The 112,004-nt window shown below is 43.6% G+C and overlaps 2 protein-coding genes and 1 pseudogene across 2 annotated transcripts; all 3 read left to right on the forward strand.

Moving 5' to 3' along the window:
• Positions 1 to 2,312, forward strand: part of LOC140355867 (uncharacterized) — a 20,089-nt pseudogene extending 17,777 nt beyond the window's left edge.
• An 18,298-nt stretch (positions 2,313 to 20,610) lies between these two features.
• On the forward strand, positions 20,611 to 80,111 carry LOC140355868 (uncharacterized). Its single transcript, XM_072440508.1, is given in 11 exon segments — positions 20,611 to 21,385; positions 21,470 to 21,973; positions 44,074 to 44,926; positions 44,928 to 45,383; positions 48,186 to 48,227; positions 51,837 to 52,031; positions 52,143 to 52,262; positions 53,101 to 53,379; positions 58,089 to 59,328; positions 78,724 to 79,275; positions 79,342 to 80,111. Coding segments are annotated over 11 exon segments (5,724 nt in total). The 5' UTR covers positions 20,611 to 20,672.
• Positions 80,112 to 101,292: 21,181 nt separating this feature from the next.
• LOC140356744 (uncharacterized) lies at positions 101,293 to 103,163 on the forward strand. Its single transcript, XM_072441933.1, has one exon. It carries the CDS (start codon positions 101,355 to 101,357, stop codon positions 103,125 to 103,127), a length of 1,773 nt encoding a protein of 590 aa, XP_072298034.1. The 5' UTR covers positions 101,293 to 101,354; the 3' UTR covers positions 103,128 to 103,163.
• Positions 103,164 to 112,004: the final 8,841 nt, after the last annotated feature.

Consider the following 112,004-nt stretch of genomic DNA (forward strand, 5'->3'; position numbering starts at 1 on the left):
TTTTGTCGCTGCTCTGAACAGCTGCAAGTTCCCCGAGTTGATCTGGCGCTGTACTCACACCACGTTTGTGAAATATGTTTGCTCATGTAACGGTTATATGATTAAATCCCACGGGCGCATACATGGATGCGCCCGTGGGTAAAACAAAACTAATCAAATGTGTGGTGATTTTCATAGCTTACGATGCCCACAAATGTTTTTTTCCCCGCAGCTTTTGAGTTTGCTCTCACAATTTGACATTCTCGAAACATACGGCCAGTAAATATGCAATAAAATGTTTAAGGTCTGGTTTTCATTATTTTGAAATCCAGGTCGAGTTACCGGAAACACACATTTTTTTCTTCTTATGAAGTTCTCTCAGGTGTGAACTGTTGCCCAGTCAAGTGACCCAAACTGCCATTTTTAGAGCCAATTACCTTCCCAGGAATGTTGTGTAGAAGCATTGCGACTTCTGCTGACCAATTTGTTCCATAACTAAAATATATTTTGTCTCCCCTACATTTTTCATCAGTGTTTTTGGTGTGTGTCTCTTGAAGAAGAAAACGATGTGCTTTGGTTTTAGTCGAGTCTCTCAAACCCCGAGCATTGAGAGACGCCTGCCGTGTGGGGCGGGCTGCGGCCTCATGAGTTTGAGTCCGGCTTTCACCTGTTTGCTGCATGTCGTTCCCCAGTCTCATTCCCATTTCCCACTGCACTGTCCTGTCAAAGCCTACAGTCCAAAAAAAAGTACTCAGAATGTGAAATACAAAGGATCAAACATGACTCTCCCACTTTACCCTCATTCACACAAACACATTTAATTGTTAAATTAAATCAATGTGTTACATTCATTAAATGTTGAATGTAAACATGTTTGAATGACAGAGCTCTGGCTAGACTTGTTTGATGCTGTCGGTCCTCACCCAAAGCCAGAGCCTGTTATACTGTCCACATTCTTATAGAAACAGTAAAGTTCTGTTCGTTTCATAACTCACTGAAGCTTGTGAAAATGACTTATTTTTTCCATGACAACACCACTCTCAATGGTGATAAGGAATTGACAAAAGTATAAGTTATTTATTTAACCCTATTATTACTTAACATCTTCTTTTTCTGTGTTCATGGCAGATCTAAAAGTCCATCAGAAGAATGGGGTTCACCTGTGACCAGTGTGGAAAGACATGGAGCTGTTCTTCTGCGCTCAAGAAACACTACAGAACTCACACAGGAGAAAAACCATACGAGTGTGACCAGTGTGGAAACAGTTTTCCTACAGCAAGAGCTCTCAAAATACACACTAGTATCCACACTGGAGAGAAATCTTACAACTGTGATGTTTGTGAGAAGACATTTTCAAGCTCAAGCTACTTAAAAAAACACATGAGAGTCCACACTGGAGAGAAACCTTTTAAGTGTGACCAGTGTGAAAAGGCTTTTAGAACATCACCTGAGCTCTCGAATCACTACACAACCCACACAGGAATAACACTAAATGAGTGTGACCAGTGTGGAAACAGTTTTTCTACAGCAAGCGCTCTCAAAAGTCACACCAGAATCCACACTGGAGAGAAACCTTACAGCTGTGATGTTTGTCAGAAGACATTTTCAAGCTCAAGCAGCTTAACAACACACATGAGAGTCCACACTGGAGAGAAACCTTACAGCTGTGATGTTTGTCAGAAGACATTTTCAATCTTGAGCAACTTAATAAGACACATGAGAGTCCACACTGGAGATAAACCTTACAGCTGTAATGTTTGTGAGAAGGCATTTTCAAGCTCAAGCCACTTAACATCACACATGAGAGTCCACACTGGAGAAAAACCTTACAGCTGTGATGTTTGTGAGAAGGCATTTTCAAGCTCAAGCTGCTTAAAAAAACACATGAGAGTCCACACTGGAGAGAAACCTTTTAAGTGTGACCAGTGTGAAAAGGCCTTTAGAACATCACCTGAGCTCTCGAATCACTACACAACCCACACAGGAATAACACTAAATGAGTGTGACCAGTGTGGAAACAGTTTTTCTACAGCAAGCGCTCTCAAAAGTCACACCAGAATCCACACTGGAGAGAAACCTTACAGCTGTGATGTTTGTCAGAAGACATTTTCATGCTCAAGCAGCTTAATAACACACATGAGAATCCACACTGGAGAAAAACCTTACAGCTGTGATGTTTGTGAGACGGCATTTTCCCAGTTAAGCCACTTAACATCACACATGAGAGTCCACACTGGAGAGAAACCTTACAGCTGTGATGTTTGTCAGAAGGCATTTTCCACTCAGGCAGCTTAATAAAACACATGAGAGTCCACACTGTTGAAAAGCCTTAGCGGCTAAGGCTTTTATCAGATGCATGTGTTTTCATATCAAACGCCTGCTAATGTTCATGTTTTACCATAAATGAGCTCATCATCTGGACACTGTTTTTTTTTTTTTCCCAACTCCTTCATTGAGTCATTCTCAATATGTGGATGTAGTCTGAGAATGCAAATATTTATTCTACTCTATGAAGGGTGTTTACAATTTCACTTGAGATTACTCTCCTTTGTATCCTAACTGTAAAGGGCTATCAAAACCCTTTTGTTAGCTGATGTTAGCTCCCTCATCACTGAGTACCTGATTAGCGTCAGAATGGACAGGGCTTTTCCCGCCCCATGGCTTCAAGACACTATTGTATGCGACCGGTATGTTTAACGTTAAATTTCTATTCAAAGAGCTCTTTCTGAACAAAATGGCCTCTGTAGGACATATGTGTCCATAGAGACCTTTAAGAGACATTACCTTTTCATAATTAAGACACTGTTGCAGAAAGCAAAGCAAAATGTTGGATGGGTGGAAGAATGTTCCCCATCCCCCATGGACCAACAACACTGTCTTCACCACACCCCCCTCCCCCCCTTTGGGTCAACACCTCTGATAAAGAACACAGAGGACACCAAATGGGTCCAAGGACCTGACCCCTGTGGAGAAGTGGAATCGTCTACTGTAACAAATCCTCTTGTTCTGCTGGATGGAAACTTTCTCAGGATGAAGTCCTTAATGACTGTATTTCACATTTAAACTGACTTAACGTTTACTGTGTGATCTAAACTTGTAAATAAATCATGCTTTAGTTTAGTTTGCCTTAAGAACTGTGTTTGAAATGTGTTTATGTCATATTTAATGTACTTCCTCATGACCTGCTAATGATGTGTGGGAGGGGCTTCCATTGTCTCCCACGTCTCAGCACTGTGCTCAGAATGTCAAATCTTCGAACGCTAAACTCTGAGCAAAGACCAGCGCCACAGACGGCTCTAAGGACCCAAAGATCTCTGAGGAGGCCTTGATCCACATCTGGGCCTTCTCTTGGACACATGAGACCTGAGAGTGGCTGAAACTTGCAGAGTGGCATTAAAGTGAGGTTTCATCCAGATTATTTTAGAATTAATCAAAACTTACTTTTCACGTTGATCCCAGACATAGCTGGTGTAATTAATGTGTAATTACTTGCTTTGATATTTTTGTTTATTAAACTACACAAAATCATTCCGGTTTATAGACTTTTTATTGATCTTTTTTTTTTAGAGTTATAGTTGTCAGTCAATGGATAAAGTGCTCCCTTTTCAGAAAACGAGACTCGGTAGGAATTAATGTTTTGCTGAACAAGCTTCAGATTTTGCCCTTTTTAAATTTAAATCTGAACAATAACTACCTAAAATCCTAGTCCCAGAGAATATTGTCCATAACAAACACCATGTTCAAGCACAAGGGTGTCCATCAGTGCACGTGGCACCAGGACGCATACTTCCCAACTCTCTTGGAGATATTTATTTAAAAAAATAAAAATTGACCTTTTCTACTAGCCTTTACTTTGGTAGCAAAGGCGAGCAGCGGGGAGCATACGGGGGACACGGGCGCCGCCATGTTTGTTGTGATTACGCTGCTGAGCGTTTCCATCCCAGAATTCAACGCAGGTCAAATTTAATCCGAAATCTACACCATGATAGTGAACGACATGAGCGTTAACAAAGATAGCGGCGCCAATAAGGATAAATCGACTGATGAAAATAAATACCGGTTCTACACTACATGGTTTGTTTAATATAGAAATATACTATGAAGCGTAAAGTGGGACGAATATTTATCCGATGAGTCATGTGGCTCGCCTCATTAGTGTTATTTTCGGTTAATTCTGATAAAATTTGAAATCTCCTGCATAGGGGGGCAATCTCCCATTTTTTAATGTGTTATCTCCCCCCTGGGATGGTAAATAATTTGGGAAGTATGAGGACACCCTAGGCTGGAGATCAATTATCGGCTTCGTTGTCGTGTCATCTGACCTCCGGCCACGTATCTTGGACACTCGGGTGAAGAGAGGAGCAGAGCTGTCAACTGATCACCACCTGGTGGTGAGTTGGATCCGCTGGCGGAGGAGGAAGCTGTGCAGACACAAGCGCATTGTGAGGGTCTGTTGAGAACGTCTTGCGGAGCCCTCTGTCAGTAGGGTCTTCAACTCACACCTTCGGAACAGCTTCTCCCATTTCTTGGGGGAGGCTGGGGACATTGAGTCAGAGTGGACCATTTTCGTGACCTCCATCGTCGATGCGGCTGCTCAGAGCTGTGGTCGCAAGGTCTCAGGTGCCTGCAGGTACGGCAACGCCCGAACCCGGTGGTGGACACCGGAAGGGATGTTGTCAGGCTGAAGAAGTAGGCCTATCAGGCCTCTTTGGCTTGTAGGACTCCTGAGGCCTTTGACAGGTATCGGCTGACCAGACGAGCCGCAGCTTGTGCTGTCGCTGAGAGGAGTTTGGGGAGATCATGGAGGAGGACTACTGGTTGCCCCCAAAGAAATTCTGGAAAACCGTCCGTCGCCTCAGAAGTGGGAAGCAGTGCTTCACCAACACCGTTTACGGTGCGGGTGGAGACCTGCTGACCTCGACTGGGGATGTTGTCGGGACGGTGGAAGGAATACATTGAGAACCTCCGTAATCCCACTATCACATATTCCGAAGAGGAAGCAGACTGAAGACTCTGAGGCTGACTCGTCCATCGCCCAAGCTGAAGTCATTGAGGTTGTTGGCAGACTCCTTGGTGGCAGGGCTCCTGGGGTGGATGAGATCTGCCCTGAGTACCTAAAGTTTCTGGATGTTGTAGGACTGTCTTGGCTGACACATCTAAGTGTCTCTGGACTGGCAGACCGGAGTGGTCATCCCTCCGTTCAAGAAAGGGGACCGGAGGGTGTGTTCCAACTACAAAGGGATCACACTCCTCAGTAAGGTCTGTTCCAGGGTACTGGAGAGGAGAATACGACTGATAGTCAAACCTCAGATTCAGGAGGAGCAGAGTGGTTTTTGTCCCGGTCGTGGAACACTGGACCAGCTCTATACCCTCCATCGGGTGCTCGAGGGTTTATGGGAGTTTGCCCAACCAGTCCACATGTGCTTTGTGGATCTGGAGAAGGCTTTCAACCGTGTCCCTCGGGGTGTCCTTTGGGGGGTGCTCTGGGGCTACGGGGTCCGGGGCCCTTTGCTCAGGGCTGTCCGGTCCCTGTATGACTGGAGCAGGAGCTGTGTACATTGGAGTAAGTCAGACCTGTTCCCAGTGCGTGTTGGACTCTGCCAGGGCATCCCTTTGTCACAGGTTCTGTTTTTTGTTTTAATGGACAGAATTTCTAGGCGCAGTCAGGGGTCGGAGGGTTTGGGGACCACAGGATTTCATCTCTGCTGTTTGCAGACGATGTTGTCCTGATGGCTCCATCAAACCCGGACCTGCAACATGCACTGGGACGGTTTGAGCCGAGTGTGAAGCGGCTGGGATGAGAATCAGCACCTCCAAATCCGAGGCCATGGTTCTCAACCGGAAAAAGGTGTCTTGCCCTTTCCAGGTGGGTGGGGAGTCCTTGCCCCAAGTGGAGGAGTTCAAGTATCTCGGGGTCTTGTTCACGAGTGAGGGAAGAGGGAATGTTAGATTGACAGTTGGATCGGTGCAGCGGTCTGTTGTGGTGAAGAAGGAGCTGAGTCGAAAGGCAAAGCTCTCAATTTACCGGTCAATCTACATTCCCTCACCTATGGTCATGAGGTAATATTTTGAATAATTGGTTAAATCCAACTGAACTCTTTGCTTTGAAAACCACTGCAAATATGGTGACGGTTCAAAACCATGAACCATTTGCTCAATATTCAAACCCATTTTGGGCTGTATTCAAAATCAGAGCGTATTAAAAAAAAGTCAAAATGTGTCCTGTTGAGTTGTACTGTAGACCTTTAGTCGAACAATCGATCAATGGTGTCTTTGTCAAATTCATTTTGGGTTCTTTTGAAGGATTAATATTCACAACAACAGAAAAGAATAAACAAGTGAGATACTGTGAGATTTGGGAGTGAATTATGGGTTCATTCTGTCGTTTTTCATGTAAATACACTGGTCGTTTTCTATAAAAATAAAAAAAAATATTTGCAATAGTGTGAACTCCTGTGATCTTGTGGTGTTGTCGTTCCACTTTGGGTTAAATACATGTTCTGTTAGCAAAATATATAAAATCAATGTTGTTTTTAAGATGGGCTGAATTTGAATATTAAGTTTATTGTTGATGGTAAAAAGTTCAAACCTCAACTAACACATTTAAACACATTTCTGTTGTATTGAAATAATATTGTCTGATTATCGTTATCAGGAATTAGATAAAGATTTTTGTCACTATTTTTGCCTTAGTCTTATCATAAAGATACTAAATAGTTTTGCCCGCTTTAATCGTGTCTACTGCACGGTTTTGGCCGTAGAGGTTTAGGTTTATAGTTTTACTTCCTGTTTGTAATTTATGACATCACACTAGTGAATTACCCAGCAACCACTTTTTGATTCGACAAATAGAAATATATGAGCGCTCCTTTATTTTGTTGAATTAACATTTATAGGGTGAAAAACAGTTGTTTTGTGTAAATTATACATCTACTCTGGCTGGACCCTAATGTGATGTCACTTCCTGTCATTTACTATAGATTTGTTTGTACTTTTCCTTGCATATAGCCGCTCGATCGGTGTAAAACTAGGGTTCATATGTACAACAGATACAGACACACCAAATAAAAACCTGTAACGTGCCCTTTGAACTAGGGACTGTTGAATGTGGTGTCGATGAGTCTCGCAGGCCTGTTTGAATAGAACGGTTTGGCGTCTTGATTGTGTGTTACAAAGTTGCGTGTCTCTCATGTAACGCGCCTGAGCAGACGTTCAGCCCAGCGCTTCCGTTTTGCAGCGTATAAGGAAGAAAACTGTCTGGATGTTGCCAGAGCCCATTATTCTAACACTTTCCGAGCCGGGCCACGTGACAGATGATTGAACGCTTTTCTTTCAACACTGACGATTTCAGTTTGAGTTGAGTTTGTCTTATTAAAAGCAGACTGACTTTTAACACAAAAAATAGTCACATTTCTTTCTCCATTTTGCTAAAGGTGTGATTTTTGTTTGTCTCAATATTAAATCTGCAAGTGAAAAGTAACGTTAAGGCTCAATTAATGAAAAAAATATGACAATCACAGTTATTAAAACCATAACTGTAATCACGATTATTCAAACAATTATTGGTTTTAGAGCAGGGATGTCAAATTTTACCGTTTTGATTAAATATCACGATTTAATGATTGATCACGATTATTGAGACTGTGACCAAACAACAGTGACAGTGAATTTCCCTGGGAGCGCCCCGGGTTTTTGCCTCTGTGACACAAGCGGTGTGCTTGGCCTGCCGATACCTGTCAACGGCCTTAGGAGTCCCATAAGCAGAAGAAACCTTATCCCTTACGCCATCCCGTACTTCCGGCGTCCACCACCGGGTTCGGGGGTTGCCGCCTTCCTAGATTCTTAAAGATGAATATTCATTAAAAACCTATAAAGGGTTAATTTGAAAAAGTAAAAAGTGTGTATGATACCTGGAGACAAAAAGTACTAAAAAAAAACCTTAGATTTGACTTTCTAGTTTACCTGATTTAGAAGCTATTACATTTTATTATTATTATCTAAATAGGGTTGAATTGAAAATAGTACAAGGTGTGCTTGATACCTAGAAATTAAACCTACTATAAAAGACAGTAGAAGCTATTGAAAGAATTCCTTGTTTTTTGAAGGTGAATATTCATAAACTACCTGTCCTGATAACGAGACTGTGACTGGGGCTTAGCATCGGACCTCTTCTTGACTGGAAAAAATTACAATGGCCAATGTGAAACCTGTGGAAAAGAAGAAACTGTCCCCCATGTTTTAATGGAGTGTAACAGGTTTGCAGTTCAGAGGAGATCACTTTTGTCCCACTTCTTTGATCTGGGGTTTAAATCTGTGTCAGTGAAGACTTTGCTTGTCCCCTCTTTGCATCAGCAGGTGTACAGAGTGTCATAACGGACTATCACCAGTGAGAGGCAGCAGTGCTCTGTGTGGTGCGTAGTCTGCCGGAAATACATTGTTACCTGCCTGGCTGGCCCCTTGAAGAGAGAGGGTGGCATTGTGGGTAGCCGGAAGTGTCTTGTTGTTTTTGGGTCTGTTTTTCGATGTTTTTTCGTCGCGCGCGTGTCTGCCACCGCTGATCCGTATGTCCTGCATTCCGCTTCATGTAACCAAATAAAATCGTGTTGCAACGAGTACTATGCCTGCTCAGCCTCTGTACCACGGTTAGGAGTTTACTGGGCAGGGGAAGTATTAATAAATCCGGAGGTGGAAATAAATTTGGCCACGTCCCGGAAGGGACCTGCGCACTAATGTATAGCTTACATAGAGATATCGTTCTACTGACGCGCGCAGATCTCTATTGGTGGTGCGGAGGCAAAGTGCTTCACCATGCATTATACGGCAAGAATGAAGGTCCTTGTGCCCTAGTATCTCTCATTGTGCAGGCAGTCGTGTTTCCCATGACAGCTAACGACATTTTGCAGTGGGCTGATTCTCCTGTCCGGATGGCAGAGAACCCACTGCGTCCCATGAGATCGGTAGGGAAATCCACTCCCTGGCTGAGTGAAGCTGACCCAACCTACGTCGATGCCATAGGAGTCCCACGGGGTGTACCAGACGAGTATAAAATCAGTAATCAAGTGGCCGCAGGATTTGAATCATTCTTTTGCCCGTGGTGTACTATAAATAAAAACGTTGATAGAATTAATTACATCCATTATAATATTCAGAAACTGGGTAATTTTTCCCAGGAAGGGTTCACTGCTGTACACGAGCAGCTAGCCGCTACCTCTCTGATGGCCTTCCAGAATCGTATAGCCTTGGACATGCTCTTGGCAGAGAAAGGCGGGATTTGCGCCATGATAGGGGAGGAGCAATGTTGTACTTTTATACCGAATAACACACGCGAAGGGGGCCGTTTGACCCAGGTTGTTGACGGATTACGCACACTAAATAGAAAGATGAAAAAGCATTCGGGGGTAGACACATCCATGTGGGATTCATGGATGAATTATTTTGGTAAATGGAAAGGGTTAATGTCGTCTGTGATACTCTCCCTCGCCGTTTTCCTGGCCATCCTGGTCTTGTGTGGCTATGGCTGCATACCCTGTATCAAGACCTTCCCGGTGTCTTACCCACCTGGTGGAACGAACGATCAGCGGCTTTGTGGCTCAGGCAGGAGGAGGTCAGTATATGTTGATATGTTGGTGCCAAAGGAAGATGCTGTCCTCCCGGAGGAAGAGGAATGTTATCTACTCTAACCTTTCCCTTTGTCTAGTGTGCTGCGCTGTGCTTTATTTTTCAGAGTTGTCTGGTGAGCCGAACAATGGGAAAGTTTTGCAGTTCTGTAGTAGACATGTTTATATTGATGCACGGTTTTCTCACCAGTGATGGTTTGGTTCTATGTGAATTATTTGATTATATATGGGTTCTGATTGTGATCTCCTTCAGATATCAACAGGGGGAATGAAGTATATTGATTATGCTACTATGTTTGTTACTTATGCTCATGTATCGCTTCATTCTTCTGCCCAGTCCAGATGAAGGGAGATCGGAGGGTCGGAAAAGAGTAGTGAGAGAGCAGAATAATCCTAAAGTAATCCTTCAATTTAAAACTGAGAGTGAGTTAGGAAAAATTGGAATCTTGGCGCTGTCAAGGGAGATAAAGAAGATATTGGGGGATGTAGCATTTGCCAAAGTGTTGAGAGATGGTAATCTACTGATTGTGTGTGACTCAGCAATGCAGATTAGTAGCATTGGAAAGATGGCTGTAAGTGAGTTTAAGGTTGTTGGAGAAAGGAAAGGAGCACGTGGAGTAGTCACAGGAATCCCCCTGGATGAAGATCTGGATAAGTTTAAAAACAGTTTGGGTGCAGGGGTGGATTCTGTTAAGAGATTGATGAGATGGAGTGATGGCCAAAGAATTCAGAGCATGTCGGTTTTATTGGAATTTAAAGATGTGCTTCCTGAGAGAGTGAAGGTCGGCTGTTTGAGTTTCCTGGTAAGAGAATATGTCCCTCCTCCACTCCGGTGCTACAAGTGTCAGCTTTATGGCCACATAGCAGCGGTGTAAAGAGGGAAGCAGAAATGTTTAAAATGTGGAGGTGAACATAAGATTGAAGAATGTGAGGAAAATGCTCAGATTAAGTGCTGTAATTGTGGGGGACAGCACACTGCGACGTTTGGTGGATGTGAGGTAAGAAAGAAAGCTGTACAAATTGAAAAGGTAAAAATGTTGAATAACATCTCGTATGCAGAAGCTGCAACGAAGGTCCAAATACAGAAACGAGGAAACACTGCTGACACCAGTGTTGTTCCAAAAAGAGGAGGAACAAGTATAGTACTTGCTGTTGATGACTTGGTAGTATTTTTGTCTTATGTGATAAATTGCTCTGAACAAGTCAAACGTAAATCAGACAAAGCTAAGATGATAGTAGAGGGGGCGGAGAAATTCCTGGGTGCTAAAGGTATCTCTTGGGAGCTAATGAACAAAAGGTTAGAGGGGAACAGTAAGGCAGGAGGAGAAACAAGTGAGAAGACCTGATTATACTGCAGTGGAATGCCAGGAGTCTCATTGCAAATGGACAGGAATTTAAAGGATATGTACAAGATAGTAAGGTGAAACCGGATGTCATTTGTGTTCAAGAAACCTGGCTAAAGCCAACATAAGATTTTGTTATTAGAGGGTACGAGTGTGTTCGAAGGGATAGGCAAGGAGGAAATGGTGGAGGATGTGCAATATTTATCAGGAATGGGATCAGTATAGAGTTTTAAGTAAAGGGAAAGAATTATAATTCATTGTGATAGAAGTGTGGGGGAGAGTTCTTCTATTAAGAGTGCTTTTTAAACTTCCTATAAGTTATCTATCCTTTTCCTCTGAATCTACCTGCGTTGCAACAACAAAATTTCCCCATGTGTGGACAAAAAAGGAATATCTTATCTCATCTTAAGCGTTTAACACTGGAGGGTCTGCAGGATTTTATGGTTCATCTTGAGGGCAAATCTACATGTTGTGGTGATTTTAATGCTCATAGTACGTTGTGGGCATAATGATGAGAATGGGTTGGTGATAGAGGATTTAATGGATATGAAGGGTCTTGTATGTTTGAATGACGGGAGTGGAACTAGATTTAATGCAAGGAATGGAACAGAATCAGCCCATCATATTGCTGGGATGAGCACCTGGGTCGTTGATAAGGAGTGATCACTACCCAATAAAAACAGATAAGTTTTAATTATGAGAGTGCACGGAAGGAATAAGTAGGTGGTGTTTTAAAGGAATAGACTGGAATAAATTCAGGGTCATTTGTGAAAATGAAATGGAGAAAGTAAACGTGGATGTAAACTTCTTTGTGTCTTGCGATTGTGAGAGCAGCAAAGCAGACAATAAGGAAGAGCAAAGGTAAGCAAAACCGAAAGGAGAGTCTGGGACATCGTCCCTCGCCACCACAGACATTGTCTGACTCCCTCGCCACCACAGACATTGTCTGACTCCCTCGCCACCACAGACATTGTTGATTCATTTCTCCCTGTGGCCCTCAGAGGCAACTGTTGTTGTGATTTTGGGCCTTACAAAAAAAAAAAAAGAAAAAAAAAGAAAAAAAAAAGAAAAGAAAGAAAGATTGTCCCTTGGTGGTCTGAAGAATGCACAAATGCCATTCGAGCGAGGAATAAAGCATTTAAAGTATTGAAAAGAAATGATTGTTTTCAAAATTATATTGATTATAAAAAGAAAATGGCAATGGTAAAAAGAACGGTAAAAGGAGAAAGAGTATTGGAGAGGTTACTGTGACACGCTTGGTAGACAATCATTGGTAGGTCAGGTTTGGGGAACAATTAAAAGAATGGCTGGTATTAATAAAAGTTTTAGTTACCCAGTGATGAAAAATGGAGAAGAAGTAGTTCTAGATAATGCAAATAAAGCTGAGTTGTTAGCTAGGCAATATGTAAAAGTTAATAGTCGGGAAAATCTGAGTGTAGAGGAAAAGAGAGCAAGAAGAAAGATTGTGGGAAATAACACCAATAGATTAGATGATATCAGTGACTATGATAGTGCAATTAATGTTGAATTTACAATGAAGGAACTCAATGACGCTTTAAATAAGTATGAAAAGATGAAGTTATTGTATGTTGAAGAACCTCAGTGGAAAAAGTAAAGCCTTAATTTTACAGTTGTATAATAAAGTGTGGATGGAGAATTCCTACCAGACCAGTAGAAGGAGGCAGTAATAGTACCAAATTGTAAACCAGGTAAGGATCCCAGCTTGGCAGTGAGCTATAGACCTAGAGCCTTGACATCGCATGTAGGGAAACTAATGGAAAAAATGATCAATGAAAGACTATGCTATATTTTGGAAAAAAATGAAATGATTAAAAGCCACCAATCTGGATTTAGGAAAGGCAGGAGTACAATAGACCCAGCAGTTATTTTGGAAAATGAAATTAGAAAAGCCCAAGTGAATAAGGAGTGTGTTGTTGCAGTATTTTTTGACATTGAAAAAGCTGATGATATGATGTGGAGGGAGGGGCTAATTATAAGGTTGCATCAGATGGGAATAAGAGGCAAGATGTTAGGATGGGTTAGGAATTTTTTGGTAGGAATATTTCAGTGCGTGTGGGGAAAGATTTTAGCTCAAAGTATGACATCAAAAATGGTACGCCACAGGGGAGTGTAGTGGGCCCGGTGCTGTTTTCTATTATGAATAATGAAATATTTTGTAATGTGGAAGGCCCTATAGGGGTCTCTCTTTTTGCAGATGATGGAGTAATGTGGAAGAGAGGTAGAAATATTGAATATACTGGGGGGAAATTGCAACAAGCCATACATAAAGTGGAAACATGGACAATTAAGTGGGGATTTAGATTTTCTGTAAATAAGACAAAAACAATGTTTTTTACGAGTGTGAGTTTAAGTATTTGGGGTTGTGGTTTGACACTATATTGACATGGGGAGTGCATATAAGTAAAACAGTAGAGAAGTGTAAAAAAGTTGTAAACATTATGAGGTGCTTGAGAGGACGGGAGTGGGGACGGGAGTGGGGAGCTAGCCGGAAATGCCTGAAGGTAATATATATGGCTCTGATCAGATCATCGATTGACTATGGGTGTATTGTATATTGCTCAGCTTCAAGGAGTAATCTAAAAAAAATAGATATAGTTCAGAACCAAGCTTTAAGGGTGTGTTGTGGGGCGATGAGGTCAACTCCAGTAGATGCACTCCAAGTTGAAAAGGGGGAGATGCCTCTAGATAGCAGAAGAGAGCAGATGATTCTAACATATTGGGTTAATTTACAAGGACATAGTGTAAGCCACCCAGGACTAAATGTACTAAAACCATGTCAGGAAAAAGAAAAAGCACAGTTCACCAGCTTTGGGTGGATAGGAGAGAGTGAAGCTCAAAGAAATAGGAATTAACCAGCTGAACGTGAGCCCGACAGTTCCAAACTCTAATGTCCCTCCATGGTTTCTGAAAGAGCCTGGGGTAGATCTGAGTTTGTTGAGAAGAAAGAAATGTAGTAGTGTTAATGTGAACTTTACCATTATTATTAGTATTATTTGTCTTATGCCTGCTACTTTTATTTCTATTATTAGGCCCGAGCGCCACAAGCTGGCGAGAGGCCTATTAATCTCGTAAGGCCGTGCGAAGCACGGCTGCGAAAGTGCACACGTAGTGCGCACGAAATCGAGCGCGAAGCACTCGCCCACTTCCAAACACTCACTAACGCACTCCTTCACTCATGCACGCCCCGTGCATACTAATTAGTAGTAGGAAAATGGAACATTACCGTTGTAAACGGGCGAAGCCCGTGCAAAAGTGCGCACTAAACGCGGCCGTCATCCCCATATAAAGCACTCATTTGCGCTAAGTACCTCACGAATACGTTCCCCATCTCTTGCATGTTCCGTGCATATAAGCATGTAATGCAAAAATTGAACATTATTACTGTATAGAGGGCAAAAAACACAAAGTGGGCGGAGCCCACTCAAAATCAACGAAAGTACCCGTCAGTGACCAGGGACCCACACCATGAGGTAGGAAAGCGCGAGCGCTTTCCGAAAATGTATAGTTTATGATATTTGAAAAATGGGAAACATTGTTTTCGCATCGGAATATTATTCTTTCTTCTTCTTCTTCTCGGGACCAACCCCCCTATTTTTCACCCAGTGAACATTGATGAAAAGTCACAAAAATGTTCACACCTCTAAAAATCGTGCCTCTCTACATTCTGGCTATTTCCCTTTTCTAAAATAAAAAAATTGGCGCGTCAGCGCCCCCAAATGTACCAAAAATGCATTGAGAGATGGGAAATGACCCAAAAAAAATCTGATCGTAGAATCATGAAATTTGGCGCAGAGGTAGATGGTGACAAGAGAAGTAAAAACTATTACTGCGGCAACGCCGTCCGCCCAACCAAATGTCGGCCATATTGCTTCAAAAATGGCTAAACATGACTTCGGAGTTTTTCCAAACGTCGTACTTTTACGAACTCCTCCCAGGGCGTTGGCCCTAAAAAGCTGAAATTTGGTGAAAATGCTACTGAGGAGTGGGACATCAAAAGCTATCCAAATTACATTGATACCTGTCACGGTCTCTGTGCGGCGAAGCCGCAAACTGTAGCAAGAATTTCAGAAATCTCCCAAATTTAACATTTCTGCCGTTTGCGCAGATAAAGTCCGAATTGCGTCAAATTAGAATCAGTTGTTAAACTCTTTGCCCTAAACCTACTAGAAGTGAAATAAATCAATTTGGAGCCACAGCGCCCCCTACAGATTTCATATGGAGGTTAAATATTTAGTTTTGCGAAATTATATGAAATTTGACACACAACTCAATTTTGGCCCCATCAAAAAAGTCAATGAGACCCATGTCATAATTGTTATGGCGTTGCCGTAACGATGACCGAAACCTTCCATGTTATTCCAATGGGGAAATCGCCAGAACATGTTTACACTTTAGACTTTCACAAACTCCTCTTAGGGCGTCAGCCCTATTAACCTGAAATTTGGTGAGACTCATCTTCAGGGGTGGACCATCAAAAGTTATCCACATTTTTATTCTAAGAGTCACGGTGTCTGTGCGGCAAAGCTGCACATTTTGCCAAGAATTCAAAATAAAATTGCTTTTTGATGGTAAAACAAAGGGGAGAAGATGTGACAGCGTCACAGATTCAGCAGTAGGCGTAATAAAAGGACAATTGGGGCGCGTTAGCGCCCCCTCCTCTTGCGGCGTGGCGGCAGCGTGGCGAGGGCCGATCATTGCCGCTTGCGGCTATATTTATTATTATTATTATTTTATCTTTATTTTTATTTTTCTGCCCTCCATTCCCTATTAAGATATGAGAGGACCTGTTTACAAGGTTTTGTTAATAAGAGTTTTTGTTTATAAGAGTTCTTCTATTAAGAGTGTTTTTTTTAACTTCCTATAAGTTATCTGTCCTTTCCCCCTGTATCTACTGTGTTGTAACACCCACATTTCCCCATGTGTGGACATTAAAGGCATATCTTATCTTATCTTGCCTCAAAGGCCGGTTTTTCTATATTATACAAACGAGAGCAGAGGGGAGAACAAGAGAGTGGAGCAGTAAGAGCCGCAGAGAGGAGGACGTTCTGACGTGTCTGAGGTTGGGACACACAGGGCTGAATGACACCCTCAGAATAATAGGGAAACATTGAACAGGGGAGTGCGAGCGCTGCAGAGTCCAAGAGACAGTGGAGCATGTCATTATTCATTGCCCGAAATATCAACAGCAAAGACAAATTGTGAGAGAGAGTATGTGAACATGGGATTAGATTTAGTATCAAGGAATGATTGCTGAACATCTCACAAGAGGTTATAGTAAAGGTACTCCTTATGTACCTTAAGTCAACAGGATCAATGGGGAGGATTTAAGGACTGTTGGGGCCTTCCCAACCCACACTCCATACCGGCCGGTGGCGGTAATGGTGGTGGCACCTTTAGTTGCGTGCCAACTGCTGATAAACAATACTAGAAGAAGAAGAAGAAGAAGAAGAAGAAGAAGAAGAAGAAGAAGAAGTACTTCCGTGAGTTAGGCGTGTATGATCTAGTGCCTGCCATGCTGCTGGACTCGCTGCTTAAACCCGCGACCTACAACGACTCCAACTCAACATAGCCGAAGGTAAGTGAAGAATGACATAATATTTGTAAAGGAATGTGTTTCCTTCACTTATATCCGGCGTTTAGGCCATAGTTTTAACTTGTTTGTGACGTTAGCTAGTCGGCTAACGCTAGTCGGCTAACGCTAGTCGGCTGACGCTAGTCGGCTAACGCTGGTCGGCTAACGCTAGTTGTCTAACGCTAGTCGTCTAACGCTACAAACGTAAAACAACAACACAAATGAAGTGAACTCTTTTTATCGGTTCGGCTGGATGTGAAGTGAATTACTGAGAGTGTGTTTCTACTATTATTTTACATGTTTATTGCTTTTTATGAAAGATATACACGTTTTTACCGTTGTCCCAGCAACAATACATAGCTTCACGCTGACGTCGTCATCCGGGTCACTTGACCTAGTAACGGGGGCAGTCAGTTTGCGAGGGGGAAACAACACCATAACTACCGCGTGTCACGTGGTTACGCAGAGCATTTGGAGCATCAGTGATTTGAACATCCCAAAACTGAGCAACTTTTTGAGATCGATCAGAATGACAGTTAGCTTACTCGGTATCAAGGTTTTGTGAGGGGGCAGTGACCCGGATGTTGTGACGTCATCTGAAGCTATGTATCGTCTCAGTAGAAGTGCATGTGACACACTGAATGGACAGTCCACTCTCGAAGCACTTGGACAGATCCTTCTTCTTCAAAGACAGAGAAGTCTCCTCGGGGGTCTTTCGTGTTCCTGTAAATGAATAAATCTTGTAAATGATTCATCAACTTAACTGCATTGATGACATCAGTAATAAGCCCTCACTTCCTCTGTTGTGCTGCAGTCTTTGTTTAGTGCAACGCGTACATCCATGGATTTGCTCTTCCATGACAGATGTAACCTAAAGCATTGTTTATTATTTTCTGATCGGATGTTGCATCCCGATCAGTGATCGGATATACATTTTACTCTTACTAGTTTGATCAGCGTTATACATTTCAAGCTTATTATTAGTCTCTCTCCTCCGTATAACACATGAATGGATCATGACATTTTACTGCCCACACTTTACGGCAGTTAACTTGCATCATGGATCAATCATCCGCATGTCCAGGGAATTTCGCGGACACCACACAGCAGAGAGCATCTTAACAGATTAAGGAAAAAATGCTCAATAACTGGGGCATCGACAAGCAACGGGTCGGTGTAATTTTGCGTGACAAGCGCTGCTAATATGAAGAAAGCTATGTGTGAGACGGGAGTGCGGAGTGTGCGCTGCGTTGCACATTCTGGCCATCTCTGCGTACAGAACTTGCTTTCCCAACACGGCGTGATAGACACCGTGGCTACTGCGAGGATGAGTGTAGGTCGCTTCAAACACTGGCCCCTGGCCTACTCTCGACTCGACAACAGATGGATTTCATCAAGAAAAACATACGTTTTATTATTTAAGCCCAAGAGTATTAAGAGTGCAGTTCTGAAAAGCACATTATGGCCTTACTTTATGACACTGTTGCAATTTTAATACACTTTGTTTATTTGTTTACATGCTTCTGGGGATTTTAAGTTGAGCTGCTTTTTTATTTAATTCAAATTCTGCACTATTGTTTCTTATTCAAGCTACCTCAAAAAAGGTGCACTGTTAAAGTGTTATAAAATAAAATAAAAACTGCGACAACCTGCATTTGTGCATTTAAAAAAAAAAGTTACTGTACTAGGGAAAGAAATCCCGCACACTGTCTTACTTGCGAATAAAAATGTATTGGTAAAGAGGCAACGTTTCGGCAACTGGGCCTTCGTCAGGCAAATGGGTAACTGAGGATGGGACAGAGGTTTAAATAGGAGTGGCCTAAAAAATAGGAGTGGCCAATCACAGATGTTAAAGGTCCCATAACATGCAAAATCGACTTTTCAGAGCTTTTAACCTTCTTACATTGCTATTTGTGCTTCATATTTGTCCAGAGTGTTTTTTTGATTGATTCCCGCAGTGTTTAGCTATATTACAGACTATCTCCTTTCCACAAATCTCCAAACTGACGGGCGGTGGGGCAAGACCGCGTCATAAGGGCAAGCACGCGTCATTAGCCCCCCTCACCCCCCGCCTGCCGCCTCCCGCCCCCTTCCCCCCGGCTCCGCGCTGCTGTCTCCCTTCAAGCTCATTCCGGAGTTTTTCTGCTTCGATTTACGAGGAAACACGGCTCAAAGAGGCCCAAAACGTCATTAATGATATCGCACTCTTTACTATTATCACAATGGTGAAGGTTTATGTGGCACTTGATGCAGCAACCGGGAAAATAAACGGAGAGAAGTTCTATCCGATACGAAAAACCAGGAAATAAGAGCGCGATGGACATAAGACTTTTTTATCCATCTCTATCTCTATCTCTATATATAGATAGATAGATAGATAGATAGATAGATAGATTCTCACTCATTCGCGCGGAGCTGCGCAGCGCGGAGCAGACAGCTGTGGGGCTACGTCACGGGTGGGCGGGGCACACACGCTCTCTGAGACTACGTCACGGGTTGGGCGGGGGAGCCAGATCGCTCTTCGCAAGGTTGGGGGCGAATATCAAACCAAGCCGTTTGCATTTCCGGGTTGGTGAGGGGGTCCAAGGTCTGGGTGATATTTCTTAACTATTATGTTAAGGCTGTTGCACAACCCTTATTATTACCAATTATACACTAGACTACACTAGACTACGAAACATGAAAAAAAGCATGTTATGGCACCTTTAATCACAAAACGATAGACAAATAGTGACACCTCATGATGAATTACACATACGTCAAAAATAGTATTAATCACTGTTTTTTGAAGGCCCAGTTGCCAAAACGTTGTCTCTTTACCAATACATTTTTATTTGCAAGTAAGACAGTGCGCAGGATTTCTATTATTATTATTATTATTTTATATATATATATATATATATAATTCCACAAATGTTCCCAATCATTGTGTTCACACGTGCTATCACAGGCAACACAACACCGCTCTGTGACGAGTTCTTGCTGGTTTGCTCACGGCAACAAACCACACTTTTTTGTCGCTGCTCTGAACAGCTGCAAGTTCCCCGAGTTGATCTGGCGCTGTACTCACACCACGTTTGTGAAATATGTTTGCTCATGTAACAGTTATATGATTAAATCCCACGGGCGCATAAGTGGATGCGCCCGTGGGTAAAACAAAACTAATCAAATGTGTGGTGATTTTCATAGCTTACGATGCCCACAAATGTTTTTTTCCCCGCAGCTTTTGAGTTTGCTCTCACAATTTGACATTCTCGAAACATACGGCCAGTAAATATGCAATAAAATGTTTAAGGTCTGGTTTTCATTATTTTGAAATCCAGGTCGAGTTACCGGAAACACACATTTTTTTCTTCTTATGAAGTTCTCTCAGGTGTGAACTGTTGCCCAGTCAAGTGACCCAAACTGCCATTTTTAGAGCCAATTACCTTCCCAGGAATGTTGTGTAGGAGCATTGCGACTCCTGCTGACCAATTTGTTCCATAACTAAAATATATTTTGTCTCCCCAACATTTTTCATCAGTGTTTTTGGTGTGTGTCTCTTGAAGAAGAAAACGATGTGCTTTGGTTTTAGTCGAGTCTCTCAAACCCCGAGCATTGAGAGACGCCTGCCGTGTGGGGCGGGCTGCGGCCTCATGAGTTTGAGTCCGGCTTTCACCTGTTTGCTGCATGTCGTTCCCCAGTCTCATTCCCATTTCCCACTGCACTGTCCTGTCAAAGCCTACAGTCCAAAAAAAAGTACTCAGAATGTGAAATACAAAGGATCAAACATGACTCTCCCACTTTAGCCTCATTCACACAAACACATTTAATTGTTAAATTAAATCAATGTGTTACATTCATTAAATGTTGAATGTAAACATGTTTGAATGACAGAGCTCTGGCTAGACTTGTTTGATGCTGTCGGTCCTCACCCAAAGCCAGAGCCTGTTATACTGTCCACATTCTTATAGAAACAGTAAAGTTCTGTTCGTTTCATAACTCACTGAAGCTTGTGAAAATGACTTATTTTTTCCATGACAACACCACTCTCAATGGTGATAAGGAATTGACAAAAGTATAAGTTATTTATTTAACCCTATTATTACTTAACATCTTCTTTTTCTGTGTTCATGGCAGATCTAAAAGTCCATCAGAAGAATGGGGTTCACCTGTGACCAGTGTGGAAAGACATGGAGCTGTTCTTCTGCGCTCAAGAAACACTACAGAACTCACACAGGAGAAAAACCATACGAGTGTGACCAGTGTGGAAACAGTTTTCCTACAGCAAGAGCTCTCAAAATACACACTAGTATCCACACTGGAGAGAAACCTTACAGCTGTGATGTTTGTGAGAAGACATTTTCAAGCTCAAGCTACTTAAAAAAACACATGAGAATCCACACTGGAGAGAAACCTTACAGCTGTGATGTTTGTCAGAAGACATTTTCAAGCTCAAGCAGCTTAACAACACACATGAGAGTCCACACTGGAGAGAAACCTTACAGCTGTGATGTTTGTCAGAAGACATTTTCAATCTTGAGCAACTTAATAAAACACATGAGAGTCCACACTGGAGAAAAACCTTACAGCTGTGATGTTTGTCAGAAGACATTTTCAATCTTGAGCAACTTAATAAGACACATGAGAGTCCACACTGGAGATAAACCTTACAGCTGTGATCTTTGTGAGAAGGCATTTTCAACCTCAAGCCACTTAACATCACACATGAGAGTCCACACTGGAGAAAAACCTTACAGCTGTGATGTTTGTGAGAAGGCATTTTCAAGCTCAAGCTGCTTAAAAAAACACATGAGAGTCCACACTGGAGAGAAACCTTTTAAGTGTGACCAGTGTGAAAAGGCTTTTAGAACATCACCTGAGCTCTCGAATCACTACACAACCCACACAGGAATAACACTAAATGAGTGTGACCAGTGTGGAAACAGTTTTTCTACAGCAAGCGCTCTCAAAAGTCACACCAGAATCCACACTGGAGAGAAACCTTACAGCTGTAATGTTTGTGAGACGGCATTTTCCCAGTCAAGCAGCTTAACAACACACATGAGAGTCCACACTGGAGAAAAACCTTACAGCTGTGATGTTTGTGAGACGGCATTTTCCCAGTTAAGCCACTTAACATCACACATGAGAGTCCACACTGGAGAGAAACCTTACAGCTGTGATGTTTGTCAGAAGACATTTTCAATCTTGAGCAGCTTAATAAAACACATGAGAGTCCACACTGGAGATAAACCTTACAGCTGTGATGTTTGTGAGAAGGCATTTTCAAGCTCAAGCCACTTAACATCACACATGAGAGTCCACACTGGAGAAAAACCTTACAGCTGTGATGTTTGTGAAAAGGCATTTTCAAGCTCAAGCTGCTTAAAAAAACACATGAGAGTCCACACTGGAGAAAAACCTTACAGCTGTGATGTTTGTCAGAAGGCATTTTTCCAGTCAGGCAACTTAACATCACACATGAGAGTCCACACTGGAGAGAAACCTTACAGCTGTGATGTTTGTCAGAAGGCATTTTTCCACTCAGGCAGCTTAATAAAACACATGAGAGTCCACACTGTTGAAAAGCCTTAGCGGCTAAGGCTTTTATCAGATGCATGTGTTTTCATATCAAACGCCTGCTAATGTTCATGTTTACCATAAATGAGCTCATCATCAGGACACTGTTTTTTTCCCCCCAACTCCTTCAAGAGTCATTCTCAATATGTGGATGTAGTCTGAGAATGCAAATATTTACTCTACTCTATGAAGGGTGTTTACAATTTCACTTGAGATTACTCTCCTTTGTATCCTAACTGTAAAGGGCTATCAAAACCCTTTTGTTAGCTGATGTTAGCTCCCTCATCACTGAGTACCTGATTAGCGTCAGAATGGACAGGGCTTTTCCCGCCCCATGGCTTCAAGACACTATTGTATGCGACCGGTATGTTTAACGTTAAATTTCTATTCAAAGAGCTCTTTCTGAACAAAATGGCCTCTGTAGGACATATGTGTCCATAGAGACCTTTAAGAGACATTACCTTTTCATAATTCAGACACTGTTGCAGAAAGCAAAGCAAAATGTTGGATGGGTGGAAGAATGTTCCCCATCCCCCATGGACCAACAACACTGTCTTCACCACACCCCCCTCCCCCCCTTTGGGTCAACACCTCTGATAAAGAACACAGAGGACACCAAATGGGTCCAAGGACCTGACCCCTGTGGAGAAGTGGAATCGTCCACTGTAACAAATCCTCTTGTTCTGCTGGATGGAAACTTTCTCAGGATGAAGTCCTTAATGACTGTATTTCACATTTAAACTGACTTAACGTTTACTGTGTGATCTAAACTTGTAAATAAATCATGCTTTAGTTTAGTTTGCCTTAAGAACTGTGTTAGAAATGTGTTAATGTCATATTTAATGTACTTCCTCATGACCTGCTAATGATGTGTGGGAGGGGCTTCCATTGTCTCCCACGTCTCAGCACTGTGCTCAGAATGTCAAATCTTCGAACGCTAAACTCTGAGCAAAGACCAGCGCCACAGACGGCTCTAAGGACCCAAAGATCTCTGAGGAGGCCTTGATCCACATCTGGGCCTTCTCTTGGACACATGAGACCTGAGAGTGGCTGAAACTTGCAGAGTGGCATTAAATTGAGGTTTCATCCAGATTATTTTAGAATTAATCAAAACTTACTTTTCACGTTGATCCCAGACATAGCTGGTGTAATTAATGTGTAATTACTTGCTTTGATATTTTTGTTTATTAAACTACACAAAATCATTCTGGTTTATAGACTTTTTATTGATCTTTTTTTTTTAGAGTTATAGTTGTCAGTCAATGGATAAAGTTTTTCAGAAAACGAGACTGGGTAGGTATTAATGTTTTGCTGAACAAGCTTCAGATTTTGCCCTTTTTAAATTTAAATCTGAACAATAACTACCTAAAATCCTAGCCCCAGAGAATATTGTCCATAACAAACACCATGTTCAAGCACAAGGGTGTCCATCAGTGCACGTGGCACCAGGACGCATACTTCCCAACTCTCTTGGAGATATTTATTTAAAAAAATAAAAATTGACCTTTTCTACTAGCCTTTACTTTGGTAGCAAAGGCGAGCAGGGGGAGCATACGGGGGACACGGGCGCCGCCATGTTTGTTGAGATTACGATGCTGAGCGTTTCCATCCCAGAATTCAACGCAGGTCAAATTTAATCCGAAATCTACACCATGATAGTGAACGACATGAGCGTTAACAAAGATAGCGGCGCCAATAAGGATAAATCGACTGATGAAAATAAATACCAGTTCTACACTACATGGTTTGTTTAATATAGAAATATACTATGAAGCGTAAAGTGGGACGAATATGCATCCGATGAGTCATGTGGCTCGCCTCATTAGTGTTATTTTCGGTTAATTCTGATAAAATTTGAAATCTCCCGCATAGGGGGGCAATCTCCCATTTTTTAATGTGTTATCTCCCCCCTGGGATTGTAAATAATTTGGGAAGTATGAGGTGTCGTGTCATCTGACCTCCGGCCACGTATCTTGGACACTCGGGTGAAGAGAGGAGCAGAGCTGTCAACTGATCACCACCTGGTGGTGAGTTGGATCCGCTGGGAAGCTGTGCAGACACAAGCGCATTGTGAGGGTCTGTTGAGAACGTCTTGCGGAGCCCTCTGTCAGTAGGGTCTTCAACTCACACCTTCGGAACAGCTTCTCCCATTTCTTGGGGGAGGCTGGGGACATTGAGTCAGAGTGGACCATTTTCGTGACCTCCATCGTCGATGCGGCTGCTCAGAGCTGTGGTCGCAAGGTCTCAGGTGCCTGCAGGTACGGCAACGCCCGAACCCGGTGGTGGACACCGGAAGGGATGTTGTCAGGCTGAAGAAGTAGACCTATCAGGCCTCTTTGGCTTGTAGGACTCCTGAGGCCTTTGACAGGTATCGGCTGACCAGACGAGCCGCAGCTTGTGCTGTCGCTGAGAGGAGTTTGGGGAGATCATGGAGGAGGACTACTGGTTGCCCCCAAAGAAATTCTGGAAAACCGTCCGTCGCCTCAGAAGTGGGAAGCAGTGCTTCACCAACACCGTTTACGGTGCGGGTGGAGACCTGCTGACCTCAACTGGGGATGTTGTCAGGACGGTGGAAGGAATACATTGAGAACCTCCGTAATCCCACTATCACATATTCCGAAGAGGAAGCAGACTGAAGACTCTGAGGCTGACTCGTCCATCGCCCAAGCTGAAGTCATTGAGGTTGTTGGCAGACTCCTTGGTGGCAGGGCTCCTGGGGTGGATGAGATCTGCCCTGAGTACCTAAAATTTTTCTGGATGTTGTAGGACTGTCTTGGCTGACACATCTAAGTGTCTCTGGACTGGCAGACCGGAGTGGTCATCCCTCCGTTCAAGAAAGGGGACCGGAGGGTGTGTTCCAACTACAAAGGGATCACACTCCTCAGTAAGGTCTGTTCCAGGGTACTGAAGAGGAGAATACGACTGATAGTCGAACCTCAGATTCAGGAGGAGCAGAGTGGTTTTTGTCCCGGTCGTGGAACACTGGACCAGCTCTAGACTCTCCATCGGGTGCTCGAGGGTTTATGGGAGTTTGCCCAACCAGTCCACATGTGCTTTGTGGATCTGGAGAAGGCTTTCAACCGTGTCCTTCGGGGTGTCCTTTGGGGGGTGCTCTGGGGCTACGGGGTCCGGGGCCCTTTGCTCAGGGCTGTCCGGTCCCTGTATGACTGGAGCAGGAGCTGTGTACATTGGAGTAAGTCAGACCTGTTCCCAGTGCGTGTTGGATGCCAGGGCATCCCTTTGTCACAGGTTCTGTTTTTTGTTTTTATGGACAGAATTTCTAGGCGCAGTCAGGGGTCGGAGGGTTTGGGGACCACAGGATTTCATCTCTGCTGTTTGCAGACGATGTTGTCCTGATGGCTCCATCAAACCCGGACCTGCAACATGCACTGGGACGGTTTGAGCCGAGTGTGAAGCGGCTGGGATGAGAATCAGCACCTCCAAATCCGAGGCCATGGTTCTCAACCGGAAAAAGGTGTCTTGCCCTTTCCAGGTGGGTGGGGAGTCCTTGCCCCAAGTGGAGGAGTTCAAGTATCTCGGGGTCTTGTTCACGAGTGAGGGAAGAGGGAACGTTAGATTGACAGTTGGATCGGTGCAGTTGTCTGTTGTGGTGAAGAAGGAGCTGAGTCGAAAGGCAAAGCTCTCAATTTACCGGTCAATCTACATTCCCTCACCTATGGTCATGAGGTAATATTTTGAATAATTGGTTAAATTCAACTGAACTCTTTGCTTTGAAAACCACTGCAAATATGATGACGGTTCAAAACCATGAACCATTTGCTCAATATTCAAACCCATTTTGGGCTGTATTCAAAATCAGAGCGTATTAAAAAAAAAAGTCAAAATGTGTCCTGTTGAGTTGTGCTGTAGACCTTTAGTCGAACAATCGATCAATGGTGTCTTTGTCAAATTCATTTTGGGTTCTTTAGAAGGATTAATATTCACAACAACAGAAAAGAATAAACAAGTGAGATACTGTGAGATTTGGGAGTGAATTATGGGTTCATTCTGTCGTTTTTCATGTAAATACACTGGTCGTTTTCTATAAAAATAAAAAAAAATATTTGCAATAGTGTGAACTCCTGTGATCTTGTGGTGTTGTCGTTCCACTTTGGGTTAAATACATGTTCTGTTAGCAAAATATATAAAATCAATGTTGTTTTTAAGATGGGCTGAATTTGAATATTAAGTTTATTGTTGATGGTAAAAAGTTCAAACCTCAACTAACACATTTAAACACATTTCTGTTGTATTGAAATAATATTGTCTGATTATCGTTATCAGGAATTAGATAAAGATTTTTGTCACTATTTTTGCCTTAGTCTTATCATAAAGATACTAAATAGTTTTGCCCGCTTTAATCGTGTCTACTGCACGGTTTTGGCCGTAGAGGTTTAGGTTTATAGTTTTACTTCCTGTTTGTAATTTATGACATCACACTAGTGAATTACCCAGCAACCACTTTTTGATTCGACAAATAGAAATATATGAGCGCTCCTTTATTTTGTTGAATTAACATTTATAGGGTGAAAAACAGTTGTTTTGTGTAAATTATACATCTACTCTGGCTGGACCCTAATGTGATGTCACTTCCTGTCATTTACTATAGATTTGTTTGTACTTTTCCTTGCATATAGCCGCTCGATCGGTGTAAAACTATGGTTCATATGTACAACAGATACAGACACACCAAATAAAAACCTGTAACGTGCCCTTTGAACTAGGGACTGTTGAATGTGGTGTCGATGAGTCTCGCAGGCCTGTTTGAATAGAACGGTTTGGCGTCTTGATTGTGTGTTACAAAGTTGCGTGTCTCTCATGTAACGCGCCTGAGCAGACGTTCAGCCCAGCGCTTCCGTTTTGCAGCGTATAAGGAAGAAAACTGTCTGGATGTTGCCAGAGCCCATTATTATAACACTTTCCGAGCCGGGCCACGTGACAGATGATTGAACGCTTTTCTTTCAACACTGACGATTTCAGTTTGAGTTGAGTTTTTCTTATTAAAAGCAGACTGACTTTTAACACAAAAAATAGTCACATTTCTTTCTCCATTTTGCTGGAGGTGTGATTTTTGTTAGTCTCACTATTAAATCTGCAAGTGAAAAGTAACGTTAAGGCTCAATTATTGAAAAAAATATGACAATCACAGTTATTAAAACCATAACTGTAATCACGATTATTCAAACAATTATTTGTTTTAGAGCAGGGATGTCAAATTTTACCGTTTTGATTAAATGTCACGATTTAATGATTGATCACGATTATTGAGACTGTGACCAAACAACAGTGACAGTGAATTTCCCTGGGAGCGCCCCGGGTTTTTGCCTCTGTGACACAAGCGGTGTGCTTGGCCTGCCGATACCTGTCAACGGCCTTAGGAGTCCCATAAGCAGAAGAAACCTTATCCCTTACGCCATCCCGTACTTCCGGCGTCCACCACCGGGTTCGGGGGTTGCCGCCTTCCTAGATTTTTAAAGATGAATATTCATTAAAAACCTATAAAGGGTTAATTTGAAAAAATAAAAAGTGTGTATGATACCTGGAGACAAAAAGTACTAAAAAAAAAAACTTAGATTTGACTTTCTAGTTTACCTGATTTAGAAGCTATTAAATTGTATTATTATTATCTAAATAGGGTTGAATTGAAAAAAGTACAAGGTGTGCTTGATACCTAGAAATTAAACCTACTATAAAAGACAGTAGAAGCTATTGAAAGAATTCCTTGTTTTTTGAAGGTGAATATTCATAAACTACCTGTCCTGATAACGAGACTGTGACTGGGGCTTAGCATCGGACCTCTTCTTGACTGGAAAACATCATAATGGCCAATGTGAAACCTGTGGAAAAGAAGAAACTGTCCCCCATGTTTTAATGGAGTGTAACAGGTTTGCAGTTCAGAGGAGATCACTTTTGTCCCACTTCTTTGATCTGGGGTTTAAATCTGTGTCAGTGAAGACTTTGCTTGTCCCCTCTTTGCATCAGCAGGTGTACAGAGCGTCATAACGGACTATCACCAGTGAGAGGCAGCAGTGCTCTGTGTGGTGCGTAGTCTCCCGGAAATACATTGTTACCTACCTGGCTGGCCCCTTGAAGAGAGAGGGTGGCATTGTGGGTAGCCGGAAGTGTCTTGTTGTTTTTGGGTCTGTTTTTCGATGTTTTTTCGGCGGGCGCGTGTCTGCCACCGCTGATCCGTATGTCCTGCATTCCGTTTCATGTAACCAAATAAAATCGTGTTGCAACGAGTACTATGCCTGCTCAGCCTCTGTACCACGGTTAGGAGTTTACTGGGCAGGGGAAGTATTAATAAATCCGGGGTGGAAATAAATTTGGCCACGACCCGGAAGGGACCTGCGCGCTAATGTATAGCTTACATAGAGATATCGTTCTACTGACGCGTGCAGATCTCTATTGGTGGTGCGGAGGCAAAGTGCTTCACCATGCATTAGACGGCAAGAATGAAGGTCCTTGTGCCCTAGTATCTCTCATTGTGTGTTTCCCATGACAGCTAACGACATTTTGCAGTGGGCTGATTCTCCTGTCCGGATGGCAGAGAACCCACTGCGTCCCATGAGATCGGTAGGGAAATCCACTCCCTGGCTGAGTGAAGCTGACCCAACCTATGTCGATGCCATAGGAGTCCCACGGGGTGTGCCAGACGAGTATAAAATAAGTAATCAAGTGGCCGCAGGATTTGAATCATTCTTTTGCCCGTGGTGTACTATAAATAAAAACGTTGATAGAATTAATTACATCCATTATAATGTTCAGAGACTGGGTAATTTTTCCCAGGAAGGATTCACTGCTGTACACGAGCAGCTAGCCGCTACCTCTCTGATGGCCTTCCAGAATCGTATAGCCTTGGACATGCTCTTGGCAGAGAAAGGCGGGATTTGCGCCATGATAGGGGAGGAGCAATGTTGTACTTTTATACCGAATAACACACGCGAAGAGGGCCGTTTGACCCAGGTTGTTGACGGATTACGCACACTAAATAGAAAGATGAAAAAGCATTCGGGGGTAGACACATCCATTTGGGATTCATGGATGAATTATTTTGGTAAATGGATGTGATAAAATGTGAATATATGATTATATTTCTGTGATGTATTTTATCTGCATAATAGTGATATTTTATCTGCATCATTAGTCTAAGAGAATAACGGGTGTGTGACAAACTGCATTTGTGAAGGGGTCGTAAAGATGGGCCAAAGGATGTTTACCCTAGGGGGGGTGACAGCCCAGAGGAGTTTGGGTAATGTTTACCCAAGGCTTGATCTCTAGGAAAAATACCAGCTGTAAAACAAGTGCCTTGATGTGAAGCTGACCAATGAGAAATGTGACCCGCCTATTCCAGAATATCTAACAAAACCAACCAGCATGGGAAAAAACGGGGTGAGACGCAGGAGGATCACGCAGGCTGCGTACCACAGCCTGCGTGATCAGTCCAGGCGTTTTCTCCCAAGCTTGCCATACAAATGTCTCATATTTCTGTGTCGTTTCATTTTCTAAGTTGAATTGTGTTCTCGATGTGTTACGGAATAGCATCGGTGTATGTCTGATTCCATGACAATGGAAAGGGTTAATGTCGTCTGTGATACTCTCCCTCGCCGTTTTCCTGGCCATCCTGGTCTTATGTGGCTATGGCTGCATACCCTGTATCAAGACCTTCACGGTGTCTTACCCGCCTGGTGGAACGAACGATCGGCGGCTTTGTGGCTCAGGCAGGAGGAGGTCAGTATATGTTGATATGTTGGTGCCAAAGGAAGATGCTGTCCTCCCGGAGGAAGAGGAATGTTATCTACTCTAACCTTTCCCTTTGTCTAGTGTGCTGCGCTGTGCTTTATTTTTCAGAGTTGTCTGGTGAGCCAAACAATGGGAAAGTTTTGCAGTTCTGTAGTAGACATGTTTATATTGATGCACGGTTTTCTCACCAGTGATTCTATGTGAATTATTTGATTATATATGGGTTCTGATTGTGATCTCCTTCAGATATCAACAGGGGGAATGAAGTATATTGATTATGCTACTATGTTTGTTACTTATGCTCATGTATCGCTTCATTCTTCTGCCCAGTCCAGATGAAGGGAGATCGGAGGGTCGGAAAAGAGTCGTGAGAGAGCAGAATAATCCTAAAGTAATCCTTCAATTTAAAACTGAGAGTGAGTTAGGAAAAATTGGAATCTTGGCGCTGTCAAGGGAGATAAAGAAGATATTGGGGGATGTAGCATTTGCCAGTGTTGAGAGATGGTAATCTACTGATTGTGTGTGATTCGGAGGTGCAGAAAAACTCAGCAATGCAGATTAGTAGCATTGGAAAGATGGCTGTAAGTGAGTTTAAGGTTGTTGGAGAAAGGAAAGGAGCACGTGGAGTAGTCACAGGAATCCCCCTGGATGAAGATCTGGATAAGTTTAAAAACAGTTTGGGTGCAGGGGTGGATTCTGTTAAGAGATTGATGAAATGGAGTGATGGCCAAAGAATTCAGAGCATGTCGGTTTTATTGGAATTTAAAGATGTGCTTCCTGAGAGAGTGAAGGTCGGCTGTTTGAGTTTCCTGGTAAGAGAATATGTCCCTCCTCCACTCCGGTGCTACAAGTGTCAGCTTTATGGCCACATAGCAGCGGTGTAAAGAGGGAAGCAGAAATGTTTAAAATGTGGAGGTGAACATAAGATTGAAGAATGTGAGGAAAATGCTCAGATTAAGTGCTGTAATTGTGGGGGACAGCACACTGCGACGTTTGGTGGATGTGAGGTAAGAAAGAAAGCTGTACAAATTGAAAAGGTAAAAATGTTAAATAACATCTCGTATGCAGAAGCTGCAACGAAGGTCCAAATACAGAAACGAGGAAACACTGCTGACACCAGTGTTGTTCCAAAAAGAGGAGGAACAAGTATAGTACTTGCTGTTGATGACTTGGTAGTATTTTTGTCTTGTCCAGACAAAGCTAAGATGATAGTAGAGGGGGCGGAGAAACTCCTGGGTGCTAAAGGTATCTCTTGGGAGCTAATGAACAAAAGGTTAGAGGGGAACAGTAAGGCAGGAGGAGAAACAAGTGAGAAGACCTGATTATACTGCAGTGGAATGCCAGGAGTCTCATTGCAAATGGACAGGAATTTAAAGGATATGTACAAGATAGTAAGGTGAAACCGGATGTCATTTGTGTTCAAGAAACCTGGCTAAAGCCAACATTAGATTTTGTTATTAGAGGGTACGAGTGTGTTCGAAGGGATAGGCAAGGAGGAAATGGTGGAGGATGTGCAATATTTATCAGGAATGGGATCAGTATAGAGTTTTAAGTAAAGGGAAAGAATTAGAATTCATTGTGATAGAAGTGTGGGGGAGAGTTCTTCTATTAAGAGTGCTTTTTAAACTTCCTATAAGTTATCTATCCTTTTCCTCTGAATCTACCTGCGTTGCAACAACAAAATTTCCCCATGTGTGGACAAAAAAGGAATATCTTATCTCATCTTAAGCGTTTAACACTGGAGGGTCTGCAGGATTTTATGGTTCATCTTGAGGGCAAATCTACATGTTGTGGTCATTTTAATGCTCATAGTACGTTGTGGGCATAATGATGAGAATGGGTTGGTGATAGAGGATTTAATGGATATGAAGGGTCTTGTATGTTTGAATGACGGGAGTGGAACTAGATTTAATGCAAGGAATGGAACAAAATCAGCCCATCATATTGCTGGGATGAGCACCTGGGTCGTTGATAAGGAGTGATCACTACCCAATAAAAACAGATAAGTTTTAATTATGAGAGTGCACGGAAGGAATAAGTAGGTGGTGTTTTAAAGGAATAGACTGGAATAAATTCAGGGTCATTTGTGAAAATGAAATGGAGAAAGCACAGTTTGGGCTCTGGAACCCATCTCCTCGAGAGGGGCTGGACGCTCCACTTCTCTGGTGTTGCCCGCGGGGAGAGGCGGCGGGCTGGTGTGGGCTTGCTGATAGCCCCTCAGCTCAGCCGCCACGTGTTGGAGTTTACCCCGGTGAACGAGAGGGTCGCGTCCCTCCGCCTTCGGGTGGGGGACAGGTCTCTCACTGTTGTGGCGGCCTACGGGCCGAACAGCAGTGCAGAGTACCCGGCCTTCTTGGAGTCCTTGGGAGGGGTACTGGACAGTGCACCGACCGGGGACTCCGTTGTTCTACTGGGGGACTTCAACGCCCACGTGGGCAATGACAGTGACACCTGGAGAGGGGTGATCGGGAAGAACGGCTTCCCCGATCTGAACCCGAGCGGTGTTCAGTTATTGGACTTCTGTGCTAGCCACGGATTGTCCATAACGAACACCATGTTCAAGCACAAGGGTGTCCATCAGTGCACATGGCACCAGGACACCCTAGGCCGGAGGTCAATGATCGACTTTGTTGTCGTGTCATCAGACCTCCGGCCGCGTGTCTTGGACACTCGGGTGAAGAGAGGGGCAGAGTTGTCAACCGATCACCACCTGGTGGTGAGTTGGATCCGCTGGCGGAGGAGGAAGCCGGACAGACTTGGCAGACCCAAGCGCATTGTGAGGGTCTGTTGGGAACGTCTAGTGGAGCCCTCTGTCAGTAGGGTATTCAACTCGCACCTCCGGGAGAGCTTCTCTCATGTCCCGGGGGAGGCTGGGGACATTGAGTCCGAGTGGACCATGTTCTCCGCCTCCATTGTTGATGCGGCTGCTCGGGGCTGTGGTCGCAAGGTCTCCGGTGCCTGTCGTGGCGGCAACCCCCGAACCCGGTGGTGGACACCGGAAGTAAGGGATGCCGTCAGACTGAAGAAGGAGGCCTATCAGGCCACTCTAGCTTGTAGGTCTCCGGAGGTCATCGACGGGTACCGGCAGGCCAAGCGAGCCGCGGCCCGTGCTGTCGCAGAGGCAAAAACCCGGGCCTGGGAGGAGTTCGGGGAGGCCATGGAGGAGGACTATCGGTCGGCACCAAAGAAATTCTGGCAAACCGTCCGGCGCCTCAGGAGGGGGAAGCAGTGTCTCACCAACACCGTTTACGGTGCGGGTGGAGACCTGCTGACCTCGACTGGGGATGTCGTCGGACGGTGGAAGGAATACTTTGAGGATCTCCTTAATCCCTCAGTCACGTCTTCCGAAGAGGAAGTAGAGACCGGGGACTCGGAGGCTGGCTCATCCATCAGCCAAGCTGAAGTCACTGAGGTTGTTCGCAAACTCCTCGGTGGCAGGGCTCCGGGGGTGGATGAAATCCGCCCTGAGTACCTAAAGTATCTGGATGTTGTAGGACTGTCTTGGTTGACACGTCTCTGCAACATCGCGTGGCGTTCGGGGACCGTGCCTCTGGACTGGCAGACCGGGGTGGTGGTCCCTCTGTTCAAGAAGGGGGACCGGAGGGTGTGTTCCAACTACAGAGGGATCACACTCCTCAGCCTCCCGGGTAAGGTCTATTCCAAGGTACTGGAGAGGAGAATCCGACCGATAGTCGAACCTCGGATTCAGGAGGAGCAGAGTGGTTTTCGTCCCGGTCGTGGAACACTGGACCAGCTCTATACCCTCCATCGGGTGCTCGAGGGTTCATGGGAGTTTGCCCAACCAGTCCACATGTGCTTTGTGGATCTGGAGAAGGCTTTCGACCGTGTCCCTCGGGGTGTCCTTTGGGGGGTGCTCCGGGAGTACGGGGTCCGGGGCCCTTTGCTCAGGGCTGTCCGGTCCCTGTATGACCGGAGCAGGAGCTGTGTTCGCATTGCCGGCAGTAAGTCAGACCTGTTCCCAGTGCATGTTGGACTCCTCCAGGGCTGCCCTTTGTCACCGGTTCTGTTCATAATTTTTATGGACAGAATTTCTAGGCGCAGTCAGGGGTCGGAGGGTGTCCGGTTTGGGGACCACAGGATCTCATCTCTGCTGTTTGCAGACGATGTTGTCCTGATGGCTCCATCAAACCCGGACCTGCAACATGCACTGGGACGGTTTGCAGCCGAGTGTGAAGCGGCTGGGATGAGAATCAGCACCTCTAAATCCGAGGCCATGGTTCTCGACCGGAAAAAGGTGGCTTGCCCTCTTCAGGTGGGTGGGGTGTCCTTGCCCCAAGTGGAGGAGTTCAAGTATCTCGGGGTCTTGTTCACGAGTGAGGGAAGGATGGAGCGTGAGATCGACAGGCGGATCGGTGCAGCGGCTGCAGTGATGCAGTCGCTGCATCGGACCGTTGTGGTGAAGAGGGAGCTGAGCCGAAAGGCAAAGCTCTCGATTTACCGGTCGGTCTACGTTCCTACCCTCACCTATGGTCATGAGCTTTGGGTAGTGACCGAAAGAACAAGATCGCGGATACAAGCGGTCGAAATGAGTTTCCTCCGCCGTGTGGCTGGACGCTCCCTTAGAGATAAGGTGAGGAGCTCGGCCACACGGGGGGAGCTCGGAGTAGAGCCGCTGCTCCTCCACGTCGAGAGGAGCCAGCTGAGGTGGCTCGGGCATCTGTTCCGGATGCCTCCTGGGCGCCTCCCTCGGGAGGTGTTTCAGGCATGTCCCACCGGGAAGAGGCCCCGGGGAAGACCCAGGACACGCTGGAGAGACTATGTCTCTCGGCTGGCCTGGGAACACCTCGGGATCCCCCCGGAGGAGTTAGAGGAAGTGTCTGGGGAGAAGGAAGTCTGGGAGTCCCTGCTCAGACTGCTGCCCCCGCGACCCGGCCCCGGATAAAGCGGTAGAAGATGGATGGATGGATGGAAATGGAGAAAGTAAATGTGGATGTAAACTTCTTTGTGTCTTGCGATTGTGAGAGCAGCAAAGCAGACAATAAGGAAGAGCAAAGGTAAGCAAAACCGAAAGATTGTCCCTTGGTGGTCTGAAGAATGCACAAATGCCATTCGAGCGAGGAATAAAGCATTTAAAGTATTGAAAAGAAATGATTGTTTTCAAAATTATATTGATTATAAAAAGAAAATGGCAATGGTAAAAAGAACGGTAAAAGGAGAAAGAGTATTGGAGAGGTTACTGTGACACGCTTGGTAGACAATCATCGGTAGGTCAGGTTTGGGGAACAATTAAAAGAATGGCTGGTATTAATAAAAGTTTTAGTTACCCAGTGATGAAAAATGGAGAAGAAGTAGTTCTAGATAATGCAAATAAAGCTGAGTTGTTAGCTAGGCAATATGTAAAAGTTAATAGTCGGGAAAATCTGAGTGTAGAGGAAAAGAGAGCAAGAAGAAAGATTGTGGGAAATAACACCAATAGATTAGATGATATCAGTGACTATGATAGTGCAATTAATGTTGAATTTACAATGAAGGAACTCAATGACGCTTTAAAAGTATGAAAAGATGAAGTTATTGTATGTTGAAGAACCTCAGTGGAAAAAGTAAAGCCTTAATTTTACAGTTGTATAATAAAGTGTGGATGGAGAATTCCTACCAGACCAGTAGAAGGAGGCAGTAATAGTACCAAATTGTAAACCAGGTAAGGATCCCAGCTTGGCAGTGAGCTATAGACCTAGAGCCTTGACATCGCATGTAGGGAAACTAATGGAAAAAATGATCAATGAAAGACTATGCTATATTTTGGAAAAAAATGAAATGATTAAAAGCCACCAGTCTGGATTTAGGAAAGGCAGGAGTACAATAGACCCAGCAGTTATTTTGGAGCATGAAATTAGAAAAGCCCAAGTGAAAAAGGAGTGTGTTGTTGCAGTATTTTTTGACATTGAAAAAGCTGATGATATGATGTGGAGGGAGGGGCTAATTATAAGGTTGCATCAGATGGGAATAAGAGGCAAGATGTTAGGATGGGTTAGGAATTTTTTGGTAGGAATATTTCAGTGCGTGTGGGGAAAGATTTTAGCTCAAAGTATGACATCAAAAATGGTACGCCACAGGGGAATGTAGTGGGCCCGGTGCTGTTTTCTATTATGAATAATGAAATATTTTGTAATGTGGAAGGCACTATAGGGGTCTCTCTTTTTGCAGATGATGGAGTAATGTGGAAGAGAGGTAGAAATATTGAATATACTGGGGGGAAATTGCAACAAGCCATACATAAAGTGGAAACATGGACAATTAAGTGGGGATTTAGATTTTCTGTAAATAAGACAAAAACAATGTTTTTTACGAGTGTGAGTTTAAGTATTTGGGGTTGTGGTTTGACACTATATTGACATGGGGAGTGCATATGAGTAAAACAGTAGAGAAGTGTAAAAAAGTTGTAAACATTATGAGGTGCTTGAGAGGACGGGAGTGGGGACGGGAGTGGGGAGCTAGCCGGAAATGCCTGAAGGTAATATATATGGCTCTGATCAGATCATCGATTGACTATGGGTGTATTGTATATTGCTCAGCTTCAAGGAGTAATCTAAAAAAATTAGATATAGTTCAGAACCAAGCTTTAAGGGTGTGTTGTGGGGCGATGAGGTCAACTCCAGTAGATGCACTCCAAGTTGAAAAGGGGGAGATGCCTCTAGATAGCAGAAGAGAGCAGATGATTCTAACATATTGGGTTAATTTACAAGGACATAGTGTAAGCCACCCAGGACTAAATGTACTAAAACCATGTCAGGAAAAAGAAAAAGCACAGTTCACCAGCTTTGGGTGGATAGGAGAGAGTGAAGCTCAAATAAATAGGAATTAACCAGCTGAACGTGAGCCCGACAGTTCCAAACTCTAATGTCCCTCCATGGTTTCTGAAAGAGCCTGGGGTAGATCTGAGTTTGTTGAGAAGAAAGAAATGTAGTAGTGTTAATGTGAACGGGCACATAAATAGAGAGTATTCAGAAAATCTAGTAATTTACACTGATGCATCAAAGTTAACTAGTGGTAAGGTTGGAGTAGCTTTTGTCATCCATGATATAGACATTGTTGTAAAAAAAAGAGTAAGTGATTACATAGCTGTGTAAACAGCAGAACTGTTGGCTGTGCTTTTGGCACTAAACTGGAGGAGGAAAATGGGCAAGAGAAAAATCTAGTTGCATCAGATTCAAGTAGAGCAATAACAAGTATTAAACATTTGAGCTCGGAAACCAGACAAGACGTAATCTGTGAAATAGGACAAGTGCTAGAAAGAATAAACAGACAAGGGAAACAAGTAACCCTTTTGTGGGTCCCAGCTCACATAGGGGTGGAAGGGAACGAGCTGGCACATAAATATGCAAAAGGAGGAGCTACAAAAGCAGAGGTGGACATCCCCATTTTGCATTGTAAAACATAAATCAAAACCACAATTATGGAAGAAGTTAGGAAACGATGGCAGAGGAGATGGGTTGCTTGCTCCTCCCCCTGCACAGCTGCACAATGCCCTGCACCCGTCCCTCTTCACACCTCTGCTCCAGCCCATCAGCTCCCCACTTTGCCTGGACTCACCCATCCCCCCAGCACACAGTCCCCCTGCCAACCACTGACTCTCTCAACAGCACAGGTGAGGAGAGAGCTGAAGAGGATTAAAGTGAGGAGGGCAGCAGGACCTGACGGCATCAGCCCCAGGCTCCTTAAGTCCTGCAGATGAACTGTGTGGAGTTATGGAGCATGTCTTCAACATGAGCCTGAAGCTCAGGGTGGTACCACAGGTCTGAAGACCTCCTGTCTGGTACCTGTGCCCAAGACACCGCGCGCCAAAGACTTCAACAGCTTCAGGCCGGTGGCTCTCACGTCCCACCTGATGAAGACACTGGAGCGGCTGGTCCTGGACCACCTCCGCTCCACCGTGAGCCCAGCCATGGACCCGCTGCAGTTTGCATACCGGCATCGGAGTGGAGGACGCCGTCATCTCCCTGCTGCACCGCTCTCTCTCTCACCTGGAGAAACCTGGCAGCTCTGTGAGGATCCTGTTCTTTGATCTCTCTAGCTCCTTCAACGCCATCCAGCCGCTGCTCCTGAGGGACAAGCTTGATCCTGGACTACCTCACAGAGGCACTGTCATTTTGCCTTTTCTCTTCACCCTCTACACTGCAGACCTCAGACACGACACGGACAGCTGTGTCCTGCAGAAGTTCTCTGACCACTCTGCCATCATCGGACTCATCACAGACGACGATGATGCAGGGGACTGGACTGGTACAGGACTTTGTGGACTGGTGTCAGCGGAACCACCTCCTCATCAACGCGGGGAAGACCAAGGAGATGGTGGTGGATTTCCGCAGACGCCACCCCACTGCCCCCTCACCACTGAACATCCAGGGACGGGACATTGAGAGAGTGGACTCATACAAGGACCTGGGTGTTCATCTGAACCACAAACTGAACTGGACTCATAACACAGACGCACTGTACAGGAAGAGCCAGAGTCGGCTCTACCTCATGAGACTCAGGTCTTTTGGAGTGACAGGGCCACTCCTGAAAACCTTCTCTGACTCTGTAGTGGCCTCAGCTCCTGTAGGTGTGGCCTGCTGGAGCAGCAGCATCACAGAGAGGGAGAGGAAGAAGCTGGACAAAGTCTTTAAGAAGTCCCGCTCCGTCCTGGGCTGCGCTCTGGACTTGGTGCAGGAGGTGGGGGACAGAAGGGTCCTGACTAGATTCACATCTATGCTGGACCATGAGTGTCGCCCCCTGCAGGACACTCTGTCCGCTCTGGAGAGCAGCTTCAGAGAGACTGATCCAACCTCGCTGTGTGAGGGAGAGGTTTCACAGGTCTTTCCTTCCTGCTGCTGTCAGACTGTATAACAAACACTGCTAGCCCTGAACAAGTGCAATACTGATTTAACTATGTGCAATACTGTCATATTCATGTGCAATTACTGTCATACTCACACGCAATTAATTTCATTCATGTGCATACAACTGATGTAAATAAGAGTGTTTACTTTACCATTATTATTAGTATTATTTGTCTTATGCCTGCTACTTTTATTTCTGTTATTATTATTATTTTATTTTATCTTTATTTTTATTTTTCTGCCCTCCATTCCCTATTAAGATATGAGAGGACCTGTTTACAAGGTTTTGTTGATAAGAGTTTTTGTTTATAAGAGTTCTTCTATTAAGAGTGTTTTTTTTAACTTCCTATAAGTTATCTGTCCTTTCCCCCTGTATCTACTGTGTTGTAACACCCACATTTCCCCATGTGTGGACATTAAAGGCATATCTTATCTTATCTTGCCTCAAAGGCCGGTTTTTCTATATTATACAAACGAGAGCAGAGGGGAGAACAAGAGAGTGGAGCAGTAAGAGCCGCAGAGAGGAGGACGTTCTGACGTGTCTGAGGTTGGGACACACAGGGCTGAATGACACCCTCAGAATAATAGGGAAACATTGAACAGGGGAGTGCGAGCACTGCAGAGTCCAAGAGACAGTGGAGCATGTCATTATTCATTGCCCGAAATATCAACAGCAAAGACAAATTGTGAGAGAGAGTATGTGAACATGGGATTAGATTTAGTATCAAGGAATGATTGCTGAACATCTCACAAGAGGTTATAGTAAAGGTACTCCTTATGTACCTTAAGTCAACAGGATCAATGGGGAGGATTTAAGGACTGTTGGGGCCTTCCCAACCCACACTCCATACCGGCCGGTGGCGGTAATGGTGGTGGCACCTTTAGTTGCGTGCCAACTGCTGATAAACAATACTAGAAGAAGAAGAAGTACTTCCGTGAGTTAGGCGTGTATGATCTAGTGCCTGCCATGCTGCTGGACTCGCTGCTTAAACCCGCGACCTACAACGACTCCAACTCAACATAGCCGAAGGTAAGTGAAGAATGACATTATATTTGTAAAGGAATGTGTTTCCTTCACTTATATCCGGTGTTTAGGCCATAGTTTTAACTTGTTTGTGACGTTAGCTGGTCGGCTAACGCTAGTCGGCTAACGCTAGTCGTCTAACGCTACAAACGTAAAACAACAACACTAATGAAGTGAACTCTTTTTATCGGTTCGGCTGGATGTGAAGTGAATTACTGAGAGTGTGTTTATACTATTATTTTACATGTTTATTGCTTTTTATGAAAGATATACACGTTTTTACCGTTGTCCCAGCAACAATACATAGCTTCACGCTGACGTCGTCATCCGGGTCACTTGACCTAGTAACGGGGGCAGTCAGTTTGCGAGGGGGAAACAACACCATAACTACCGCGTGTCACGTGGTTACGCAGAGCATTTGGAGCATCAGTGATTTGAACATCCCAAAACTGAGCAACTTTTTGAGATTGATCAGAATGACAGTTAGCCTACTCGGTATCAAGGTTTTGTGAGGGGGCAGTGACCCGGATGTTGTGACGTCATCTGAAGCTATGTATCGTCTCAGTAGAAGTGCATGTGACACACTGAATGGACAGTCCACTCTCGATGCACTTGGACAGATCCTTCTTCTTCAAAGACAGAGAAGTCTCCTCGGGGGTCTTTCGTGTTCCTGTAAATGAATAAATCTTGTAAATGATTCATCAACTTAACTGCATTGATGACATCAGTAATAAGCCCTCACTTCCTCTGTTGTGCTGCAGTCTTTGTTTAGTGCAACGCGTACATCCATGGATTTGCTCTTCCATGACAGATGTAACCTAAAGCATTGTTTATTATTTTCTGATCGGATGTTGCATCCCGATCAGTGATCGGATATACATTTTACTCTTACTAGTTTGATCAGCGTTATACATTTCAAGCTTATTATTAGTCTCTCTCCTCCGTATAACACATGAATGGATCATGACATTTTACTGCCCACACTTTACGGCAGTTAACTTGCATCATGGATCAATCATCTGCATGTCCAGGGAATTTCGCGGACACCACACAGCAGAGAGCATCTTAACAGATTAAGGAAAAAATGCTCAATAACTGGGGCATCGACAAGCAACGGGTCGGTGTAATTTTGCGTGACAAGCGCTGCTAATATGAAGAAAGCTATGTGTGAGACGGGAGTGCGGAGTGTGCGCTGCGTCGCACATTCTGGCCATCTCTGCGTACAGAACTTGCTTTCCCAACACGGCGTGATAGACACCGTGGCTACTGCGAGGATGAGTGTAGGTCGCTTCAAACACTGGCCCCTGGCCTACTCTCGACTCGACAACAGATGGATTTCATCAAGAAAAACATACGTTTTATTATTTAAGCCCAAGAGTATTAAGAGTGCAGTTCTGAAAAGCACATTATGGCCTTACTTTATGACACTGTTGCAATTTTAATACACTTTGTTTATTTGTTTACATGCTTCTGGGGATTTTAAGTTGAGCTGCTTTTTTATTTAATTCAAATTCTGCACTATTGTTTCTTATTCAAGCTAGCTCAAAAAAGGTGCACTGTTAAAGTGTTAAAAAATAAAATAAAAACTGCGACAACCTGCATTTGTGCATTTAAAAAAAAAAGTTACTGTACTAGGGAAAGAAATCCCGCACACTGTCTTACTTGCGAATAAAAATGTATTGGTAAAGAGGCAACGTTTCGGCAACTGGGCCTTCGTCAGGCAAATGGGTAACTGAGGATGGGACAGAGGTTTAAATAGGAGTGGCCTAAAAAATAGGAGTGGCCAATCACAGATGTTAAAGGTCCCATAACATGCAAAATCGACTTTTCAGAGCTTTTAACCTTCTTACATTGCTATTTGTGCTTCATATTTGTCCAGAGTGTTTTTTTGATTGATTCCCGCAGTGTTTAGCTATATTACAGACTATCTCCTTTCCACAAATCTCCAAACTGACGGGCGGTGGGGCAAGACCGCGTCATAAGGGCAAGCACGCGTCATTAGCCCCCCTCACCCCCCGCCTGCCGCCTCCCGCCCCCTTCCCCCCGGCTCCGCGCTGCTGTCTCCCTTCAAACTCATTCCGGAGTTTTTCTGCTTCGATTTACGAGGAAACACGGCTCAAAGAGGCCCAAAACGTCATTAATGATATCGCACTCTTTACTCTTATCACAATGGTGAAGGTTTATGTGGCACTTGATGCAGCAACCGGGAAAATAAACGGAGAGAAGTTCTATCCGATACGAAAAACCAGGAAATAAGAGCGCGATGGACATAAGACTTTTTTATCCATCTCTATCTCTATAGATAGATAGATAGATAGATAGATAGATAGATAGATAGATAGATAGATTCTCACTCATTCGCGCGGAGCTGCGCAGCGCGGAGCAGACAGCTGTGGGGCTACGTCACGGGTGGGCGGGGCACACACGCTCTCTGAGACTACGTCACGGGTTGGGCGGGGGAGCCAGATCGCTCTTCGCAAGGTTGGGGGCAAATATCAAACCAAGCCGTTTGCATTTCCGGGTTGGTGAGGGGGTCCAAGGTCTGGGTGATATTTCTTAACTATTATGTTAAGGCTGTTGCACAACCCTTATTATTACCAATTATACACTAGACTACGAAACGTGAAAAAAAGCATGTTATGGCACCTTTAATCACAAAACGATAAACCATAGACAAATAGTGACACCTCATGATGAATTACACATACGTCAAAAATAGTATTAATCACTATTTTTTTGAAGGCCCAGTTGCCGAAACGTTGTCTCTTTACCAATACATTTTTATTTTTATTTGCAAGTAAGACAGTGCGCAGGATTTCTATTATTATTATTATTTTATATATATATATATATATATATATATATATATATATATATATATATATATATATATATATATATATATATATATAATTCCACAAATGTTCCCAATCATTGTGTTCACACGTGCTATCACAGGCAACACAACACCGCTCTGTGACGAGTTCTTGCTGGTTTGCTCACGGCAACAAACCACACTTTTTTGTCGCTGCTCTGAACAGCTGCAAGTTCCCCGAGTTGATCTGGCGCTGTACTCACACCACGTTTGTGAAATATGTTTGCTCATGTAATGGTTATATGATTAAATCCCACGGGCGCATACATGGATGCGCCCGTGGGTAAAACAAAACTAATCAAATGTGTGGTGATTTTCATAGCTTACGATGCCCACAAATGTTTTTTTCCCCGCAGCTTTTGAGTTTGCTCTCACAATTTGACATTCTCGAAACATACGGCCAGTAAATATGCAATAAAATGTTTAAGGTCTGGTTTTCATTATTTTGAAATCCAGGTCGAGTTACCGGAAACACACATTTTTTTCTTCTTATGAAGTTCTCTCAGGTGTGAACTGTTGCCCAGTCAAGTGACCCAAACTGCCATTTTTAGAGCCAATTACCTTCCCAGGAATGTTGTGTAGAAGCATTGCGACTCCTGCTGACCAATTTGTTCCATAACTAAAATATATTTTGTCTCCCCAACATTTTTCATCAGTGTTTTTGGTGTGTGTCTCTTGAAGAAGAAAACGATGTGCTTTGGTTTTAGTCGAGTCTCTCAAACCCCGAGCATTGAGAGACGCCTGCCGTGTGGGGCGGGCTGCGGCCTCATGAGTTTGAGTCCGGCTTTCACCTGTTTGCTGCATGTCGTTCCCCAGTCTCATTCCCATTTCCCACTGCACTGTCCTGTCAAAGCCTACAGTCCAAAAAAAACTCTGGAAAAAAAAGTACTCAGAATGTGAAATACAAAGGATCAAACATGACTCTCCCACTTTACCCTCATTCACACAAACACATTTAATTGTTAAATTAAATCAATGTGTTACATTCATTAAATGTTGAATGTAAACATGTTTGAATGACAGAGCTCTGGCTAGACTTGTTTGATGCTGTCGGTCCTCACCCAAAGCCAGAGCCTGTTATACTGTCCACATTCTTATAGAAACAGTAAAGTTCTGTTCGTTTCATAACTCACTGAAGCTTGTGAAAATGACTTATTTCTTTCCATGACAACACCACTCTCAATGGTGATAAGGAATTGACAAAAGTATAAGTTATTTATTTAACCCTATTATTACTTAACATCTTCTTTTTCTGTGTTCATGGCAGATCTAAAAGTCCATCAGAAGAATGGGGTTCACCTGTGACCAGTGTGGAAAGACATGGAGCTGTTCTTCTGCGCTCAAGAAACACTACAGAACTCACACAGGAGAAAAACCATACGAGTGTGACCAGTGTGGAAACAGTTTTCCTACAGCAAGAGCTCTCAAAATACACACTAGTATCCACACTGGAGAGAAATCTTACAACTGTGATGTTTGTGAGAAGACATTTTCAAGCTCAAGCTACTTAAAAAAACACATGAGAATCCACACTGGAGAGAAACCTTACAGCTGTGATGTTTGTCAGAAGACATTTTCAAGCTCAAGCTACTTAAAAAAACACATGAGATTCCACACTGGAGAGAAACCTTACAGCTGTGATGTTTGTCAGAAGACATTTTCAAGCTCAAGCAACTTAACATCACACATGAGAGTCCACACTGGAGAAAAACCTTACAGCTGTGATGTTTGTGAGACGGCATTTTCATACTTGTGCAGCTTAATAAAACACATGAGAGTCCACACTGGAGATAAACCTTACAGCTGTGATGTTTGTGAGAAGGCATTTTCATGCTCAAGCCACTTAACATCACACATGAGAGTCCACACTGGAGAAAAACCTTACAGTTGTGATGTTTGTGAGACGGCATTTTCCCAGTCAAGCAGCTTAACAACACACATGAGAGTCCACACTGGAGAGAAACCTTACAGTTGTGATGTTTGTCAGAAGACATTTTCATGCTCAAGCAGCTTAACATCACACATGAGAATCCACACTGGAGAGAAACCTTACAGTTGTGATGTTTGTGAGACGGCATTTTCATGCTCAAGCAGCTTAACATCACACATGAGAATCCACACTGGAGAGAAATCTTACAGCTGTGATGTTTGTCAGAAGACATTTTCAAGCTCAAGCAGCTTAATAAAACACATGAGAGTCCACACTGGAGATAAACCTTACAGCTGTGATTTTTGTGAGAAGGCATTTTCAAGCTCAAGTCACTTAACATCACACATGAGAGTCCACACTGGAGAAAAACCTTACAGCTGTGATGTTTGTGAGAAGGCATTTTCAAGCTCAAGCTGCTTAAAAAAAACACATGAGAGTCCACACTGGAGAGAAACCTTTTAAGTGTGACCAGTGTGAAAAGGCTTTTAGAACATCACCTGAGCTCTTGAATCACTACACAACCCACACAGGAATAACACTAAATGAGTGTGACCAGTGTGGAAACAGTTTTTCTACAGCAAGCGCTCTCAAAAGTCACACCAGAATCCACACTGGAGAGAAACCTTACAGCTGTGATGTTTGTGAGAAGGCGTTTTCAAGCTCAAGCAACTTAACATCACACATGAGAATCCACACTGGAGAGAAACCTTACAGCTGTAATGTTTGTCAGAAGGCATTTTTCCAGTCAGGCAACTTAACATCACACATGAGAGTCCACACTGGAGAGAAACCTTACAGCTGTGATGTTTGTCAGAAGGCATTTTTCCACTCAGGCAGCTTAATAAAACACATGAGAGTCCACACTGTTGAAAAGCCTTAGGCCTAAGGCTTTTATCAGATGCATGTGTTTTCATATCAAACGCCTGCTAATGTTCATGTTTTACCATAAATGAGCTCATCATCTGGACACTGTTTTTTTTCCCAACTCCTTCAAGAGTCATTCTCAATATGTGGATGTAGTCTGAGAATGCAAATATTTACTCTACTCTATGAAGGGTGTTTACAATTTCACTTGAGATTACTCTTCTTTGTATCCTAACTGTAAAGGGCTATCAAAACCCTTTTGTTAGCTGATGTTAGCTCCCTCATCACTGAGTACCTGATTAGCGTCAGAATGGACAGGGCTTTTCCCGCCCCATGGCTTCAAGACACTATTGTATGCGACCGGTATGTTTAACGTTAAATTTCTATTCAAAGAGCTCTTTCTGAACAAAATGGCCTCTGTAGGACATATGTGTCCATAGAGACCTTTAAGAGACATTACCTTTTCATAATTAAGACACTGTTGCAGAAAGCAAAGCAAAATGTTGGATGGGTGGAAAAATGTTCCCCATCCCCCATGGACCAACAACACTGTCTTCACCACACCCCCCTCCCCCCCTTTGGGTCAACACCTCTGATAAAGAACACAGAGGACACCAAATGGGTCCAAGGACCTGACCCCTGTGGAGAAGTGGAATCGTCCACTGTAACAAATCCTCTTGTTCTGCTGGATGGAAACTTTCTCAGGATGAAGTCCTTAATGACTGTATTTCACATTTAAACTGACTTAACGTTTACTGTGTGATCTAAACTTGTAAATAAATCATGCTTTAGTTTAGTTTGCCTTAAGAACTGTGTTAGAAATGTGTTTATGTCATATTTAATGTACTTCCTCATGACCTGCTAATGATGTGTGGGAGGGGCTTCCATTGTCTCCCACGTCTCAGCACTGTGCTCAGAATGTCAAATCTTCGAACGCTAAACTCTGAGCAAAGACCAGCGCCACAGACGGCTCTAAGGACCCAAAGATCTCTGAGGAGGCCTTGATCCACATCTGGGCCTTCTCTTGGACACATGAGACCTGAGAGTGGCTGAAACTTGCAGAGTGGCATTAAATTGAGGTTTCATCCAGATTATTTTAGAATTAATCAAAACTTACTTTTCACGTTGATCCCAGACATAGCTGGTGTAATTAATGTGTAATTACTTGCTTTGATATTTTTGTTTATTAAACTACACAAAATCATTCCGGTTTATAGACTTTTTATTGATCTTTTTTTTTTAGAGTTATAGTTGTCAGTCAATGGATAAAGTTTTTCAGAAAACGAGACTCGGTAGGTATTAATGTTTTGCTGAACAAGCTTCAGATTTTGCCCTTTTTAAATTTAAATCTGAACAATAACTACCTAAAATCCTAGCCCCAGAGAATATTGTCCATAACAAACACCATGTTCAAGCACAAGGGTGTCCATCAGTGCACGTGGCACCAGGACGCATACTTCCCAACTCTCTTGGAGATATTTATTTAAAAAAATAAAAATTGACCTTTTCTACTAGCCTTTACTTTGGTAGCAAAGGCGAGCGGGGGGAGCATACGGGGGACACGGGCGCCGCCATGTTTGTTGAGATTACGATGCTGAGCGTTTCCATCCCAGAATTCAACGCAGGTCAAATTTAATCCGAAATCTACACCATGATAGTGAACGACATGAGCGTTAACAAAGATAGCGGCGCCAATAAGGATAAATCGACTGATGAAAATAAATACCGGTTCTACAATACATGGTTTGTTTAATATAGAAATATACTATGAAGCGTAAAGTGGGACGAATATGCATCCGATGAGTCATGTGGCTCGCCTCATTAGTGTTATTTTCGGTTAATTCTGATAAAATTTGAAATCTCCCGCATAGGGGGGCAATCTCCCATTTTTTAATGTGTTATCTCCCCCCTGGGATGGTAAATAATTTGGGAAGTATGAGGTGTCGTGTCATCTGACCTCCGGCCACGTATCTTGGACACTCGGGTGAAGAGAGGAGCAGAGCTGTCAACTGATCACCACCTGGTGGTGAGTTGGATCCGCTGGCGGAGGAGGAAGCTGTGCAGACACAAGCGCATTGTGAGGGTCTGTTGAGAACGTCTTGCGGAGCCCTCTGTCAGTAGGGTCTTCAACTCACACCTTCGGAACAGCTTCTCCCATTTCTTGGGGGAGGCTGGGGACATTGAGTCAGAGTGGACCATTTTCGTGACCTCCATCGTCGATGCGGCTGCTCAGAGCTGTGGTCGCAAGGTCTCAGGTGCCTGCAGGTACGGCAACGCCCGAACCCGGTGGTGGACACCGGAAGGGATGTTGTCAGGCTGAAGAAGTAGGCCTATCAGGCCTCTTTGGCTTGTAGGACTCCTGAGGCCTTTGACAGGTATCGGCTGACCAGACGAGCCGCAGCTTGTGCTGTCGCTGAGAGGAGTTTGGGGAGATCATGGAGGAGGACTACTGGTTGCCCCCAAAGAAATTCTGGAAAACCGTCCGTCGCCTCAGAAGTGGGAAGCAGTGCTTCACCAACACCGTTTACGGTGCGGGTGGAGACCTGCTGACCTCAACTGGGGATGTTGTCAGGACGGTGGAAGGAATACATTGAGAACCTCCGTAATCCCACTATCACATATTCCGAAGAGGAAGCAGACTGAAGACTCTGAGGCTGACTCGTCCATCGCCCAAGCTGAAGTCATTGAGGTTGTTGGCAGACTCCTTGGTGGCAGGGCTCCTTGGGTGGATGAGATCTGCCCTGAGTACCTAAATTTTTTCTGGATGTTGTAGGACTGTCTTGGCTGACACATCTAAGTGTCTCTGGACTGGCAGACCGGAGTGGTCATCCCTCCGTTCAAGAAAGGGGACCGGAGGGTGTGTTCCAACTACAAAGGGATCACACTCCTCAGTAAGGTCTGTTCCAGGGTACTGAAGAGGAGAATACGACTGATAGTCGAACCTCAGATTCAGGAGGAGCAGAGTGTTTTTTGTCCCGGTCGTGGAACACTGGACCAGCTCTAGACTCTCCATCGGGTGCTCGAGGGTTTATGGGAGTTTGACCAACCAGTCCACATGTGCTTTGTGGATCTGGAGAAGGCTTTCAACCGTGTCCTTCGGGGTGTCCTTTGGGGGGTGCTCTGGGGCTACGGGGTCCGGGGCCCTTTGCTCAGGGCTGTCCGGTCCCTGTATGACTGGAGCAGGAGCTGTGTACATTGGAGTAAGTCAGACCTGTTCCCAGTGCGTGTTGGATGCCAGGGCATCCCTTTGTCACAGGTTCTGTTTTTTGTTTTTATGGACAGAATTTCTAGGCGCAGTCAGGGGTCGGAGGGTTTGGGGACCACAGGATTTCATCTCTGCTGTTTGCAGACGATGTTGTCCTGATGGCTCCATCAAACCCGGACCTGCAACATGCACTGGGACGGTTTGAGCCGAGTGTGAAGCGGCTGGGATGAGAATCAGCACCTCCAAATCCGAGGCCATGGTTCTCAACCGGAAAAAGGTGTCTTGCCCTTTCCAGGTGGGTGGGGAGTCCTTGCCCCAAGTGGAGGAGTTCAAGTATCTCGGGGTCTTGTTCACGAGTGAGGGAAGAGGGAACGTTAGATTGACAGTTGGATCGGTGCAGCGGTCTGTTGTGGTGAAGAAGGAGCTGAGTCGAAAGGCAAAGCTCTCAATTTACCGGTCAATCTACATTCCCTCACCTATGGTCATGAGGTAATATTTTGAATAATTGGTTAAATCCAACTGAACTCTTTGCTTTGAAAACCACTGCAAATATGATGACGGTTCAAAACCATGAACCATTTGCTCAATATTCAAACCCATTTTGGGCTGTATTCAAAATCAGAGCGTATTAAAAAAAAAGTCAAAATGTGTCCTGTTGAGTTGTGCTGTAGACCTTTAGTCGAACAATCGATCAATGGTGTCTTTGTCAAATTCATTTTGGGTTCTTTTGAAGGATTAATATTCACAACAACAGAAAAGAATAAACAAGTGAGATACTGTGAGATTTGGGAGTGAATTATGGGTTCATTCTGTCGTTTTTCATGTAAATACACTGGTCGTTTTCTATAAAAATAAAAAAAAATATTTGCAATAGTGTGAACTCCTGTGATCTTGTGGTGTTGTCGTTCCACTTTGGGTTAAATACATGTTCTGTTAGCAAAATATATAAAATCAATGTTGTTTTTAAGTTGGGCTGAATTTGAATATTAAGTTTATTGTTGATGGTAAAAAGTTCAAACCTCAACTAACACATTTAAACACATTTCTGTTGTATTGAAATAATATTGTCTGATTATCGTTATCAGGAATTAGATAAAGATTTTTGTCACTATTTTTGCCTTAGTCTTATCATAAAGATACTAAATAGTTTTGCCCGCTTTAATCGTGTCTACTGCACGGTTTTGGCCGTAGAGGTTTAGGTTTATAGTTTTACTTCCTGTTTCTAATTTATGACATCACACTAGTGAATTACCCAGCAACCACTTTTTGATTCGACAAATAGAAATATATGAGCGCTCCTTTATTTTGTTGAATTAACATTTATAGGGTGAAAAACAGTTGTTTTGTGTAAATTATACATCTACTCTGGCTGGACCCTAATGTGATGTCACTTCCTGTCATTTACTATAGATTTGTTTGTACTTTTCCTTGCATATAGCTGCTCGATCGGTGTAAAACTATGGTTCATATGTACAACAGATACAGACACACCAAATAAAAACCTGTAACGTGCCCTTTGAACTAGGGACTGTTGAATGTGGTGTCGATGAGTCTCGCAGGCCTGTTTGAATAGAACGGTTTGGCGTCTTGATTGTGTGTTACAAAGTTGCGTGTCTCTCATGTAACGCGCCTGAGCAGACGTTCAGCCCAGCGCTTCCGTTTTGCAGCGTATAAGGAAGAAAACTGTCTGGATGTTGCCAGAGCCCATTATTATAACACTTTCCGAGCCGGGCCACGTGACAGATGATTGAACGCTTTTCTTTCAACACTGACGATTTCAGTTTGAGTTGAGTTTGTCTTATTAAAAGCAGACTGACTTTTAACACAAAAAATAGTCACATTTCTTTCTCCATTTTGCTAAAGGTGTGATTTTTGTTTGTCTCACTATTAAATCTGCAAGTGAAAAGTAACGTTAAGGCTCAATTAATGAAAAAAATATGACAATCACAGTTATTAAAACCATAACTGTAATCACGATTATTCAAACAATTATTTGTTTTAGAGCAGGGATGTCAAATTTTACCGTTTTGATTAAATATCACGATTTAATGATTGATCACGATTATTGAGACTGTGACCAAACAACAGTGACAGTGAATTTCCCTGGGAGCGCCCCGGGTTTTTGCCTCTGTGTCAACGGCCTTAGGAGTCCCATAAGCAGAAGAAACCTTATCCCTTACGCCATCCCGTACTTCCGGCGTCCACCACCGGGTTCGGGGGTTGCCGCCTTCCTAGATTTTTAAAGATGAATATTCATTAAAAACCTATAAAGGGTTAATTTGAAAAAGTAAAAAGTGTGTATGATACCTGGAGACAAAAAGTACTAAAAAAAAACCTTAGATTTGACTTTCTAGTTTACCTGATTTAGAAGCTATAAAATTGTATTATTATTATCTAAATAGGGTTGAATTGAAAATAGTACAAGGTGTGCTTGATACCTAGAAATTAAACCTACTATAAAAGACAGTAAAAGCTATTGAAAGAATTCCTTGTTTTTTGAAGGTGAATATTCATAAACTACCTGTCCTGATAACGAGACTGTGACTGGGGCTTAGCATCGGACCTCTTCTTGACTGGAAAACATCATAATGGCCAATGTGAAACCTGTGGAAAAGAAGAAACTGTCCCCCATGTTTTAATGGAGTGTAACAGGTTTGCAGTTCAGAGGAGATCACTTTTGTCCCACTTCTTTGATCTGGGGTTTAAATCTGTGTCAGTGAAGACTTTGCTTGTCCCCTCTTTGCATCAGCAGGTGTACAGAGCGTCATAACGGACTATCACCAGTGAGAGGCAGCAGTGCTCTGTGTGGTGCGTAGTCTGCCGGAAATACATTGTTACCTGCCTGGCTGGCCCCTTGAAGAGAGAGGGTGGCATTGTGGGTAGCCGGAAGTGTCTTGTTGTTTTTGGGTCTGTTTTTCGATGTTTTTTCGTCGCGCGCGTGTCTGCCACCGCTGATCCGTATGTCCTGCATTCCGCTTCATGTAACCAAATAAAATCGTGTTGCAACGAGTACTATGCCTGCTCAGCCTCTGTACCACGGTTAGGAGTTTACTGGGCAGGGGAAGTATTAATAAATCCGGAGGTGGAAATAAATTTGGCCACGTCCCGGAAGGGACCTGCGCGCTAATGTATAGCTTACATAGAGATATCGTTCTACTGACGCGCGCAGATCTCTATTGGTGGTGCGGAGGCAAAGTGCTTCACCATGCATTAGACGGCAAGAATGAAGGTCCTTGTGCCCTAGTATCTCTCATTGTGCAGGCAGTCGTGTTTCCCATGACAGCTAATGACATTTTGCAGTGGGCTGATTCTCCTGTCCGGATGGCAGAGAACCCACTGCGTCCCATGAGATCGGTAGGGAAATCCACTCCCTGGCTGAGTGAAGCTGACCCAACCTACGTCGATGCCATAGGAGTCCCACGGGGTGTACCAGACGAGTATAAAATCAGTAATCAAGTGGCCGCAGGATTTGAATCATTCTTTTGCCCGTGGTGTACTATAAATAAAAACGTTGATAGAATGAATTACATCCATTATAATATTCAGAAACTGGGTAATTTTTCCCAGGAAGGGTTTACTGCTGTACACGAGCAGCTAGCCGCTACCTCTCTGATGGCCTTCCAGAATCGTATAGCCTTGGACATGCTCTTGGCAGAGAAAGGCGGGATTTGCGCCATGATACGGGAGGTGCAATGTTGTACTTTTATACCGAATAACACACGCGAAGGGGGCCGTTTGACCCAGGTTGTTGACGGATTACGCACACTAAATAGAAAGATGAAAAAGCATTCGGGGGTAGACACATCCATGTGGGATTCATGGATGAATTATTTTGGTAAATGGAAAGGGTTAATGTCGTCTGTGATACTCTCCCTCGCCGTTTTCCTGGCCATCCTGGTCTTGTGTGGCTATGGCTGCATACCCTGTATCAAGACCTTCACGGTGTCTTACCCACCTGGTGGAACGAACGATCGACGGCTTTGTGGCTCAGGCAGGAGGAGGTCAGTATATGTTGATATGTTGGTGCCAAAGGACGATGCTGTCCTCCCGGAGGAAGAGGAATGTTATCTACTCTAACCTTTCCCTTTGTCTAGTGTGCTGCGCTGTGCTTTATTTTTCAGAGTTGTCTGGTGAGCCGAACAATGGGAAAGTTTTGCAGTTCTGTAGTAGACATGTTTATATTGATGCACGGTTTTCTCACCAGTGATTCTATGTGAATTATTTGATTATATATGGGTTCTGATTGTGATCTCCTTCAGATATCAACAGGGGGAATGAAGTATATTGATTATGCTCATGTATCGCTTCATTCTTCTGCCCAGTCCAGATGAAGGGAGATCGGAGGGTCGGAAAAGAGTAGTGAGAGAGCAGAATAATCCTAAAGTAATCCTTCAATTTAAAACTGAGAGTGAGTTAGGAAAAATTGGAATCTTGGCGCTGTCAAGGGAGATAAAGAAGATATTGGGGGATGTAGCATTTGCCAGTGTTGAGAGATGGTAATCTACTGATTGTGTGTGATTCGGAGGCGCAGAAAAACTCAGCAATGCAGATTAGTAGCATTGGAAAGATGGCTGTAAGTGAGTTTAAGGTTGTTGGAGAAAGGAAAGGAGCACGTGGAGTAGTCACAGGAATCCCCCTGGATGAAGATCTGGATAAGTTTAAAAACAGTTTGGGTGCAGGGGTGGATTCTGTTAAGAGATTGATGAGATGGAGTGATGGCCAAAGAATTCAGAGCATGTCGGTTTTATTGGAATTTAAAGATGTGCTTCCTGAGAGAGTGAAGGTCGGCTGTTTGAGTTTCCTGGTAAGAGAATATGTCCCTCCTCCACTCCGGTGCTACAAGTGTCAGCTTTATGGCCACATAGCAGCGGTGTAAAGAGGCAAGCAGAAATGTTTAAAATGTGGAGGTGAACATAAGATTGAAGAATGTGAGGAAAATGCTCAGATTAAGTGCTGTAATTGTGGGGGACAGCACACTGCGACGTTTGGTGGATGTGAGGTAAGAAAGAAAGCTGTACAAATTGAAAAGGTAAAAATGTTGAATAACATCTCGTATGCAGAAGCTGCAACGAAGGTCCAAATACAGAAACGAGGAAACACTGCTGACACCAGTGTTGTTCCAAAAAGAGGAGGAACAAGTATAGTACTTGCTGTTGATGACTTGGTAGTATTTTTGTCTTATGTGATAAATTGCTCTGAACAAGTCAAACGTAAACCAGACAAAGCTAAGATGATAGTAGAGGGGGCGGAGAAATTCTTGGGTGCTAAAGGTATCTCTTGGGAGCTAATGAACAAAAGGTTAGAGGGGAACAGTAAGGCAGGAGGAGAAACAAGTGAGAAGACCTGATTATACTGCAGTGGAATGCCAGGAGTCTCATTGCAAATGGACAGGAATTTAAAGGATATGTACAAGATAGTAAGGTGAAACCGGATGTCATTTGTGTTCAAGAAACCTGGCTAAAGCCAACATTAGATTTTGTTATTAGAGGGTACGAGTGTGTTCGAAGGGATAGGCAAGGAGGAAATGGTGGCGGATGTGCAATATTTATCAGGAATGGGATCAGTATAGAGTTTTAGGTAAAGGGAAAGAATTATAATTCATTGTGATAGAAGTGTGGGGGAGAGTTCTTCTATTAAGAGTGCTTTTTAAACTTCCTATAAGTTATCTATCCCTTTCCTCTGAATCTACCTGCGTTGCAACAACAAAATTTCCCCATGTGTGGACAAAAAAGGAATATCTTATCTCATCTTAATAAGCGTTTAACACTGGAGGGTCTGCAGGATTTTATGGTTCATCTTGAGGGCAAATCTACATGTTGTGGTGATTTTAATGCTCATAGTACGTTGTGGGCATAATGATGAGAATGGGTTGGTGATAGAGGATTTAATGGATATGAAGGGTCTTGTATGTTTGAATGACGGGAGTGGAACTAGATTTAATGCTGGTGTCAGCGGAACCACCTCCTCATCAACGCGGGGAAGACCAAGGAGATGGTGGTGGACTTCCACAGAGGCCACCCCACTGCCCCCTCACCAGTGAACATCCAGGGACGGGACATTGAGAGAGTGACTCATACAAGGACCTGGGTGTTCATCTGAACCACAAACTGAACTGGACTCATAACACAGACGCACTGTACAGGAAGAGCCAGAGTCGGCTCTACCTCATGAGACTCAGGTCTTTTGGAGTGACAGGGCCACTCCTGAAGACCTTCTCTGACTCTGTGGTGGCATCAGCTCCTGTAGGTGTGGCCTGCTGGAGCAGCAGCATCACAGAGAGGGAGAGGAAGAAGCTGGACAAGGGTCCTGACTAGATTCACATCTATGCTGGACCATGAGTGTCGCCCCCTGCAGGACACTCTGTCCGCTCTGGAGAGCAGCTTCAGAGAGACTGATCCAACCTCGCTGTGCGAGGGAGAGGTTTCACAGGTCTTTCCTTCCTGCTGCTGTCAGACTGTATAACAAACACTGCTAGCCCTGAACATGTGCAATACTGATTTAACCATGTGCAATACTGTCATATTCATGTGCAATTACTGTCATACTCATATGAAGAAAGCTATGTGTGAGACGGGGGTGCGGAGTGTGCGCTGCGTCGCACATTCTGGCCATCTTTGCGTACAGAACTTGCTTTCCCAACACGGCGTGATAGACACCGTGGTTACTGCGAGGATGAGTGTAGGTCGCTTCAAACACTGGCCCCTGGCCTACTCTCGACTCGACAACAGATGGATTTCATCAAGAAAAACATACGTTTTATTATTTAAGCCCAAGAGTATTAAGAGTGCAGTTCTGAAAAGCACATTATGGCCTTACTTTATGACACTGTTGCAATTTTAATACACTTTGTTTATTTGTTTACATGCTTCTGGGGATTTTAAGTTGAGCTGCTTTTTTATTTAATTCAAATTCTGCACTATTGTTTCTTATTCAAGCTACCTCAAAAAAGGTGCACTGTTAAAGTGTTAAAAAATAAAATAAAAACTGCGACAACCTGCATTTGTGCATTTAAAAAAAAAAGTTACTGTACTAGGGAAAGAAATCCCGCACACTGTCTTACTTGCGAATAAAAATGTATTGGTAAAGAGGCAACGTTTCGGCAACTGGGCCTTCGTCAGGCAAATGGGTAACTGAGGATGGGACAGAGGTTTAAATAGGAGTGGCCTAAAAAATAGGAGTGGCCAATCACAGATGTTAAAGGTCCCATAACATGCAAAATCGACTTTTCAGAGCTTTTAACCTTCTTACATTGCTATTTGTGCTTCATATTTGTCCAGAGTGTTTTTTTTATTGATTCCCGCAGTGTTTAGCTATATTACAGACTATCTCCTTTCCACAAATCTCCAAACTGACGGGCGGTGGGGCAAGACCGCGTCATAAGGGCAAGCACGCGTCATTAGCCCCCCTCACCCCCCGCCTGCCGCCTCCCGCCCCCTTCCCCCCGGCTCCGCGCTGCTGTCTCCCTTCAAGCTCATTCCGGAGTTTTTCTGCTTCGATTTACGAGGAAACACGGCTCAAAGAGGCCCAAAACGTCATTAATGATATCGCACTCTTTACTATTATCACAATGGTGAAGGTTTATGTGGCACTTGATGCAGCAACCGGGAAAATAAACGGAGAGAAGTTCTATCCGATACGAAAAACCAGGAAATAAGAGCGCGATGGACATAAGACTTTTTTATCCATCTCTATCTCTATAGATAGATAGATAGATAGATAGATAGATAGATAGATAGATAGATAGATAGATTCTCACTCATTCGCGCGGAGCTGCGCAGCGCGGAGCAGACAGCTGTGGGGCTACGTCACGGGTGGGCGGGGCACACACGCTCTCTGAGACTACGTCACGGGTTGGGCGGGGGAGCCAGATCGCTCTTCGCAAGGTTGGGGGCAAATATCAAACCAAGCCGTTTGCATTTCCGGGTTGGTGAGGGGGTCCAAGGTCTGGGTGATATTTCTTAACTATTATGTTAAGGCTGTTGCACAACCCTTATTATTACCAATTATACACTAGACTACACTAGACTACGAAACGTGAAAAAAAGCATGTTATGGCACCTTTAATCACAAAACGATAGACAAATAGTGACACCTCATGATGAATTACACATACGTCAAAAATAGTATTAATCACTATTTTTTGAAGGCCCAGTTGCCGAAACGTTGTCTCTTTACCAATACATTTTTATTTGCAAGTAAGACAGTGCGCAGGATTTCTATTATTATTATTATTATTATTATTATTATTATTTTTTATATATATATATATATATATATATATATATATATATATATAATTCCACAAATGTTCCCAATCATTGTGTTCACACGTGCTATCACAGGCAACACAACACCGCTCTGTGACGAGTTCTTGCTGGTTTGCTCACGGCAACAAACCACACTTTTTTGTCGCTGCTCTGAACAGCTGCAAGTTCCCCGAGTTGATCTGGCGCTGTACTCACACCACGTTTGTGAAATATGTTTGCTCATGTAATGGTTATATGATTAAATCCCACGGGCGCATACATGGATGCGCCCGTGGGTAAAACAAAACTAATCAAATGTGTGGTGATTTTCATAGCTTACGATGCCCACAAATGTTTTTTTCCCTGCAGCTTTTGAGTTTGCTCTCACAATTTGACATTCTCGAAACATACGGCCATTAAATATGCAATAAAATGTTTAAGGTCTGGTTTTCATTATTTTGAAATCCAGGTCGAGTTACCGGAAACACACATTTTTTTCTTCTTATGAAGTTCTCTCAGGTGTGAACTGTTGCCCAGTCAAGTGACCCAAACTGCCATTTTTAGAGCCAATTACCTTCCCAGGAATGTTGTGTAGAAGCATTGCAACTCCAGCTGACCAATTTGTTCCATAACTAAAATATATTTTGTCTCCCCTACATTTTTCATCAGTGTTTTTGGTGTGTGTCTCTTGAAGAAGAAAACGATGTGCTTTGGTTTTAGTCGAGTCTCTCAAACCCCGAGCATTGAGAGACGCCTGCCGTGTGGGGCGGGCTGCGGCCTCATGAGTTTGAGTCCGGCTTTCACCTGTTTGCTGCATGTCGTTCCCCAGTCTCATTCCCATTTCCCACTGCACTGTCCTGTCAAAGCCTACAGTCCAAAAAAAACTCTGGAAAAAAAAGTACTCAGAATGTGAAATACAAAGGATCAAACATGACTCTCCCACTTTACCCTCATTCACACAAACACATTTAATTGTTAAATTAAATCAATGTTGAATGTAAACATGTTTGAATGACAGAGCTCTGGCTAGACTTGTTTGATGCTGTCGGTCCCCACCCAAAGCCAGAGCCTGTTATACTGTCCACATTCTTATAGAAACAGTAAAGTTCTGTTCGTTTCATAACTCACTGAAGCTTGTGAAAATGACTTATTTTTTCCATTACAACACCACTCTCAATGGTGATAAGGAATTGACAAAAGTATAAGTTATTTATTTAACCCTATTATTACTTAACATCTTCTTTTTCTGTGTTCATGGCAGATCTAAAAGTCCATCAGAAGAATGGGGTTCACCTGTGACCAGTGTGGAAAGACATGGAGCTGTTCTTCTGCGCTCAAGAAACACTACAGAACTCACACAGGAGAAAAACCATACGAGTGTGACCAGTGTGGAAACAGTTTTCCTACAGCAAGAGCTCTCAAAATACACACTAGTATCCACACTGGAGAGAAACCTTACAGCTGTGATGTTTGTGAGAAGACATTTTCAAGCTCAAGCTACTTAAAAAAACACATGAGAATCCACACTGGAGAGAAACCTTACAGCTGTGATGTTTGTCAGAAGACATTTTCAAGCTCAAGCAGCTTAACAACACACATGAGAGTCCACACTGGAGAGAAACCTTACAGCTGTGATGTTTGTCAGAAGACATTTTCAATCTTGAGCAACTTAATAAAACACATGAGAGTCCACACTGGAGAAAAACCTTACAGCTGTGATGTTTGTCAGAAGACATTTTCAATCTTGAGCAACTTAATAAGACACATGAGAGTCCACACTGGAGATAAACCTTACAGCTGTGATGTTTGTGAGAAGGCATTTTCAAGCTCAAGCCACTTAACATCACACATGAGAGTCCACACTGGAGAAAAACCTTACAGCTGTGATGTTTGTGAGAAGGCATTTTCAAGCTCAAGCTGCTTAAAAAAACACATGAGAGTCCACACTGGAGAGAAACCTTTTAAGTGTGACCAGTGTGAAAAGGCTTTTAGAACATCACCTGAGCTCTCGAATCACTACACAACCCACACAGGAATAACACTAAATGAGTGTGACCAGTGTGGAAACAGTTTTTCTACAGCAAGCGCTCTCAAAAGTCACGCCAGAATCCACACTGGAGAGAAACCTTACAGCTGTGATGTTTGTGAGACGGCATTTTCCCAGTCAAGCAGCTTAACAACACACATGAGAGTCCACACTGGAGAAAAACCTTACAGCTGTGATGTTTGTGAGACGGCATTTTCCCAGTTAAGCCACTTAACATCACACATGAGAGTCCACACTGGAGAGAAACCTTACAGCTGTGATGTTTGTCAGAAGACATTTTCATGCTCAAGCAGCTTAATAAAACACATGAGAGTCCACACTGGAGATAAACCTTACAGCTGTGATGTTTGTGAGAAGGCATTTTCAAGCTCAAGCCACTTAACATCACACATGAGAGTCCACACTGGAGAAAAACCTTACAGCTGTGATGTTTGTGAGAAGGCATTTTCAAGCTCAAGCTGCTTAAAAAAACACATGAGAGTCCACACTGGAGAGAAACCTTTTAAGTGTGACCAGTGTGAAAAGGCTTTTAGAACATCACCTGAGCTCTCGAATCACTACACAACCCACACAGGAATAACACTAAATGAGTGTGACCAGTGTGGAAACAGTTTTTCTACAGCAAGCGCTCTCAAAAGTCACACCAGAATCCACACTGGAGAGAAACCTTACAGCTGTGATGTTTGTGAGACGGCATTTTTCCAGTCAGGCAACTTAACATCACACATGAGAATCCACACTGGAGAGAAACCTTACAGCTGTGATGTTTGTCAGAAGGCATTTTTCCACTCAGGCAGCTTAATAAAACACATGAGAGTCCACACTGTTGAAAAGCCTTAGCGGCTAAGGCTTTTATCAGATGCATGTGTTTTCATATCAAACGCTTGCTAATGTTCATGTTTTACCATAAATGAGCTCATCATCAGGACACTGTTTTTTTCCCCCCAACTCCTTCAAGAGTCATTCTCAATATGTGGATGTAGTCTGAGAATGCAAATATTTACTCTACTCTATGAAGGGTGTTTACAATTTCACTTGAGATTACTCTCCTTTGTATCCTAACTGTAAAGGGCTATCAAAACCCTTTTGTTAGCTGATGTTAGCTCCCTCATCACTGAGTACCTGATTAGCGTCAGAATGGACAGGGCTTTTCCCGCCCCATGGCTTCAAGACACTATTGTATGCGACCGGTATGTTTAACGTTAAATTTCTATTCAAAGAGCTCTTTCTGAACAAAATGGCCTCTGTAGGACATATGTGTCCATAGAGACCTTTAAGAGACATTACCTTTTCATAATTCAGACACTGTTGCAGAAAGCAAAGCAAAATGTTGGATGGGTGGAAGAATGTTCCCCATCCCCCATGGACCAACAACACTGTCTTCACCACACCCCCCTCCCCCCCTTTGGGTCAACACCTCTGATAAAGAACACAGAGGACACACAATGGGTCCAAGGACCTGACCCCTGTGGAGAAGTGGAATCGTCCACTGTAACAAATCCTCTTGTTCTGCTGGATGGAAACTTTCTCAGGATGAAGTCCTTAATGACTGTATTTCACATTTAAACTGACTTAACGTTTACTGTGTGATCTAAGCTTGTAAATAAATCATGCTTTAGTTTAGTTTGCCTTAAGAACTGTGTTAGAAATGTGTTAATGTCATATTTAATGTACTTCCTCATGACCTGCTAATGATGTGTGGGAGGGGCTTCCATTGTCTCCCACGTCTCAGCACTGTGCTCAGAATGTCAAATCTTCGAACGCTAAACTCTGAGCAAAGACCAGCGCCACAGACGGCTCTAAGGACCCAAAGATCTCTGAGGAGGCCTTGATCCACATCTGGGCCTTCTCTTGGACACATGAGACCTGAGAGTGGCTGAAACTTGCAGAGTGGCATTAAATTGAGGTTTCGTCCAGATTATTTTAGAATTAATCAAAACTTACTTTTCACGTTGATCCCAGACATAGCTGGTGTAATTAATGTGTAATTACTTGCTTTGATATTTTTGTTTATTAAACTACACAAAATCATTCTGGTTTATAGACTTTTTATTGATCTTTTTTTTTTAGAGTTATAGTTGTCAGTCAATGGATAAAGTTTTTCAGAAAACGAGACTCGGTAGGTATTAATGTTTTGCTGAACAAGCTTCAGATTTTGCCCTTTTTAAATTTAAATCTGAACAATAACTACCTAAAATCCTAGTCCCAGAGAATATTGTCCATAACAAACACCATGTTCAAGCACAAGGGTGTCCATCAGTGCACGTGGCACCAGGACGCATACTTCCCAACTCTCTTGGAGATATTTATTTAAAAAAATAAAAATCAACCTTTTCTACTAGCCTTTACTTTGGTAGCAAAGGCGAGCGGGGGGGAGCATACGGGGGACACGGGCGCCGCCATGTTTGTTGTGATTACGCTGCTGAGCGTTTCCATCCCAGAATTCAACGCAGGTCAAATTTAATCCGAAATCTACACCATGATAGTGAACGACATGAGCGTTAACAAAGATAGCGGCGCCAATAAGGATAAATCGACTGATGAAAATAAATACCGGTTCTACACTACATGGTTTGTTTAATATAGAAATATACTATGAAGCGTAAAGTGGGACGAATATGCATCCGATGAGTCATGTGGCTCGCCTCATTAGTGTTATTTTCGGTTAATTCTGATAAAATTTGAAATCTCCCGCATAGGGGGGCAATCTCCCATTTTTTAATGTGTTATCTCCCCCCTGGGATGGTAAATAATTTGGGAAGTATGAGGACACCCTAGGCTGGAGATCAATTATCGGCTTCGTTGTCGTGTCATCTGACCTCCGGCCACGTATCTTGGACACTCGGGTGAAGAGAGGAGCAGAGCTGTCAACTGATCACCACCTGGTGGTGAGTTGGATCCGCTGGCGGAGGAGGAAGCTGTGCAGACACAAGCGCATTGTGAGGGTCTGTTGAGAACGTCTTGCGGAGCCCTCTGTCAGTAGGGTCTTCAACTCACACCTTCGGAACAGCTTCTCCCATTTCTTGGGGGAGGCTGGGGACATTGAGTCAGAGTGGACCATTTTCGTGACCTCCATCGTCGATGCGGCTGCTCAGAGCTGTGGTCGCAAGGTCTCAGGTGCCTGCAGGTACGGCAACGCCCGAACCCGGTGGTGGACACCGGAAGGGATGTTGTCAGGCTGAAGAAGTAGGCCTATCAGGCCTCTTTGGCTTGTAGGACTCCTGAGGCCTTTGACAGGTATCGGCTGACCAGACGAGCCGCAGCTTGTGCTGTCGCTGAGAGGAGTTTGGGGAGATCATGGAGGAGGACTACTGGTTGCCCCCAAAGAAATTCTGGAAAACCGTCCGTCGCCTCAGAAGTGGGAAGCAGTGCTTCACCAACACCGTTTACGGTGCGGGTGGAGACCTGCTGACCTCGACTGGGGATGTTGTCGGGACGGTGGAAGGAATACATTGAGAACCTCCGTAATCCCACTATCACATATTCCGAAGAGGAAGCAGACTGAAGACTCTGAGGCTGACTCGTCCATCGCCCAAGCTGAAGTCATTGAGGTTGTTGGCAGACTCCTTGGTGGCAGGGCTCCTGGGGTGGATGAGATCTGCCCTGAGTACCTAAAGTTTCTGGATGTTGTAGGACTGTCTTGGCTGACACATCTAAGTGTCTCTGGACTGGCAGACCGGAGTGGTCATCCCTCCGTTCAAGAAAGGGGACCGGAGGGTGTGTTCCAACTACAAAGGGATCACACTCCTCAGTAAGGTCTGTTCCAGGGTACTGAAGAGGAGAATACGACTGATAGTCGAACCTCAGATTCAGGAGGAGCAGAGTGGTTTTTGTCCCGGTCGTGGAACACTGGACCAGCTCTAGACTCTCCATCGGGTGCTCGAGGGTTTATGGGAGTTTGACCAACCAGTCCACATGTGCTTTGTGGATCTGGAGAAGGCTTTCAACCGTGTCCTTCGGGGTGTCCTTTGGGGGGTGCTCTGGGGCTACGGGGTCCGGGGCCCTTTGCTCAGGGCTGTCCGGTCCCTGTATGACTGGAGCAGGAGCTGTGTACATTGGAGTAAGTCAGACCTGTTCCCAGTGCGTGTTGGATGCCAGGGCATCCCTTTGTCACAGGTTCTGTTTTTTGTTTTTATGGACAGAATTTCTAGGCACAGTCAGGGGTCGGAGGGTTTGGGGACCACAGGATTTCATCTCTGCTGTTTGCAGACGATGTTGTCCTGATGGCTTCATCAAACCCGGACCTGCAACATGCACTGGGACGGTTTGAGCCGAGTGTGAAGCGGCTGGGATGAGAATCAGCTCCAAATCCGAGGCCATGGTTCTCAACCGGAAAAAGGTGTCTTGCCCTTTCCAGGTGGGTGGGGAGTCCTTGCCCCAAGTGGAGGAGTTCAAGTATCTCGGGGTCTTGTTCACGAGTGAGGGAAGAGGGAACGTTAGATTGACAGTTGGATCGGTGCAGCGGTCTGTTGTGGTGAAGAAGGAGCTGAGTCGAAAGGCAAAGCTCTCAATTTACCGGTCAATCTACATTCCCTCACCTATGGTCATGAGGTAATATTTTGAATAATTGGTTAAATCCAACTGAACTCTTTGCTTTGAAAACCACTGCAAATATGATGACGGTTCAAAACCATGAACCATTTGCTCAATATTCAAACCCATTTTGGGCTGTATTCAAAATCAGAGCGTATTAAAAAAAAAGTCAAAATGTGTCCTGTTGAGTTGTGCTGTAGACCTTTAGTCGAACAATCGATCAATTGTGTCTTTGTCAAATTCATTTTGGGTTCTTTTGAAGGATTAATATTCACAACAACAGAAAAGAATAAACAAGTGAGATACTGTGAGATTTGGGAGTGAATTATGGGTTCATTCTGTCGTTTTTCATGTAAATACACTGGTCGTTTTCTATAAAAATAAAAAAAAATATTTGCAATAGTGTGAACTCCTGTGATCTTGTGGTGTTGTCGTTCCACTTTGGGTTAAATACATGTTCTGTTAGCAAAATATATAAAATCAATGTTGTTTTTAAGTTGGGCTGAATTTGAATATTAAGTTTATTGTTGATGGTAAAAAGTTCAAACCTCAACTAACACATTTAAACACATTTCTGTTGTATTGAAATAATATTGTCTGATTATCGTTATCAGGAATTAGATAAAGATTTTTGTCACTATTTTTGCCTTAGTCTTATCATAAAGATACTAAATAGTTTTGCCCGCTTTAATCGTGTCTACTGCACGGTTTTGGCCGTAGAGGTTTAGGTTTATAGTTTTACTTCCTGTTTGTAATTTATGACATCACACTAGTGAATTACCCAGCAACCACTTTTTGATTCGACAAATAGAAATATATGAGCGCTCCTTTATTTTGTTGAATTAACATTTATAGGGTGAAAAACAGTTGTTTTGTGTAAATTATACATCTACTCTGGCTGGACCCTAATGTGATGTCACTTCCTGTCATTTACTATAGATTTGTTTGTACTTTTCCTTGCATATAGCCACTCGATCGGTGTAAAACTAGGGTTCATATATACAACAGATACAGACACACCAAATAAAAACCTGTAACGTGCCCTTTGAACTAGGGACTGTTGAATGTGGTGTCGATGAGTCTCGCAGGCCTGTTTGAATAGAACGGTTTGGCGTCTTGATTGTGTGTTACAAAGTTGCGTGTCTCTCATGTAACGCGCCTGAGCAGACGTTCAGCCCAGCGCTTCCGTTTTGCAGCGTATAAGGAAGAAAACTGTCTGGATGTTGCCAGAGCCCATTATTCTAACACTTTCCGAGCCGGGCCACGTGACAGATGATTGAACGCTTTTCTTTCAACACTGACGATTTCAGTTTGAGTTGAGTTTGTCTTATTAAAAGCAGACTGACTTTTAACACAAAAAATAGTCACATTTCTTTCTCCATTTTGCTAAAGGTGTGATTTTTGTTTGTCTCACTATTAAATCTGCAAGTGAAAAGTAACGTTAAGGCTCAATTAATGAAAAAAATATGACAATCACAGTTATTAAAACCATAACTGTAATCACGATTATTCAAACAATTATTTGTTTTAGAGCAGGGATGTCAAATTTTACCGTTTTGATTAAATATCACGATTTAATGATTGATCACGATTATTGAGACTGTGACCAAACAACAGTGACAGTGAATTTCCCTGGGAGCGCCCCGGGTTTTTGCCTCTGTGTCAACGGCCTTAGGAGTCCCATAAGCAGAAGAAACCTTATCCCTTACGCCATCCCGTACTTCCGGCGTCCACCACCGGGTTCGGGGGTTGCCGCCTTCCTAGATTTTTAAAGATGAATATTCATTAAAAACCTATAAAGGGTTAATTTGAAAAAGTAAAAAGTGTGTATGATACCTGGAGACAAAAAGTACTAAAAAAAAACCTTAGATTTGACTTTCTAGTTTACCTGATTTAGAAGCTATAAAATGGTATTATTATTATCTAAATAGGGTTGAATTGAAAATAGTACAAGGTGTGCTTGATACCTAGAAATTAAACCTACTATAAAAGACAGTAGAAGCTATTGAAAGAATTCCTTGTTTTTTGAAGGTGAATATTCATAAACTACCTGTCCTGATAACGAGACTGTGACTGGGGCTTAGCATCGGACCTCTTCTTGACTGGAGAAAATCACAATGGCCAATGTGAAACCTGTGGAAAAGAAGAAACTGTCCCCCATGTTTTAATGGAGTGTAACAGGTTTGCAGTTCAGAGGAGATCACTTTTGTCCCACTTCTTTGATCTGGGGTTTAAATCTGTGTCAGTGAAGACTTTGCTTGTCCCCTCTTTGCATCAGCAGGTGTACAGAGCGTCATAACGGACTATCACCAGTGAGAGGCAGCAGTGCTCTGTGTGGTGCGTAGTCTGCCGGAAATACATTGTTACCTGCCTGGCTGGCCCCTTGAAGAGAGAGGGTGGCTTTGTGGGTAGCCGGAAGTGTCTTGTTGTTTTTGGGTCTGTTTTTCGATGTTTTTTCGGCGGGCGCGTGTCTGCCACCGCTGATCCGTATGTCCTGCATTCCGTTTCATGTAACCAAATAAAATCGTGTTGCAACGAGTACTATGTCTGCTCAGCCTCTGTACCACGGTTAGGAGTTTACTGGGCAGGGGAAGTATTAATATATCCGGGGTGGAAATAAATTTGGCCACGACCCGGAAGGGACCTGCGCGCTAATGTATAGCTTACATAGAGATATCGTTCTACTGACGCGTGCAGATCTCTATTGGTGGTGCGGAGGCAAAGTGCTTCACCATGCATTAGACGGCAAGAATGAAGGTCCTTGTGCCCTAGTATCTCTCATTGTGCAGGCAGACGTGTTTCCCATGACAGCTAACGACATTTTGCAGTGGGCTGATTCTCCTGTCCGGATGGCAGAGAACCCACTGCGTCCCATGAGATCGGTAGGGAAATCCACTCCCTGGCTGAGTGAAGCTGACCCAACCTATGTCGATGCCATAGGAGTCCCACGGGGTGTGCCAGACGAGTATAAAATAAGTAATCAAGTGGCCGCAGGATTTGAATCATTCTTTTGCCCGTGGTGTACTATAAATAAAAACGTTGATAGAATTAATTACATCCATTATAATGTTCAGAGACTGGGTAATTTTTCCCAGGAAGGATTCACTGCTGTACACGAGCAGCTAGCCGCTACCTCTCTGATGGCCTTCCAGAATCGTATAGCCTTGGACATGCTCTTGGCAGAGAAAGGCGGGATTTGCGCCATGATAGGGGAGGAGCAATGTTGTACTTTTATACCGAATAACACACGCGAAGGGGGCCGTTTGACCCAGGTTGTTGACGGATTACGCACACTAAATAGAAAGATGAAAAAGCATTCGGGGGTAGACACATCCATTTCGGATTCATGGATGAATTATTTTGGTAAATGGATGTGATAAAATGTGAATATATGATTATATTTCTGTGATGTATTTTATCTGCATAATAGTGATATTTTATCTGCATCATTAGTCTAAGAGAATAACGGGTGTGTGACAAACTGCATTTGTGAAGGGGTCGTAAAGATGGGCCAAAGGATGTTTACCCTAGGGGGGGTGACAGCCCAGAGGAGTTTGGGTAATGTTTACCCAAGGCTTGATCTCTAGGAAAAATACCAGCTGTAAAACAAGTGCCTTGATGTGAAGCTGACCAATGAGAAATGTGACCCGCCTATTCCAGAATATCTAACAAAACCAACCAGCATGGGAAAAAACGGGGTGAGACGCAGGAGGATCACGCAGGCTGCGTACCACAGCCTGCGTGATCAGTCCAGGCGTTTTCTCCCAAGCTTGCCATACAAATGTCTCATATTTCTGTGTCGTTTCATTTTCTAAGTTGAATTGTGTTCTCGATGTGTTACGGAATAGCATCGGTGTATGTCTGATTCCATGACAATGGAAAGGGTTAATGTCGTCTGTGATACTCTCCCTCGCCGTTTTCCTGGCCATCCTGGTCTTGTGTGGCTATGGCTGCATACCCTGTATCAAGACCTTCACTGTGTCTTACCCGCCTGGTGGAACGAACGATCGGCGGCTTTGTGGCTCAGGCAGGAGGAGGTCTGTATATGTTGATATGTTGGTGCCAAAGGAAGATGCTGTCCTCCCGGAGGAAGAGGAATGTTATCTACTCTAACCTTTCCCTTTGTCTAGTGTGCTGCGCTGTGCTTTATTTTTCAGAGTTGTCTGGTGAGCCGAACAATGAGAAAGTTTTGCAGTTCTGTAGTAGACATGTTTATATTGATGCACGGTTTTCTCACCAGTGATTCTATGTGAATTATTTGATTATATATGGGTTCTGATTGTGATCTCCTTCAGATATCAACAGGGGGAATGAAGTATATTGATTATGCTACTATGTTTGTTACTTATGCTCATGTATCGCTTCATTCTTCTGCCCAGTCCAGATGAAGGGAGATCGGAGGGTCGGAAAAGAGTCGTGAGAGAGCAGAATAATCCTAAAGTAATCCTTCAATTTAAAACTGAGAGTGAGTTAGGAAAAATTGGAATCTTGGCGCTGTCAAGGGAGATAAAGAAGATATTGGGGGATGTAGCATTTGCCAGTGTCGAGAGATGGTAATCTACTGATTGTGTGTGATTCGGAGGCGCAGAAAAACTCAGCAATGCAGATTAGTAGCATTGGAAAGATGGCTGTAAGTGAGTTTAAGGTTGTTGGAGAAAGGAAAGGAGCACGTGGAGTAGTCACAGGAATCCCCCTGGATGAAGATCTGGATAAGTTTAAAAACAGTTTGGGTGCAGGGGTGGATTCTGTTAAGAGATTGATGAGATGGAGTGATGGCCAAAGAATTCAGAGCATGTCGGTTTTATTGGAATTTAAAGATGTGCTTCCTGAGAGAGTGAAAGCCGGCTGTTTGAGTTTCCTGGTAAGAGAATATGTCCCTCCTCCACTCCGGTGCTACAAGTGTCAGCTTTATGGCCACATAGCAGCGGTGTATAGAGGGAAGCAGAAATGTTTAAAATGTGGAGGTGAACATAAGATTGAAGAATGTGAGGAAAATGCTCAGATTAAGTGCTGTAATTGTGGGGGACAGCACACTGCGACGTTTGGTGGATGTGAGGTAAGAAAGAAAGCTGTACAAATTGAAAAGGTAAAAATGTTGAATAACATCTCGTATGCAGAAGCTGCAACGAAGGTCCAAATACAGAAACGAGGAAACACTGCTGACACCAGTGTTGTTCCAAAAAGAGGAGGAACAAGTATAGTACTTGCTGTTGATGACTTGGTAGTATTTTTGTCTTATGTGATAAATTGCTCTGAACAAGTCAAACGTAAACCAGACAAAGCTAAGATGATAGTAGAGGGGGCGGAGAAATTCCTGGGTGCTAAAGGTATCTCTTGGGAGCTAATGAACAAAAGGTTAGAGGGGAACAGTAAGGCAGGAGGAGAAGCAAGTGAGAAGACCTGATTATACTGCAGTGGAATGCCAGGAGTCTCATTGCAAATGGACAGGAATTTAAAGGATATGTACAAGATAGTAAGGTGAAACCGGATGTCATTTGTGTTCAAGAAACCTGGCTAAAGCCAACATTAGATTTTGTTATTAGAGGGTACGAGTGTGTTCGAAGGGATAGGCAAGGAGGAAATGGTGGAGGATGTGCAATATTTATCAGGAATGGGATCAGTATAGAGTTTTAAGTAAAGGGAAATAATTATAATTCATTGTGATAGAAGTGTGATAGAAGTGTGGGGGAGTCTTCTATTAAGAGTGCTTTTTAAACTTCCTATAAGTTATCTATCCTTTTCCTCTGAATCTACCTGCGTTGCAACAACAAAATTTCCCCATGTGTGGACAAAAAAGGAATATCTTATCTCATCTTAAGCGTTTAACACTGGAGGGTCTGCAGGATTTTATGGTTCATCTTGAGGGCAAATCTACATGTTGTGGTCATTTTAATGCTCATAGTACGTTGTGGGCATAATGATGGGAATGGGTTGGTGATAGAGGATTTAATGGATATGAAGGGTCTTGTATGTTTGAATGACGGGAGTGGAACTAGATTTAATGCAAGGAATGGAACAGAATCAGCCCATCATATTGCTGGGATGAGCACCTGGGTCGTTGATAAGGAGTGATCACTACCCAATAAAAACAGATAAGTTTTAATTATGAGAGTGCACGGAAGGAATAAGTAGGTGGTGTTTTAAAGGAATAGACTGGAATAAATTCAGGGTCATTTGTGAAAATGAAATGGAGAAAGTAAACGTGGATGTAAACTTCTTTGTGTCTTGCGATTGTGAGAGCAGCAAAGCAGACAATAAGGAAGAGCAAAGGTAAGCAAAACCGAAAGGAGAGTCTAAGGACAGAGGACCCTGGGACATCGTCCCTCGCCACCACAGACATTGTCTGACTCCCTCGCCACCACAGACATTGTCTGACTCCCTCGCCACCACAGACATTGTCTGACTCCCTCGCCACCACAGACATTGTTGATTCATTTCTCCCTGTGGCCCTCAGAGGCAACTGTTGTTGTGATTTTGGGCCTTACAAAAAAAGAAAAAAGAAAAAAAAAGAAAAAAAAAAGAAAAGAAAGAAAGATTGTCCCTTGGTGGTCTGAAGAATGCACAAATGCCATTCGAGCGAGGAATAAAGCATTTAAAGTATTGAAAAGAAATGATTGTTTTCAAAATTATATTGATTATAAAAAGAAAATAGCAATGGTAAAAAGAACGGTAAAAGGAGAAAGAGTATTGGAGAGGTTACTGTGACACGCTTGGTAGACAATCATCGGTAGGTCAGGTTTGGGGAACAATTAAAAGAATGGCTGGTATTAATAAAAGTTTTAGTTACCCAGTGATGAAAAATGGAGAAGAAGTAGTTCTAGATAATGCAAATAAAGCTGAGTTGTTAGCTAGGCAATATGTAAAAGTTAATAGTCGGGAAAATCTGAGTGTAGAGGAAAAGAGAGCAAGAAGAAAGATTGTGGGAAATAACACCAATAGATTAGATGATATCAGTGACTATGATAGTGCAATTAATGTTGAATTTACAATGAAGGAACTCAATGACGCTTTAAATAAGTATGAAAAGATGAAGTTATTGTATGTTGAAGAACCTCAGTGGAAAAAGTAAAGCCTTAATTTTACAGTTGTATAATAAAGTGTGGATGGAGAATTCCTACCAGACCAGTAGAAGGAGGCAGTAATAGTACCAAATTGTAAACCAGGTAAGGATCCCAGCTTGGCAGTGAGCTATAGACCTAGAGCCTTGACATCGCATGTAGGGAAACTAATGGAAAAAATGATCAATGAAAGACTATGCTATATTTTGGAAAAAAATGAAATGATTAAAAGCCACCAATCTGGATTTAGGAAAGGCAGGAGTACAATAGACCCAGCAGTTATTTTTGAAAATGAAATTAGAAAAGCCCAAGTGAATAAGGAGTGTGTTGTTGCAGTATTTTTTGACATTGAAAAAGCTGATGATATGATGTGGAGGGAGGGGCTAATTATAAGGTTGCATCAGATGGGAATAAGAGGCAAGATGTTAGGATGGGTTAGGAATTTTTTGGTAGGAATATTTCAGTGCGTGTGGGGAAAGATTTTAGCTCAAAGTATGACATCAAAAATGGTACGCCACAGGGGAGTGTAGTGGGCCCGGTGCTGTTTTCTATTATGAATAATGAAATATTTTGTAATGTGGAAGGCCCTATAGGGGTCTCTCTTTTTGCAGATGATGGAGTAATGTGGAAGAGAGGTAGAAATATTGAATATACTGGGGGGAAATTGCAACAAGCCAAACATAAAGTGGAAACATGGACAATTAAGTGGGGATTTAGATTTTCTGTAAATAAGACAAAAACAATGTTTTTTACGAGTGTGAGTTTAAGTATTTGGGGTTGTGGTTTGACACTATATTGACATGGGGAGTGCATATAAGTAAAACAGTAGAGAAGTGTAAAAAAGTTGTAAACATTATGAGGTGCTTGAGAGGACGGGAGTGGGGACGGGAGTGGGGAGCTAGCCGGAAATGCCTGAAGGTAATATATATGGCTCTGATCAGATCATCGATTGACTATGGGTGTATTGTATATTGCTCAGCTTCAAGGAGTAATCTAAAAAAATTAGATATAGTTCAGAACCAAGCTTTAAGAGTGTGTTGTGGGGCGATGAGGTCAACTCCAGTAGATGCACTCCAAGTTGAAAAGGGGGAGATGCCTCTAGATAGCAGAAGAGAGCAGATGATTCTAACATATTGGGTTAATTTACAAGGACATAGTGTAAGCCACCCAGGACTAAATGTACTAAAACCATGTCAGGAAAAAGAAAAAGCACAGTTCACCAGCTTTGGGTGGATAGGAGAGAGTGAAGCTCAAATAAATAGGAATTAACCAGCTGAACGTGAGCCCGACAGTTCCAAACTCTAATGTCCCTCCATGGTTTCTGAAAGAGCCTGGGGTAGATCTGAGTTTGTTGAGAAGAAAGAAATGTAGTAGTGTTAATGTGAACTTTACCATTATTATTAGTATTATTTGTCTTATACCTGCTACTTTTATTTCTATTATTAGGCCCGAGAACCACAAGCTGGCGAGAGGCCTATTAATCTCGTAAGGCCGTGCGAAGCACGGCTGCGAAAGTGCACACGTAGTGCGCACGAAATCGAGCGCGAAGCACTCGCCCACTTCCAAACACTCACTAACGCACTCCTTCACTCATGCACGCCCCGTGCATACTAATTAGTAGTAGGAAAATGGAACATTACCGTTGTAAACGGGCGAAGCCCGTGCAAAAGTGCGCACTAAACGCGGTCGTCATCCCCATATAAAGCACTCATTTGCGCTAAGTACCTCACGAATACGTTCCCCATCTCTTGCATGTTCCGTGCATTTAAGCATGTAATGCAAAAATTTAACATTATTACTGTATAGAGGGCAAAAAACACAAAGTGGGCGGAGCCCACTCAAAATCAACGAAAGTACCCGTCAGTGACCAGGGACCCACACCATGAGGTGGGAAAGCGCGAGCGCTTTCCGAAAATGTATAGTTTATGATATTTGAAAAATGGGAAACATTGTTTTCGCATCGGAATATTATTCTTTCTTCTTCTTCTTCTTCTTCTTCTTCTTCTTCTCGGGACCAACCCCCCTATTTTTCACCCAGTGAACATTGATGAAAAGTCACAAAAATTTGCACACCTCTAAAAATCGTGCCTCTCTACATTCTGGCTATTTCCCTTTTCTAAAATAAAAAAATTGGCGCGTCAGCGCCCCCAAATGTACCAAAAATGCATTGAGAGATGGGAAATGACCCAAAAAAAATCTGATCGTAGAATCATGAAATTTGGCGCAGAGGTAGATGGTGACAAGAGAAGTAAAAACTATTACTGCGGCAACGCCGTCCGCCCAACCAAATGTCGGCCATATTGCTTCAAAAATGGCTAAACATGACTTCGGAGTTTTTCCAAACGTCGTACTTTTACGAACTCCTCCCAGGGCGTTGGCCCTAAAAAGCTGAAATTTGGTGAAAATGCTACTGAGGAGTGGGACATCAAAAGCTATCCAAATGACATTGACCCTGTCACGGTCTCTGTGCGGCGAAGCCGCAAACTGTAGCAAGAATTTCAGAAATCTCCAAAATTTTACATTTCTGCCGTTTGCGCAGATAAAGTCCGAATTGCGTCAAATTAGAATCAGTTGTTAAACTCTTTGCCCTAAACCTACTAGAAGTGAAATAAATCAATTTGGAGCCACAGCGCCCCCTACAGATTTCATATGGAGGTTAAATATTTAGTTTTGCGAAATTATATGAAATTTGACACACAACTCAATTTTGGCCCCATCAAAAAAGTCAATGAGACCCATGTCATAATTGTTATGGCGTTGCCGTAACGATGACCGAAACCTTCCATGTTATTCCAATGGGGAAATCGCCAGAACATGTTTACACTTTAGACTTTCACAAACTCCTCTTAGGGCGTCAGCCCTATTAACCTGAAATTTGGTGAGACTCATCTTCAGGGGTGGACCATCAAAAGTTATCCACATTTTTATTCTAAGAGTCACGGTGTCTGTGCGGCAAAGCTGCACATTTTGCCAAGAATTCAAAATAAAATTGCTTTTTGATGGTAAAACAAAGGGGAGAAGATGTGACAGCGTCACAGATTCAGCAGTAGGCGTAATAAAAGGACAATTGGGGCGCGTTAGCGCCCCCTCCTCTTGCGGCGTGGCGGCAGCGTGGCGAGGGCCGATCATTGCCGCTTGCGGCTATATTTATTATTATTATTATTATTATTATTATTTTATCTTTATTTTTATTTTTCTTCCCTCCATTCCCTATTAAGATATGAGAGGACCTGTTTACAAGGTTTTGTTAAAATAGTTTTTGTTTATAAGAGTTCTTCTATTAAGAGTGTTTTTTTTAACTTCCTATAAGTTATCTGTCCTTTCCCCCTGTATCTACTGTGTTGTAACACCCACATTTCCCCATGTGTGGACATTAAAGGCATATCTTATCTTATCTTGCCTCAAAGGCCGGTTTTTCTATATTATACAAACGAGAGCAGAGGGGAGAACAAGAGAGTGGAGCAGTAAGAGCCGCAGAGAGGAGGACGTTCTGACGTGTCTGAGGTTGGGACACACAGGGCTGAATGACACCCTCAGAATAATAGGGAAACATTGAACAGGGGAGTGCGAGCGCTGCAGAGTCCAAGAGACAGTGGAGCATGTCATTATTCATTGCCCGAAATATCAACAGCAAAGACAAATTGTGAGAGAGAGTATGTGAACATGGGATTAGATTTAGTATCAAGGAATGATTGCTGAACATCTCACAAGAGGTTATAGTAAAGGTACTCCTTATGTACCTTAAGTCAACAGGATCAATGGGGAGGATTTAAGGACTGTTGGGGCCTTCCCAACCCACACTCCATACCGGCCGGTGGCGGTAATGGTGGTGGCACCTTTAGTTGCGTGCCAACTGCTGATAAACAATACTAGAAGAAGAAGAAGAAGAAGTACTTCCGTGAGTTAGGCGTGTATGATCTAGTGCCTGCCATGCTGCTGGACTCGCTGCTTAAACCCGCGACCTACAACGACTCCAACTCAACATAGCCGAAGGTGAGTGAAGAATGACATAATATTTGTAAAGGAATGTGTTTCCTTCACTTATATCCGGCGTTTAGGCCATAGTTTTAACTTGTTTGTGACGTTAGCTAGTCGGCTAACGCTAGTCGGCTAACGCTAGTCGGCTAACGCTAGTCGGCTAACGCTACAAACGTAAAACAACAACACTAATGAAGTGAACTCTTTTTATCGGTTCGGCTGGATGTGAAGTGAATTACTGAGAGTGTGTTTCTACTATTATTTTACATGTTTATTGCTTTTTATGAAAGATATACACGTTTTTACCGTTGTCCCAGCAACGATACATAGCTTCACGCTGACGTCGTCATCCGGGTCACTTGACCTAGTAACGGGGGCATTCAGTTTGCGAGGGGGAAACAACACCATAACTACCGCGTGTCACGTGGTTACGCAGAGCATTTGGAGCATCAGTGATTTGAACATCCCAAAACTGAGCAACTTTTTGAGATTGATCAGAATGACAGTTAGCTTACTCGGTATCAAGGTTTTGTGAGGGGGCAGTGACCCGGATGTTGTGACGTCATCTGAAGCTATGTATCGTCTCAGTAGAAGTGCATGTGACACACTGAATGGACAGTCCACTCTCGATGCACTTGGACAGATCCTTCTTCTTCAAAGACAGAGAAGTCTCCTCGGGGGTCTTTCGTGTTCCTGTAAATGAATAAATCTTGTAAATGATTCATCAACTTAACTGCATTGATGACATCAGTAATAAGCCCTCACTTCCTCTGTTGTGCTGCAGTCTTTGTTTAGTGCAACGCGTACATCCATGGATTTGCTCTTCCATGACAGATGTAACCTAAAGCATTGTTTATTATTTTCTGATCGGATGTTGCATCCCGATCAGTGATCGGATATACATTTTACTCTTACTAGTTTGATCAGCGTTATACATTTCAAGCTTATTATTAGTCTCTCTCCTCCGTATAACACATGAATGGATCATGACATTTTACTGCCCACACTTTACGGCAGTTAACTTGCATCATGGATCAATCATCCGCATGTCCAGGGAATTTCGCGGACACCACACAGCAGAGAGCATCTTAACAGATTAAGGAAAAAATGCTCAATAACTGGGGCATCGACAAGCAACGGGTCGGTGTAATTTTGCGTGACAAGCGCTGCTAATATGAAGAAAGCTATGTGTGAGACGGGAGTGCGGAGTGTGCGCTGCGTCGCACATTCTGGCCATCTCTGCGTACAGAACTTGCTTTCCCAACACGGCGTGATAGACACCGTGGCTACTGCGAGGATGAGTGTAGGTCGCTTCAAACACTGGCCCCTGGCCTACTCTCGACTCGACAACAGATGGATTTCATCAAGAAAAACATACGTTTTATTATTTAAGCCCAAGAGTATTAAGAGTGCAGTTCTGAAAAGCACATTATGGCCTTACTTTATGACACTGTTGCAATTTTAATACACTTTGTTTATTTGTTTACATGCTTCTGGGGATTTTAAGTTGAGCTGCTTTTTTATTTAATTCAAATTCTGCACTATTGTTTCTTATTCAAGCTACCTCAAAAAAGGTGCACTGTTAAAGTGTTAAAAAAATAAAATAAAAACTGCAACAACCTGCATTTGTGCATTTAAAAAAAAAAGTTACTGTACTAGGGAAAGAAATCCCGCACACTGTCTTACTTGCGGATAAAAATGTATTGGTAAAGAGGCAACGTTTCGGCAACTGGGCCTTCGTCAGGCAAATGGGTAACTGAGGATGGGACAGAGGTTTAAATAGGAGTGGCCTAAAAAATAGGAGTGGCCAATCACAGATGTTAAAGGTCCCATAACATGCAAAATCGACTTTTCAGAGCTTTTAACCTTCTTACATTGCTATTTGTGCTTCATATTTGTCCAGAGTGTTTTTTTGATTGATTCCCGCAGTGTTTAGCTTTAGTACAGACTATCTCCTTTCCACAAATCTCCAAACTGACGGGCGGTGGGGCAAGACCGCGTCATAAGGGCAAGCATGCGTCATTAGCCCCCCTCACCCCCCGCCTGCCGCCTCCCGCCCCCTTCCCCCCGGCTCCGCGCTGCTGTCTCCCTTCAAGCTCATTCCGGAGTTTTTCTGCTTCGATTTACGAGGAAACACGGCTCAAAGAGGCCCAAAACGTCATTAATGATATCGCACTCTTTACTATTATCACAATGGTGAAGGTTTATGTGGCACTTGATGCAGCAACCGGGAAAATAAACGGAGAGAAGTTCTATCCGATACGAAAAACCAGGAAATAAGAGCGTGATGGACATAAGACTTTTTTTATCTCTATCTCTATAGATAGATAGATAGATAGATAGATAGATAGATAGATAGATAGATAGATAGATAGATAGATAGATAGATAGATAGATAGATAGATAGATAGATAGATTCTCACTCATTCGCGCGGAGCTGCGCAGCGCGGAGCAGACAGCTGTGGGGCTACGTCACGGGTGGGCGGGGCACACACGCTCTCTGAGACTACGTCACGGGTTGGGCGGGGGAGCCAGATCGCTCTTCGCAAGGTTGGGGGCGAATATCAAACCAAGCCGTTTGCATTTCCGGGTTGGTGAGGGGGTCCAAGGTCTGGGTGATATTTCTTAACTATTATGTTAAGGCTGTTGCACAACCCTTATTATTACCAATTATACACTAGACTACACTAGACTACGAAACGTGAAAAAAGCATGTTATGGCACCTTTAATCACAAAACGATAGACAAATAGTGACACCTCATGATGAATTACACATACGTCAAAAATAGTATTAATCACTATTTTTTGAAGGCCCAGTTGCCGAAACGTTGTCTCTTTACCAATACATTTTTATTTGCAAGTAAGACAGTGCGCAGGATTTCTATTATTATTATTATTATTATTTTATATATATATATATAATTCCACAAATGTTCCCAATCATTGTGTTCACACGTGCTATCACAGGCAACACAACACCGCTCTGTGACGAGTTCTTGCTGGTTTGCTCACGGCAACAAACCACACTTTTTTGTCGCTGCTCTGAACAGCTGCAAGTTCCCCGAGTTGATCTGGCGCTGTACTCACACCACGTTTGTGAAATATGTTTGCTCATGTAACGGTTATATGATTAAATCCCACGGGCGCATACATGGATGCGCCCGTGGGTAAAACAAAACTAATCAAATGTGTGGTGATTTTCATAGCTTACGATGCCCACAAATGTTTTTTTCCCCGCAGCTTTTGAGTTTTCTCTCACAATTTGACATTCTCGAAACATACGGCCAGTAAATATGCAATAAAATGTTTAAGGTCTGGTTTTCATTATTTTGAAATCCAGGTCGAGTTACCGGAAACACACATTTTTTTCTTCTTATGAAGTTCTCTCAGGTGTGAACTGTTGCCCAGTCAAGTGACCCAAACTGCCATTTTAGAGCCAATTACCTTCCCAGGAATGTTGTGTAGAAGCATTGCGACTCCTGCTGACCAATTTGTTCCATAACTAAAATATATTTTGTCTCCCCAACATTTTTCATCAGTGTTTTTGGTGTGTGTCTCTTGAAGAAGAAAACGATGTGCTTTGGTTTTAGTCGAGTCTCTCAAACCCCGAGCATTGAGAGACGCCTGCCGTGTGGGGCGGGCTGCGGCCTCATGAGTTTGAGTCCGGCTTTCACCTGTTTGCTGCATGTCGTTCCCCAGTCTCATTCCCATTTCCCACTGCACTGTCCTGTCAAAGCCTACAGGCCCAAAAAAACTCTGGAAAAAAAAGTACTCAGAATGTGAAATACAAAGGATCAAACATGACTCTCCCACTTTACCCTCATTCACACAAACACATTTAATTGTTAAATTAAATCAATGTTGAATGTAAACATGTTTGAATGACAGAGCTCTGGCTAGACTTGTTTGATGCTGTCGGTCCTCACCCAAAGCCAGAGCCTGTTATACTGTCCACATTCTTATAGAAACAGTAAAGTTCTGTTCGTTTCATAACTCACTGAAGCTTGTGAAAATGACTTATTTTTTCCATGACAACACCACTCTCAATGGTGATAAGGAATTGACAAAAGTATAAGTTATTTATTTAACCCTATTATTACTTAACATCTTCTTTTTCTGTGTTCATGGCAGATCTAAAAGTCCATCAGAAGAATGGGGTTCACCTGTGACCAGTGTGGAAAGACATGGAGCTGTTCTTCTGCGCTCAAGAAACACTACAGAACTCACACAGGAGAAAAACCATACGAGTGTGACCAGTGTGGAAACAGTTTTCCTACAGCAAGAGCTCTCAAAATACACACTAGTATCCACACTGGAGAGAAACCTTACAGCTGTGATGTTTGTGAGAAGACATTTTCAAGCTCAAGCTACTTAAAAAAACACATGAGAATCCACACTGGAGAGAAACCTTACAGCTGTGATGTTTGTCAGAAGACATTTTCAAGCTCAAGCAGCTTAACAACACACATGAGAGTCCACACTGGAGAGAAACCTTACAGCTGTGATGTTTGTCAGAAGACATTTTCAATCTTGAGCAACTTAATAAAACACATGAGAGTCCACACTGGAGAAAAACCTTACAGCTGTGATGTTTGTCAGAAGACATTTTCAATCTTGAGCAACTTAATAAGACACATGAGAGTCCACACTGGAGATAAACCTTACAGCTGTGATGTTTGTGAGAAGGCATTTTCAAGCTCAAGCCACTTAACATCACACATGAGAGTCCACACTGGAGAAAAACCTTACAGCTGTGATGTTTGTGAGAAGGCATTTTCAAGCTCAAGCTGCTTAAAAAAACACATGAGAGTCCACACTGGAGAGAAACCTTTTAAGTGTGACCAGTGTGAAAAGGCTTTTAGAACATCACCTGAGCTCTCGAATCACTACACAACCCACACAGGAATAACACTAAATGAGTGTGACCAGTGTGGAAACAGTTTTTCTACAGCAAGCGCTCTCAAAAGTCACACCAGAATCCACACTGGAGAGAAACCTTACAGCTGTGATGTTTGTGAGACGGCATTTTCCCAGTCAAGCAGCTTAACAACACACATGAGAGTCCACACTGGAGAAAAACCTTACAGCTGTGATGTTTGTGAGACGGCATTTTCCCAGTTAAGCCACTTAACATCACACATGAGAGTCCACACTGGAGAGAAACCTTACAGCTGTGATGTTTGTCAGAAGACATTTTCATGCTCAAGCAGCTTAATAAAACACATGAGAGTCCACACTGGAGATAAACCTTACAGCTGTGATGTTTGTGAGAAGGCATTTTCAAGCTCAAGCCACTTAACATCACACATGAGAGTCCACACTGGAGAAAAACCTTACAGCTGTGATGTTTGTGAGAAGGCATTTTCAAGCTCAAGCTGCTTAAAAAAACACATGAGAGTCCACACTGGAGAGAAACCTTTTAAGTGTGACCAGTGTGAAAAGGCCTTTAGAACATCACCTGAGCTCTCGAATCACTACACAACCCACACAGGAATAACACTAAATGAGTGTGACCAGTGTGGAAACAGTTTTTCTACAGCAAGCGCTCTCAAAAGTCACACCAGAATCCACACTGGAGAGAAACCTTACAGCTGTGATGTTTGTCAGAAGGCATTTTTCCACTCAGGCAGCTTAATAAAACACATGAGAGTCCACACTGTTGTAAAGCCTTAGCGGCTAAGGCTTTTATCAGATGCATGTGTTTTCATATCAAACGCTTGCTAATGTTCATGTTTTACCATAAATGAGCTCATCATCAGGACACTGTTTTTTTCCCCCAACTCCTTCAAGAGTCATTCTCAATATGTCGATGTAGTCTGAGAATGCAAATATTTACTCTACTCTATGAAGGGTGTTTACAATTTCACTTGAGATTACTCTCCTTTGTATCCTAACTGTAAAGGGCTATCAAAACCCTTTTGTTAGCTGATGTTAGCTCCCTCATCACTGAGTACCTGATTAGCGTCAGAATGGACAGGGCTTTTCCCGCCCCATGGCTTCAAGACACTATTGTATGCGACCGGTATGTTTAACGTTAAATTTCTATTCAAAGAGCTCTTTCTGAACAAAATGGCCTCTGTAGGACATATGTGTCCATAGAGACCTTTAAGAGACATTACCTTTTCATAATTCAGACACTGTTGCAGAAAGCAAAGCAAAATGTTGGATGGGTGGAAGAATGTTCCCCATCCCCCATGGACCAACAACACTGTCTTCACCACACCCCCCTCCCCCCCTTTGGGTCAACACCTCTGATAAAGAACACAGAGGACACACAATGGGTCCAAGGACCTGACCCCTGTGGAGAAGTGGAATCGTCCACTGTAACAAATCCTCTTGTTCTGCTGGATGGAAACTTTCTCAGGATGAAGTCCTTAATGACTGTATTTCACATTTAAACTGACTTAACGTTTACTGTGTGATCTAAGCTTGTAAATAAATCATGCTTTAGTTTAGTTTGCCTTAAGAACTGTGTTAGAAATGTGTTTATGTCATATTTAATGTACTTCCTCATGACCTGCTAATGATGTGTGGGAGGGGCTTCCATTGTCTCCCACGTCTCAGCACTGTGCTCAGAATGTCAAATCTTCGAACGCTAAACTCTGAGCAAAGACCAGCGCCACAGACGGCTCTAAGGACCCAAAGATCTCTGAGGAGGCCTTGATCCACATCTGGGCCTTCTCTTGGACACATGAGACCTGAGAGTGGCTGAAACTTGCAGAGTGGCATTAAATTGAGGTTTCATCCAGATTATTTTAGAATTAATCAAAACTTACTTTTCACGTTGATCCCAGACATAGCTGGTGTAATTAATGTGTAATTACTTGCTTTGATATTTTTGTTTATTAAACTACACAAATTCATTCCGGTTTATAGACTTTTTATTGATCTTTTTTTTTTTAGAGTTATAGTTGTCAGTCAATGGATAAAGTGCTCCCTTTTCAGAAAATGAGACTCGGTAGGTATTAATGTTTTGCTGAACAAGCTTCAGATTTTGCCCTTTTTAAATTTAAATCTGAACAATAACTACCTAAAATCCTAGCCCCAGAGAATATTGTCCATAACAAACACCATGTTCAAGCACAAGGGTGTCCATCAGTGCACGTGGCACCAGGACACATACTTCCCAACTCTCTTGGAGATATTTATTTAAAAAAATAAAAATTGACCTTTTCTACTAGCCTTTACTTTGGTAGCAAAGGCGAGCGGGGGGAGCATACGGGGGACACGGGCGCCGCCATGTTTGTTGAGATTACGATGCTGAGCGTTTCCATCCCAGAATTCAACGCAGGTCAAATTTAATCCGAAATCTACACCATGATAGTGAACGACATGAGCGTTAACAAAGATAGCGGCGCCAATAAGGATAAATCGACTGATGAAAATAAATACCGGTTCTACACTACATGGTTTGTTTAATATAGAAATATACTATGAAGCGTAAAGTGGGACGAATATGCATCCGATGAGTCATGTGGCTCGCCTCATTAGTGTTATTTTCGGTTAATTCTGTTAAAATTTGAAATCTCCCGCATAGGGGGGCAATCTCCCATTTTTTAATGTGTTATCTCCCCCCTGGGATGGTAAATAATTTGGGAAGTATGAGGACACCCTAGGCTGGAGATCAATTATCGGCTTCGTTGTCGTGTCATCTGACCTCCGGCCACATATCTTGGACACTCGGGTGAAGAGAGGAGCAGAGCTGTCAACTGATCACCACCTGGTGGTGAGTTGGATCCGCTGGCGGAGGAGGAAGCTGTGCAGACACAAGCGCATTGTGAGGGTCTGTTGAGAACGTCTGGCGGAGCCCTCTGTCAGTAGGGTCTTCAACTCACACCTTCGGAACAGCTTCTCCCATTTCTTGGGGGAGGCTGGGGACATTGAGTCAGAGTGGACCATTTTCGTGACCTCCATCGTCGATGCGGCTGCTCAGAGCTGTGGTCGCAAGGTCTCAGGTGCCTGCAGGTACGGCAACGCCCGAACCCGGTGGTGGACACCGGAAGGGATGTTGTCAGGCTGAAGAAGTAGGCCTATCAGGCCTCTTTGGCTTGTAGGACTCCTGAGGCCTTTGACAGGTATCGGCTGACCAGAGGAGCCGCAGCTTGTGCTGTCGCTGAGAGGAGTTTGGGGAGATCATGGAGGAGGACTACTGGTTGCCCCCAAAGAAATTCTGGAAAACCGTCCGTCGCCTCAGAAGTGGGAAGCAGTGCTTCACCAACACCGTTTACGGTGCGGGTGGAGACCTGCTGACCTCAACTGGGGATGTTGTCAGGACGGTGGAAGGAATACATTGAGAACCTCCGTAATCCCACTATCACATATTCCGAAGAGGAAGCAGACTGAAGACTCTGAGGCTGACTCGTCCATCGCCCAAGCTGAAGTCATTGAGGTTGTTGGCAGACTCCTTGGTGGCAGGGCTCCTGGGGTGGATGAGATCTGCCCTGAGTACCTAAAATTTTTCTGGATGTTGTAGGACTGTCTTGGCTGACACATCTAAGTGTCTCTGGACTGGCAGACCGGAGTGGTCATCCCTCCGTTCAAGAAAGGGGACCGGAGGGTGTGTTCCAACTACAAAGGGATCACACTCCTCAGTAAGGTCTGTTCCAGGGTACTGAAGAGGAGAATACGACTGATAGTCGAACCTCAGATTCAGGAGGAGCAGAGTGGTTTTTGTCCCGGTCGTGGAACACTGGACCAGCTCTAGACTCTCCATCGGGTGCTCGAGGGTTTATGGGAGTTTGCCCAACCAGTCCACATGTGCTTTGTGGATCTGGAGAAGGCTTTCAACCGTGTCCTTCGGGGTGTCCTTTGGGGGGTGCTCTGGGGCTACGGGGTCCGGGGCCCTTTGCTCAGGGCTGTCCGGTCCCTGTATGACTGGAGCAGGAGCTGTGTACATTGGAGTAAGTCAGACCTGTTCCCAGTGCGTGTTGGATGCCAGGGCATCCCTTTGTCACAGGTTCTGTTTTTTGTTTTTATGGACAGAATTTCTAGGCGCAGTCAGGGGTCGGAGGGTTTGGGGACCACAGGATTTCATCTCTGCTGTTTGCAGACGATGTTGTCCTGATGGCTCCATCAAACCCGGACCTGCAACATACACTGGGACGGTTTGAGCCGAGTGTGAAGCGGCTGGGATGAGAATCAGCTCCAAATCCGAGGCCATGGTTCTCAACCGGAAAAAGGTGTCTTGCCCTTTCCAGGTGGGTGGGGAGTCCTTGCCCCAAGTGGAGGAGTTCAAGTATCTCGGGGTCTTGTTCACGAGTGAGGGAAGAGGGAACGTTAGATTGACAGTTGGATCGGTGCAGCGGTCTGTTGTGGTGAAGAAGGAGCTGAGTCGAAAGGCAAAGCTCTCAATTTACCGGTCAATCTACATTCCCTCACCTATGGTCATGAGGTAATATTTTGAATAATTGGTTAAATCCAACTGAACTCTTTGCTTTGAAAACCACTGCAAATATGATGACGGTTCAAAACCATGAACCATTTGCTCAATATTCAAACCCATTTTGGGCTGTATTCAAAATCAGAGCGTATTAAAAAAAAAGTCAAAATGTGTCCTGTTGAGTTGTGCTGTAGACCTTTAGTCGAACAATCGATCAATGGTGTCTTTGTCAAATTCATTTTGGGTTCTTTTGAAGGATTAATATTCACAACAACAGAAAAGAATAAACAAGTGAGATACTGTGAGATTTGGGAGTGAATTATGGGTTCATTCTGTCGTTTTTCATGTAAATACACTGGTCGTTTTCTATAAAAATAAAAAAAAATATTTGCAATAGTGTGAACTCCTGTGATCTTGTGGTGTTGTCGTTCCACTTTGGGTTAAATACATGTTCTGTTAGCAAAATATATAAAATCAATGTTGTTTTTAAGATGGGCTGAATTTGAATATTAAGTTTATTGTTGATGGTAAAAAGTTCAAACCTCAACTAACACATTTAAACACATTTCTGTTGTATTGAAATAATATTGTCTGATTATCGTTATCAGGAATTAGATAAAGATTTTTGTCACTATTTTTGCCTTAGTCTTCTCATAAAGATACTAAATAGTTTTGCCCGCTTTAATCGTGTCTACTGCACGGTTTTGGCCGTAGAGGTTTAGGTTTATAGTTTTACTTCCTGTTTGTAATTTATGACGTCACACTAGTGAATTACCCAGCAACCACTTTTTGATTCGACAAATAGAAATATATGAGCGCTCCTTTATTTTGTTGAATTAACATTTATAGGGTGAAAAACAGTTGTTTTGTGTAAATTATACATCTACTCTGGCTGGACCCTAATGTGATGTCACTTCCTGTCATTTACTATAGATTTGTTTGTACTTTTCCTTGCATATAGCCGCTCGATCGGTGTAAAACTATGGTTCATATGTACAACAGATACAGACACACCAAATAAAAACCTGTAACGTGCCCTTTGAACTAGGGACTGTTGAATGTGGTGTCGATGAGTCTCGCAGGCCTGTTTGAATAGAACGGTTTGGCGTCTTGATTGTGTGTTACAAAGTTGCGTGTCTCTCATGTAACGCGCCTGAGCAGACGTTCAGCCCAGCGCTTCCGTTTTGCAGCGTATAAGGAAGAAAACTGTCTGGATGTTGCCAGAGCCCATTATTATAACACTTTCCGAGCCGGGCCACGTGACAGATGATTGAACGCTTTTCTTTCAACACTGACGATTTCAGTTTGAGTTGAGTTTGTCTTATTAAAAGCAGACTGACTTTTAACACAAAAAATAGTCACATTTCTTTCTCCATTTTGCTGGAGGTGTGATTTTTGTTAGTCTCACTATTAAATCTGCAAGTGAAAAGTAACGTTAAGGCTCAATTAATGAAAAAAAATGACAATCACAGTTATTAAAACCATAACTGTAATCACGATTATTCAAACAATTATTTGTTTTAGAGCAGGGATGTCAAATTTTACCGTTTTGATTAAATATCACGATTTAATGATTGATCACGATTATTGAGACTGTGACCAAACAACAGTGACAGTGAATTTCCCTGGGAGCGCCCCGGGTTTTTGCCTCTGTGACACAAGCGGTGTGCTTGGCCTGCCGATACCTGTCATCGGCCTTAGGAGTCCCATAAGCAGAAGAAACCTTATCCCTTACGCCATCCCGTACTTCCGGCGTCCACCACCGGGTTCGGGGGTTGCCGCCTTCCTAGATTTTTAAAGATGAATATTCATTAAAAACCTATAAAGGGTTAATTTGAAAAAGTAAAGAGTGTGTATGATACCTGGAGACAAAAAGTACTAAAAAAAAAAACTTAGATTTGACTTTCTAGTTTACCTGATTTAGAAGCTATTACATTTTATTATTATTATCTAATTAGGGTTGAATTGAAAAAAGTACAAGGTGTGCTTGATACCTAGAAATTAAACCTACTATAAAAGACTATAGAATCTATTGAAAGAATTCCTTGTTTTTTGAAGGTGAATATTCATAAACTACCTGTCCTGATAACGAGACTGTGACTGGGGCTTAGCATCGGACCTCTTCTTGACTGGAAAACATCATAATGGCCAATGTGAAACCTGTGGAAAAGAAGAAACTGTCCCCCATGTTTTAATGGAGTGTAACAGGTTTGCAGTTCAGAGGAGATCACTTTTGTCCCACTTCTTTGATCTGGGGTTTAAATCTGTGTCAGTGAAGACTTTGCTTGTCCCCTCTTTGCATCAGCAGGTGTACAGAGCGTCATAACGGACTATCACCAGTGAGAGGCAGCAGTGCTCTGTGTGGTGCGTAGTCTCCCGGAAATACATTGTTACCTACCTGGCTGGCCCCTTGAAGAGAGAGGGTGGCATTGTGGGTAGCCGGAAGTGTCTTGTTGTTTTTGGGTCTGTTTTTCGATGTTTTTTCGGCGGGCGCGTGTCTGCCACCGCTGATCCGTATGTCCTGCATTCCGTTTCATGTAACCAAATAAAATCGTGTTGCAACGAGTACAATGCCTGCTCAGCCTCTGTACCACGGTTAGGAGTTTACTGGGCAGGGGAAGTATTAATATATCCGGGGTGGAAATAAATTTGGCCACGACCCGGAAGGGACCTGCGCGCTAATGTATAGCTTACATAGAGATATCGTTCTACTGACGCGTGCAGATCTCTATTGGTGGTGCGGAGGCAAAGTGCTTCACCATGCATTAGACGGCAAGAATGAAGGTCCTTGTGCCCTAGTATCTCTCATTGTGCAGGCAGACGTGTTTCCCATGACAGCTAACGACATTTTGCAGTGGGCTGATTCTCCTGTCCGGATGGCAGAGAACCCACTGCGTCCCATGAGATCGGTAGGGAAATCCACTCCCTGGCTGAGTGAAGCTGACCCAACCTATGTCGATGCCATAGGAGTCCCACGGGGTGTGCCAGACGAGTATAAAATAAGTAATCAAGTGGCCGCAGGATTTGAATCATTCTTTTGCCCGTGGTGTACTATAAATAAAAACGTTGATAGAATTAATTACCATCCATTTTCCATTTTTTTTTTTTTTTTTTTTTTTTTTGTATGGATGGATGGATAGAATTAATTACATCCATTATAATGTTCAGAGACTGGGTAATTTTTCCCAGGAAGGATTCACTGCTGTACACGAGCAGCTAGCCGCTACCTCTCTGATGGCCTTCCAGAATCGTATAGCCTTGGACATGCTCTTGGCAGAGAAAGGCGGGATTTGCGCCATGATAGGGGAGGAGCAATGTTGTACTTTTATACCGAATAACACACGCGAAGGGGGCCGTTTGACCCAGGTTGTTGACGGATTACGCACACTAAATAGAAAGATGAAAAAGCATTCGGGGGTAGACACATCCATTTGGGATTCATGGTTGAATTATTTTGGTAAATGGATGTGATAAAATGTGAATATATGATTATATTTCTGTGATGTATTTTATCTGCATAATAGTGATATTTTATCTGCATCATTAGTCTAAGAGAATAACGGGTGTGTGACAAACTGCATTTGTGAAGGGGTCGTAAAGATGGGCCAAAGGATGTTTACCCTAGGGGGGGTGACAGCCCAGAGGAGTTTGGGTAATGTTTACCCAAGGCTTGATCTCTAGGAAAAATACCAGCTGTAAAACAAGTGCCTTGATGTGAAGCTGACCAATGAGAAATGTGACCCGCCTATTCCAGAATATCTAACAAAACCAACCAGCATGGGAAAAAACGGGGTGAGACGCAGGAGGATCACGCAGGCTGCGTACCACAGCCTGCGTGATCAGTCCAGGCGTTTTCTCCCAAGCTTGCCATACAAATGTCTCATATTTCTGTGTCGTTTCATTTTCTAAGTTGAATTGTGTTCTCGATGTGTTACGGAATAGCATCGGTGTATGTCTGATTCCATGACAATGGAAAGGGTTAATGTCGTCTGTGATACTCTCCCTCGCCGTTTTCCTGGCCATCCTGGTCTTGTGTGGCTATGGCTGCATACCCTGTATCAAGACCTTCACGGTGTCTTACCCGCCTGGTGGAACGAACGATCGGCGGCTTTGTGGCTCAGGCAGGAGGAGGTCAGTATATGTTGATATGTTGGTGCCAAAGGAAGATGCTGTCCTCCCGGAGGAAGAGGAATGTTATCTACTCTAACCTTTCCCTTTGTCTAGTGTGCTGCGCTGTGCTTTATTTTTCAGAGTTGTCTGGTGAGCCGAACAATGGGAAAGTTTTGCAGTTCTGTAGTAGACATGTTTATATTGATGCACGGTTTTCTCACCAGTGATTCTATGTGAATTATTTGATTATATATGGGTTCTGATTGTGATCTCCTTCAGATATCAACAGGGGGAATGAAGTATATTGATTATGCTACTATGTTTGTTACTTATGCTCATGTATCGCTTCATTCTTCTGCCCAGTCCAGATGAAGGGAGATCGGAGGGTCGGAAAAGAGTCGTGAGAGAGCAGAATAATCCTAAAGTAATCCTTCAATTTAAAACTGAGAGTGAGTTAGGAAAAATTGGAATCTTGGCGCTGTCAAGGGAGATAAAGAAGATATTGGGGGATGTAGCATTTGCCAGTGTCGAGAGATGGTAATCTACTGATTTTGTGTGATTCGGAGGCGCAGAAAAACTCAGCAATGCAGATTAGTAGCATTGGAAAGATGGCTGTAAGTGAGTTTAAGGTTGTTGGAGAAAGGAAAGGAGCACGTGGAGTAGTCACAGGAATCCCCCTGGATGAAGATCTGGATAAGTTTAAAAACAGTTTGGGTGCAGGGGTGGATTCTGTTAAGAGATTGATGAGATGGAGTGATGGCCAAAGAATTCAGAGCATGTCGGTTTTATTGGAATTTAAAGATGTGCTTCCTGAGAGAGTGAAGGTCGGCTGTTTGAGTTTCCTGGTAAGAGAATATGTCCCTCCTCCACTCCGGTGCTACAAGTGTCAGCTTTATGGCCACATAGCAGCGGTGTAAAGAGGGAAGCAGAAATGTTTAAAATGTGGAGGTGAACATAAGATTGAAGAATGTGAGGAAAATGCTCAGATTAAGTGCTGTAATTGTGGGGGACAGCACACTGCGACGTTTGGTGGATGTGAGGTAAGAAAGAAAGCTGTACAAATTGAAAAGGTAAAAATGTTAAATAACATCTCGTATGCAGAAGCTGCAACGAAGGTCCAAATACAGAAACGAGGAAACACTGCTGACACCAGTGTTGTTCCAAAAAGAGGAGGAACAAGTATAGTACTTGCTGTTGATGACTTGGTAGTATTTTTGTCTTGTCCAGACAAAGCTAAGATGATAGTAGAGGGGGCGGAGAAACTCCTGGGTGCTAAAGGTATCTCTTGGGAGCTAATGAACAAAAGGTTAGAGGGGAACAGTAAGGCAGGAGGAGAAACAAGTGAGAATACCTGATTATACTGCAGTGGAATGCCAGGAGTCTCATTGCAAATGGACAGGAATTTAAAGGATATGTACAAGATAGTAAGGTGAAACCGGATGTCATTTGTGTTCAAGAAACCTGGCTAAAGCCAACATTAGATTTTGTTATTAGAGGGTACGAGTGTGTTCGAAGGGATAGGCAAGGAGGAAATGGTGGAGGATGTGCAATATTTATCAGGAATGGGATCAGTATAGAGTTTTAAGTAAAGGGAAAGAATTAGAATTCATTGTGATAGAAGTGTGGGGGAGAGTTCTTCTATTAAGAGTGCTTTTTAAACTTCCTATAAGTTATCTATCCTTTTCCTCTGAATCTACCTGCGTTGCAACAAAAAAATTTCCCCATGTGTGGACAAAAAAGGAATATCTTATCTCATCTTAAGCGTTTAACACTGGAGGGTCTGCAGGATTTTATGGTTCATCTTGAGGGCAAATCTACATGTTGTGGTCATTTTAATGCTCATAGTACGTTGTGGGCATAATGATGAGAATGGGTTGGTGATAGAGGATTTAATGGATATGAAGGGTCTTGTATGTTTGAATGACGGGAGTGGAACTAGATTTAATGCAAGGAATGGAACAAAATCAGCCCATCATATTGCTGGGATGAGCACCTGGGTCGTTGATAAGGAGTGATCACTACCCAATAAAAACAGATAAGTTTTAATTATGAGAGTGCACGGAAGGAATAAGTAGGTGGTGTTTTAAAGGAATAGACTGGAATAAATTCAGGGTCATTTGTGAAAATGAAATGGAGAAAGCACAGTTTGGGCTCTGGAACCCATCTCCTCGAGAGGGGCTGGACGCTCCACTTCTCTGGTGTTGCCCGCGGGGAGAGGCGGCGGGCTGGTGTGGGCTTGCTGATAGCCCCTCAGCTCAGCCGCCACGTGTTGGAGTTTACCCCGGTGAACGAGAGGGTCGCGTCCCTCCGCCTTCGGGTGGGGGACAGGTCTCTCACTGTTGTGGCGGCCTACGGGCCGAACAGCAGTGCAGAGTACCCGGCCTTCTTGGAGTCCTTGGGAGGGGTACTGGACAGTGCACCGACCGGGGACTCCGTTGTTCTACTGGGGGACTTCAACGCCCACGTGGGCAATGACAGTGACACCTGGAGAGGGGTGATCGGGAAGAACGGCTTCCCCGATCTGAACCCGAGCGGTGTTCAGTTATTGGACTTCTGTGCTATCCACGGATTGTCCATAACGAACACCATGTTCAAGCACAAGGGTGTCCATCAGTGCACATGGCACCAGGACACCCTAGGCCGGAGGTCAATGATCGACTTTGTTGTCGTGTCATCAGACCTCCGGCCGCGTGTCTTGGACACTCGGGTGAAGAGAGGGGCAGAGTTGTCAACCGATCACCACCTGGTGGTGAGTTGGATCCGCTGGCGGAGGAGGAAGCCGGACAGACTTGGCAGACCCAAGCGCATTGTGAGGGTCTGTTGGGAACGTCTAGTGGAGCCCTCTGTCAGTAGGGTATTCAACTCGCACCTCCGGGAGAGCTTCTCCCATGTCCCGGGGGAGGCTGGGGACATTGAGTCCGAGTGGACCATGTTCTCCGCCTCCATTGTTGATGCGGCTACTCGGGGCTGTGGTCGCAAGGTCTCCGGTGCCTGTCGTGGCGGCAACCCCCGAACCCGGTGGTGGACACCGGAAGTAAGGGATGCCGTCAGACTGAAGAAGGAGGCCTATCAGGCCACTCTAGCTTGTAGGTCTCCGGAGGTCATCGACGGGTACCGGCAGGCCAAGCGAGCCGCGGCCCGTGCTGTCGCAGAGGCAAAAACCCGGGCCTGGGAGGAGTTCGGGGAGGCCATGGAGGAGGACTATCGGTCGGCACCAAAGAAATTCTGGCAAACCGTCCGGCGCCTCAGGAGGGGGAAGCAGTGTCTCACCAACACCGTTTACGGTGCGGGTGGAGACCTGCTGACCTCGACTGGGGATGTCGTCGGACGGTGGAAGGAATACTTTGAGGATCTCCTTAATCCCTCAGTCACGTCTTCCGAAGAGGAAGTAGAGACCGGGGACTCGGAGGCTGGCTCATCCATCAGCCAAGCTGAAGTCACTGAGGTTGTTCGCAAACTCCTCGGTGGCAGGGCTCCGGGGGTGGATGAAATCCGCCCTGAGTACCTAAAGTATCTGGATGTTGTAGGACTGTCTTGGTTGACACGTCTCTACAACATCGCGTGGCGTTCGGGGACCGTGCCTCTGGACTGGCAGACCGGGGTGGTGGTCCCTCTGTTCAAGAAGGGGGACCGGAGGGTGTGTTCCAACTACAGAGGGATCACACTCCTCAGCCTCCCGGGTAAGGTCTATTCCAAGGTACTGGAGAGGAGAATCCGACCGATAGTCGAACCTCGGATTCAGGAGGAGCAGAGTGGTTTTCGTCCCGGTCGTGGAACACTGGACCAGCTCTATACCCTCCATCGGGTGCTCGAGGGTTCATGGGAGTTTGCCCAACCAGTCCACATGTGCTTTGTGGATCTGGAGAAGGCTTTCGACCGTGTCCCTCGGGGTGTCCTTTGGGGGGTGCTCCGGGAGTACGGGGTCCGGGGCCCTTTGCTCAGGGCTGTCCGGTCCCTGTATGACCGGAGCAGGAGCTGTGTTCGCATTGCCGGCAGTAAGTCAGACCTGTTCCCAGTGCATGTTGGACTCCTCCAGGGCTGCCCTTTGTCACCGGTTCTGTTCATAATTTTTATGGACAGAATTTCTAGGCGCAGTCAGGGGTCGGAGGGTGTCCGGTTTGGGGACCACAGGATTTCATCTCTGCTGTTTGCAGACGATGTTGTCCTGATGGCTCCATCAAACCCGGACCTGCAACATGCACTGGGACGGTTTGCAGCCGAGTGTGAAGCGGCTGGGATGAGAATCAGCACCTCTAAATCCGAGGCCATGGTTCTCGACCGGAAAAAGGTGGCTTGCCCTCTTCAGGTGGGTGGGGTGTCCTTGCCCCAAATGGAGGAGTTCAAGTATCTCGGGGTCTTGTTCACGAGTGAGGGAAGGATGGAGCGTGAGATCGACAGGCGGATCGGTGCAGCGGCTGCAGTGATGCAGTCGCTGCATCGGACCGTTGTGGTGAAGAGGGAGCTGAGCCGAAAGGCAAAGCTCTCGATTTACCGGTCGGTCTACGTTCCTACCCTCACCTATGGTCATGAGCTTTGGGTAGTGACCGAAAGAACAAGATCGCGGATACAAGCGGTCGAAATGAGTTTCCTCCGCCGTGTGGCTGGACGCTCCCTTAGAGATAAGGTGAGGAGCTCGGCCACACGGGGGGAGCTCGGAGTAGAGCCGCTGCTCCTCCACGTCGAGAGGAGCCAGCTGAGGTGGCTCGGGCATCTGTTCCGGATGCCTCCTGGGCGCCTCCCTCGGGAGGTGTTTCAGGCATGTCCCACCGGGAAGAGGCCCCGGGGAAGACCCAGGACACGCTGGAGAGACTATGTCTCTCGGCTGGCCTGGGAACGCCTCGGGATCCCCCCGGAGGAGTTAGAGGAAGTGTCTGGGGAGAAGGAAGTCTGGGAGTCCCTGCTCAGACTGCTGCCCCCGCGACCCGGCCCCGGATAAAGCGGTAGAAGATGGATGGATGGATGGAAATGGAGAAAGTAAATGTGGATGTAAACTTCTTTGTGTCTTGCGATTGTGAGAGCAGCAAAGCAGACAATAAGGAAGAGCAAAGGTAAGCAAAACCGAAAGATTGTCCCTTGGTGGTCTGAAGAATGCACAAATGCCATTCGAGCGAGGAATAAAGCATTTAAAGTATTGAAAAGAAATTATTGTTTTCAAAATTATATTGATTATAAAAAGAAAATGGCAATGGTAAAAAGAACGGTAAAAGGAGAAAGAGTATTGGAGAGGTTACTGTGACACGCTTGGTAGACAATCATCGGTAGGTCAGGTTTGGGGAACAATTAAAAGAATGGCTGGTATTAATACAAGTTTTAGTTACCCAGTGATGAAAAATGGAGAAGAAGTAGTTCTAGATAATGCAAATAAAGCTGAGTTGTTAGCTAGGCAATATGTAAAAGTTAATAGTCGGGAAAATCTGAGTGTAGAGGAAAAGAGAGCAAGAAGAAAGATTGTGGGAAATAACACCAATAGATTAGATGATATCAGTGACTATGATAGTGCAATTAATGTTGAATTTACAATGAAGGAACTCAATGACGCTTTAAATAAGTATGAAAAGATGAAGTTATTGTATGTTGAAGAACCTCAGTGGAAAAAGTAAAGCCTTAATTTTACAGTTGTATAATAAAGTGTGGATGGAGAATTCCTACCAGACCAGTAGAAGGAGGCAGTAATAGTACCAAATTGTAAACCAGGTAAGGATCCCAGCTTGGCAGTGAGCTATAGACCTAGAGCCTTGACATCGCATGTAGGGAAACTAATGGAAAAAATGATCAATGAAAGACTATGCTATATTTTGGAAAAAAATGAAATGATTAAAAGCCACCAGTCTGGATTTAGGAAAGGCAGGAGTACAATAGACCCAGCAGTTATTTTGGAGCATGAAATTAGAAAAGCCCAAGTGAATAAGGAGTGTGTTGTTGCAGTATTTTTTGACATTGAAAAAGCTGATGATATGATGTGGAGGGAGGGGCTAATTATAAGGTTGCATCAGATGGGAATAAGAGGCAAGATGTTAGGATGGGTTAGGAATTTTTTGGTAGGAATATTTCAGTGCGTGTGGGGAAAGATTTTAGCTCAAAGTATGACATCAAAAATGGTACGCCACAGGGGAGTGTAGTGGGCCCGGTGCTGTTTTCTATTATGAATAATGAAATATTTTGTAATGTGGAAGGCCCTATAGGGGTCTCTCTTTTTGCAGATGATGGAGTAATGTGGAAGAGAGGTAGAAATATTGAATATACTGGGGGGAAATTGCAACAAGCCAAACATAAAGTGGAAACATGGACAATTAAGTGGGGATTTAGATTTTCTGTAAATAAGACAAAAACAATGTTTTTTACGAGTGTGAGTTTAAGTATTTGGGGTTGTGGTTTGACACTATATTGACATGGGGAGTGCATATAAGTAAAACAGTAGAGAAGTGTAAAAAAGTGGTAAACATTATGAGGTGCTTGAGAGGACGGGAGTGGGGACGGGAGTGGGGAGCTAGCCGGAAATGCCTGAAGGTAATATATATGGCTCTGATCAGATCATCGATTGACTATGGGTGTATTGTATATTGCTCAGCTTCAAGGAGTAATCTAAAAAAAATAGATATAGTTCAGAACCAAGCTTTAAGAGTGTGTTGTGGGGCGATGAGGTCAACTCCAGTAGATGCACTCCAAGTTGAAAAGGGGGAGATGCCTCTAGATAGCAGAAGAGAGCAGATGATTCTAACATATTGGGTTAATTTACAAGGACATAGTGTAAGCCACCCAGGACTAAATGTACTAAAACCATGTCAGGAAAAAGAAAAAGCACAGTTCACCAGCTTTGGGTGGATAGGAGAGAGTGAAGCTCAAATAAATAGGAATTAACCAGCTGAACGTGAGCCCGACAGTTCCAAACTCTAATGTCCCTCCATGGTTTCTGAAAGAGCCTGGGGTAGATCTGAGTTTGTTGAGAAGAAAGAAATGTAGTAGTGTTAATGTGAACGGGTACATAAATAGAGAGTATTCAGAAAATCTAGTAATTTACACTGATGCATCAAAGTTAACTAGTGGTAAGGTTGGAGTAGCTTTTGTCATCCATGATATAGACATTGTTGTAAAAAAAAGAGTAAGTGATTACATAGCTGTGTAAACAGCAGAACTGTTGGCTGTGCTTTTGGCACTAAACTGGAGGAGGAAAATGGGCAAGAGAAAAATCTAGTTGCATCAGATTCAAGTAGAGCAATAACAAGTATTAAACATTTGAGCTCGGAAACCAGACAAGACGTAATCTGTGAAATAGGACAAGTGCTAGAAAGAATAAACAGACAAGGGAAACAAGTAACCCTTTTGTGGGTCCCAGCTCACATAGGGGTGGAAGGGAACGAGCTGGCACATAAATATGCAAAAGGAGGAGCTACAAAAGCAGAGGTGGACATCCCCATTTTGCATTGTAAAACAGAAATCAAAACCACAATTATGGAAGAAGTTAGGAAACGATGGCAGAGGAGATGGGTTGCTTGCTCCTCCCCCTGCACAGCTGGACAATGCCCTGCACCCGTCCCTCTTCACACCTCTGCTCCAGCTCATCAGCTCCCCACTTCGCCTGGACTCACCCATCCCCCCAGCACACAGTCCCCCTGCCAACCACTGACTCTCTCAACAGCACAGGTGAGGAGAGAGCTGAAGAGGATTAAAGTGAGGAGGGCAGCAGGACCTGACGGCATCAGCCCCAGGCTCCTTAAGTCCTGCGCAGATGAACTGTGTGGAGTTATGGAGCATGTCTTCAACATGAGCCTGAAGCTCAGGGTGGTACCACAGGTCTGAAGACCTCCTGTCTGGTACCTGTGCCCAAGACACCGCGCGCCAAACACCTCAACAGCTTCAGGCCGGTGGCTCTCACGTCCCACCTGATGAAGACACTGGAGCGGCTGGTCCTGGACCACCTCCGCTCCACCGTGAGCCCAGCCATGGACCCGCTGCAGTTTGCATACCGGCATCGGAGTGGAGGACGCCGTCATCTCCCTGCTGCACCGCTCTCTCTCTCACCTGGAGAAACCTGGCAGCTCTGTGAGGATCCTGTTCTTTGATCTCTCCAGCTCCTTCAACGCCATCCAGCCGCTGCTCCTGAGGGACAAGCTTGATCCTGGACTACCTCACAGAGGCACTGTCATTTTGCCTTTTTTCTTCACCCTCTACACTGCAGACCTCAGACACGACACGGACAGCTGTGTCCTGCAGAAGTTCTCTGACCACTCTGCCATCATCGGACTAATCACAGACGACGATGATGCAGGGGACTGGACTGGTACAGGACTTTGTGGACTGGTGTCAGCGGAACCACCTCCTCATCAACGCGGGGAAGACCAAGGAGATGGTGGTGGACTTCCACAGAGGCCACCCCACTGCCCCCTCACCAGTGAACATCCAGGGACGGGACATTGAGAGAGTGACTCATACAAGGACCTGGGTGTTCATCTGAACCACAAACTGAACTGGACTCATAACACAGACGCACTGTACAGGAAGAGCCAGAGTCGGCTCTACCTCATGAGACTCAGGTCTTTTGGAGTGACAGGGCCACTCCTGAAAACCTTCTCTGACTCTGTGGTGGCATCAGCTCCTGTAGGTGTGGCCTGCTGGAGCAGCAGCATCACAGAGAGGGAGAGGAAGAGACTGGACAAAGTCTTTAAGAAGTCCCGCTCCGTCCTGGGCTGTGCTCTGGACTCGGTGCAGGAGGTGGGGGACAGAAGGGTCCTGACTAGATTCACATCTATGCTGGACCATGAGTGTCGCCCCCTGCAGGACACTCTGTCCGCTCTGGAGAGCAGCTTCAGAGAGACTGATCCAACCTCGCTGTGTGAGGGAGAGGTTTCACAGGTCTTTCCTTCCTGCTGCTGTCAGACTGTATAACAAACACTGCTAGCCCTGAACAAGTGCAATACTGATTTAACCATGTGCAATACTGTCATATTCATGTGCAATTACTGTCATACTCACACGCAATTAATTTCATTCATGTGCATACAACTGATGTAAATAAGAGTGTTTACTTTACCATTATTATTAGTATTATTTGTCTTATGCCTGCTACTTTTATTTCTATTATTATTATTATTATTATTATTATTTTATCTTTATTTGTATTTTTCTGCCCTCCATTCCCTATTAAGATATGAGAGGACCTGTTTACAAGGTTTTGTTAATAAGAGTTTTTGTTTATAAGAGTTCTTCTATTAAGAGTGTTTTTTTTAACTTCCTATAAGTTATCTGTCCTTTCCCCCTGTATCTACTGTGTTGTAACACCCACATTTCCCCATGTGTGGACATTAAAGGCATATCTTATCTTATCTTGCCTCAAAGGCCGGTTTTTCTATATTATACAAACGAGAGCAGAGGGGAGAACAAGAGAGTGGAGCAGTAAGAGCCGCAGAGAGGAGGACGTTCTGACGTGTCTGAGGTTGGGACACACAGGGCTGAATGACACCCTCAGAATAATAGGGAAACATTGAACAGGGGAGTGCGAGCGCTGCAGAGTCCAAGAGACAGTGGAGCATGTCATTATTCATTGCCCGAAATATCAACAGCAAAGACAAATTGTGAGAGAGAGTATGTGAACATGGGATTAGATTTAGTATCAAGGAATGATTGCTGAACATCTCACAAGAGGTTATAGTAAAGGTACTCCTTATGTACCTTAAGTCAACAGGATCAATGGGGAGGATTTAAGGACTGTTGGGGCCTTCCCAACCCACACTCCATACCGGCCGGTGGCGGTAATGGTGGTGGCACCTTTAGTTGCGTGCCAACTGCTGATAAACAATACTAGAAGAAGAAGAAGAAGAAGAAGAAGAAGAAGAAGAAGAAGAAGTACTTCCGTGAGTTAGGCGTGTATGATCTAGTGCCTGCCATGCTGCTGGACTCGCTGCTTAAACCCGCGACCTACAACGACTCCAACTCAACATAGCCGAAGGTAAGTGAAGAATGACATTATATTTGTAAAGGAATGTGTTTCCTTCACTTATATCCGGCGTTTAGGCCATAGTTTTAACTTGTTTGTGACGTTAGCTAGTCGGCTAACGCTAGTCGGCTAACGCTAGTCGGCTAACGCTAGTCGTCTAACGCTACAAACGTAAAACAACAACACTAATGAAGTGAACTCTTTTTATCGGTTCGGCTGGATGTGAAGTGAATTACTGAGAGTGTGTTTCTACTATTATTTTACATGTTTATTGCTTTTTATGAAAGATATACACGTTTTTACCGTTGTCCCAGCAACAATACATAGCTTCACGCTGACGTCGTCATCCGGGTCACTTGACCTAGTAACGGGGGCATTCAGTTTGCGAGGGGCAAACAACACCATAACTACCGCGTGTCACGTGGTTACGCAGAGCATTTGGAGCATCAGTGATTTGAACATCCCAAAACTGAGCAACTTTTTGAGATTGATCAGAATGACAGTTAGCTTACTCGGTATCAAGGTTTTGTGAGGGGGCAGTGACCCGGATGTTGTGACGTCATCTGAAGCTATGTATCGTCTCAGTAGAAGTGCATGTGACACACTGAATGGACAGTCCACTCTCGATGCACTTGGACAGATCCTTCTTCTTCAAAGACAGAGAAGTCTCCTCGGGGGTCTTTCGTGTTCCTGTAAATGAATAAATCTTGTAAATGATTCATCAACTTAACTGCATTGATGACATCAGTAATAAGCCCTCACTTCCTCTGTTGTGCTGCAGTCTTTGTTTAGTGCAACGCGTACATCCATGGATTTGCTCTTCCATGACAGATGTAACCTAAAGCATTGTTTATTATTTTCTGATCGGATGTTGCATCCCGATCAGTGATCGGATATACATTTTACTCTTACTAGTTTGATCAGCGTTATACATTTCAAGCTTATTATTAGTCTCTCTCCTCCGTATAACACATGAATGGATCATGACATTTTACTGCCCACACTTTACGGCAGTTAACTTGCATCATGGATCAATCATCCGCATGTCCAGGGAATTTCGCGGACACCACACAGCAGAGAGCATCTTAACAGATTAAGGAAAAAATGCTCAATAACTGGGGCATCGACAAGCAACGGGTCGGTGTAATTTTGCGTGACAAGCGCTGCTAATATGAAGAAAGCTATGTGTGAGACGGGAGTGCGGAGTGTGCGCTGCGTCGCACATTCTGGCCATCTCTGCGTACAGAACTTGCTTTCCCAACACGGCGTGATAGACACCGTGGCTACTGCGAGGATGAGTGTAGGTCGCTTCAAACACTGGCCCCTGGCCTACTCTCGACTCGACAACAGATGGATTTCATCAAGAAAAACATACGTTTTATTATTTAAGCCCAAGAGTATTAAGAGTGCAGTTCTGAAAAGCACATTATGGCCTTACTTTATGACACTGTTGCAATTTTAATACACTTTGTTTATTTGTTTACATGCTTCTGGGGATTTTAAGTTGAGCTGCTTTTTTATTTAATTCAAATTCTGCACTATTGTTTCTTATTCAAGCTAGCTCAAAAAAGGTGCACTGTTAAAGTGTTAAAAAATAAAATAAAAACTGCGACAACCTGCATTTGTGCATTTAAAAAAAAATGTTACTGTACTAGGGAAAGAAATCCCGCACACTGTCTTACCTTCGAATAAAAATGTATTGGTAAAGAGGCAACGTTTCGGCAACTGGGCCTTCGTCAGGCAAATGGGTAACTGAGGATGGGACAGAGGTTTAAATAGGAGTGGCCTAAAAAATAGGAGTGGCCAATCACAGATGTTAAAGGTCCCATAACATGCAAAATCGACTTTTCAGAGCTTTTAACCTTCTTACATTGCTATTTGTGCTTCATATTTGTCCAGAGTGTTTTTTTGATTGATTCCCGCAGTGTTTAGCTTTAGTACAGACTATCTCCTTTCCACAAATCTCCAAACTGACGGGCGGTGGGGCAAGACCGCGTCATAAGGGCAAGCACGCGTCATTAGCCCCCCTCACCCCCCGCCTACCAATACATTTTTATTTGCAAGTAAGACAGTGCGCAGGATTTCTATTATTATTATTATTTTATATATATATATATATATATATATATATATATATATATATATATATATATATATATATATATATATATATATATATATATATATATATATATATATATATATATATATATATATATATATATATATATATATATATATATATAATTCCACAAATGTTCCCAATCATTGTGTTCACACGTGCTATCACAGGCAACACAACACCGCTCTGTGACGAGTTCTTGCTGGTTTGCTCACGGCAACAAACCACACTTTTTTGTCGCTGCTCTGAACAGCTGCAAGTTCCCCGAGTTGATCTGGCGCTGTACTCACACCACGTTTGTGAAATATGTTTGCTCATGTAATGGTTATATGATTAAATCCCACGGGCGCATACATGGATGCGCCCGTGGGTAAAACAAAACTAATCAAATGTGTGGTGATTTTCATAGCTTACGATGCCCACAAATGTTTTTTTCCCAGCAGCTTTTGAGTTTGCTCTCACAATTTGACATTCTCGAAACATACGGCCAGTAAATATGCAATAAAATGTTTAAGGTCTGGTTTTCATTATTTTGAAATCCAGGTCGAGTTACCGGAAACACACATTTTTTTCTTCTTATGAAGTTCTCTCAGGTGTGAACTGTTGCCCAGTCAAGTGACCCAAACTGCCATTTTAGAGCCAATTACCTTCCCAGGAATGTTGTGTAGAAGCATTGCGACTCCTGCTGACCAATTTGTTCCATAACTAAAATATGTTTTGTCTCCCCAACATTTTTCATCAGTGTTTTTGGTGTGTGTCTCTTGAAGAAGAAAACGATGTGCTTTGGTTTTAGTCGAGTCTCTCAAACCCCGAGCATTGAGAGACGCCTGCCGTGTGGGGCGGGCTGCGGCCTCATGAGTTTGAGTCCGGCTTTCACCTGTTTGCTGCATGTCGTTCCCCAGTCTCATTCCCATTTCCCACTGCACTGTCCTGTCAAAGCCTACAGTCCAAAAAAAACTCTGGAAAAAAAAGTACTCAGAATGTGAAATACAAAGGATCAAACATGACTCTCCCACTTTACCCTCATTCACACAAACACATTTAATTGTTAAATTAAATCAATGTGTTACATTCATTAAATGTTGAATGTAAACATGTTTGAATGACAGAGCTCTGGCTAGACTTGTTTGATGCTGTCGGTCCTCACCCTAAGCCAGAGCCTGTTATACTGTCCACATTCTTATAGAAACAGTAAAGTTCTGTTCGTTTCATAACTCACTGAAGCTTGTGAAAATGACTTATTTTTTTCCATGACAACACCACTCTCAATGGTGATAAGGAATTGACAAAAGTATAAGTTATTTATTTAACCCTATTATTACTTAACATCTTCTTTTTCTGTGTTCATGGCAGATCTAAAAGTCCATCAGAAGAATGGGGTTCACCTGTGACCAGTGTGGAAAGACATGGAGCTGTTCTTCTGCGCTCAAGAAACACTACAGAACTCACACAGGAGAAAAACCATACGAGTGTGACCAGTGTGGAAACAGTTTTCCTACAGCAAGAGCTCTCAAAATACACACTAGTATCCACACTGGAGAGAAATCTTACAACTGTGATGTTTGTGAGACGGCATTTTGCCGGTCAAGCAGCTTAATATCACACATGAAAGTCCACACTGGAGAGGAACCTTACAGCTGTTATGTTTGTGAGAAGACATTTTCAAGCTCAAGCTACTTAAAAAAACACATGAGAATCCACACTGGAGAGAAACCTTACAGCTGTGATGTTTGTCAGAAGACATTTTCAAGCTCAAGCTACTTAAAAAAACACATGAGATTCCACACTGGAGAGAAACCTTACAGCTGTGATGTTTGTCAGAAGACATTTTCAAGCTCAAGCAACTTAACATCACACATGAGAGTCCACACTGGAGAAAAACCTTACAGCTGTGATGTTTGTGAGACGGCATTTTCATACTTGTGCAGCTTAATAAAACACATGAGAGTCCACACTGGAGATAAACCTTACAGCTGTGATGTTTGTGAGAAGGCATTTTCATGCTCAAGCCACTTAACATCACACATGAGAGTCCACACTGGAGAAAAACCTTACAGTTGTGATGTTTGTGAGACGGCATTTTCCCAGTCAAGCAGCTTAACATCACACATGAGAATCCACACTGGAGAGAAACCTTACAGTTGTGATGTTTGTCAGAAGACATTTTCATGCTCAAGCAGCTTAACATCACACATGAGAATCCACACTGGAGAGAAACCTTACAGTTGTGATGTTTGTGAGACGGCATTTTCATGCTCAAGCAGCTTAACATCACACATGAGAATCCACACTGGAGAGAAATCTTACAGCTGTGATGTTTGTCAGAAGACATTTTCAAGCTCAAGCAGCTTAATAAAACACATGAGAGTCCACACTGGAGAGAAACCTTACAGCTGTGATGTTTGTCAGAAGACATTTTCAAGCTCAAGCAGCTTAATAAAACACATGAGAGTCCACACTGGAGATAAACCTTACAGCTGTGATTTTTGTGAGAAGGCATTTTCAAGCTCAAGTCACTTAACATCACACATGAGAGTCCACACTGGAGAAAAACCTTACAGCTGTGATGTTTGTGAGAAGGCATTTTCAAGCTCAAGCTGCTTAAAAAAACACATGAGAGTCCACACTGGAGAGAAACCTTTTAAGTGTGACCAGTGTGAAAAGGCTTTTAGAACATCACCTGAGCTCTCGAATCACTACACAACCCACACAGGAATAACACTAAATGAGTGTGACCAGTGTGGAAACAGTTTTTCTACAGCAAGCGCTCTCAAAAGTCACACCAGAATCCACACTGGAGAGAAACCTTACAGCTGTGATGTTTGTGAGACGGCATTTTCCCAGTCAAGCAGCTTAATAACACACATGAGAATCCACACTGGAGAAAAACCTTACAGCTGTGATGTTTGTGAGAAGGCATTTTCAAGCTCAAGCAACTTAACATCACACATGAGAATCCACACTGGAGAGAAACCTTACAGCTGTGATGTTTGTCAGAAGGCATTTTTCCAGTCAGGCAACTTAACATCACACATGAGAGTCCACACTGGAGAGAAACCTTACAGCTGTGATGTTTGTCAGAAGACATTTTTCCACCCAGGCAGCTTAATAAAACACATGAGAGTCCACACTGTTGAAAAGCCTTAGCGGCTAAGGCTTTTATCAGATGCATGTGTTTTCATATCAAACGCTTGCTAATGTTCATGTTTTACCATAAATGAACTCATCATCTGGACACTGTTTTTTTTTTCCCAACTCCTTCAAGAGTCATTCTCAATATGTGGATGTAGTCTGAGAATGCAAATATTTACTCTACTCTATGAAGGGTGTTTACAATTTCACTTGAGATTACTCTCCTTTGTATCCTAACTGTAAAGGGCTATCAAAACCCTTTTGTTAGCTGATGTTAGCTCCCTCATCACTGAGTACCTGATTAGCGTCAGAATGGACAGGGCTTTTCCCGCCCCATGGCTTCAAGACACTATTGTATGCGACCGGTATGTTTAACGTTAAATTTCTATTCAAAGAGCTCTTTCTGAACAAAATGGCCTCTGTAGGACATATGTGTCCATAGAGACCTTTAAGAGACATTACCTTTTCATAATTAAGACACTGTTGCAGAAAGCAAAGCAAAATGTTGGATGGGTGGAAGAATGTTCCCCATCCCCCATGGACCAACAACACTGTCTTCACCACACCCCCCTCCCCCCCTTTGGGTCAACACCTCTGATAAAGAACACAGAGGACACCAAATGGGTCCAAGGACCTGACCCCTGTGGAGAAGTGGAATCGTCCACTGTAACAAATCCTCTTGTTCTGCTGGATGGAAACTTTCTCAGGATGAAGTCCTTAATGACTGTATTTCACATTTAAACTGACTTAACGTTTACTGTGTGATCTAAACTTGTAAATAAATCATGCTTTAGTTTAGTTTGCCTTAAGAACTGTGTTAGAAATGTGTTTATGTCATATTTAATGTACTTCCTCATGACCTGCTAATGATGTGTGGGAGGGGCTTCCATTGTCTCCCACGTCTCAGCACTGTGCTCAGAATGTCAAATCTTCGAACGCTAAACTCTGAGCAAAGACCAGCGCCACAGACGGCTCTAAGGACCCAAAGATCTCTGAGGAGGCCTTGATCCACATCTGGGCCTTCTCTTGGACACATGAGACCTGAGAGTGGCTGAAACTTGCAGAGTGGCATTAAATTGAGGTTTCATCCAGATTATTTTAGAATTAATCAAAACTTACTTTTCACGTTGATCCCAGACATAGCTGGTGTAATTAATGTGTAATTACTTGCTTTGATATTTTTGTTTATTAAACTACACAAAATCATTCCGGTTTATAGACTTTTTATTGATCTTTTTTTTTTAGAGTTATAGTTGTCAGTCAATGGATAAAGTTTTTCAGAAAACGAGACTCGGTAGGTATTAATGTTTTGCTGAACAAGCTTCAGATTTTGCCCTTTTTAAATTTAAATCTGAACAATAACTACCTAAAATCCTAGTCCCAGAGAATATTGTCCATAACAAACACCATGTTCAAGCACAAGGGTGTCCATCAGTGCACGTGGCACCAGGACACATACTTCCCAACTCTCTTGGAGATATTTATTTAAAAAAATAAAAATTGACCTTTTCTACTAGCCTTTACTTTGGTAGCAAAGGCGAGCGGGGGGAGCATACGGGGGACACGGGCGCCGCCATGTTTGTTGAGATTACGATGCTGAGCGTTTCCATCCCAGAATTCAACGCAGGTCAAATTTAATCCGAAATCTACACCATGATAGTGAACGACATGAGCGTTAACAAAGATAGCGGCGCCAATAAGGATAAATCGACTGATGAAAATAAATACCGGTTCTACACCACATGCTTGTTTAATATAGAAATATACTATGAAGCGTAAAGTGGGACGAATATGCATCCGATGAGTCATGTGGCTCGCCTTATTAGTGTTATTTTCGGTTAATTCTGATAAAATTTGAAATCTCCCGCATAGGGGGGCAATCTCCCATTTTTTAATGTGTTATCTCCCCCCTGGGATGGTAAATAATTTGGGAAGTATGAGGACACCCTAGGCTGGAGATCAATTATCGGCTTCGTTGTCGTGTCATCTGACCTCCGGCCACGTATCTTGGACACTCGGGTGAAGAGAGGAGCAGAGCTGTCAACTGATCACCACCTGGTGGTGAGTTGGATCCGCTGGCGGAGGAGGAAGCTGTGCAGACAAAAGCGCATTGTGAGGGTCTGTTGAGAACGTCTTGCGGAGCCCTCTGTCAGTAGGGTCTTCAACTCACACCTTCGGAACAGCTTCTCCCATTTCTTGGGGGAGGCTGGGGACATTGAGTCAGAGTGGACCATTTTCGTGACCTCCATCGTCGATGCGGCTGCTCAGAGCTGTGGTCGCAAGGTCTCAGGTGCCTGCAGGTACGGCAACGCCCGAACCCGGTGGTGGACACCGGAAGGGATGTTGTCAGGCTGAAGAAGTAGGCCTATCAGGCCTCTTTGGCTTGTAGGACTCCTGAGGCCTTTGACAGGTATCGGCTGACCAGACGAGCCGCAGCTTGTGCTGTCGCTGAGAGGAGTTTGGGGAGATCATGGAGGAGGACTACTGGTTGCCCCCAAAGAAATTCTGGAAAACCGTCCGTCGCCTCACCAACACCGTTTACGGTGCGGGTGGAGACCTGCTGACCTCAACTGGGGATGTTGTCAGGACGGTGGAAGGAATACATTGAGAACCTCCGTAATCCCACTATCACATATTCCGAAGAGGAAGCAGACTGAAGACTCTGAGGCTGACTCGTCCATCGCCCAAGCTGAAGTCATTGAGGTTGTTGGCAGACTCCTTGGTGGCAGGGCTCCTGGGGTGGATGAGATCTGCCCTGAGTACCTAAAATTTTTCTGGATGTTGTAGGACTGTCTTGGCTGACACATCTAAGTGTCTCTGGACTGGCAGACCGGAGTGGTCATCCCTCCGTTCAAGAAAGGGGACCGGAGGGTGTGTTCCAACTACAAAGGGATCACACTCCTCAGTAAGGTCTGTTCCAGGGTACTGAAGAGGAGAATACGACTGATAGTCGAACCTCAGATTCAGGAGGAGCAGAGTGTTTTTTGTCCCGGTCGTGGAACACTGGACCAGCTCTAGACTCTCCATCGGGTGGTCGAGGGTTTATGGGAGTTTGCCCAACCAGTCCACATGTGCTTTGTGGATCTGGAGAAGGCTTTCAACCGTGTCCCTCGGGGTGTCCTTTGGGGGGTGCTCTGGGGCTACGGGGTCCGGGGCCCTTTGCTCAGGGCTGTCCGGTCCCTGTATGACTGGAGCAGGAGCTGTGTACATTGGAGTAAGTCAGACCTGTTCCCAGTGCGTGTTGGATGCCAGGGCATCCCTTTGTCACAGGTTCTGTTTTTTGTTTTTATGGACAGAATTTCTAGGCGCAGTCAGGGGTCGGAGGCTGTGGTCAGGGGTCGGAGGGTGTTCGGTTTGAGGACCACAGGATTTCATCTCTGCTGTTTGCAGACGATGTTGTCCTGATGGCTCCATCAAACCCGGACCTGCAACATGCACTGGGACGGTTTGAGCCGAGTGTGAAGCGTCTGGGATGAGAATCAGCTCCAAATCCGAGGCCATGGTTCTCAACCGGAAAAAGGTGTCTTGCCCTTTCCAGGTGGGTGGGGAGTCCTTGCCCCAAGTGGAGGAGTTCAAGTATCTCGGGGTCTTGTTCACGAGTGAGGGAAGAGGGAACGTTAGATTGACAGTTGGATCGGTGCAGCGGTCTGTTGTGGTGAAGAAGGAGCTGAGTCGAAAGGCAAAGCTCTCAATTTACCGGTCAATCTACATTCCCTCACCTATGGTCATGAGGTAATATTTTGAATAATTGGTTAAATCCAACTGAACTCTTTGCTTTGAAAACCACTGCAAATATGATGACGGTTCAAAACCATGAACCATTTGCTCAATATTCAAACCCATTTTGGGCTGTATTCAAAATCAGAGCGTATTAAAAAAAAAGTCAAAATGTGTCCTGTTGAGTTGTGCTGTAGACCTTTAGTCGAACAATCGATCAATGGTGTCTTTGTCAAATTCATTTTGGGTTCTTTTGAAGGATTAATATTCACAACAACAGAAAAGAATAAACAAGTGAGATACTGTGAGATTTGGGAGTGAATTATGGGTTCATTCTGTTGTTTTTCATGTAAATACACTGGTCGTTTTCTATAAAAATAAAAAAAAAATATTTGCAATAGTGTGAACTCCTGTGATCTTGTGGTGTTGTCGTTCCACTTTGGGTTAAATACATGTTCTGTTAGCAAAATATATAAAATCAATGTTGTTTTTAAGATGGGCTGAATTTGAATATTAAGTTTATTGTTGATGGTAAAAAGTTCAAACCTCAACTAACACATTTAAACACATTTCTGTTGTATTGAAATAATATTGTCTGATTATCGTTATCAGGAATTAGATAAAGATTTTTGTCACTATTTTTGCCTTAGTCTTATCATAAAGATACTAAATAGTTTTGCCCGCTTTAATCGTGTCTACTGCACGGTTTTGGCCGTAGAGGTTTAGGTTTATAGTTTTACTTCCTGTTTCTAATTTATGACATCACACTAGTGAATTACCCAGCAACCACTTTTTGATTCGACAAATAGAAATATATGAGCGCTCCTTTATTTTGTTGAATTAACATTTATAGGGTGAAAAACAGTTGTTTTGTGTAAATTATACATCTACTCTGGCTGGACCCTAATGTGATGTCACTTCCTGTCATTTACTATAGATTTGTTTGTACTTTTCCTTGCATATAGTCGCTCGATCGGTGTAAAACTAGGGTTCATATGTACAACAGATACAGACACACCAAATAAAAACCTGTAACGTGCCCTTTGAACTAGGGACTGTTGAATGTGGTGTCGATGAGTCTCGCAGGCCTGTTTGAATAGAACGGTTTGGCGTCTTGATTGTGTGTTACAAAGTTGCGTGTCTCTCATGTAACGCGCCTGAGCAGACGTTCAGCCCAGCGCTTCCGTTTTGCAGCGTATAAGGAAGAAAACTGTCTGGATGTTGCCAGAGCCCATTATTCTAACACTTTCCGAGCCGGGCCACGTGACAGATGATTGAACGCTTTTCTTTCAACACTGACGATTTCAGTTTGAGTTGAGTTTGTCTTATTAAAAGCAGACTGACTTTTAACACAAAAAATAGTCACATTTCTTTCTCCATTTTGCTAAAGGTGTGATTTTTGTTTGTCTCAATATTAAATCTGCAAGTGAAAAGTAACGTTAAGGCTCAATTAATGAAAAAAATATGACAATCACAGTTATTAAAACCATAACTGTAATCACGATTATTCAAACAATTATTTGTTTTAGAGCAGGGATGTCAAATTTTACCGTTTTGATTAAATATCACGATTTAATGATTGATCACGATTATTGAGACTGTGACCAAACAACAGTGACAGTGAATTTCCCTGGGAGCGCCCCGGGTTTTTGCCTCTGTGACACAAGCGGTGTGCTTGGCCTGCCGATACCTGTCAACGGCCTTAGGAGTCCCATAAGCAGAAGAAACCTTATCCCTTACGCCATCCCGTACTTCCGGCGTCCACCACCGGCTTCGGGGGTTGCCGCCTTCCTAGATTTTTAAAGATGAATATTCATTAAAAACCTATAAAAGGTTAATTTGAAAAAGTAAAAAGTGTGTATGATACCTGGAGACAAAAAGTACTAAAAAAAACCTTAGATTTGACTTTCTAGTTTACCTGATTTAGAAGCTATTACATTTTATTATTATTATCTAATTAGGGTTGAATTGAAAAAAGTACAAGGTGTGCTTGATACCTAGAAATTAAACCTACTATAAAAGACTATAGAATCTATTGAAAGAATTCCTTGTTTTTTGAAGGTGAATATTCATAAACTACCTGTCCTGATAACGAGACTGTGACTGGGGCTTAGCATCGGACCTCTTCTTGACTGGAAAAAATCACAATGGCCAATGTGAAACCTGTGGAAAAGAAGAAACTGTCCCCCATGTTTTAATGGAGTGTAACAGGTTTGCAGTTCAGAGGAGATCACTTTTGTCCCACTTCTTTGATCTGGGGTTTAAATCTGTGTCAGTGAAGACTTTGCTTGTCCCCTCTTTGCATCAGCAGGTGTACAGAGCGTCATAACGGACTATCACCAGTGAGAGGCAGCAGTGCTCTGTGTGGTGCGTAGTCTGCCGGAAATACATTGTTACCTGCCTGGCTGGCCCCTTGAAGAGAGAGGGTGGCATTGTGGGTAGCCGGAAGTGTCTTGTTGTTTTTGGGTCTGTTTTTCGATGTTTTTTCGTCGCGCGCGTGTCTGCCACCGCTGATCCGTATGTCCTGCATTCCGCTTCATGTAACCAAATAAAATCGTGTTGCAACGAGTACTATGCCTGCTCAGCCTCTGTACCACGGTTAGGAGTTTACTGTGCAGGGGAAGTATTAATAAATCCGGAGGTGGAAATAAATTTGGCTACGTCCCGGAAGGGACCTGCGCGCTAATGTATAGCTTACATAGAGATATCGTTCTACTGACGCGCGCAGATCTCTATTGGTGGTGCGGAGGCAAAGTGCTTCACCATGCATTAGACGGCAAGAATGAAGGTCCTTGTGCCCTAGTATCTCTCATTGTGCAGGCAGTCGTGTTTCCCATGACAGCTAACGACATTTTGCAGTGGGCTGATTCTCCTGTCCGGATGGCAGAGAACCCACTGCGTCCCATGAGATCGGTAGGGAAATCCACTCCCTGGCTGAGTGAAGCTGACCCAACCTACGTCGATGCCATAGGAGTCCCACGGGGTGTACCAGACGAGTATAAAATCAGTAATCAAGTGGCCGCAGGATTTGAATCATTCTTTTGCCCGTGGTGTACTATAAATAAAAACGTTGATAGAATGAATTACATCCATTATAATATTCAGAAACTGGGTAATTTTTCCCAGGAAGGGTTCACTGCTGTACACGAGCAGCTAGCCGCTACCTCTCTGATGGCCTTCCAGAATCGTATAGCCTTGGACATGCTCTTGGCAGAGAAAGGCGGGATTTGCGCCATGATACGGGAGGTGCAATGTTGTACTTTTATACCGAATAACACACGCGAAGGGGGCCGTTTGACCCAGGTTGTTGACGGATTACGCACACTAAATAGAAAGATGAAAAAGCATTCGGGGGTAGACACATCCATGTGGGATTCATGGATGAATTATTTTGGTAAATGGAAAGGGTTAATGTTGTCTGTGATACTCTCCCTCGCCGTTTTCCTGGCCATCCTGGTCTTGTGTGGCTATGGCTGCATACCCTGTATCAAGACCCTCATGGTGTCTTACCCACCTGGTGGAACGAACGATCGACGGCTTTGTGGCTCAGGCAGGAGGAGGTCAGTATATGTTGATATGTTGGTGCCAAAGGAAGATGCTGTCCTCCCGGAGGAAGAGGAATGTTATCTACTCTAACCTTTCCCTTTGTCTAGTGTGCTGCGCTGTGCTTTATTTTTCAGAGTTGTCTGGTGAGCCGAACAATGGGAAAGTTTTGCAGTTCTGTAGTAGACATGTTTATATTGATGCACGGTTTTCTCACCAGTGATTCTATGTGAATTATTTGATTATATATGGGTTCTGATTGTGATCTCCTTCAGATATCAACAGGGGGAATGAAGTATATTGATTATGCTACTATGTTTGTTACTTATGCTCATGTATCGCTTCATTCTTCTGCCCAGTCCAGATGAAGGGAGATCGGAGGGTCGGAAAAGAGTAGTGAGAGAGCAGAATAATCCTAAAGTAATCCTTCAATTTAAAACTGAGAGTGAGTTAGGAAAAATTGGAATCTTGGCGCTGTCAAGGGAGATAAAGAAGATATTGGGGGATGTAGCATTTGCCAGTGTTGAGAGATGGTAATCTACTGATTGTGTGTGATTCGGAGGCGCAGAAAAACTCAGCAATGCAGATTAGTAGCATTGGAAAGATGGCTGTAAGTGAGTTTAAGGTTGTTGGAGAAAGGAAAGGAGCACGTGGAGTAGTCACAGGAATCCCCCTGGATGAAGATCTGGATAAGTTTAAAAACAGTTTGGGTGCAGGGGTGGATTCTGTTAAGAGATTGATGAGATGGAGTGATGGCCAAAGAATTCAGAGCATGTCGGTTTTATTGGAATTTAAAGATGTGCTTCCTGAGAGAGTGAAGGTCGGCTGTTTGAATTTCCTGGTAAGAGAATATGTCCCTCCTCCACTCCGGTGCTACAAGTGTCAGCTTTATGGCCACATAGCAGCGGTGTATAGAGGGAAGCAGAAATGTTTAAAATGTGGAGGTGAACATAAGATTGAAGAATGTGAGGAAAATGCTCAGATTAAGTGCTGTAATTGTGGGGGACAGCACACTGCGACGTTTGGTGGATGTGAGGTAAGAAAGAAAGCTGTACAAATTGAAAAGGTAAAAATGTTGAATAACATCTCGTATGCAGAAGCTGCAACGAAGGTCCAAATACAGAAACGAGGAAACACTGCTGACACCAGTGTTGTTCCAAAAAGAGGAGGAACAAGTATAGTACTTGTTGTTGATGACTTGGTAGTATTTTTGTCTTATGTGATAAATTGCTCTGAACAAGTCAAACGTAAACCAGACAAAGCTAAGATGATAGTAGAGGGGGCGGAGAAATTCTTGGGTGCTAAAGGTATCTCTTGGGAGCTAATGAACAAAAGGTTAGAGGGGAACAGTAAGGCAGGAGGAGAAACAAGTGAGAAGACCTGATTATACTGCAGTGGAATGCCAGGAGTCTCATTGCAAATGGACAGGAATTTAAAGGATATGTACAAGATAGTAAGGTGAAACCGGATGTCATTTGTGTTCAAGAAACCTGGCTAAAGCCAACATTAGATTTTGTTATTAGAGGGTACGAGTGTGTTCGAAGGGATAGGCAAGGAGGAAATGGTGGAGGATGTGCAATATTTATCAGGAATGGGATCAGTATAGAGTTTTAAGTAAAGGGAAAGAATTAT

This window comes from Eucyclogobius newberryi, unplaced genomic scaffold (assembly GCF_026437365.1).
Source record: "Eucyclogobius newberryi isolate DKJ021-1_F unplaced genomic scaffold, fEucNew1.0.hap1 SCAF_12, whole genome shotgun sequence".
NCBI classification, from domain to species: Eukaryota; Metazoa; Chordata; class Actinopteri; order Gobiiformes; family Gobiidae; genus Eucyclogobius; species Eucyclogobius newberryi.

What these genes read in the sequence shown, in the direction of transcription:
- LOC140356744 (XM_072441933.1), top strand. Translation starts at nt 101,355, where the DNA reads ATGGGGTTCACCTGTGACCAGTGTGGAAAGACATGGAGCTGTTCTTCT.